This window comes from Ursus arctos, unplaced genomic scaffold (genome assembly GCF_023065955.2).
Source record: "Ursus arctos isolate Adak ecotype North America unplaced genomic scaffold, UrsArc2.0 scaffold_30, whole genome shotgun sequence".
Classification (NCBI taxonomy): Eukaryota; Metazoa; Chordata; class Mammalia; order Carnivora; family Ursidae; genus Ursus; species Ursus arctos.
In genome coordinates this window covers 33,576,893-33,718,799 of record NW_026622986.1, presented here as the reverse complement: position 1 = coordinate 33,718,799, position 141,907 = coordinate 33,576,893, and the positions used below count along the sequence as shown (strand labels likewise).

Sequence of the window (141,907 nt, the reverse complement as noted above, 5' to 3'; positions counted from 1 at the left end):
AAGAAAGGGTCTCACAATTTTAAATATTTCCTTCACTTGGCTTCAAATACTTGAAGACTCTTAATGTTTGGTTACCTTTTCTTTTGATATTATAATTCTTCCATTTGCGTTAGAGCCCTTGACCTGATTCAGCCTGTGTTGATGACTAAACTCTTCCATTTTTATAGAAAATTCGGCCAAAATGTTTTTAGATAAAAGCTTTTCTGGGGCCCTTGGCTGGCTCAGTCAGTGGAGCGTGTGCGACTCTTGCCCTTGGGGGGGTGTGTGTGAGCCCCACGTTGGGGCTAGAGGTGACTTAAATAAATAAACTTTTTAAGAGAAGCTTCTTTGGATTTACAAATTATCTTAATACGATAGGCCTTCTCTGAGACAACTGGAAGGTTATATCCTCTCCTTATCTCATCAGACAAAGACACACGATGTACACATAGGTGTAAGAGGCAGGAAAGCAAATAATTAAATCGTCGCCAGAAGAGCCAGGCCGTTCACAGTCCTATTCCACCCCATCCTAATGCCCCAAATTGACCAAGACTGGTGGCGGAAGCTGCTAATTCTAATGATTAATTATCCTATCGTATAAAAGACTCCGTGAAAGACCCCTTTTTCTGATCCTGGCTCTGTGAGGCGAAGATAAATTAGGGAGCTTACCTGAATAGATAATTCACCTAAGGTGATAATTTCCGACACGGGAAATCCTCACTGAATAAAAGGAAGACTGGGTGCCCAGGCCGTATGCGTCTGGTAGACCTGGGAACGGCTGCACACAGCAGGCACTCAATAAATGGGTATGGAGCACACAGATGGGAGGAGAGACAAGGTGAGCCAGTTCGTGTGCAGAGAGGAACAGGCACCAGGCCCAGGTGGGGCGCTCCCGGAGTGGGAAAGTGCTGACGTCCGTCCGTCCCAGGGCTCCCCGGCCTGCTCGCTGCTTGGACACTGGCAGGGGACTTGCGGTGTGAGCACACAGAGAAGAAACCGTCCAGGTAGCTCTTTCCGGCCTCATGCCCCCTCTCCACCCTGCCCCTGAGCCACCGGCAGCCCCTGTGCGCGCCCCGGGACCCTTCCTCTCTCTGACCCCACCCATTGCACCCTGGTGCTGGCGGGCACCTGCCTGCGAGCCCAGGGCGAGCTCTGTGACAGCAAGAGCCGAGGAGCCCTCCTTGCACCCCCATGGCCAGTGCTGTTCCTGGAGCACAGCAGCCAGCAGTGAAATATGATGAGACATGCTTATGGAGAAATGAGGAATACAAGAGCCAGTTTCAAAGAATATCAAATAATATTCGAAAGTGAGGTGATACTTCCGCTCAAGCAGATACGCCGCACCCCCCCCATCTCACCCAGTTCCAGAAGTATGATCGCATCCTGGCACTGGTCTTAGAGCCCTTTCGTGAAATCACAGTAACCTAAGATGATAGACCATTTTGTTCACTTTAGTATCTTTGTACCAAATTAAAAGTTTTCCACTTTTGTCATTCCCGAACATTTTGAAAATCTTACTGGTGTCTGGGCTTCGAAAGTCAACCGACGCACTGTTCTGGAAGGTCAGTGGCAGGAATGAACATTCGGCCTAGTCCGGCCTCAGCCTTATTCCCAGTGCTGCTCAGAGGCACTGAGAAGCAGCAGAAACGAGAGTACGCTTCCCTCGACACACGTCACACCGCGTACGTTAAATACGTACAACCTTTTACGTGTCAATCACACCTCAATAAAGTGGGGTTTTTTTAAGATTTATTTATTTATTTTAGAGAAGTGGGGGGGGGGCGAGGGGGAGAGAATCGCCAAAACACCCGTGGTGAAAACAAAACAAACCAAATCTCCCAGGCCTCCATGGTTATTCCACGCAGACCCGGGGAGCAGGGAGCACAGCGACAGAGACAGGTTGTCAGGTGGCGGTGAGGGGGATGGGGAGGACTCCCAGGTAAGGATGGCCGCGGTCGCACTCCATAAAGGAGCAGAGAGCCTTCCTGATAACGCTTCGGGAGCCGTCTCATAAAAGTTAGGGTACGTGCAAAGTGCAGGTACACTCGGCATTGGGAATAGACAGGAAATTAGTTCCCTGCAAGCGTGTCTCAGGACAGCTCAAAGTAAAGTGAAACAGCCACGGAGCACATGCAAATAAACGCAACTCGAATAAACTGACTCGTTTCCCTGAGGGAACCAACACTGCCTACGCCTCCCTGAGGGAACCAACAGTCTACACCTCCCTGAGAGAACCAACGGTCTACACCTCCCTGAGGGAACCAACGGTCTACACCTCCCTGAGAGAACCAACGGTCTACACCTCCCTGAAGGAACCAACACGGTCTACACCTCCCTGAGGGAATCAACACTGTCTACCCCTCCCTGAGGGAACCAACACGGTCTACACCTCCCTGAGAGAACCAACACGGTCTACCCCTCCCTGAGGGAACCAACACAGCCTAGGCCTCCCTGAGAGAACCAACACGGTCTACCCCTCCCTGAGGGAACCAACACAGCCTAGGCCTCCCTGAGAGAACCGACACAATCACAACCCACAAACCCTTCTGTTTAAGGTAACCAAGGGCTTTCTACATGGCATTTCCTTTCCACCTCAGAAGAGGAGCCCTTTGTGGTCTTAGCCCAGCTCGGGAGGCCTGCACCCTCCCCCAGAGCAAATCTGAGCTGTGTGTTAAGTACTTGAGGGGGGAACTTTTGAAAAAAACACAAGTACTGATAGGTGCCATCTCCTCATATCTGGGCGCATGTCCGTGTTGTTACAGACCCATCATCCCAGTTACTGACATGATTTATTAATTTAAATGGTACACACAGTGGGGTTGTCAGCATTTGAGAGTTATGTCTTCAAAACTTTGCATGACCGTGCTCAACTGAACACCAGCTCATGGTTTGCTCGTTAGTTTATTTTCCTCATTAAAGATGACTTCCTAAGAATGATATTGTATTTAATATAAATAAAGCATTATCAGAAAAGGTTTAAATTCAAACAAATTGGCATTGACCCAATTGAACTAAATGTTTATGCTCCTTTAAAACATATTCACGCAAATACTTTCATTAGTGTCGTTAGGAATATGATATCAAAAAGGCCATGTGAAATGAGAACTACATTTAGCAATCTCATATCAAATACGTTATTTTTTTAAATGTGGACAGAATGCCACAAATCGTTGAATTGTTGCCCATGAAAACTTTAAGCAGTTTTAATCTTGGATTTGAAATATGCAACCATATTTGTGCTTTCTCCCCACCCCCACCCCCAGAATAACATAATCACTTGTGACTGTAAAGCAAGAAATCAACAGATTGACCACATACCACAGAAGTTTCAAGAAATGGCAAGTGGAGACTTGTCTAATTCATTTAAGAAAATAAATTGTCCTTCAAGGGGCGCCTGGGTGGCACAGCGGTTAAGCGTCTACCTTCGGCTCAGGGCGTGATCCCAGCGTTATGGGATCGAGCCCCACATCAGGCTCCTCCGCTATGAGCCTGCTTCTTCCTCTCCCACTCCCCCTGCTTGTGTTCCCTCTCTCGCTGGCTGTCTCTATCTCTGTCGAATAAATAAATAAAATCTTTAAAAAAAAAATTGTCCTTCAATATTCCATAATCTCATTAAAGTATGAAGTTTAAAGTAGGTTTAAAAAAGTCACTGACCAGGGGTGCCTGGGTGGCTCGGTCGTTACGCGTCTGCCTTCGGCTCAGGGCGTGATCCCGGCGTTATGGGATCGAGCCCCATATCAGGCTCCTCCGCTGTGAGCCCGCTTCTTCCTCTCCCACTCTCCCTGCTTGTGTTCCCTCTCTCGGTGGCTGTCTCTCTCTCTGTCAAATAAATAAATAAAATCTTTAAAAATAAATAAATAAATAAATAAATAAATAAATAAATAAAATAAAAAAGTCACCGACCTCAAATATCCATGCGTGATAAATGATAAATTTAAGGTCATAGTAAGCAGGTGACAGGTTTGTACCTTAAACTCTTTCCATAGAGAGGGGTGCAGATGGCTCTGCCTGGCCCCGCAGGGATGGTCTGGTCGCACCGAGACCCTCGGGGGCCTTCTGTGAGGAGGAATGAAAGTCACGGGCGTCATTGCATCATAAAGAGGATCAGTAAGTAGTCTCATAACTAGAAAATATTTCTCTCAGAAATCCTTCATTTATTCTGCATTTTTTGTAGAATCTAAATTATTTGGGAATCTATCTTTAAAACTATTTTTTAAATACCAAAAATAATCGTAATAAAGGAACACAGAGAGAGATTTTGTTCTAATCACCAGATTTGCGTGGGCTCCACAGCACCTGCCATTGCATCACATTTACAGTGTGACTAATTTATTGTTTTTAAAGATTTTATTTATTTATTTGACAGAGATAGAGACAGCCAGCGAGAGAGGGAACACAAGCAGGGGGAGTGGGAGAGGAAGAAGCAGGCTCATAGCGGAGGAGCCTGATGTGGGGCTAGATCCCATAACGCCGGGATCACGCCTTGAGCCAAAGGCAGACGCTTAACCGCTGTGCCACCCAGGCACCCCACAGTGTGACTAATTTAAATGTGAAAATGCTTAATTTGTTAGGGCGGATCCTGAAACAACGCCATCCACGTTTCCCTGTACACCAGACGCGTAAGGTTTACTTCGCTTTTACTCTCTTGGAACATTGAATAATATCAGTGAACAAGAACCACCTCACACCAGCATCTTAAGTAAGTGAGAACCTAGGGATCGTTTACAAGAATGAAAATGGTGTTAAGTCCTCGCAAAGATGAAAGAAGTGCTTTCAGCTTGCAATGTAATCGATAGCTTCCTGGACATTCTCAGCCATTAATGCAAAGCTATAGAAGAAAGGGGAACACGTCCTGCTTAATCCACAGTGACAATTCAAATTGCTGACAGGTACCAAACGGACTGTGGTCAGTCCCTAAAAGCTAGCGGCAGACCGAATCACCATGAGCTCCCACGGCACCCAGGCGACCGTGGAAAATCACTCCCGTGGCAGCCCCAACCTTGGGGAGGAACTTATAAACTCACATTGGATAAGAAGTGGGCAGATTCAGGGCGCCTGGGGGGCTCAGTCGATGAAGCGTGACCTGCCTTCGGCTCAGGTCATGATCTCAGGGTCCTGGGATTGAGCCCCACATAGGGCTCCTTGCTCAGTGGGGAATCTGCTTTTCCCTTTCCCTCTGCCTCTCCCCCTACTTGTGCTCTCTCTCTCTGTCAAATAAATAAATAAAATTTAAAAAAAAAAAAGAGCGTGCATATTTGATAATACAATATGACATCATAAAAGCTGCACAAACGTTAACATACTTCAGGAAAAGGACAGTTTGCCTCGAACCCGTTGGGTGAGGGAGACCCGTACTGATACAAAGTCGTATGAACGGAGGACTGCAGAAGTGTCTTAGATACAGGACTGCAGAAGTGTTCTTTCTTTGTTTTTTTCACTGCAAATCGTTTTAAGTATTCTTTCCTTTGAACCTACCAAAGAGTGAAAACGTAAGATTTCTGCCATCAGTAAATGTGGGAATTCACAGTGCGTGGATAGACAAAATCTGACTTGTACGTGCCCCCCTGGGTGACCCTAACTGAAAGGCCAAGGAGGAGAGCCTGAACGCTGGGCCTCCTCTGAAGTTTCTTGGCTGAAGACAGCTGGATTCTTACTGCTGCTGGAGGTTCTCATCTAGGGAGTCAATGTTTAAATTTTGAAGAAAAACAGGCCCCTGGGGTGGTCACGTACTTCACGGGTTCCTTGCCTCCTCGCCCTCATCGCACTGTCCTGACCACGAAGGCCGCACTCTCCTCCTTGCTTTGAACTTGCATCTGACGTGTTGCCAAGACCCCAGCAAAAGTGGAGACAAAGCTTAGCTCGAGGCCTTTTGCCACGACAGTGCCTGGTCCCCAGGCCTTTCCTTTCTCCTACTAAGGTGTCTGGAGTAATCTTTTCGTTCGCCATCCTGGGGCCAGTAAATAGTCTGTTATTCCAAAATACCTTGGAAGGTAGCTTGAACCTGCCCCATAATAGAAAACAAGACACTAAGGAAGCGTTTGGGGAGGGAAAGGAAAGCGGACTCGCTCACCACCTCCTGGCTCCGTCCCCAGGTGAAGGCCTCTGGACCATGGCGATGTGGCCTCCCTCTGGCTGAGGCCTGGAGGGGTAGAAAAACCCACACGGACCGCCTCAACGGTTTGTGCGCAGGGCGGCTGGTGTCAAAAATTCCTTGTTTTCAGTCCTACTTTTCCCACCCGTTTGCCTTGTTATTAATAATTAATTAATGGTTATTGATAGCTACTTCCAAAGTGCCGTGAAAGTCCAGGCGTCAGGCCTTGGATGGATGTCTGTTCTCTAGTTGTCTCGATAGCCCTTCCGGTTGGCTTATCTTCCCGTCCTTGATAAGATCACACGGACGAGGCACTTAAACCCCCTTCCGGAAGGGCACCCAGCTAGGAAGTGGCACAAACCAGAGACTCACTCCTAAGCTCACACTCATGATCTCGAAGTTACTTTTTATTATACGTAAAAACACACAATTGCTTGCATATCAGGAGGTCCTGAAAGAGCAGCAGAGCATATGGCCAAGTGGCCGGGCCGTGGGTCAGACCGGCTGGAACAGACCCTCCCGATGGGGGACTGTGGGCAAGATCAAAGGGTCTGTCAGTCAGTGTCCCTGTCTAGTTACTGGGAACACAAGCAGGACTTCGCTCATGGGGATATTAGGTGATTGTATGACTTAAAAACACATATAGGGCTTTAGAACAGTGTCCCACACGTAGCACAACACTCGCTGAAAAATGATTTAATTTGATGCATCTCGAAGCAAAAGTCCACACTCACATTGAGATCCTGGTTCTGAGACCCAGTACTTGCCAGGAAGATGCCCGCACCGACCGAGGTGATTCCAAGTCATATCATATTAGGATCTGCACAATAGTGGCTGGATATGATTTACACACGTAAGTGACCTGACAGGAAAAGAGAGCGTGCGAAGGAGAGTCAACTCATGATTGGTGTTTCCCTTCTATAATAAAGCCACACGTTTCTGAGCAGACCGTGGTCTCTTGTGAAGAGATACTTAAAGGATGGAAATTCTTTCTAGGATCAAGTGAGTCCATCAGATACTTGGGAAAGAATCTCAATTATCACAAGGTCAGATAAACCAGGATCCTTGTTCAACAAAGTGGAAGCGGAGATGTGGTTAGGAGATTGGGCGGGAAGTTCCCCCTTGATTACCACATAATTTTAAAATAGCCTTGTTTTAATAAGAGCATTGAGGAAACTCAAGGAGCAGAGTGAGTCAGAATGACCCGTTACCCGGGGGATGAAGAGAAATAGTGAAGACCTTACTGTCAAGTCTTGGCTCATCGCTGAATTCCATTTTCTCCCTGTGACTAAAATAGCCAAAACTATTTTAGAGACCATGAACGTGCAATGTGGACTTTTTCATCTTCCCTTTAAAAGAATAAGATAACCTAAAACGAATATAGCGAAATGCCCATGGTTCTCAATTCACACAATGAATTAGTTACCAGGGAGTCCAAAGGCCACTCTGACCGTTATAATAACCGTTTCGAAGACTCTGCACGTTTTGTATGTGTGTAGTTTTAAATCAAGTCATTTTTTTAATGAACCTCTAGGCATCTTTACCCTCCCCCATCTTAATATTCAAAGGGCCAAATTCTTCTATAAACACGGAAACTTCAAGTCCAGAGGGAACGCTGAGCTCCAAAAGACATTCATTCATCATGAGTCAGCATCTCCTTAAAAAGTTTATCCAAAGGGCTCGGAGTAATTATTAATTCATATCTCTCTAAAGCAAATATTGCATTCAGGAGATCCAGAGAAATGCCTAGGGCAGAGCCACGATGTCTGAAAAATAACACAGTAGAAACACTCTTATAACACGGCACCCTCCGACAGAAGTCACCTTCCTAAACTCCACATTCTTTGGGGGTGGATTTTAACCTGATGTTTTATATTCTTTGTCACCAGAGTCTTCGTCTGCAGGTGGCCTCAACCCCGTACATCTAAAGTAATGCAAGTGAAACTTCATGAAAGCAGAACACACAAAGTACTCGTAATGCTCAATGGAATATGGGCCATAAATACACCTTGATTCACTCACTTCTTCTCAGTAAAGGATTGGAGATAAGCTGTATCTACTGTCACTGCAGAACATTCTTGCTGGTCAAGATTGTGTTTTCTCTGGGTCCTACCTGCTTCCCAGACCTCAAGCCACTGACATGTCTACTTCTCCTTTCAAGATTCGTATTCCTACGTGTAGTCTTTGCTTATAAATGTATTCCAAGTGGAGTCTGTGTATACCGTTGATTTTGCCAAGCCGTGCTTTTCTTCCATACGTTCTAGAAGATGTCGGACATGATTTGCAGGAATTATGCATCTCTACCTCAAGAGTATTCCCTCTGTTCCCCTTAGAGGATTTGTTTCCTTTTTTCTATTATAGCAACAAGGTTAGGGATTGGGGCTCATTTTTACCAGGAAACCACTTCCTACCAAGAAAAGGAATTGAAAATGAGTCCTTTGTTTGGAGAGCGCTGTGACGTGTCCTATGTGACAACTGTCGGCTCTCTCTGTCTCTGTCTCTCTGTCTCTGTCTCACATACACCCCACACTACTCGGGAACATCACGGAGTGATCATTTCAAGCTCACTGTCATGAGGGTTAAGCACCATCATAAAACATCTGAGCTCCATATTTACATTTCTATACCGGCTGGCCCGATGTATAAGGAGAACCACTCGCTAAAGAGCTCCATGAAACATCAGAGCCTCGACCTACGCGCGGCGGGTAACTGCTTTCTCTCGTAGAACAAACACCATCTGCCCTGGGAAGCAGTCCACTTCAGAACCAGGGAGACTTTCCAGCAAATGTAGGATCCTGGAGAAAAATACTGTTGTTCTTCACTTGCAAGTGACTAATGCTATGCATCTATTATAATGAATTTGTGGTCGCGTCCGTTTTCCCCTGGAAAGTACCCGGTATGGCTATATTGTTTTAGAAACACTCAGGCAATAAGGAGCCACTTCATTGTCAAAGTGTCTGTGTGGGAGCCCGAGCGGCGGGTTGGTCAGCTCAGCCTTAAAGATTTGTGTTTGAGGGGGCGCCCAGGTGGCTCGGTCGTTAAGCGTCTGCCTTCGGCTCAGAGTCCTGGGATCGAGCCCCACATCGGGCTCCTCTGCTGGGAGCCTGCTTCTTCCTCTCCCACTCCCCTTGCTTGTGTTCCCTCTCTCGCTGGCTGTCTCTCTCTGTCACATAAATGAATAAAATCTTAAAAAAAAAAAAAGATTTGTGTTTAGAAGATTTGAACTGAACAGATTATACAGCACCCGTCTCTCCACCTCGTTCAGAACGAACCGCACACATGGTGCCAGGACAGTTCGCTAAGATTTCCCATGTGAAGAAAGGAATACTTTCTGGAAATGTATTTTTAAATGTAGGTCTTAGGATTATTCAGCATGGTGAGATCAACAGATCAGGAAGACTGTTGGAAAACACAGTTTGTCTGGAGGGAGGAGCACCGGAGGCCCTGCTGTGCCCAGTGGGGAAGCACTAGGGTGCGTGGGAGGCAGCAGGAGCGAGGGGGAACGTGGGCAGGAGCCTTTACTGTGGTTTCGGCCAGAAGGAACCCGGGAGGCAGCCTGCGCAGGGTTAGGAATGGCTAGTTTGAGTAATGTTGGTGGGTTAGGAGAAGGAGCTGTCCCCGGCAGGCAGATAGATACTGGACTCTGCAGGGATAAGGGCTGGGTACAGTAGCCCGGGAGTGTAACAGTTAGCAGAGGAGGGTGGGGGTGCCGGATTGGGCCTGCTGGTTTGCTTTCAAAAGGCGAGCCCCCAGGCAAGTCTTCGACCTGCTCTAGGGGTTGGCTTATTCTGGGAGGGGCAGGCCCTGAGCACGACTACAGAGGTCAAAGCATTGGAATAAAACCACACGTTTACCCCACTAAGGAAGAGCTTAGGAACCAATGCCTACAAGGATTGCAACATCGAGAAGCCTGGGCGGGGGTGGGGACGTTTTCAGAAGAAAGGAGAAAATGGAATTTTAGCAAAAGGCAAAAGGAAGTGATACACCCCAGTCCCTAGCTAGGGAGAGATGTGAGGAGGAAAATATATATAGAAAACACAGCAATTCAGGATAGTGGAAGCATCCATAGGATGTGACAGTTTAGGGTAGTTTAGATTCTAGAATCTTCATCTAGAAGATTCTGCACAACTAAGATCACGACATTGAAAGCCACAAATAAGTACCGAGGAATAAACAATGATGCGATCCATAACTGTTCTACAGAAATAAAAGCAGTAAAAGTGGGTCATGAAGAAAAAACAGCAATCAAATATTCTCTGTTCAAATAGAGGTAACTCTGAAGTTATGGTTTATTTGTAAAGCTTTCTAGCGAACGACTTTTCTAGAATTGCCAGCTGGTCTCGTGTCCCAGGCACAAGGTGAAGCGGCTTGGGTGGGGGCAGACAGGGTTCCTGGGGGTGAGAGCCTGGCTCTGAGGCTTGGCTATGCAGGTTCTAATCCCCACGCCCCCATTAATGCTGTGTGACCACCGGAAAGTTTCTAACCTCTCTGAGATTCAGCTTCCTCCGTGATAAAATGTGGGTCCTGGAGGTCCTGCTTCATAAGATGGTCTGTTAAATGAGATCATACACAGAATTGTTCGGAGCTGTGTTTCACACACAGCCTGCGTGCAATAAACTTCAGCTATATTTATGTTGCAATAACGTAACCCTAACATCCCTAGGAAATTACCCGTGGCTATAATCTGGCAGATCTGTCCTGTGATAAGCAGATGAACTAAGGAGGAACTGGCCATGGTAAAGGTCAATGGACTACCCCAAGGTCAGAGCACACGCAGCTACAAGATATGACAGAATGGCGAGCACACGCGTGCCTACGTGCCAGACGTCTCACACCATGAATTAGTTACCAATGAAGAATGTCTCAACATCTCGAAGAACCGAAACAAGAACCAATAAATACAATGAAAGGTGCACCAAGGGCCATCTGTGTATCTGGGCGTCTCTATGTAAAGATGTGTTTTCTAGTTTTCTCAAGAAGAAAAAGCAGTCCCTTTCAGCTGAAGGAGTTCTGCTTCCTCATGAAATGGAGAGCATTTTCCACCTCTCTGGGGACTATGCACCATGAAGAATCTTCTACTGACCATTTCTCATTAATATCAGACAGCACATTTTTAACATTCTAACGTCTCCAACTCAGGGTGCATGTTACACTCAGAGGCTTTTTCTTTCTCTCTTTCTGGTTGGTACAGAGAACAGTGGTGCGTCTTGGAGTAGATAGAGTTCAAGATTCAGTGAGATAGTCTCCCTGGTGTAACCCATACATGGACAAAGCCCATTTGGAAAAACAAGCAGAGTGCACCAAAACTTCAGCCCCACGTCCTCGGGAAACTTGTATCACGAAAGGTTCAAAACGTGACCCAGTTAAAAAGAAAAGCAAAGCAAGATTCACACGACTTTATTTGGAGCTTTCTAGAAGTCCTGAGATGAGCGGGAGGAGGCGGTGTCGGGAGGGGAAGGGCACGTGGATCAGTGATGGAGAGACAGGCACGCACTCACACTTACATGGCCCCTTAATTGTCAACAACAGTGAAGACGTGATTTGGGGCAAAAGGTTAGTCTTCCAACAAATAGTTGTGGAGCAATGCAACGTGTTCACTGCGAATGACAAAGACAAAGCAAGAAAGATGAAATGTAAGCTCTACCTCACATTACATGCTAAAAATAACTGTGAAAGTCAACAGGTTTTTAAAGATGTATTTATTTATTTGAGAGCGAGAGAGATCACGAGCAGGAGGAGGGGCAGAGGGAGAAGCAGACTCCCCGCTGAGCAGGGAACCCTATGCCGGGACTCGATCCCAGGACCCCGAGATCATGACCTGAGCCGAAGGCAGATGCTTAACCAACTGAGCCCCCCAAGTGCCCTGAAAGTCAACAGTTTTGATCTTCCAGGTAAAAGCGAGGAGAAGTTACTGGTGAAACGCTCATTAAAAGACTTAAATCTACGATTTTCAAAGAATTCGCACAAACAACCCAGTTACAAAGTGCGCAAAAATGTGAAGGGAGCCTTCATTAAAGATGATATGCAGGGGCACGTGGGTGGTGCAGTTGGCTACGTGACCGTCTTGGTTTCGGCTCAGGTCATGATCTCAGGGGCGTGAGATCGAGCCCCAAATCGAGCCCCACGAGGGCTCCACGCCCAGCAGGGAGTCTGCTTGGGATTCTCTCTCTCCTCCTCCCCCTCTGCCCTTCCCCACACCCCACTCCCGAGCATGCGTATGCACCCCCTCTCTCTAAAATGGACCGATCACACCCTGCTGGTGAAAATGCAACATGGAGCAACCATTTTGAAAAACAATCGGCAGTTTATTTAAAACGTCCACCTATGCTTCCCCATAACGCACTCGTTCCCCTCCCAGATAATTACCCAAAAGCAGTGGTAGCATATTCCTACACGGAGATGCGAACACCAGCGTCCATCGCAGATTTACTTGTAATAACTGAAACCGGAAACAACCTCAAACGTCCATGGACAGGTGACTGGATAAACAAATCATACGTATCCGTACAACGGAAAACCGCTCCGTCGTGAAGAGGAACGAGCTATTGGCAAATGCTATCAGTGGTTGAATCTCGAAATTATAGCGCTCGGTTAGACGAGCCGACCACAGCAAAAAGCACAGAGCATATTACCCTGTTTATATACGATTCTAGAAAATGCAAACACATTTGCCGTGCCAGAAAGCGGCTTTCTGTGACGGCTGGTGGGGTGAAGGAAGGGGTCACAGGGGAGCTTCTGGAGGCGACAGACACGTGATGTTCTTGATGACGGTGAAAGTCTTCTCAGCACATCGGTCAGAGGTCCTTGATTTATAGCCTTTCAATATGTGAATTTATTGTGTGCCAATTATGCCTCAATAAAGCTGAAGAAAGAAAAAACAGGAAAAGTGCCAATAAAACAGCTAAAAAAAAAAGCCAACATATTTTGTCCTAATTATCTCTCAAAAATACATGATAAGGCTTTGCCCTCGGATTCGGAACTTGGCAGATTTTTCCTGAAATATGAAGCTCAGAGGAGTTTCTGCCATCGTGGCGTCCTGAGAAAGGAACGTCTTCTCGGACCGGATCACCACGTATGTTACGTCCACACTGCAGAGGAGGAAGTGCACTGAATCGAGAGATCGGGGACCTGAAAGTCCCTAACGGTGTGGACAAGAGAATTCCTGGCAACATGTCCAAACCTGTTCTTTAGGGAAATTATTCCATTTCTTCTCATTTTTTTTTAATGGGGACACAGCTGGTGGGGAGGTTGGTCAGAAGCACCAAGCGTCGGCTCTAAGATGAGTAAGTTCTGCGGATCTCAGTAGAGCGCGGCGACTGTGGCTAGTGACACTGTATCCTATCCTATTCTGTCGCTGACACTGGCCAGCCAACGATGCCAGGGGCCCTAAATTTCCCATCAGGGAATCACCGATGCAATCTGACCCCAGAGGGCCGAAGAGGCGGGGTCCAGGGCCCCAACTGGCAGGGTTCTGGGGCCCTCCAGCCGTGGGTGAGCAGGAAGAGGGCGCACAGCTGGAGGGATGCAGGGAAAGACCTAAGGGGCTGTCAGCCGCTGCAGGTATCAAAGATCAGGGGTCTTCTTCACAAGCCGAGGCCATTTCTCGGTCAATAATGCAAAGTGATTGAAGTACCTCTCGGACCTTAATATGTGTATAATCACTCGGAGAATCGTGCTGAAGTGAAACCCTGGATTCTGCATCCCTCGGAGGGATGTCCGTCCCCAGGAGCACAGACCGCCTTGCAGTAACAGGGGGCAGAAGGCAGTGAGGACAGATGGAAACACATTCCAAAGCATCGTCTTTTTTTAAGTAGGCTCTACACCCAGCGCGGAGCCCAGTGTGGAGCTTGAACTCTCGATCCTGAGACCAAGACCCGAGCTGAGATCAAGGGTTGGATGCGTAGCCTACCGAACTGAGTGCCCACAGAGGGTCTTTGTTAATACCTTGAGGTCAGTCTGAAGAATAATGTGATACAATATTGTAACACACACACACTGCACGTTTACCTGACTGCCATGAAACACTGTGGTTTTGTCCAGCTTGGCGGATCTCAGGGTGCTCACTGTAGAGACTCCGATGTTCCTGGCCAGATCTAGCCGGCAGGGAAACAGAACCTTGCCAGCTCTCCAGAAATTAATGAAATCCCAAGTCAGCTTGATCAGGATTTTGCTTTCTCAAGATTCCAGTCATGGTAACCCTTACATAAAGCTTATTTATTTGAGATTGCTTTTTACATATGTATGTATTTTCTAAATTTCAACTTTAGCTAGCTGGGGAAAAGAGCAAAGAGAATGTATTTGGATTCCTGTTGGTTCCCATGTAATAAAAATGGAAATGCACACACAGCTTAGTCACCACATGTGACAGCCTTTCCATGTGGGACAGCAGGTGGGCCACCTGGTCCTACGGACAGTCCCTTCCTCAAAAAGCCTGTCACTGCACTGCCTCATAGATGAGCTGGCATCCTCCTCTGTGAACACTGAGACCGTGTCTGTCCTGATCTTTGTCCTACACAGTGCCTGGGCCCAGCCTTCCCGTCCTAACCAGAAGGCACAACAGCAGGAAAAGAGGAGAAAAGGAGGGAGAGAGAGAGAGAGGGAACAGGGGAGCGCCTTTCCAAATCAGTACAGGACTCTCAGGCGACTTTTTTTAACAGCTTTACTGAATAGAAGTCACTCAAACTATTACTTGAAAACCATGAAACCCACCAAGAAAGGGTCTGTCTTGACCCGCACGCAGCTGGAATAGGTATCACAGAGCAGCGGACATGCTCACTACCTGTGATGCTCCCTACTCGCTTCCTTTCATCAGTCAGAAAATGCCATCCCCACCTACCGTGCTAATTTGGGACAGCAGGACCCAGGAGTTCTTGCAACCGTTAAGGACCCCCAGCCCTTCCTGCTGGCTGGAAATAGGGCCCCAGGGACCCCCGCTTTGTGAGCCCAAGGACAGCAGCCCCAGCCTGTGTCCTCCTCTCCCTGCTCCCTCCCTTCCTGGCCTTTGAAACTTGCCCAGGGAGCCCGCCCTGCTCCTGCAGCCCCAGCCCTTGCAGCCCCACCCTGCCCTGGCTGCCTGTTGCCCTGCCTGGCCTTACAAGGAAGTCCCTGCCCAGGATGACTTCAGCCCTGGCCCAGGGGAGGGACGGCTGGCCTCGCGGTCACATACGTTTCCTTTGACTTGTCCTTGGTGGAAAGCCACAGGTCCCCACCTAGTGACCACCTCCTTTCCTTGGAAGAGTGGAGCCGGCTGAGGGCTGGGAGGGAGGGCTGTCATCAGTGCCCAGCCCTGGGACTGAGAGTTCCAGCATATCTGTCCCCGCCCAGGGCACCAAACAGGGCAATAGGACAGCTCCTGCCTCCCAGGAGAAGCCCTGACTGCATGGGCACAGAGCACAGAGCACACCCCCATGACTCTGTCTTCACCTCTAACTTAGCTGGTCCCCCTCCTGTGGAACTCAGTGCCAGTGTAGACTGGGAACACTGAGGCCCCGCCTAGCCCCCATGCTGTCCTGGTCAGCCAGGGCTCCCTCTGCTGTCCCTGCTCTGCCCAAACTGCACCCCTGCCCTGCGCCTGCACTCCCTTCTCCCCTCTACTCTGTCACTGCTCTCCCTGCACTCCCCCAACTGTCCTCCCACCTGCCCAGCCCCTGCCCTCCCCCTGCACCCCCTTCTCCCCTCTGTCACTGCTCTCCCTGCTCTCTCTGTTCTCCCCTTGGTCTCAGTGCTCTCCCCTCTACTCTTCCTACCCTTACCCTGCTTTTCCTCTTTCTCCTCCTGTCTCCCCCTGCTCACCTTCTGCCATCACTGCTCTCCCCATACTCTCCTTCTCTCCCTGCTCTCTCCCTGCTCTCCTCCAGCTATCCCTTCTCTCCCCACTCTCTCACTGTTCACCCTGCCCTCTCTGCTCTCCCCCTGCTCTCTTCCTGCTCCCCCTGCTCTCTTCCTGCTCTCCCTGCTCTCCCCCTGCTCTCCCTGCTCTTCTCCTGTCTCCCTGTGCTCTCTCTCCACCAGGCTGCAGTCTCTCCTCATGCCTGCAGACAACTCTTGCTGGCTCCTACCTGCACAGTGTGCCCACGCGGCTTGCTTTCTTCTTACATACATCCTTCTGCCTGGGTTATTCCCCACCCGTACGTGACCCTCTAGTCACATCGCCATTTCTGGAAGCCAGTTAAGCCCCTGGGACTGGGTTTGACCCTCAGACATCCCACCACAGGTCTCGGTCATCCTCCCTGAGGTCAGACCCCCTCCTGGCCAGGCGGTGGCCAGGGGAAGTCAGTGTACTAGAGACATAACAGGGGAATATATGGAGGGGGCCCAGGCCCAGGAAAGGGCTGGGAGGCCTGAGTCCTTGAAAAATGTCCCTGATCCCGGAAAACAGGCTGCTCCACGGCTGGGAGCCTGGTGTTCGCTGGCACAGAACGCACACTGCGTCCTGCTGCTCCTGAAAGCCGGGAATGCAAGTGCAGCTTGTTAATTTGCCCTAGTGTGTGTGTGGGTGTGTATACGTGTGCCTGCGCACGCACGCGCGGCCACGGAGGAGCCAGAACCAGTCTGGGAAGACAGCAAACTTGAATGAGATCTCAGGAGCTCATAAACACTATCTGGAATTAGCCATCTCCAGGGCACATTTCCAGAAGCATGTCTCACAGGTCATCTGAGGACCCATTTGCTCCTATCATCGAAGTCCTTTCTGGAATGTCACCAGGTCATAGCTAACAAGATGGGAAAATAAGCTCTAGCCGTAAGAGCCTCATTTTTAAAGTGGAGACTAAGGAACAGAAAGAGAGCAGTGGAGATGGTCATATTCTAGAAAAAGGGTAGCAGCGTGGTCAGTACCAGCCTCTCTCCAAAATGCTTCAAGGGAAGGCTCTGGACAATCGGTCCCAGGTCTCTGGGCAAAAGTGGTCAGCCGTTCTTGTCTTCCTCTCTGTCTCTCTGTCTCTCTCTCTATGTCTCTGTCTCCCTGCCTTTCTCCATCTGTCTCTCCAATTAACACTTCAGTGGGAAACTCCCTCAGAATAATCCAGCATCCTTTTTACTCGTCCACATAAACCAAACTGCCCTCTGATTTGTGCATCGGTTTCCAATGATTTTTGTCCACCTGCAAACGCTCACACTACTTGTAAGGACTCCTGTCGTATTACTTCTGTGATTCCCAATCACTAGGAGTCAAGGGAAAAAAATCTGCAAAACACATCATCTAAAGAGCGAGACTTTACGGTGAGACAGAACCTGAGCTCTGGCCTCGCTGCTCAGAGCCGTGCTGACCGCGAGCCCGCGTGGACGGGCCATGTCAGTACCTACACTTCGCACTCGCAGCTGATTCTTCCGACTTTCGTTGTGTACTTTATTTTTTGGATCTTTGCCTTAAAAAAAAAAAAAACCTCGAGAATAAGTTTTAAAAGAAAGTTTCTGAACCCCTTCCTGAGGTCAGAATCTTGGAGCTAAACAGAAGAGCAGGAGGCAGGCACCCCCAGAGCGGGGCCTCCCGCGCCAGGACCAGGCGGCCGGTGCGGGGACAAAGGTTCCTGTGTGCGGCTCGGCGGCCGGCGCGCCCAGGAGGCGCTGTGTTCTAGCCAGAGGGGCAGAGCCCAAGTGAAGCAATGACACAGAATGGCCTTGAAGTGAGGTTGAGGCCCACGGGTCGGGGTGGTGAGGACAGAATCACGAGACTCTCCTCTGGGAGAGCGGAGACTCTCCCTGCTGAGCAGACCTCCCTCCGTGTCCCCCAGGGTCAGGGACACGGTGAGTGCTGGTGTCCTGGACCCTACTGAGCACTCGGATTACCTGGAACCCCCGTCGTCCCCGCTAGTGGGGAACAGGAGAATCAGCATCGTGTTTCCGGTGACAAATGACACGTGTCTCCAGAATAACGTGGTCTTCCTTGCTCACAGCTATGCTTTAGTCCGTTTCCTGCCCTTCTTAGTGGCCCTGTGCTCGGCTTTTCCCATGCCGGACGTCGGAGTGGGGGCAGGAAGCAGAGCAGACAGGTGTAGGACATAGCTGAACACAACCGCAGAGCCAAGGAAGTCTGGAGCACGATAAGGGGACAACAGAAAGGAGGAGACGCAGCAGAGAGACATTCTTGTCACAGCGCTGGCTGGACTAGCCAAAGTCCTGGGCCTTTCCCTGGGACCCAGCAGCTAAGCAATTACTTTGGGGGGATGTTACTGAAAGCAGGTTTCATTTCTTACTCCTGAGGATTTGCCAAATTAAAAATAAACAGGAGCAGGTATGCATGCAGAGGAAAGGGAAGCGGGTGGGTGTCCCCTAGTGTTGAGTCCTTCCGGGCGCAGGTGTCACAGTCCTGCTTCCGGCCCTGCACGCGGAGGCCGGGCCACCGGAGCCACAGACAAGTCCCTGGCTAGTGTCTGCTTAACAGATACACTTGATTGTGGGAAGAACCTTCTCTCCCCCCACCTGTAGCTGCAGCAGGGACATCTCCTCTGTCTGAGGCTCTTTAAGCCAAAAGATAGGAAAGAATTAAAATACTAGATAATAAAATAACTAAAACTAGACTTTTGTTTAAAGATGTTCTGGGATTTCTTTTACTGGCATTAAAAGTAGATGGCACTGGGCCCCTAGAGCTCAGTTTAAGGGCAAATACTGAGAAAAGAAATTAGATAGAAAATAATTCTACCTGGTAATAGCATTGGGGGCGGGGCTTCTATATTGTTCTTTCACATGCAAAACATGGAGGGGGAGACACTGCGTTCTGTTGTTCAGTTACTAAATCCCCCTCTATCAGCAGGTCCCACTGATGCTCAACCAACCGAGCCGCCCAGGCGCCCCCGTCAGTGGTCAGCGTCCGTTTCAGCCTTCCTTAAGCAATTCCAGAGGGCAAGGAAGAGATGAGGCCATGGAAGCTATCGCGTTCTACGCCTGAAGAGCCATTTTCTCCCCCCCGCCCAACCTCCACCTTCACGCCCTCATTTATCCAATGAGGAAGATGGGTTATGTGATCCTAAAAGCCCCTTCTCCTCTCTAGGAGTTCCTGGGAGGACACAGTGGCCTGACAGATCAGCCTAAAATACCAGCAGGAGGTGTATGCCAGGGAGGGTCAGGTTCAGCTCACAGAACAGAAAACTCAAGCTCAGAGTAGCTTACACACATCAAGGTCTATCCTTTTCCATCAAAGGAATCTGAAGACAGGCAATCCGCCGTCCCCCACCCCACGCGGTAGCTCCCTCTGCTGTCTTTCTGAGGATCTTCTAGAGTGCCTCAGGCTCCCTGGTAGTGACTTGGATCTTGCCATCACATCTGCATTCCAAGCAGCAAGAAAAGGGAAAAGACTAGTAGTTTGACTCTTTTTAAGCAGTCTTTCTGAAAGTTCTCCCCATCCCACTTGCATTTCCTGGGCCAGAATAGAGTCACACAGCCAGGCAGATCAACAAAGAAGCCTGGGAGGTGTCTTCTTTCCCTGGGCCGGCCCATGTGGTCAGTTAGAAGGGACGGGGGACTGAGATAGCTGAGTCTGCTTTTGAGTTGCGCCTTGAAGGAGGGATGGGAAATTCATGGGTGCCCTGGGAGAGTGTCACAAGCTCAGGCCAGGAACAGAAAATCGTGGGGTCAATTTGTGGGATATGGAGTGATCTGCCCTCATCTTGGTGAAAACTCCCATGCCTGTGAATGTTTTTCTTTTTCTTTTTTTTTTTCCTGAATCTGGAAGATTTGTAGGTTAACTATATGTAACCGTAAGACTTTTTTTCTTGGGGGCTTATGCAAAAGCAGCTTAGTGGGGAGTTGGGAAGAGGAGCCTAAGCCCCACGTGAAGGGAAGACAGAGAGAGAAGCCTCAGGCAAGGCTGGAAGGAATCAAGGTGGATTCTTCCACGGTTGCAGCTGTTTCCCTGCACCTGCAGTGTAAAGGCTGTCAGTTGCAGCTGTTTCCCTGCACCTGCAGTGTAAAGGCAGTTGGTTGCAGCTGTTTCCCTGCACCTGCAGTGTAAAGGCTGTGACATTCAGGTGACTGTCCATACTCTAAGAGCTCTTCCATGAACTGCCATGAGCAGGGCTGAATCTTTTTTTTTTTTTTTAAGATTTTATTTATTTATTTGACAGAGAGAGAGACAGCCAGAGAGAGGGAGCACAAGCAGGGGGAGTGGGAGAGGAAGAAGCAGCCTCCCAGTGGACGAGCCTGATGTGGGGCTCGATCCCTGAACGCCGAGATCACGCCATGAGCCGAAGGCAGACGCCTAACGACTGAGCCACCCAGGTGCCCCTGGACTGAATCTTTGGCTCCCCGGCCTTGGGAACATGCCACCTTCCTGATGCCAGGGGGGACCTCCTATCTGATAGACTGAGTGGGACTAATCAGGGCTTCCTGAATGCTTTTTCTTCCAGAAATCTCTGGGACACAGGAGCCAGGCGGCCCTAACCCAGGGTAATGAAAGCAAAACACGGACTAACACTTGGACGGAAGGACAGACCTTGACATTTATGATGCTTATTTGGTGTTTTATGTGCCACCAAGTGAGAGCTAAAGTATAGTCTTCTCGCTGAAGCTGGGAGGGAAGGGACCCCAAGCGTGCTGATCCCAGGAGATGGTAAGTGTAGCCTATCTTCACACGAATTCATGAAGAGCAACTGACCCCACCAGAGAGAAGGTTTGGGGGTGCGGGGACGGTTTAGGAAATAGCACCACATCCTTTATCACAGCTGAGAAACAAGAACAAGTGGACTAATGGCTTCAAACGCTTTCTTGTTGGCTGCTGGTTTGGGCAGACAGCTGCTGACGGTCAGGGAGACGTGCCCAGACAGCGGAGGTCGGGAAGGCGGCTGCCGGAGGGTGGGCTTCTGAGCAGGGTGGGCTTCTGCTCGCTCCCTGCCTGCCTGCGTGCGTCTCCCAGTCTCTGTCTCTCTCTGGCTGCACCCCTCCAGTCTCCTAGGTGAAGAAGCTGACTCCCCACATGGTGAGCGAATGGCCCCAGAAATGGCCCTTCACCGGGGCCAGCAGAGGCCAGGGGCGCGGAGCTGGGGGGGGGGCGCTGTGCCCAGGGCAGTAAACCCCTACGTGACCTGCGGGTGCTGTGCCGGGGAAACGGGAGCGGGGCCCCTGTGTGTGCTGCCAGTCAGGGCCCATGCGAGGAGGGACCCCACTCAAGGAGGGGTGAGCAGGTCACCAGGAAGGTGCCCAGAGCACGCCCCGTGGTGGCAGAGACCGTCAGCCGTGCTCCACTGTTAAGTGCCTCCAAAGAGAGGAAGAGAGGCCTAAGTGAATGCCCACTGGGCTGGAGAGGGTTCGTAAAAGGATAGCATGCCCCAGGAGCGTTCCCATGCCCCCCTCTCAGCGGGAGAAACATGGAGCTCTGAAGTGGCTCTCAGGCTGCAGGGGACGGGAGGGCGGTCTGAGCACAAATGGCCAAGGTGGCAACAGACTCAGGCCCAAGACACTGGCTTTGTCCCCAAGACCTTGAGTCCCCATTTGGCCTGGGCTCAAATGCCACCAGCTTGGCTTGGCCTAAGATAAGAGGAGTTGCAGGTGGCCAGCCGGAGACCACGCAGGAGTCAGAGACGTCTGCCCCTTGGGGGCCTGGGACCACGGCTCTGCCCTCCAGCCGTCAGCCCTGGGCCGGCCCTGGCCGCTCACCAGGCCTGGGATTTCCCGCAACTGTACGCATCTTGCATTGGTTCCACGTGCGTATATGTACTTTTGGGCAGAGGAAAAGGTCTGTGGCTTACATCAGAATCTCAGAAAGTTCACCCCCAAAATGTCAAAAGCGCTCACTGGATGCTGGCATGTGCCTCTGACACACGTGTGGCCCGCGTGCCCGTTTGCAAACTGGAAACAGGCTATTGTTATTAGCTTGGCTCTCAGATATTTCAGACTGTTTGCCCTTGAACGCCTCAGCCATGAATCATTTCAGCTCTGGTAGGATGTAAGGAGCCATGAGAACCAGGCATCATAAACCCGAACTTTCAGGTGCCCCCAGCGGACACAGGTCTGCATAGGCGGTGTGCAAACCCGCATTCAAATTTAGCATTTCGGCTAACACAGAACATGTCCTGAACCTGGCTGGACGGACGAGTCCCGGTTCTGGGGAGAAGGAGAACCGATGGGATATACTTATACACATATGAGGAGGTTGCTCATATGACTTGGCTCAGCAGCTACGGAGGCTGAGATGTCCCGTGATGTCCCACGTGCAGGCTGGAGGTCCAGGAAAGCCGGTGGTGCGATTCTCGTCCAAACCCAAAAGCCAAGGACCAGGAGTGCAGGACAACAGGTGTCCCAGGTCAAGCGGAGAGAGCAAACTCTCCTTCCCTCTGCCTTTTTAGTCTCTTCATGCCCTCAGTGGGCTGGCTGAGCCCCCACCTCCCCCCGCGGGACATCGGACGTCCGGGAGGGAAGTCCGCCTCTCTGAGGCGCTGGACTCCAATGCTAACGTTATCCAGAGACACACCCAGAGCAATGTGGAACCGGACCTCCGGCTCGGCTCCTGAAGGTAGCCATCACTGTCACGTGGCTGGAATCACCGTTTCCTTTTCTAACTGGGAGATCTCTCTATATCTTACTCTTCACGACAGCCCTTCGCTTTCCCTCTGCTTTCTGAGGAAAGAAGCACGAGCAAGCACGGGAAGGCTCAGATGACGTTCCTGGGAGAGAACAGACCAACCCCTCCACTTACCCGCCACGTGCGGCGCACGCAGGGCTGCCCCCTCCTGTTACGGTAACCGTGCTGGAAGGACAGGGAAGTCTCCATTAGTCAACCTGCACCAACGTGCCATGGAGGAGATAAAGTTCCTCAGTGAGGGCCTCCAGGTTACTGATGCAGATGCCTAGAGAGTCAGAACTCCGAACAGCCACATACTTGGCAGAAATAGTGAGACCGTCTTCTCCATTTCCCCCCAATTCTCATTGGCCCTGGACAATGTGATTCTGCATTAAGGTCTTGGAAAGCGTCCAACTGTTCTATATATAACAGGTTAGCTGTTAGATGCAGAGCAGCATTATTTTTAAATTTGGACAAGGACACTGAAGGACAACTGGTCCGGGGAGGCAGGGGTGCGGTGGCCTTCCCTGCTTTAGTGGGTGATTGACCATTGGTGTGTGGACTTTCCAAATTCTAGGAAGAAGGAGAGGGAACGCGGGGCACGTGGGAAAGGCAAGCCCGTGTGGTGTGGTTGCAGATTAGCTCACAGCTAGCCTGATGGCTGGAAAGGAAGGAAATTGCCCAGATGAGGGGCAGAGTTAAAGCCTGCAGGCCGGAAGGACCAGGACCCTCTGTCCAGCAGCCCTGAAGAAAACAAATCCTGCCAGCAACATGGGAGTCCGTGCAAAGGCAGACCCTTCCCCCACGGAGCCTTCAGATGAGCCTTCAGACCCTGGCCCACACCTGGCTGCAGCCCGGGCAGGCTCTGGGCAGGGGCCAGCAAAGCCTGCCTGAATTCCTGACCCTGGGATAATTCCTCCTGTGATGTAAGTGTGTGCTGGTATGAGTGGCAGAAGTTTGGGGTAATTTGTAGGCAGCAATGGAGAGCTAGCGTACATGTCCTGTCCTGCTGGAGGTAAGCGCTGAAGTCAACGGGGCAGGGAATTGTCCCTTCTGGTATCAGAGATTCTCCTCTAAGGCCAAAGTTAAACAAACAAACAAACCAAACCCCACCAAAACCATCCAGTGGAAGGGTTTGAAGAACTATTAAAACATACAGATTGCAAAAGAAGAAGAAAGGAGAGGGCTCCGTCTCTATTAGCTGGCGGTCTCTGTACACGGTACTCTGATACCCCAAGCAATGGGTCAGAGCTCCGGGGTGCAGCTGGGGGATGGCGATGGGAGCCACAACGCTGCATACATAGACCTTAGCTTTCGCAAAATAGACAGAACCGTGGACGTCTGATGATTCTCAACCTTATTATTTTTAATTAACTATCACAAATTTATTCCAAAAAATACTTGTTCATTGCAGGATAAGAGAATACCCATAATAAGCAAAAGAAAGAGAATAGAAATATCTAGATCTGTTTACATATATATGCACACATGTGTGCACGCACACGCATGGGCTCACTGTATTTGGCTCTTACAGATATATCCAGGACATATTTCCATGTCAGTAAATGTTTATGCTCATAATAGTAACAACAATTTAAAACTATTCCAGTATATATTTTCACCATAATTTATTTAACCCGTTGTCATGTTTGGACTCCGTTTATATCCTTTGTTGTCTATATTACAGGCAATTCAATGACAAATGGCCAATCTCTGACTTTACGTTGTAAAAATACCAATTGTATAAGAAGTTAAAGGGTTTTCGGCTGAGATAAAATTCAGTGTGCACCAATGTTTCAAGTGTAGGGTGCTCGAGGAAGGAGTGGGTGATTCTAGAGCACAGATCCTAGGCTGGGGGTGCAGGGCCTCTGGGTGCAGCCTGGCTCGGCTCCCCTGCCCTGAGAGAGTGAAGAACAGCTGCTCACCACCCCCCACGAGGCCCAGTGTCCCTTGCCAGCAGCCCCTGTGCGGCTCAGGCCCAGTTCACTCCAGCAGTCACTCTCAGGCTTTGCAATCATCTGAACACACGGGGAGCTGGTTAACAATATGTATTCCGGGGCGCCTGGGTGGTTCAGTGGGTTAAGCATCTGTGTTTGGCTCAGGTCGTGACCCCGGGGTCCTGGGACTGAGGCCTGCTTCTGGCTCCCTGCTCGGCGGGGAGCCTGCTTCTCCCTCTCCCTCTGCCTACTGCTCCTCTGCTTGTGCTCTCTCTCTCTCTCTGTCAAATAAATAAACAAAATCTTTAAAAATATATATATATTCCCTGGCAGCATGCCAAAGGTGGACTTCAGTGCTTCTGGTGGGGCTGGGAAAAACCAAGCCAGGGTGATTCTGATGACCGTGGGATTGAGGGATTCACCAATAATACTGGCCAGGAGAGGTCAGACCTCCAGCCTTGCCTAAGGCGGGTATTTTTCTCTTTTACAGTAAATTTTTGATGCTCAGAGAGATGAGCTGGAGGATCACGTGCAGCCGGGAGGAGGCAAGCACCTAAATGCAGGTACCTCCATCTTCGGGGTGGGTGGCCCTAGGTAGACAGCTTGTTTGTGTCGCTGTTACAGACTTCTCTGGGTTAACTCAGCAAGTCTTTCCTTGAGCTCTTTTTCCCTCTTGCGTCCACAGGACAAACATTCATTGAGCCTCTATCTGTAGGCTGAGGCACGGTGCCACCCCTACCGTGAACTGCTGGCGGGGCATTTCTGAAACTCTTTTCTTGGGGTAACCTGCACTCCAAGCATAGTGCTGGGTGCCTGGTGACCCTAGGCCCCTGAAAGGGCCCGGACTCCGTATCCGAAGCAGGTAACTGGCATTGAGCTGAGCTCTGTGAAAAGTTGGCTGGTCGTTCATCCTTCACCCGATGATACTGGATATGAATGTTTTAGGTTTGGAGATTCCCAGCAGAGCCGTGGGAGCTTCTGGCTGACAACACAAGAACAAGTTGGTTTCCTCAGATAAGAACTTAGGTCTAATCTCCCCCGCCAAATCTTTCCTGTGCCCTCTACCCGCTCCACTGGCTTTTCTGCAACCAGGTCTGGCTGGAGGGTGTCGCTAAGGCCATCTCCGCGGTCACTTCCTGCTCCTCCTCTAGCCCGGGGCAGGCCCAGGGCTTGGTCATCGCCAGCCAGCGATGCCCACTTTTGTCCACCAGCTGGAGGATCCGCTGCACGTCCCCCCAACCCCAAGCCGCAGGTGAAACCTAGGGGAGCCAGAGAAAGAGCTGGGGCGCCCGCGGTTCCGAGCACCGCCCTGGGAGGAATCCTGCGGGGAGGGCTTCCATTGGGGTTTTGTCTACTTAGCAGCCGCTGGCCCCGCGCCCCCACCTGTGGCGCTCCCTCCCACTCTGCGATCCCGCCCACCAGGATGCTCCGCCCACCTGGGGTACTATGCTCGCCACCTGCTGCGCGCTCTCCAACACGCGTCCCTACCCCTGGTGCTTTTTCCCACCTGCAGAGCTCCCACCTACCTCTGGTGCTTTTCCCTTTCACGTGGGATGCTCCCTGCTCCCTTCCCTACCCAGTGCCCATGACGTTTGCCCTCTGCGAGGCTCCTCCCACCGGGATACAGCCGCCACCTGCGGCGCTCCCCGCCACCCGCAATGCTCCCACAGTTGCTGTGATCCCGCCCATCTAAGATGCTCCGCCCACCTGCCATGATTTTCTTTCCCCCTGGGTGCTCCCTAGCGGACCTTGCTTGATCCTCCTCCCACCAGCGCTGCACCCGCCTGCAGCACTCCCTCTCTGCGACCATCAGCTCCCCCCACCCCCACCTGTGGCGCTCCCCCTCTACGTTACTCCCGCCCACCTTCGGCGCCGGAAGCTCCCGCTCCTCTCGTACCTCCCCCCCCCAACTGCGGCGCTCCCCAACCCTGGATGCCCCATCACCCGACGAGCTCCCCGACTGGCCGGTGGCGCGCCCCAGCCCCGCCCGTCCCGCCGGCCGGCCCCCGCGTCCTGGAGCCCGCCCTTGGCCGCCCATTGGCGCGCGCCGAGCGGGCGGGGCGGACGGTTCTAAGTCGCTGCGGCGCGGGCGGGGGCACTGCCTGCTGAGCACCCGCCCCAGCACTGTCTCGGCCTGCTCGCCATGGACGACGACGATCTCGCCAACCGCAAGGTCTTCTTCCGAAAGTGCTTGGAGCACCTCTCCGGGGCCGGCAAGGCCATCGGAGTGCTGACCAGCGGCGGGGATGCCCAAGGTGCGCGGCCGCCTGACCGGGCCGGGGGATAAGTGATGGGAGGAGGGACCGGGAAGAAGGGATGGGGTACCCGGGGCTAGCGGGGACAAGCGATGGGAGCCCCAGGAAGAAGCGAGGAGGAGGGGGTCCTGCGGATCAGAGCAGGGTGGGGGAGAAACCCCGGGGCCCGGGAACCGCAGGGGTACCTTCCGGGGCAGGAGTGGGCGGTGCAGCCTCAGAAGGAGTCGCTGCGGGGGGTGGGGGGCAGGAGGAGGGAAGAATGTGGCCTTAGGATCCTTTATCAGGAAGATCAATTAATTTTCCCCCTCCGCGTTCAGTTTTTAAATTGAGACTGGCGGTGGGGTCTCCTGGACGGCGCTCGGAGGTCATTTCTCGTCCGAGTCGCAGGGTGGGGCCGACGCCCCTGGGAAGCTTAGGAGCCGCGCGGCCACCTGGATGCCGCGGCCCCCACATCGCCCGCACCCCGCCCCCCACCGGGTGGAAACAACGGCTGGGTCCCCGCCACGCGTCCTGCGGATCGGCGTCCGTCGCGCGGCGCGGGCGGGGTCCCCGCTGTTGCATGGTGTGGTGCGGCGGGGGGCGCGAGGGGACCCTGCCAGGGATGCCCAGCGGCCGGGTTTCCGCTGGAGACTTTTTAAAAGGTTTCCGCCGCTTTCCTGACAAAACAGAAAACTGAAGTGGGTCACTAGGCCCGCCCCGCCAGCCTCCTCTGGCTGGGAAGGACCAGGAAGCGGGGACTCCGGAACGTCACCAGCGCCCGGGGCGCGGACTCCAGCCCACCTCCCCCCACCATGTGGAGGCAGATTTGGGGGAGAAGGGGACCCAAGCCCAGGGCCCGCGCACATCCAAAGAGAGTACTGAAATTTAAAGGAGGGGGTGACATGGCCACGCCTGGGCCCCTGGCGCTGGGTGCACGTGGGGCCACAGGGAATCCCAGGCGGTGGGGTTTCCTGATCCAGGTAAATCCCTGGATGGGGCGGGCCGCCCGCTAGAAAGTGGATCACCGCTTTGCCGGCGGATGCGTCCCTGGAGCCTAAGATCGCCCAGGCTGGAGACGCCTCCCCGAGCTGGGTTAGGTTTTTCTTTCCTCCTCTTCCTCCTACCCCCGGTGCCTGGTTTTTCCAGGTTTCCAGGCCACACCAGGTGGAGGGATGCGCAGGTGCTGCGCCCGGCGCCCTCACCTCCTGCCCACCGCCCACCGCGCGCGTGACCTTGCCTCGCCCTTGAGCCGGGCGGGGCTGGCGCGGGGGCGGCAGGTTGGGGCGCTGTGGCCGCAGCCCCGCCCGCCGCGCGTCTACGTGATGCCCGGCCAGTCGCCGCCCGCGCACCCTGTGCCCTTGTTCCTAGGCACCTGGCGCGCAAAGCGCGCAGTAGGTGAGGGGAAGGCATTCCAGCGCCTGCAGCGTCCCCAGAGCGTCCCCAGAGCGTGAGTCCCTGGCGAGACCCGCCTCGTCCTGTTGGGGGCGGCGACTGCGGCGCCAGTCACCGCCCCCACTCCACGGGCCCCCTTTGCGTCTGCGAGGGAAGCCAGGCTGTTCTGTCTGATCTGGTTTCTAGTAAAGGGAGCCCCGGTATAAACATTCCGGAGAAGGAAAATGTTGTGATAGAGCCAAGGCCCGGATTGGCCCGGATTGGGGAAATACAGTGAAACCGGGGACATCGCCCACGTGACTTCAGTGAACACCTAAAGGTGTGCCACGTGGAGCCCTGGTGGGGTCGCGGTGGGGTTAAGAGAGGCTTTCCTGTCACACGGCGTGAAAAGCACATGCGTCTTGGAGACCTGCCTTGGCACAAATTAGGAAGCATCTTGTGTGAATCTTAATCTGCCCTGAAAGGGTAAACAACGGTGGCACAGGAAGAGGAACTAGTCTCTAAAACCACCAGGCTTCAAGGCCAGAGTTTCAAGGTTATTTTACAGTTAAGGTGTTGTGTCTGTTGAAAAAAATATTTATGGGTCACTCTTTGGAATCTCTGCCGAAGAGTGTGCTCGGCTACCTGGTGAATGAGGAGCTGCACTGGAGATGATGGTGTAACCCACAGAATCAGCGTTTCTGTTAGTTGGCCTGGCTCAGCCACTTGTGAGTGGCTCTGATAGAGGCACGAGGCCCACGTCTGCTGGTCAGTGGAAGAGGCTACTCCGAGAACCCAGGTTACATGAGAAGCCTGCTCTGTTAGCGTCAGGGCCGCGGGGGAGGCCTGATGATCTGAGCTGGCACATCTGGGGTGGCCCAGGGAGAGCCCCTGTGCTCTGGGCATTTCACCCCAGGTGGAGGGGAGGCCTCTGACTCGGGGTTTTTCTTGGACTTCATGCAAAGCACGATCTCCTGCTTTTTTGTCCTGTCTTAGACCTGATGGAGCATCTGGACCCATTTCCTTCTGAGAAAGCTCGTCTGGACACGTGCTCAGAGGGGCTGGTCTTAGCAGCAACACCTTGACAAGGTCATTCCCAGAGATATTGTCTGAGATGCTCAGCTTTTTTGCCATTTGTATCCTGACTCCAAATTCTGTCAGCACTTGATTTTCCCTGCGATAGGGACAGTCTTGCTCCTACCTAAGATCTAGGGGAGCATATGCAAGGCTTAATGTCAGTTGTGAAATTTTGGTCAAATTCCCCCGGCGGGGGTGATGGTGGTGAGCACAGCTACAATTTATTGGGCACGTTTTGTGTCCCGGGAGCTTTACAGGCCTGGTCACATTGCTCCCAGGTATGTATGTCTTTGTTCTGGAGGTGGGGAGAAAGACCCACAAAGACATAAGTGACTTGGTTGGGTTACACAGCTCCTGTGTGGCAGTCGGCAGGATTTAAACCAACTTCTGTCGGATGTCAGTCCAGGACTTTCCAGTAGGCCATGCTCTTCAGGGGCCTTGTAAAGTGAAAGTCCAAGTTTTAAAGATTTTATTTATGTATGTATGTACTTATTACAGAGGGGGGGTAGGAGGGGCAGTGGGGGAGAGGGAGAGAGAATCCCAAGCAGACTCCTGCTGAGCGTAGAGTCTGACTCTTAGATCAGGTCTTAGAAGACCTTGAGATCATGACCTGAGCTGAAATCAAGAGTGGGGGGGGGGCGCCTGGGTGGCTCAGTTGTTCAGCGTCTGCCTTTGGCTCAGGGTGTGATCCCGGCGTTCTGGGATCGAGCCCCACATCAGGCTCCTCCGCTGGGAGCCTGCTTCTTCCTCTCCCACTCCCCCTGCTTATGTTCCCTCTCTCGCTGGCTGGCTGTCTCTCTGTCAAATAAATAAAATCTTTAAAAAAAAATTAAAAAAAAAGAAATCAAGGGTCGGATGCTTCGCTCACTGAGCCGCTCAGGTGCCCCCAGATGATTTTTCAACACCTTTGGTAGTGGAGCAGAAAACATCTTTTTACAGGGATAGCACTAGGTTAGCCGAAGCCATGCGACACTTGATACCAGAGTGATGAAGCCCTTAGTTTTCCAGTCAAATTCAGTACCTATTAAAAAACAAAAGAAGAAAATCCTGCATCTCTATTCCTCTTGCCCCAGCCCTGTCCACTAAGGAAGACTAAATCTAGGGCTAATTATTTTTCTCCTTCTTTGGGTTTCTTCTGCTGTCACAAGGAATGTCTGCAAGCTTAAACTGATTTTCCACCTTGCTGGACAGACAGCCTTTCCATGACTAAGTAGCCACCCTCCAGCAAGATTGTGTCATCCACCAAAAATGATTCATGGGCGTAGACACAGACTGTGGGATCAGCCCGGTGCAGATGAGAAGGTGGAGAAATTGAGTGCCCCTTGCGGGCAGCGAGGCTATAAAGTCCTCTTTGGCCTAAGGCAAAGCAAACGTGAACACAGTATCCAGAGCTCACATAAACTGAGTCTCTGTCAGTCTTAAGAAAGAGCCTCAAGAAGCACTGACGTTTGCTGGTGGCGGGCGCTACGCAGGTGTGTGCTGACTTGTTCTCCGTTCATGCGGGAGCAAGCGGGCTTGGCGGGGAACTGGTTTCTTCGCGTTCTGAGCGGTAGAGGGGCCGGGCCGTGCGGCCGCAGAGACGACAGACAGCGGGAGGGCGTCCCTCCGTGCGTGTCTCGAGTCCGGCCTGGTATGTGGCGCGAGGCAGGCTCTCGGAGGTTAGCTGGAAGGCTCCCCTGAATCTCGCTTTCATGAAATGCCAGGTGACTGCGGTACTGGCTCCTTCCTTTCCTCATTATGTCATTTCAGGGACTTGAACCTTCACTAATCAAAAGCACTCTTTTATCTGCAGAGCAGTATCTGGGAAAGGCTAATGCCTGAAAGCTTGGAGCTCTACTGCCACTAATGGCTGGACCCCGGGCACAGGGCGGTTCCGCCACTGACCGCGTATTGCTGGAACACGGCCCTGGGGTCCCGCTTGTGCGGGTTCCTTCTGTGCTCGCCTGGAGCTGTGTTGGCTGCAGAGCCCAGCTCAGTGCAGAGGGAAACGGCGGGGGGGGGGGCACTGGACATCTCGTCTCCCCCGACTCGGGGGCCCCTTACTGTCCTGGAACTCTGCACAGCTACATTCTATAGTGAGGGGACTTCTTTTCCATGTAAAATTTAGTAATTGATTCAGCAAGCACGGTTGCGTTTAGGAGGCCACGTGTTCGAAATTCAGCGCTCACCCTGTGAATGCCGTGGGCAGTCAGCCGCTAAGCCCTCTGCTGTAACGCACACACTCTGCGTGGCACAGCTAGGCGCCTCTTAGAAGCTAGACACTTCGTCATCTTCAGAAAAACTCAATCCTGCCTTGGGGGGGAGCAAACAGCTTCGGTTCAGAACTGAAACCTTTCATCAGGGAGAGTTGGGGCCCATGGGACACGCTGCACCAACCTGATGAGCCGTCAGAAGCAATCACCGTTAGAGACCTGGAGGCCAGCAACGTGGTAAAGGCAAACGTTGGGACACCAAACCGTACACCGAGTGCCGTTGTAACTAGGTCGGGAAGATGTATTTGGGTAAGGAACAGGTGGTCTCTGTTGAGAAAAAGTGGGCCTGGCACGGTGCTCCATTCTTATTTGCCGCAGTGCACCTGCCAGGAAGCCCCGTGCCCTCCCCCTGCCCCTTTAACCCGTGCATCTTCGCCACCATATACTTAGCATGCTGGGAATTACAGTAATTGTGCTTGTCAAGACAAGAAGCAGCAAAGCGTGGGGCAGAGAAGCGCCTCGAGAGTCAAGACACTGATTAATAGGTCCTGGTTCCTGGTTCTCTCTGCTGGCGGTGGGCAGGGCCTCCATTCTTCATTTGCAAAATGAAGGACACAGAGTCACTGAACCGCAGTCCTCTCCCCTCCTCCCTCCTTCCTCCCCTTTTCTCTTCCCTTCTCTCCAGTGCATGTCTTCAGTGGAAGGAGGAGGACCCTAGGAGGTGCAGAAGAGAACGGGCAGCACATGGCTCAGGTCCCCGTTAGCCCTGCTGCCCTGGGGGCTCACGAGCTTCCTCCCTCCTGGTTGTGTAGCCGCTGCCGAGGGGTCTTCCTGAGTTACACGTTCTGAGTCTGTGGGTCTGGGTCTAGTGGGGGCCTGAGAATCACATCTGGTCCCTCAGGTCGGCCCAGCACCACGCTTGCGTCCTGGGTGCATGGGGTCGTTTCATAGCATGGCTTTTTGACCTTGATAAGGACTGACCTTGACTGGGAAGGTTGATTAACATAGGATCCCTTGTATAAAAAGGTGTGAATGAGTGACCTGGCTGGACGTTTCTTTTGGCCAGAAAATGGTCGGGAGAGTGGTGTAGGGTGACTGGTTCAGCTCTGGGTTAACATTCCTATGGTTTGGCTCTCCTTTTCATGTCACCCTCCCACCGATGAAGGAACAGTGACCGCCGAGGTGAGAAGTCGTGCCTCTGGCAGACAGAGGACCCACATCTCTCAGGGAGCTGGCACTGAGGGCTGGAAGCGAGCCAGACCTGGGAAAGAGCCCCTGTTTCTGGAAGGCCCTGGCACCTGTGGTCAGGGACCCTCCACCCGACCCACAACCCACCGGGGGCTGAGGGGTGTGCTGGGGCAAAGCAGCCTGGCGGGCGCCACATATGTACAGGGCCTGGGAGGAGGAGGTCAAGGCCAGATGGGTGAGGCTGTGGGGAGGCGCAGGCAGTGAGGACTTTGGATTCACCTGGTGGGAGCAGGGAGGCCACTGCAGGCACTGGCTGCTTCTGATATGGGTAGTTTTGTGGCGTGGCCAGGAGGGGTCGGGTGGGAAGCCCACATTTAGGGTCTCACGGGGAGCAGGATTGGGCGGTAGCTGGAGGGCTGCAGGGGTGAGGCTGGGGCCCCTGCGGCAGGGTGCCCTGTGACGTCCAGAGGTGTGGGGTGGGTTTGCTCCTCTGGACAGCAGGAGGAAATGCGGGGAACGGGAGCAGAGGTGGAAGCAGGTAGGCTGGTGAGAGAATGTTCTTCACAGCAGTGCTTACACTAGTGAGCAGTGGGAAGACCAGCGAAAACCCATCAGCAGGAACTTGGCTACGTTAGGTCCCTGGAAGGGAACAGTCATCCCCTTTTACAAAGAGCTTTGCAGCAATTCCCGCGGCAAGATACAGCCCTGCTACAGAGTAGATTCAAAACGGGGTCCCACGCTGTGCGGGACAACAAGGCTCGCGTTCGAAGCCCCTTACGTGTGTAACTTTATCCTGTCACCACATGAAAACAGTTGATTGTAAATGTATATTTTATCCAACCTAGTATTCAATCCCTCATCGGTGTAAAGATCATCAGTAAGACACCCCACATTCTTTTTTTCCATGCTGAGCCCCGCAGTCCGCCCTCACTCTGACACCACGCATCTCTGGGGCCAGGGTCGTCCCAGGCACCGTGGGGTTCGGCACCTGGGATGGCCATCGCAGCTGGTATTCACAGGGTCCCTACCCAGTGTTTGTGTTGAAGCTCGGATGCCACGCAGTGGACGCTGGGATGCAGTGTGTGGCCGGCGAACTCCCACGTGGCCCGTGCAGGGCCTTCTTTTCCAGATGTCCCCTCGGCTGGCTTCTTCCATTCTCTGTCATTAGGGCTTCTGGAGGAGGCCTGGCTAGCTCCCTCCCCGCGCCCCACAGAACCCCACAGGACCCCACGCCCAGTTCCCCAGCCCTGCTCTGCTTTGTGTTCTTAGCCCCTGCCTCCGCTGGGCGCGGCGTGTGTGCTCATCGGTGACTGTTCCGTCAGTGAGGCAGAGAGAAGGGGCCCCATCCCTGTGCATCGGATGGGTGCCACTCCCCTCGCAGGCCCATCTCAAGCTTCCCTCTGACTTTTCTGAGCTCAGTGACTTGGCTGGTACAGATGCAGAGACGCTTGGCTTGTTTCTGATCTGCGGGGCAGCGGGCATCCGGACACAGAGCTCCTTGGGACCCTCTTCCCCTCCGACCTACATTACTGAATGGGGAAGCTGCTACCGGGCACTTTAGGAGCCATACGTGTGTCTGTGACACATGCTGACATCTTTGCTTTGGTACAAAACCGAGAACGACACAATTTCAGGGGGAAGCCAGTAAGACAACCGAACAACCTGATTTTATTTTTCAAAAAAAATTGAAGTACGGACATTAGCGAGGGAATGGTGATAAGCAGGGGTAAATAGCCCCAGACGGCGAAAGGGTTAAGTAAGGAGACTGTACTCTTCAGATTACATAGGAAACAAGAACGAGCCCCCATTATTTTATTAGAATCAACATATCCCTTGCTTCTTACAGATTACTCCAAGGTTAAATGTCATCAGAGCAGATCTCAGGAGGCATTTGGAAACAGGTCCACTGCACTCCGTGACCTCAGGGAAGGAATGATCTTTTTTTTAAAATTTAAATTATTATTAATTTTTTTTATGTTTTAAGTTTTTGTTTCCATTCCGGTATAGTTAACATGCAGTTTCCTATTAGTGTCAGATACACAGTATAGTGACTGACTGAACAATTCCTTTTTTTCACTCGTTCATTTATTTTTATTTATTTATTTATTTATTTATTTAAAAATTTTCATTCTTTATGTTAGTCACCATACCGTACATCATTAGTTTTTGATGTAGTGTTCCACGATTCATTGTAAGTTTGTATTTTAATTCAGGAAGGAATGATCTTAACGGCCGCTCTTCCCTGCAGGATATTTTAGTAAGAAGCAGCAGATATGTAAAATCAAGACAAAGGTTTAATGACCTGTTCTGTCCGTCGCATTTGAAGTACTGATCAATCACACAGTTCCCACTCAGCTGCTCCCTCATTTTTTCAAGGTTCGTTCATTTTTGGTTCCCATAACCAGCCTCTCCATTCCCTGTAGGCCAGGGTCTAAATTTTTGCCAGTGACGACGATGAGGTTACTTTCCAAATAATAAGATTCGGACTTGGTAGCAGGATTACATTTTCCCCTGGTAATAATCAGGAGAGTTGTTTGAATTCCCAGATCTGGCTACCAAAACAGAAGCAAAAGCACGAGGAACGAAGCCCATTGTCCAAACTGTGTGTGACGGAAGTTGGGGGGGGCATGGGGCGTTCTCTGTTGTGCTTGGTTTTTGTCCTCCAGGGTCCCCTCCTTGGAAGGTGTCCACCCGCAGGGCCCAGCCCTACACCCCATTCGCAGGGAGCTTGGGCAAACCCAGCAGACCCTGCCCCAAACAATGAAACCCAGAATTGGGGCCCAGCAGGCTCAGGGCTCCCTTCGGAGATTCTAAGCGCAGCCATTGTACCAGAGGGATTTCGCTGGTCTTTTAAGTTAAAATACAACGGAGACCAAGGTCTACGCTCCAGCTGTGCCCTTTATTAATTCTGTTCCCCTGCTATCCCTTTGTCTGCTCCGAGCCTGACTTCCTCACCCCTCCTGGGGGATTCGGACCCCACAGGCTTCCCCTGAGCATCCATCCCCCCCAGAGCTGGAGGCACATCTCCCCAGGCCCCACTCCCAGGGCTGGCCCCAGCTGCGGAAAGGGGCCAGCTGGTTTAACTCTGCACTCACTTTAAATGAAAGCCGAGGGAGGCTTGGAGGTAGTTGGTAGGATGTCCTGCTGCAGCTCGCCCTCCCGGGGAACTTGCAGAAGATGCTGAGCTCAGGCTCCTCTGTCCCTGTCCTTGGGAAGAGCCCCACCGCCCTCTGGGGGCTCTGCCAGGGCTGATGGGACACCCAGTGCTGCTGGTGACCGGCCCTTCCCAGGTGAGCGCAGGGTCACCCCAAGAGGCTGGGGTGGGAGTCAGGCGCGGAGCTGGTGTGAGGGTGTGCGGACCTTCCAGGACGGGTCTCCTGGGCGTCCCCTCTGCGTCACGTGTCCTTGTCACAGTTTCCTCCCCCCATTTATCGTGCCTTTAGGCACGACCCTTTGGAGCTGTGTCCTTGTAAAGAAGGGGTGCTTGGGAGGGCCAAGGCCTGAGGTCGGGTATTAATCATGTTTGTCACCTGGTGACCGTGTCGGTGTGGTTGAGCGTTTGGGGTTAATTTCCCCGGGTCAGTGGCGCAGAGCGAGTCCAAGGATCCTGGAGTCTGTCGGAAGGGACCGTGAGCAGCTGTGTCTCTCCATCCCGCTAAGGGCTGCGGCGAGGCTGCGTGCGCACGGCATCGGCCGTGGAGGGGACCGGCCGTGGAGACACACGCACGTCCGCCCGCAGATGCGCTAACGCCGCACACCTGCGGCCGCCCCCCACCCAGCACACACACAGGCGCAGGGAGCTCTCCCAGGGGAAAGAGGAGTGGGTGGGGGGCTCACAGGGAGGTCTTTCTGGAGGTCAGGAGCCCCGTCTCGAGGTCAAGAGACAGCATCCCCCAGCTCTGTAGCTGCTGTCCTGGGGGAGCTGTGGGTTGTGCTGTGTAGACGAGTGTGCTGTGTAGACGGCCATGAGGTTCAAGGATGAGCATGGGTGGGGGTGGGGGAACAGGTAGGAGGAGTCCCCCGGTGGAAGATCTCTCCCTGCAGATTGGGGTGATGCGTGCAGGCCCCATAGAATCCGGGGCGGGAACCTGGGCGTATTCGTGCTCCTAGAGGCTGATCTGGCAAACCACTCCGGCTGCTACCAGGACAATGCAGCAGCATGGTATTGCGTCTCTACGGGGCTCCTGTGGCTGGCTCCAGGGGGTGGACAAGGGGAAAGAACGTGGGGCAGCTTTTATGTTGTGTGTATATATTTTTAAGATTTTATTTCTGGGGCGCCAGGGTGGCTCAGTCAGTTAAAGGTCTGACTCTTGGATTCTGCTCAGGTCACTATCTCAGGACCCTGAGATCTACCTGGGGTGGGGCTTCACGCTGGGCAGGGAGTCTACTTGGGATTCTCTCTGTCCCTCTGCCCCTGCCCCCACTCTCTATCTCTAAAATAAATACATACAATCTTAAAAAAAAAAAAAAGATTTTATTTCTAAGTAATCTCTACACTCCATGTGGGGCTCGAACTCACAGCCCAGAGATCTCGAGTTGCAGGCTCCTCTGGGTGAGTCAGACAGGCACCCCGATTTTTTTTTTTTAAGACTTAATTTTTTTGGAGCGGTTTTTGTTTCATAGCAAAATTGAGTGGAAGGTACAAAGAGTGCCCATGGAGCCCTGCCGCACAGGTGCACAGCTCCCCGTCCACATCCCCACCTTGCTGCATGTGTGTTACAACCGGTGAACCTGCCCTGACCCCCCTCCCCCGCCAAAGCCCATAGTTTCCGCCAGAGTCACTGCTGGTGGTTTGCAGATGTGGAATGACTCACATCCACCATGAGCACCAGGGAGAATAGCATCACTACCTCCCCTGCGCCCAGCCCCTGGCAACCCTGATCTTTTTACTGTCTCCATAGTTTTGTCTGTTCCAGAATCTGTTTTTTTTTTTTAGCAGTAAGAATGTATTTATAAATTATGTAATAACTAACCAAAGAGAAAAAACTGTTTCAAGTCACTCCAGCCGCTGCGTGGATAATGTTAGAGGGACATGGCAGGATTCCGGGCAAATGTCAGGAGAAATGTCAGTTTTACGGGCAGGGGCTGTGGAGGGCGTGTGTACTGGGCGTGAGCCCGAGAGCTGTGCCTCTGGCGAGAGCGGGAACACGTGCAGAGGAAAGGGGCGTGAGGGCTCACAGGAGCTGATTGTTGAGTTGGAGGGTCTGGAGGGAGGACACCTGTTAATCGGTAGCTCGTTCAAAGTCTCCGTGTCCTAAGCATGGTTTGAACATAAGTAATGAGACTTCGGACACACACGTCCGCGTCCTTGTAGATTTCACCGTGCATGCACCGTGGACTGACTGCTAAGGTCCGCGGCTTGTCCAGCTATGGGCCTACGGCAGCCTTTCAAACTCTGCGCCTTCGAGAGCCGACGGCCTTTTCTTGTATCTCAGACCAGCGTCCATGCTACGTGAACATTTCTGCCCATCTTAGCAGGTTTACCGTTCCCGTACACACGAATGGAGGCTCTGTGTCTGTTACCCTCCTGGCAGCCACGGCGCCTTCCGTGTGCCGTTAGCAGGAGTGGCCTTTACTTCGTGGCCCGTGTTCTCCAGCATCTTCAGTCCTGACGTTGGTTTCTGAAATAAAAATTCGTGGAGAAGGCAGACTGGAGCTGTGGGGTGGGTGTGTGCTGGGAGTTTGCCTGAACCCCAGGCACTGTGCATTGGAGGGTAGGGACTGTGTCCTCAACGGCCTTTTAGCCACGGTGATGACACAGGATTCTGCAGGGGTGAAATCCAGACCTGGTCTCAACACTGGTTGCATAGCCCAGATGGGCCGTTCAAAAGTGGGGCTCCTCGGGAGAGAGAATGGAGTGTAGCAGACACACAAGACCATGTTGCACAGAGCTGCTTTTCGGGACGCCTGGGGGGCTCAGTCAGTTAAGCATCTGTCTTTGGCTCAGGTCATGATCCCGGGGTCATGGAATGGAGCCGCATGTCAGGCTCCCTGCTTAGTGGGGAGTCTGCTTCTCCGTCTGCCCTTCACCCCGCTCATGCTCTCTCTCTTGCATACTCTCTCTCTCAAATAAATCTTAAAAAAAAAAAAGCCACTTTTAATAAGTAACAACCCCTGGGAAAGTGTGAAAAATGCCCTAGATTTCTCTCGAGTAGGTATTGTTTATAGTATATTGGTTTAATTTTTCTTTTAATAAAACAGCATGACTTATTTTGAATTTAAGGCCATTGATGAAAAAATTGTTTTATGGGGTGCCTATGTGGCACAGTCGTTAAGCGTCTGCCTTCGGCTCAGGGCGTGATCCCGGCGTTATGGGATCGAGCCCCACATCAGGCTCTTCCGCTATGAGCCTGCTTCTTCCTCTCCCACTCCCACTGCTTGTGTTCCCTCTCTCGCTGGCTGTCTCTCTCTGTCAAATAAACAAATAAAAAAGTCTTTAAAAAAAAATGGTTTTACCTTGGTAGCTAATGAAATTATGTATTTTTCTTTCATCTTCTCCTCAAATCACCGAAATTGTCCTTTTCCATATAAATTTGAGTTGGCCTAACGGCACATGAACACCCGTCCCCTCTGGTGCCTAGCGGGTGGTGTTGCCTCCCCCCCCCCCCGCGGGTTGGCGCCCCACTCTGCCTGCCGCGACTCTAAGGTGACATTGACCCCAGAGGGATGCACCAGGCCCGTCGTCCCCACGAGGAGCCTTCTGGGTGGGCACGCGGTTCACCGCTGTCCCAGCGGGTCCAGTGGCAGCGTCAGAACTGCCCGGCCTGGTCGCTGACCGCTGTCCCTGTTCCTCCCGCAGGTATGAACGCCGCTGTCCGAGCTGTGGTGCGCATGGGAATCTACGTGGGGGCCAAAGTGTACTTTATCTATGAGGTCAGTGTCGCGTCTCCCGCCTGCTTTCTCTGACTCGGGGACCTGTGCCTTGCGCCTGCCCGGGCGCTGCTGCCCCGGTTGGGAACGCTCAGGCCAGGCCAAGCCAGGGCCCCAGGGGCCGGGGGTCCCGCAGGGGCGCGGGGAGGGGGTGGCGCTCCCTGGTCTACGTGCAGGTCTGAGCTCTGTGGCAGGGAGGGTGGGGGGAGGGGAGAGCCCACGGGGCACAAAATGGTCTCATGGGATTAGTGTATTTATTTGTAGTCCTCCTTCCCTATGGAAGTGATATATTCATTTAATACGGGGGTGACTTTGAATCAGCGTTGAGGTAAAGCGGCCATTTTGAGCTTTTCATCATGACCCAGACCACCTCCCTAACCACCTTCTATGTGTTAACTTCGAGACCAACCACCTGAAACAAGACAGCGGCCCCAGACGTCTCCCGGGGTCCTGACCTCGGAGAAGTAAGCCAGGTTTGGAGGGAAGGTGCCAGTGCAGTTTGGACTCATGCTAGTTATTTCAAAAACTACCAGGAAAAAATAGTTTCTATTTACTTTTTAAATTTATGAAATCTGATAAAGCCAAAAACACGGAAAGAAGCGCGTATGTTTTTTAAATGGCTTGATTCCTGCAAAGCCACCGTTCGTATTTTGCATTCGGAATCTTCCCAGGATTGCGTGTGAAAGTCTGGAAGGGAATCTGGACACTATTAAAACCACAGCAGATATGTCTTTTGTATGTGTTTTGTGCCCATTTTCCGCACGCTTTGCAGCGACCCCGTCGGTGTCCGCGGTATCCCCATCGCGGGCACGTTCCACTCCCAGTCGGCTGAACTATGTAGGTCACGCCCCGCTTTCCAACCGTCCTAGCGCAGAAGACCTACGCGGGTGTCTGGGATTACCCTGATCCCCAGACAGACAAGTGCCCGGGAATGGCCCTCATGAGGGGTCTGACACCAGGTCCAGCCCCTGCAGGCCCCAGCCGGTCCAGAAGCGGTGGCGCCGGGCGCCTGTCCCGTGTGCGGGGCGCCGGCCTAACCCCCCCTTCCGGGAGCTGGCGCGGGTTCCGGTGCTGGCTGCCCCGTCCTTTACTCCTTCTGGGCAGTGGCTGTTCACAGGCCTGTGCTTAGTGGGCCACGTAATGGTTTGTGTATCGTTCGCTGGAAAGAGGGGTTTTTTTTGCCCCGGGCTCTGGTGTGCTGTTCTGAGCTGTGGTTCTGTGAGTTTGGGGGTTGTGTTTGCCTGCTTTGGGCGATGTTAACACGATGGGCCCAGTCAAAGCATTTCCAGACTGTTGTCTGCTCCTGTTCTGTGTGGCTCTCTCTGGGGTCACGTGGCGCCTGTGGGCATCCGCCCTGGGCTGCTGGCCGCCAGCTGCCCGCTCACCGGTGCGGACGAAGCGTCAGGCTCCCCAGGCTCCCCAGGCTCCCCCGGCTCCCCCATCCCCTCCGCCGGTGGTTACTGTCAGACAGGTGTCCACACGTGTGTGCGTTCCTGCTACTGCCGCAGACTGCATGCACACAGACCGCTCTGCCTTTTTATCTTATTTTATACCATTTTCGGGAGGGGTTGCCCTCTGCCTTAGAGCTGACAGAGACCGCCACCCCCTGGCCTGACCACAGTTCCTACGTGAACGTGGTTTTAAAAACCTTTAGGGGGTTGGGGCAGCCTCAGCTTGGGTTCTTGTGTTGTAATTAACAGCGTGTTTTCAGATCCGCTGAAGACGGATCCGCCTGGACCCCCCCGGCTTACAGCATGCGGGCCCCGCAGTGCGTGTCACCCTGGCTGGGGACGCTGTGGTGGTGCGCGGGGCTGCGCTCTGTCACCAGCCACCGCTGGGTCTTCGCGGTGACAGCGGGTGTGGGAGGGAAGGGAAGGAAGTCCTATGCGGTGTTTCATAGTGAAAGAAACTGACCCGTGTTTCTTTAGAAAAAGACCGTTTGCTTTGTCTGTGTCTGTCTGTCACCGGCGGGGCTGGGGAGAAAGCTCACGTGCCCCATCAAACCTCTGACCGGGGTGGGATCTACGCCCAGGGGCGTGAATGTCTGGACACGTTTTTTGGCTCAGCGTCCTGCCATGCCCGGAACAGCTCCCACGACAAGGAATCCATGCTCTGGCCCCAGTGTTCGCAGTGCCGTGGTCAGGAAGCCCCACGTTGAACCGAGGGCCGGGCGTGTCCTTGGTGTGAGTGTCGTGGGGGCCCGGGGGTGGGCCTGTGCGCGTGCACAATCTTTGGGTGTGGAAGCTGACATAGGGACGTGGATGTTAATCCTTCAGACTTGAGACGTGTTTCTGTTGGTTTTATTGGGTCTGTGTTCTGGGGGTTTTTAGATAGGCTATTTAGTGGGACTTCCGTTACCAGACTTCACGCATTCCCAGCTGAGGAATGGAGCTGGAACACAGCAGCCACGCCCACACGTAGGAACGTTGGGGGTTCCTCAGGAGAAGAGCGTCTTGGATTTTCTTCGGAGGAGTCTTGACCTAGAAACCAGATGCACCCATCCCATTGTCCGCTGGGAGAGGTGGCCTGCCTTCCGAGGCCCGCTTTCATCCTGACCACTTTTTTTTTTTTTTTAAGATTTTATTTATTTATTTGACAGAGAGAGAGAGCGAGCACAAGCAGGGAGAGCAGCAGAGGGAGAGGGAGAAGCAGACTCCCCGCTCAGCAGGGAGGGGGACACGGGGCTCGATCCCAGGACCCTGAGACCATGGCCTCAGCCGAAGGCAGACGCCTAACTTCTGAGCCACCCAGGTGCCCCCAGATCCCGTTTCTTTCAGGGAAACGCAGGGGGTCTGTGCAGCTTCTCCGTCAGGAAGCGCCAGAGAGAATGTGGGTGTAGGGTACTGAGGGTCAGGGCGACTGTATCTTCATAATAACTGGTTTACTGGTAATTGGGGCCTTGGATGGAGGATAGAGGGTGCGTGGGGAGAAGAGCGGAGGGGACAGTCTGTGGCTCGGCCCCAGGAAGAGACGGGGAGCAAACAGGAGTGGCCTGGAGCTGGACTCGTTTGAACTGAAGTCACTGGTCTGGAGAGCGTGCCATGCTTCTCGCGACACCCCTCCCCCTCCCCTGGGAAGGAGAAACTGTAGGGAACCAGGCCTGTTCTTCACGGCTGCATGGGGGTGGTCCTCGGCCTGCCTCAGACCCTCGGGCTTTGCCCTGGGAGACAGTTTGCAGTACCCTCTGCTCTTCGTGAGGGATGTCGACGACCCTGTCTCTGAAATCCAAACCTGAGACCTGCCAGTTTTTCCTAACTCCTCCGTACCTCCTCGTGTGACTGTCCCTAAGATGGGGCCGGGGGTGCTGGCCAGGACCACCCCCTACCTCACAGTCGTGACGGAAATGTCTCCAGACGTTGGCACTTGTCCTCTGCGGGGGCAAACTCACCCCTGTCGGGCACGGCCGTCCGAGACCTATTTGGGCTCGAATTGAGATGTTTGGTTTTATTTTTTAAAACCTCGTTCAGCCATCTGTCCCACACGTGTGTTCATTGGCGGTCTAATTTCTAAGCTTGCCTAGGCCCACCTAAACAGTTAAACACGTTAGTGTTATGTAAACAAAGGATTTGAGGGTCTTTTCCTCAGCAGAAAGTTGGTGGGAAGCGTACTGATGGGAGAACACTGGCATTTCTGCTGAGGGCCTGGCACCGGCTTTCTGCCGTCTGGCTGCAGCTGGAGAGGCCGTAAATCTGGGGCAGGGCTACGTGTGGTGCATGCCGAGCCCAAGGGCGCCGTCTGGGGAGGCTGGACACGTGGCAGATTAACCCATTCTTTCCCCCGACAGAGCCAGTTGATCTTTTTTTTTTTCTTTCTTTCTCCTTTTAGACTAGGGTTTTTCCTTAGAGACCGACAAGTATCTTTAGCTGCTTGGGGACGGTGAGGGCAAGGACACTACATGGTTACAAGGGCGTGCTCAGGAGACCGTCCTGGCTTTCGGTGGACCAGGGGGAGGAGATCTGTTAAGTTCTCTGTTCCTGTGATCTTGGTGGCAGAGATAGGCCAGTCCTATTTCATGCAATCTGTGGGCTCAAAATCTTACTAGCTGAAGGTTTTTCTGTAGGTTGGAAAAAATTACAGCTCTTTAAATAGGACTAACGTGAAAAGTCTTTCCTCTTTAAAACAACACTTCCCCGTTGGGCATGCCCATCGCCCCGTCTTCGGAGCCTTGAAGGGAGGCTGGAGTGGTACCCCTCACGTTCATCAGCCGGTCGTGTTAAAAACAAGTCTCTCTGCGTGTGCTGGTCAGAATTTTCTACGGAGGGCGCCTCAGAGCGGGTCAGAGTGCTATGTGGCCTCGCCAGCGTCCTGCCGCGGGTGAAGGGTCGGACCTTGCGCCGGAGGCCCCGACGGGCTTTCTGTCTGGACCCCAGCCTCCCACCGAGCTCAGCGGGCTGGCCCTGGGCATCAGGGCTGACTTATACTCGGATAAACACGCTTTAATGTGTCCGCTAATAGATGAATACCGTTTTCTCCTTCCGAGCAGAAGCCCTCTGCCGCAGGGCACGTGACTTCTCGGATCTGATGAGCTGACTTTCACAATTTTGAGAGTCAGAAATGGCATGCTTGTGGCAGAAACACAAAGAAACCCAAACCCCGTCTTTTCCAACAGAGGGAGGCTGGGCAGGTCTTTTCGCAGACGCGGTGGTTCCCCTCCTGGCCTGACCTCCCGTTGCGGTTGGGCTCTGGGCTTCCCCGTGTGTCGTGTGAGGTGGCCGCTGGCTGGGCGGTGTGGGCCGTGCTGGGTGGCGACACCGCCTGACGGGAGGAGAGCAGACCTGGCTGCCAGGGTGACCTTTGGGGGGCATGACTGGTTTATGATCCCTGCTCTGACCTGTCCCGCCTCTGCCTCCCCCCTCCCCCAAGTTCCAGGAAGGCCGGGCACGGTGACTGGAACCACGCTGTCCCACCTGCTGGAGGCTTTACACATCACAGTTTCTGCATCTTCGCTTCCTTAAAGTCAGAGCTGCTTAACCACAAAACGTCTGTCTGAAAATAGGAACAGGATGCCCGAACGTGCAGCGGAGTGTTACCAGTCTGCAGGTGACTGGGAGGTGTAGACCGCCAAGCTGGAGCAGGCCTGGCCCTTTGGGGCTGATTCCCACAGGGCCCGTGGCTGGTGCACAGCTGGGTAGTGGACCCAGCCGAGGTCGCCCTCCGCATCAGCCCTGACTGAGCGCCTGCTCTGTGACCGGTCCTCCTACAGTCCGCATGGTGCCCTGGGCCTTTCACAGGCTCGTGCTGGTTACCGTTGCGGTGCTTTAATCACCAAAGGATGGCCTCCTTCCCCGCCTGTGCCCGTAAGTGATCACTGCGCGGCTGGTGTGTGGCTCTGCGAGCGAGCAGGCTCTCTGACCTGCAGGGTACGCACCTGCTGTGTCCCTCTGCGGCTTTGGGTTTTATCATGTTAGCAGCTTTGGCGTCCAGAAATCTGATAAAGCCGGGCGGGTCCACCGATCCCACTGGTCTCTGTTGTCAGGTTTCCACAAGCACAAAGTGCATGACCTTACATGTTCTGACCTACTGTGGAAGGTCAGAGTTTGACCACCTCTCACCGGGGACGTGTGCAGAGGTGACTCTGCAGGCATTGTCCCTGAAGTCATGGGGTCCTTGAGCAGGGGTGGCTGTCAGGCTCTTGAAGCCAGGGCATCCGTGCCCCAAAGAGTCCTGGTGGGGGCCGAGCGGGGGCTGGATGTGGGCGCGGGAAGGACTGTGTGATCTCGGGCTCTGCAGTGAACTCGCTGTAGCAGAACAGAGTCGTGATTCCTGAACTTTGACAACTGCTGCCCACCCAGAGGACCCGTGCCTGCTTCCTCCACGCCCCCTAGTCTTGCACGATGGCATTTACCAGCTCTAACACGTGCGAGCCGTTCAGAGCTGACCTCTCTACGTGCTGGCTCTCGAGTTCTGTAAGTGGAATGCTTTAATTTATTAAGGAATAAGCCAGGAAAACAAAAATATTTACTCAAGTATTTACTCAACGCAGCAAAGCCCGGGGAGAAGTCTCTGGTGTCGGTCGCCGTGATCTCTAGAAAATACTTCTGAAGGACGCGATCCTCGGTAGATTGTTTCCACTGGTAGTTGGAGTGTTAGCTTCTCAAACAGTGAGTTGTTGACCCAGTAATCCAGGAAATCAGAGGCGGAAAAACCACTGTCAAGTTGAGAAGACAGGTGCACTCATCAGACTTAAGTGTTCAAGGGGAAAAGCCCACTTGGCTGTATAGCTCAGGACTGTGATTTCCTTCTGGGCCTTTCATTCAGAAACCATTCATAGTATGAGGTCTCTTACAAGAGAAAGCCACCCGTGGGGGACTAGCTCTGACTCTCCTCAGAAGGGATTTAACAGGTGCCCAAAAATACAGGTCACGATGACCTCTGGATGCAGCACTGTCCCCAGAGGAACAAACTGGGGGGACCACGCTGACTTTGCCATCGCTCAGAACCGCTTCGGACAAGAAGTCAAACTGATTTCAGAGTCTGTGGCACGTTTTCAGATGTCACCAAAGGGATGGCGTGTGTGATGGCCTCCTGGGCTCACCCTGTGAAGGGGGATCAACGAGGCAGGCAGTGTGAGTTGAGGTTGAACACTAAGTGGGGCTTTGAAGGGTTTTCTGTGGTTTTACTCCTATGTGAGTCATCCAGCTGGCTCTGAAGGCAAAATCCGAGGAGAATTTTAGAAAACAGTTTGGGCTCTGGCTGTGCTGGGATTAAAGCACTCAAGCCTCCAAAGAGACTTCCACAGACAACAGCGCATCCGAATTTACAAATTACAGTGCATTTGTGTAAAATCAGTCGTCTTAATTTAGTAACCACTTCCTCGTAAGTGAAAGACCGCTTAAAATTGCAGTTGGGAGATACTTTGAAGGGTTGCCTGAGCCGTGAGTGTGCAAGGGAGAATGAGTCACTTCCTGCCCTGCCCAGGCGTGCGGTCGGAGCGTCCTGGGGACGCACGGATCACAAAAAATCCCTTGATTGCTCGCTTTCCCGTGGGTCTCTATGCCACACGACATGAAGTATCTTCGGAGAACGCTCTGCGTTTCAAAATAACGTGTCACGATTTACAGAACAATTTTCCACGTTCCTGCCCCAGCAGCAAAGGGATTTATCAATGCTTTTATTAAGTCACTGTTAAATGCCGAGCAAGAATCCTAAAGGCAGAGGGGATTTTTGTGCTCCCAGCGCGGCACTTGTGGGGCAGAAGCTGGACACGGTGCTTGTCCGGGGAGCACGAGCTGCTGGAATCATCCACGGGCCGGTGCTGACAGCCACTCGCAGTGGAGAGAACCCCCGACAAGCTGGGGACGGCCCCCCCAGCCTCCGTGTCCTCGTCAGCGCTGTGGGGTCTGGGGCGCCCCCTTCCCCTTGTCGCTTTGTTGACCTCGCGGTGGAGTGTGCAGAAATGACTCCTGTGGCTGTGGGCGTCGAGGGTGTTCATGTCCCATTTTTGCCAAAGCCTGTGGGTAGCGCCGTGCCCGGGACAGCCCGGTGTACTCGTGCCCTTCTGGTCTCACGAGTAATGGTTTCTCTCGTCTTCAACCCCGCGTGCACGGGCTTGGGTGGTAAGACCTCAGGCCTCCGCGTAGGGGCCACGTCCGTGTCTGCACAGTGGCCAAGGCTCTGGACTTGGCCCACTCCCCTGTGGTGCCCCGCCAACCCCGCGTCCTAGGAGTGAGCTGGGAGTCTGCACCGCGCAGACTGATGGGTGCTGGGCCCGTGTCTGAAGCATGCAGTGCCGTGGCGTGTGTGCAGTGACGGGGCCGTTCTTTCCGGGAGCTGGGAGTTTGCAGAACTTGGCGAAAGGCATTCCCGAGGCTCGCTCCTCCTCCTGTGTGTCCTCTGTCTGTCTGCGTGCCATCTAGTTATCCTCTGGCTCCCTACCTGTTTTTAATATTCTGCAGAAGATCCCTGGGACTCACTTAGAACAGGGAGGCCTTGCTTTGCAGCCTCTCTGCTTGGGGAGGGAGCTCACACCGGGGGCCCGTGTAGATAGTGCCTCTCTTAAGAGCTCCCTTTCCAGAGGCCGGGCCTGCATCCCATCACCGTCACCCTCCACAGTGACACCACAACGGCTCGGTACTTTATATGGAGCGGGCTAAGAATGCGCGACGCCCGCCCTGTACGGTTTACGGAAGTGCGTTTAGAAGGTGTGCGTCGCTGCCCCGTGAAGACGCTGGGCCTGTTCTCCCGTCCTGCATTCGGGGGGCACACGGAGGCCTGCCAGCTCCGACGTGCACCTGCTCTCGCCTTCTCTGCTTCGTTCCAGGCCACCTGTTCCTTTGCTGTTTGTCGCACGTAACACCTATGTGACGGTGACGTGCGCAGGTTTATGGGTATTGCTGTGTACATACACTGCGTAGTATAAAATGTTACGTGACTATAATGTGTGTTATATACAATGTATACTCCGTGTAATATATCAAATATGTGTTACATTTGTAATTGTAATTATATCAGTGTATTAGAAATATATAAACATGTAATTATATATCATGTATAACTTACTACATGATGTATACAATGTATATATAACATTAAACATATGTTATATAACACAGGCACAGGTGTGTGTTGGTAGCCTAGTGTTCTGTGTGTGACAGATAGGAGAGGAGGGTGGCGTGGAATGAAAGAGAACAAAGAGAAGTTGAAAGCAGGTTCATTCTGTATAATTTCTCAAAGTATACATAAATGTATTCTCTCTATAATATAGAAATAACTCTGTGGTACTGACGAGGGAACGGAAGGCAAGCTGAGGACAAAGCAGAAGCTGACACCCTGCAACCCCCCTCCCCCTGGGATGTATGTGACATTCCTCAGGCACTCCTGCTGCCCTAAAGGACGAAGAAACAGTCCTTACTACCTGCAGCCCATTGACAAGTCCTTGAAACAGGCACGGTGACATTCCTCTAGGAACTCAGCTGCCTCCATGTTAATACTTTGCTAAGGGCAAAAGGCAGTCCTAGCCTGACCCCCTCCCCTCCACCAAGATCCTGTAAGTCTGCTTTAACGTATAAAAATTCCTTTGGAAACTTCTTTATCTCTAAGCCACCAAGATACATATTGGCAGTCGTCCCCCAAGCATACGGCCCACCGATATACATCTGAAGGGTCTCATGACTCAGGTTTTATTAGACGGTAATAAATGAGCTTTTCCCAACAACAGCTAGCCCCCTCAAGGTCCTGGAAACCTTGCTTCTAAAATTCCTTAGAGACTTACGCCATCCCTAGCCCCCTCCCCACTTGAGGGTATAAAATAGGCCATTCCTCACAACCCGGGGCAGCAGCTCTTTCTGCCCACGGGTCCTGTCCCCCTGCTTTAATAAACCACCATTTCGCACCAAAGACGCCTCGAGAATTCTTTCTTGGTCGTCGGCTCCGGACTCCACCCCACGGAACCTCACCGACAGTCCCCAACCTCATCAGTACTGTGTTTCATGACATAAAGATAATATATCGATGCATTGTATGTACTGTACACAGTACGTTGATAGGTGGTACATAGTAATAAGTACAACGTGTTGACCCAGGGTATTACATGATATGGTAACGCACTTTTGGCGGGAAGTGGACACTTGTAAGCACCGGTGTGTGCATTGGTGGCCCGTAAAGGCACCCGTGCTCTTAACTTCCACACGTGGTTGTCTACGCCGTGGGCCATTTCATTTTGATTAATCCTTGTTTTTCCTTCCTCTTGACCTTCACTAGGTTAGGAGATCTGAATCCCCCGTAACGATAAACTTTCTAAACGGTTGGTTCCCGTTCCTTTGTAAGGTTAAATGTCCTGGGGAGAGAGTCACACAGGTAAAGACGCACATGGGTGTTTCCAGATTCCTCGATCTTGTGCAGCCTGGGGAGAGGGGGGAAGCGACATGCACTTGGAGTCGGAAGGTCCTGGTCTTTGGGAGTCAGAAGGTCACGGTCTTTGGGCTTCCCGGCGAGAGTGAGCGCTCACATCCGTGCTCCGCGCCCCTGGGGGTAGTCAGCGGCTGCCTGGAAAGTAGGGCCGGGCCGACGGGCGTCTGCGGTGCTTTTCAGAAAGACGGTGTGTCTGTCTGTCTAGAGCAGTGTGGATTGTGTGGGCCAGCCAAGGCCCCAACAGGAATGCTCTCTTGGATGCGATGTGATTGACACCACTGTTTGCGTGTGAGTTTGTTAAATTACAAACAGTTTTGGGGTAAGTTTCTGCCCGTTCAGGCTCTCAGGCCCTGTTAGGTGATAAACTCTCTTACTCCCCGTCGTAGTCCAGCCCAGTCTGGCAAGAAGTTCCCATTCATCAGAGATTCCGTCGGGAGGCTTTTCTGCGCATCGAAGGCTTGGAACCAGCGCTCGTCTGGCACTGCTCCTAACCACTGGGCTCTTCGGGGCTCGGGGTCCTCATCCTTTGCATTTTGCAGAATTCACAGATCCATCTAATGTCCCACGAGAGTTTAGCCCCATTTTACAGGGATCTCCGTTCTCTTCCCCCAGGGTTACCAAGGCATGGTCGATGGCGGCAAAAACATTGTCGAAGCCAATTGGGAGAGCGTCTCCAGCATTCTGCAAGTGGTATGTGCTGACTTCCAATACTCTGTTTCTCTAAAGTAAGTCCCTCTTTGAGTTGGAAACCTTTTCCCCGTAGGCTCCAGTAATGCTTAACAGGGATTAATGGGCTGGCTGGCATGATTCTCACCTATGTACACGGTAAAAATACAAACAAACAAAAAAACCAGCCTTACTTTGTCATTTAATTAAAATTTTTAAAAAGCCTTACCTCGTGCAAACAGAGGATTGTTCTTGCAGTAAAAAGCTACATGTGATCACTAGTGTTCCCTGTGGTCCTTATAGTGGATTTCGGGTTTGTTTTTGTTTTTTTAAGACCAGATTAATAGTGAGGTGGCTTTGGTTTGTGGTGCTGAGTTCACGGCCACTACCCCCCGCCTGCTGGATTTTGAGAGCCGCTTGGTGTCCCTGTAACAAAGCCTGGGAACGGCTCCTCCCTGGGCGGGGCGGGGGGGGGGGGGATTCAGTGGGACCGCAGCCTCCGGGTTCTGGCCTGAACCAGTCGGGGGCGACTTGCTCCGGTGCACGCAGCAATGAGACAAGTACCGTTTTAGGCAAAACAATTGCTTACTTTGAATTTAAAAGAAACCTGCCTGGGTGTTTCCTGCCTATAAATTCCCCAAACAGGGGCGCTAAGGGAAGCCTCCAGATCCCTGCAGAGGCAGATTACGCGGAAAGAAGGACCTGATGGAAAGCCCTTCACTCGTGACCTGTTGAAACGCGGGTATTAACTGTAACTCATGCTGAGTACTTTTTAAATAGAAACCAGCTTGGTACCGCCCCGCTGACGGTGCTGGCGCCACAGAAGAATGGATCAAATAGACGTGGCGTGCAGATATAACCGGGGTCTATGCAGCCATAGGAAAGAAGGAAATCTGCCGGCCGGGGCGCATGTGTGGGACTCCAGGGCGTTGTGTTGAGTGAAATAAGTCAGAGACATGTACCTTACGATCTCACTTACGTGTGGGATCTGAAAAAGCTGACTCCCAGAAACAGCCGAGCAGTGGCTGCCGGGGGCTGGGGGAGGGGACACGGGGATGTGCCCGTCACAGGCACCAGCTTCCAGGCTGACGACAGGGAGTTCTGGATGGAACCCACAGCACGGCGACTGTGGTTAATAGCACCGTGTTGTACCCCTGAAGGCCGCTGGGAGAGTAAGCCTCCGTTCTACACACACACACACACACACACACACACACACACACACACACACGGACAGGAGTATGGCGATCACGTAAATCACCGTGTTTCATGCCAGTAAAACTGTTCACAGTGCCGTACAGTGATGATAATATTCAAAGTCGCTCTTGAAAGTGCTCACGACCCAAAACCCTGACGACGTGAACTGATCACCACGAGCCTGATTGCGGCAATCACGTCACAGTGTGTGCGACCATCACATCCACTCACATCCACGCCACGATGTGCGAGGCTGTTACATCTCCGTCACCCCGGTGGGGACTGGGGACGTGAGCGGCGTGCACCTGTGATTGCCCAGGGAGACAGGAGGGCCGGTGCCCCGAGGGTGGGGGCAGGGAGGGGCGCCCTCTTTGCATTCCGCACTTGCAGCTTCGCCCCAGGCCCCGGCCTGTGACCCCTCCCCTTGCAGGGGCCACTGATTCAGCTTCCGACTGTAGAGGTCACATGAGCCTCCCGTGGCTCTTGATCGAATCAAAGTCCAGGCAACCAGCTTATCTTTGCTGTGTGGCCGAGCCTTCGCCCGGCTGCCCCGCGCTGTGCCCTGACGCCATCTCACCACGCTCGCGTCACCACACTGCGGGGGGGCGCCTGGCTCAGGACAGGAGCCTGCACTGGAAGGAGACGCACAAACGGGGGTTTTATAAGCGCGTTGGTGGTGTGTGCAGAGCAACCCTGCTTTTTTTCCCAAGTACAACTAGGAATCTTTCCTTTTGGAAAAACCAAATGTGAAAAATCACGACTTCTCGCTCTCCGGAGTTTGATGATCCAACTTGAGTTCTCTGAAGATTCACCCTTTCAAAAGGGTGGGGCGGGCAGATGGGCAAAAATAAACCCCTTCGGCTCACAGGTTTCTGTCTTGCCTGCACATACAGTGAGCTCTGATGGAACAGGGGCCTCGTTCCGGGGGCTGCTGGACACGCCGCTTCTCTGGCCGCAGCTGCTGGCCGGCGCTGGGTCCATCTGAGGCTGGGTGGGCGTGGGGTCCGGCCACCCCACACTGTACTGCTCCACCACAGGCCCCCTGGATGGCTGGGTCATCTGCATGTTTACCTGACGGCGGTCCTTGTCTCCAGACCCTCCCTGGCATCCCCTGGGCGTGACGCCGGTGCCTTTCTCCATTGTACCCACGCTTGACCAACTTAAAAGATTGCATGAGGGCAACCTAGATTTTGCAAGTCGTGTGTGTATACAGTGGTATTCACACGTGCTGAGCTCTGCTGCTTCCTCTCCTGCAGGAGGAAGATGAATACACGTGATTTTATGTGTTTTCCAGGGAGGGACCATTATTGGCAGTGCTCGTTGCAAAGCCTTCCGCACTCGGGAAGGTCGCCTGAAAGCTGCTCATAACTTGGTTCAGCGGGGCATCACCAACCTGTGTGTGATCGGCGGGGACGGAAGTCTCACAGGGGCCAATATCTTCAGGAAAGAGTGGAGCGGGCTGCTGGAAGAGCTGGCCCAAAATGGTATACCCCTGCCCTCTGCGTGTTGCTCTAGTGGGTTTTCTGTTCCCTCCGTTGCACTTCTGTTCCCTGCAGAGAGCTTTGACCTTCACCCATCTGACTGTAGAGAGGCATTAGGTGGTGATGGCGCAACTCTTCTGTCCGCCACCTGCGGACTTGACCCTGTGCCTCTGAGAGCAATGAGCTCTGTGTTCCTGGTCCTGCTCCGTGCCAGGAACTGCCCACCCACGGCACAGTTTCGGGCAGTGCTCATGAAGGCCATATGAGCTAGGTTTCCTGTGTGTCCCCACCTTGCAGAAGAGAACTGGGGGGCGGAGGGAGGGCGCACTGGGCTGCCCTTTACCCACCACTCTGTTCCTCCTGCTCCAGCCGCGGGCTCCTGAATGTCCACTTGTTGCAAGACTTGAGTTCACATGGAGCAAATGCTCTGCTGGCAGATCTTCCCGTGCCACTTCTCCGGCTGCGGGGGACAGGATTCTCGGGAACCCCTGTGTTCTGGGTCCCTGCCTGTCCTCATTCCATTTAGCACATCTGCCAGCCGTGCAGTGTTTGCTGAGGTCCCTGCCAACAACCAGCCCCACGTATGGAGAAACCAGTGTCCCTAAGTACCGAATTCTGTGATGTGGCCACGTCCTCACTCAGAGGCACACGTGCCCGAGGCCATGGCCGAAGAGAGGTCGGGTGCGACCCGCCGGCCGCCGGGTCCAGACCCTTCCCTTTCTGTTAGTGTCAGGCCCCCATGCGCCCATCTGGCCCCTCGCCCCCCTCCTCCATCTGTCCATGGTTCAAAAACCAAAACCAATGCAGGAAGCCGGTCTGGAACCCCGGGGCGCCCTGTTTCTCAGCAGCCCGGCGCCCGTGGCGTCGGCGCGGCTCCCGGTCACGGCCGTGCTTGCTCCCCACGCAGGCGAGCTCAACGAGGAGCAGGTGGAGCAGCACGCGCACCTCAACGTCGTGGGCATGGTGGGCTCCATCGACAACGACTTCTGCGGGACCGACATGACCATCGGCACCGACTCCGCCTTGCACAGGATAATCGAGGTCGTTGACGCCATCATGACCACTGCCCAGAGGTAACAGGTGCACGGGAGCCCGGGGAGGGGCCGTTGGGGTAGATGTGCTGCGGTGTAGACGTCTGTGTCGGCCCCGGAAGGCTCCCCAGATGGGTGTTCTGTGCTGTGGTGTAGACCTCAGTGCCGGCTCTGGGTATTTCCTTCAAAGGGGTGTTCTGTGTTGCCATATAGACGTCTGTGCTGGCCCCAGAGGGTTCCCGAGACCCGTGTTTGTTTGTTGTTTTTTTTTTAAAGATTTATTTATTTATTTAACAGAGATAGAGACAGCCAGCGAGAGAGGGAACACAAGCAGGGGAAGTGGGAGAGGAAGAAGCAGGCTCATAGCAGAGGAGCCTGATGTGGGGCTCGAACCCAGAACGCTGGGATCACGCCCTGAGCCGAAGGCAGATGCTCAATTGCTGTGCCACCCAGGCGCCCCCCGAGACCCGTGTTTTGATACAGTCTTGTTACTGAATGTTAGAAACCAGAGCAAGAAAACTACTTCCCATTGTTTACTCTTACCCCTGATTTTAGAAGAAAAAAGTGTTTCCTGGAGGGGACAAAATAATCATAAGGGGAGGTCCTGTGCAAGGTGTCCTGCAGGAACAGTGGACTGGATGTGGCCCCTTGTCCTCTGGCTCAGTTGGTGCTCGAGGACCCCGTGGGCTTTGGACGAGCCCAGCAGTTGTTCCTAGCACCTGGCGTGCTCCCTGGAAGGGCATAGCCCGGGCCGGCTCCCTGTCCCATGTGTGCTGAGCGATGCAGCCCGTCCTGCTCCTCGACAGGAGCGCAGAGGTGTCCTGGGAGTGGGAGTGTGTGTAGGCGAGCAAACACGTGCTGTAAAGTGCGTAACCCCAAACAAAGCCCCTTTGCTCGTAAGAGCTCGAAATGCTAGTGCAGTGGCATAGACTTTTGTAAAAACGGGCCCTTTTTGGAAGCTTAGGTGCCTGCCATCATCATGAAGCAGGCTTTCTGTACAACCTGGCGGTAAAAGTACTTTCCTCTTTGCTTTTCATGCTGTTCCCAGGGATGGTAAGTGGGTCTTTCCTTTGTCTCTTTTCCAGCCACCAGAGGACCTTTGTTCTCGAGGTTATGGGGAGACACTGTGGGTACGTATGTGTAGACACAACTTGGATGGTCCTTCGAGAGCTCTGTGCCCCACGGTGCAGAATCCCCCACCCCCACCCCGGCAGGAGTCCGCGGTTCCTGCTGCATGTTCGTGTCCAGACTGCCCAGGGTCGTCTCCGAGCTGTGGGTACCCGGCCGGAGCCTTACAGAATCGGTGCTGTTTTCAAATAGGTACCTCGCCCTGGTGAGCGCCTTGGCCTGCGGAGCGGACTGGGTGTTCCTTCCAGAATCCCCACCAGAAGAAGGCTGGCAGGAGAATATGTGCATCAAGCTCTCAGAGGTAACGTGCGTCCTGTGCCCCTTGATGGCCGGGCTCTGACCGCCATGCGTGGCAGCCTGTGGGCTTCCCAGTTTGGACCCAGTTACAAGCAGGTGGAAACTCTGTGGTTCTAAAGGGAGTTCGAGCTTGTCATGTAGGGTCTGCATATACTGGCTACTTGTATGTCCAGCTGCTCCCCCGTGTCGCAAAGGGTGCCGGAGAAAAACCCCCAAAACTTTGTTTTTCACGTAAAGCAGCAGCTGAAGTTTGACTTAAAGTCTTAAGTAGAGATGATGGCTGTTAAGAGAAATCGGAGTTGGGGAGGAAATCTGTCTCCCGTTCCGTCTCCACTCACCAGTGTGGACAGACCCGTGTTTTGACCCCAAATTGCATTTGTGCAGAGTGCTGCGTGGCTCAGGTCGCAGCCCCTCCTGGGCTGTGCAGTCCGCGCCACGCTGGGCGTGCGTCAGGTGTGATGGTGGACCAGGTACTCGGAACCAGGCTTTTCCTTCTGTCTGTGGTCTGTGGCTGCCTGTGTCCCCCCCTCCCCGGCATTATCAGTGGAGGGCGCGTTTCCCTGCGGGAAGGCTTCTGGAGGGCATACGAGCTTAGCTCCTGGGACAGAAATCCCGGCGCCGGGTGCATTTCCCGGCCACATCATCACCGTCCTGCAGGTGCATAATGTAAGCATATGGCACAGGCTAGTTATGGCTGTATTCAGCAAGCACATATGCTCTGCACGCAGCCAGGTCACGTGTGCGGTGAGGTATTGCCACCACCTTCAAGGTGACAGGTTCCAAGAAAGGATCCTGAGCAACGTGCCCAGTGAGCTTTGCTGACCTAACACGACGTGAGGAGCTGCTGCTGACCGCCGTAGCTCTGCTGGGAACAATCGTGCGCACAGGAAGGTGGGGCTCAGCTGCGGGAGACTGCGGAATGCAGGAACACCCCAAGTCCCAGTATTGCTGTGGACGTAATGGGTCCATTCCTTGTTTCTCAGTTCCGACCTGGGGATGCGGGCCAGCTCCTGTGGGATGATTCATGGCTGGCTGTGTGACATGAGGGGTGGCACTGGTCTTAGACTGGCACTTCTGTGTGGCTCTGAGGACATCACCAATCCCGCGGGATGTTACCTGTGGTCGCATCCCCGCAGGGGCCCTGCCTGTCTCCACCGGCCGTCCTTCCTTCCTCCCCCCTGACAGTCCCAGGCCTGGTCCAGGGCATTGCGGTCACAGGCCAAGTTCTGGCAGCAGCCCTTGGGGACAGGGACATGCGCGCCTGCTCCGAGGCCGTGCACAGCTGTCAGAAGGTCGGGGTACGGTGGTCGGGCTCAGGCCCTATGTGGTTTTTAGGTGCTGAGTTTGGGATTTGACTGTTATTTCCGTAGCTGTGTGGTCTTGTCTGCAAACCTCCTTGGGTTTCAGATGTCATGAACTGTCAGGACAAGAAAAAGAACGTATTGGGGTCCCCACATTAAGTGTCGGCGGACGTAAGGCAGATGGCTTGGACTCCCTTGTGCAGAAACACTTGATCTCATCCTAGCTGTAATTAATTTTTATTGGTCGTGGATGTGACACTGTAAGAATTTCCCCAAATATCCAGTCAGGTATGTTGGCCTAGTTAGCAAGCCTCAGAGCATGCCCCAAACCCCAGGCATTTCGGTGTGAAGAGGGAAGGCCTCTCTGAGGCCTCACAGGTCCTAGGGTTGGGTCTCGGCTCTGCCACCCACAGGGTGACCCCACGTTCCCAGGTCCCAAGTTCCCGGGGCACTGCTGCTGGCCCCTTGTGCTGTCGCGAGCGCTCTGGGAATGAATGCCTCCAGGCGGGGCGGCAGGAGGCGTCCGCACACCTGTCCAGGCGTGAGGGCTTATCTTCCCGTGCGTGTGTAGATGACTCTTCTGTTCTGTAAGCCTCTGGAATATGTTTTATGGATGACGTGGAGCTCTGTGGCCAACCCCATGTTCGTGAACACGTCACGATCCCTCTGTAGCCACTTCTGTACACCTTTTAGAAAATACTTCTGTCTAGTGGGCTCTTCAAAGACGAACACGTTTCTGTCTATTAAAAAGCAAAGAGCCCAGCACCAAACAGCAGGTGTGCCCGAGATGCCCTGTGGGGGGATGGGCGAGCCTGCTCAGAACCGCCCCCTGGGTGACACGCCCTGCGTGACACTGCCCACACTGAGCCCCACAGCCCCCACGGAAGGGTCTTTGACTTGGGATGGGGTAGAGAACAGACTTGCAGAGAATGATTTCAGGGCGTCGCTGGATGACGACCGCCGTGAGCCTCTGGGGACGGCAGGTGTGGGCGCTGTGCCAGCCTGGCTGGTCCCGAGCAGGTGTGGCTGCCCGACCTCCGCGCGCTCCTCCTCGCCCCTCCTGCCCCCTGCGCAGGCCTAGGGCTCTGAGCTCCGATGGCAGCGGCCAGCCTTCACGGATGGGCTCACAGTGGGGTTGTGGGAAGCTCTGGCTTCTGGGGAGATTGGAAGCCTGGTTTGCAGTATAGACATGCTGCAGGGGCCCATCACTGAGCTCACTGCTTCTGGGCCCAAGTGGCAAAGGAGCATGGGCCCCAGCCTGGGTCTGCCTGGCTGCTGGCCGGTGTCTGGGGCGATCTGACAGGTCCCTCCCACCCCCTGCCTCCTCCAGCTACGCGCCCAGAGTGCCTTTGCCTGCCCAGATGGTCGGAAACCCCGCTTGCGAAATTAGGTGACGATTTCTACCTGGAAAGAGGCCAGTTCACCTGGGGCAAAGGGCCCTGGATTTGTTTGTTGTTAAAACGGTTTAGGTGTTTGAGGGTGTTCATTTTCTGTTTCCTCTAGAACCGTGCCCGGAAAAAAAGACTGAATATCATCATTGTGGCCGAGGGAGCCATAGATACCCAAAATAAACCTATTACCTCTGAGCAAATCAAGGAGGTGAGTGTGTCGGATTTTGCAATTATCCTCGGGCGCCAGCCTGGAAATGGGAGATTTTAACGGGGCTGGCAGGGTTCGCGTTTGGAACATTGTATTATTATCATGAAAACACTTTTTGTTCTTCCTGATACTTAAAGATGTTTTCGTAATGACTCATGACTTTAACGGCATGAGTCTCCTGCAGCTCCCGCCGCATTGTCGGGAATATTCCCAGAGGCCCCAGAGCTGCCCTGACAGTTGGGGAGATGCAGCGGGGTGGGGACAGGGGGTCCCAGCTCCAGGCGCCAGCTGCCCCGCCAGCGTCGAGGCTCGGGTGCTGGGGGGTGCAGCCTCGGTGCTTTTGCAGATGAGAGCACCTGTTACATTTGCACCTGTGCCACGCCCGGCCCCGTGGAGGGACCACCCAGGAGGTCCTGTTGCTGCGCCGCTCGCTCAAAGGTGCTGGCTTGTCCCACCAGCCCTGGGGGGCGGGAGGGATGGGCCAGGCTGTCCAGTTGGGCAGGTGACTGCGCACGTTCTAGACGGAATGCTGGGGAGACAGACAGACTGACAGATGGGCAGGTTGAAGCTGTCCATCACAGCAAAGGACGGTATCAGCTTGGCTTTGCAAAGTAGTTTCTCCGTCATGCCTTCTCTTCCTTCTCTGACGCACTGAGCACCCGAACCTCGGCGTGTGGGGAGCTGTCTGTGAAGGCGCTGTGCCTGCACGGATAGAAGTCACACGGGCAAAGGTTTTCTTTCCCACTTAAGCAGAGTTGAGAGCGAATCATGTGCTAGTAGAGCGAGAGGGGCCGCAGGCTGCACGTAACCCCCACCCCGTCGTTCTTAGGAGGAGCTGAGGTCCGGTGAGGACAGGGCCCTGGCCCAGCTGCCCGCGGCGCTCTCGTGGGGCCCAGCCCAAGGGGGCGCCTCGGTTGACCACGGCGTGCCTTTCATATAGAGCTGTGCCGGCGTAGGGTGACTCAGGGAAACGTCTCCACGTCTGTACACTATCAGGGGGGCCGTGTCCTTTTTTAAAAATCATGTTACTAGTGTTCATTTGCAAGGTAGGAGAGACGAAGATTTTATGGGATAATAAAAAGCATTCTTTTTTTAAAAAAAGTTCAGCTCACCATTAAACTAAACATCCTTTTAGGAAGTTAAATTTAGAAACTAGAATTTTTTTCCACATCGGTGTGAAGCAAGAGTAGAAAGACCTCTGGGGCCCCAGCACCCTGTACGAGGTGACCTCCTGTGTTACATGCTGTGTTTCCTGCAGCTCGTGGTCAAACAGCTGGGGTACGACACGCGGGTGACCATCCTTGGACACGTGCAGAGAGGCGGGACTCCTTCGGCCTTTGACAGGATTTTGGTAAGTGAGGGTGGAAATTGTCAGGTGCCTTCACCTGAGAGTGAGAAGGAACGGTTTGCCACAAAGACCGTCCCGCTCGGAGCATCTTGGCCTGAGCCATGGGTGGGTGGCCTGTCCTGGACATGCTAACCAGGCTTGGCCCCCAGTCACACAGATTCCCCAAACCTGGGGCTTGAGGATGACGGGGACTCCAGAGAACAAAGCCTGCGTGCAGGTGTCTAGACACAGGCCCCAGGGTCAGCAGAGATCCAGTCTGCATTCGTGGGTGTTGGTCTGGGGTGCTCTCTGCGCCTCTGACCTTTCCCTTCACTACCCCGCACCAGCCACTTCCTAGTGGGGTCCAAATCTCCTTGTTGGAGGCGGGTTAAAAGTAACACCCAGTCCAGGAGGATGGAAGGCAGGTTGGCTCACGAATGTGTCTGCTGGGAGCACCCTGGTGGTGCCTCTGTGGCGCGGGGGATGGGAGGGCATGCTGCCTTGGCCTTTGGCCTTGTCTTTGACCTTCGTGATGGGTCATTTCCAGGCCAGTCGCATGGGGGTGGAGGCTGTGGTTGCCCTTCTCCAGGCCACCCCGGAGACCCCGGCCTGCGTGGTGTCGCTGAGCGGGAACCAGGCCGTGCGCCTGCCGCTGGTGGAGTGCGTACAGATGGTGAGTTCCGGGTGTCCACACGCTCGCGGATCAGTCCAACATGGGCTTCAGTGAGCGTCCCCCGGGCACGAGCTGCTACCCGCGGGGAGGCAGGAGGCTCTGAGGTCGCGGGTCCCTGGCACGTAGCGTAGCCTCCACTAAGGTGAGGTCAGTCTGTCAGGAGGGAATGCGTGCAGACGAGGACGACGCGTAGGAACACAGGTCTGTGGGGACTCTGGGGGAGTCCCAGGGGCAGGGGGTTGAGGCTGAAGCTCTCCGATTTCAGCTGCTCCTGCCCGCCTGTCCGCTAAGGACCTTCCAATCGGAGATGCGGCCATGGAGCAGCTAATGCCGGAGACATCCTGATGTGCCCTGGCCTCCTTCAGGCCGCGGGAGGAGGTGCCCCGGACGTAGAGAAACGGGTTATGGTTTTCTAGGTCCTTGGCCAGCTGAGGAGGTGGCCGTGAGCTGCATTAGACGTTGTCCCTGTCTTTACTCTGCAAAACCCTATCCGTGACCGTCCTTTCCCTTGGCGTTTCCGGCAGCTCTGAGTGAATGTATCGTGTGACTTAGGTGATTACGTAATTACGTCCAGGAACTTACTGAAAGTAGCCATAGAAACACACTTTCCAGAAGCCTCTGGGGGTAAATTGCACGCACGTGCGTGCGAGCGCGCGCAGCCGCAGGTGCGTGCGAGCGCGTGTGTGCACCCGCTGTCTGTCAAGAGCCTGGCACGTTCCTTTCACCACGGTGACAGTGGAGGTCGGGGTCTATCTCTTAGCGCGCCTTTGAGGGAGTTGAAGTTCAGAAGGGGAGTAACTTGCCCGAGATCCTTACGTTGAGAGGGGCGGAGGCAGGCGTGAACGCTTCCCCCGCATCCCCCCCCCACTGCTGCCCTACCTCCCGTGACCCTGTCCCTTGAGAGGCCGTTCTGTCGTGCTTCTTCCTCGCCAGAATCAAATTAGGAGTTGCTCAGAAGGTTGTCTGGGAGCCTGGTTTCGCTCTGGCTTTGCTGTCCTGGAGATTTCAGCATCTCCCTCCGGCATTGCTGCCCCCCCCATCCGTCTTTACCAAGCCGCCTGAGCCGGGCAGGCCCGGGCGTGTCCCTTGTAGCCGGCAGTGGCAGGTGACTCGCTGACCTGGGCTGCCAGGTCGGCGCGAGGGGGGCGGGCGGACAGGAGCCGGCAGGGCACGGCAGCCCATGTCATCCACAGACGTCTGAGTCTTGACATGTTCTCTCTGCCTTATGTGTTTGAAGACCCAGGAAGTGCAGAAGGCCATGGACGAGAGGAGATTCAAGGACGCTGTGCAGCTCCGCGGGAGGTGACTGTCCGAGGGCCCTGCGTTCCTCGGGCTGCTGCTCGCACGTGCTCCAGGGCTGTGCTCCTTCCGTCCCACGGGACAACGTCGGAGGCTGGCACAGGCCGCAGGGCGCCGCTCTGCAGCTCGAGGGCCCTGATGGGTAGTTGGGGGACTGGTTGGTTTGCGGTCTGCTTTCTGGCCGGTGGGGTTGTTGAGAATTCAGCAAGGTGCAGATGGCAAGTGGCACGTACCCGTTGTCACTGGAAATACCAGGGCTGCCTCCTTGCCCCGAGCGCCCCGAGCAGGTGTGTGCGGCCTGTCTGCGTCTGGCACAGGCCGTTCTCCCAGGGGAGCCCCTCACGTTCTACCCACCCTCTAACCTTGGGCCCGATGGCGCTTTTCCTTCCAGGAGCTTCGAGAGCAATCTGAACACTTACAAGCGGCTGGCCATCAAGTTGCCGGACGATCAGATCGTGAAGGTAGGTGACGTTGCGCACTGTCCTGAGAGCCATCCCACATTTCCCGCGGACCCGCGCCTCCCGGGATGTACACCTGCCATGCGCTTGTGGCATGTGTGGCGCGGACACAGCGTGCCCCCTGCCTTGCAGAGCAACTGTAACGTGGCCGTCATAAACGTGGGGGCGCCTGCCGCCGGGATGAACGCAGCTGTGCGCTCGGCCGTGCGTGTGGGCATCGCGGATGGGCACAAGATGCTCGCCATCTACGACGGCTTTGAGGGCTTCGCCAAAGGCCAGGTGAGTCCCTGGGGGACGTCTGGGGAAGTGGACGACCTCCCTTTCACGGACGCGAGCCTAGGGCTCTGTCACACGGTGAACATGGACGCGGCTCTTCAGGACGGTTTGTGCGCTAGAGCCGTCCTGGGGTACGCGCTCTGGGCCCTGCAGGGACACTCCGCGTGGAACACACCACCCGATTTTCTCTGGGGTCCGCAGACAGTGGCACTAGTGGGGCCCGTGGGCTCTGGCCTTAGGAGGGAAGAGGACCGGTTGCCTCAGAGGCTGTTGTGCCGTTGGAGTGGGACGGGGCCAGCAAGCACTCAGACAAAAGCTTTGGTGGAAAGAGTGAACAAACACTTCTTGAGTGCTTACTATGTATACTCAGTACTCCTACGTGATCTGTAAACCTGCGATGTTAGCCCCATTTTCCTTATGCAGAAACCAAGTCACACGAGGTCCCACGCTGTAGGGGCTTAGATAATGTGGTTGAGGCTGCAGCGTGCACCCAGCAGTGCACTGAGTTCTTACCCCGGGGAAGCCAGCTGGTGCAGAAAGTGAAGCCGCTCTCCGCGGGTTGTAGCCTGGGGAGGGAGAGGATGGTGAGCGAGCCGGGGGGCACAGGGCGTGGCATCGCGGACAAGGACCAGCGCTGCAGAGACACCCAGAGGAGGGGTCTGTCCTGGTACCCTACAGACATGCCCCAGGGAGGGGAGTCTCAGACTGGAGACGGAGGCCATGAGAACGTGCTGGCTGGGCGAGGACAGCGCCGAGGTCCGGGGGAGTTCGGGACGGCGGGCTCACACGGCCAGGGCAGCAGCAGACGAGGGGAGTAGGAGGGGATGGGGCCAGGTGGCTTGTAGTGATTGGAAGGAATTTGGGTTTTGCTCAGAGAAGACGAGGGTTTTGAGCAGGACAGGACTGTGGAGGGGTGACTCAATGCCCTGGGGTGAGGCGTCTGGGGAGCAGGCGGGTTGTGCTCAGGGTCTTTAAGAAGCGTGGGCTGAACACCGGAGTTTGGGAGGAATCCGGGCACCCCCAGGGCGCCTGGGTCGGTGGACGAGACCTTTGCTCTTAGGAGCAGGGAGGGGATCCAGCCCAGGAGACGGCGTATGTCCACACCTAGCTGGCTCACCTGTAGTCCTTAGACTTCTTTCAATTTTTAATTACAGAAGTTTCCTTTTACATCAGTTAAGAAAAACAATATCTGTTTTTCTTTCATTCCTGTGCGTAGAGCATGGCCAGCCGAGGTCTGGATCTGCTCTGCATGGTGGGGGGTACGTGGTGGGAGGCCCCGGGCCTGGGTGTCCTGGGTTCTGACCTGCTCAGTGTCACGACAGGGGCAGCTCCCGAGCGCCTCGCGGGCCCTTGGGGAGGTGCCCCTCCTGAGGGTGCAGACCTGGGAGCCCTCTGCACAGCTGACTCCCTCGTTTGTCACTCCCCCTGTTCGACCGTGTGTCTGCACGCCAGATAAAGGAGATCGGCTGGGGGGATGTCGGAGGTTGGACCGGCCAAGGAGGCTCCATTCTCGGGACCAAACGGTAATTCCCCTTCTCGATTCTGACCTGCTCTTAGGACGGAGAAGGACTCCCATCCTAGACGAGCAGCTGGCACAGAAGTTGCTGCTTTTCAGTCCCGGGAGGGGATCCTGAAGGAAGCTGGTGCTGGCTCACGTGCCAGCCCGGCCCCCGTGAGGGACCTGGGTCGTGCTTTGGGGAGCCCGCGAGATGTGCCCTGGAACAGAGACGAGGCACGTGACTTGGGGACTGTTCTCCCAGTATCGCTGCTCTCCGCTGATGTGCAGAGCCCCATGGTGGCTGCTAGCAGTCCCCGCGGAGCCCACGGCGGCTCACTGCCACTGCTGTTGGGGACACCGGGCTCCATCCAGGAGCAGACATGTCCACCTGTGTGCCCCGGGCCCCTTCCGACCGGCTGTGACACCCACGTGCGCACGCCTTTTGAGCGCAGGCATTGCTCTTGGCTGAGCCGGAGGGCCGAGCTGGCAGCTGTGCTCTAGACGCGGGGCCCCTGCTTGCTCAGGCCACCCACGCCACCCAGGCCCCGCAGTTTTGTCCCGGGAGTTCTTCTAAATGTACCGAAAGCTCAGACGTCTCCTCTGCATGAAGGAAAGAGGAGGGGCAGGTGTCGGTGGCTCTGGGGATGCGGCCTGGCCCGCGGTCGTGTGTTTGGTCCTCCGCGTTGGCGTGCCATTGGTTCTAGGTGACAGAACGGGAGAGGAGTAGCGAGCGGGAGCGCGTGCGGCTTTATTCGCAAGCGGGCTGGGTGAGCTGCACGGACGGGAAGTTTCCATTCAAACAATTATTATGAGTATTCACAAGCTTTAATAGTGCTTTTTTTTAGTTTCTGAGGTGGCGTTAGGATTTTTTTGAGGTCAGGGATCTGCACAGCTGAGTGTTTCTTCCCATTTGTGGTTTTTGTTTTGTTTTAAATGCACTCCCTGGACTTCTTCCCCAGCTCTGCTGTCCAGCCAGGGCTGCTCGTGGGGGCTGCAGTGTTCGGCCCGGGGCTGGGGGCTGGGGGCAGTGGGGACACCAGGTGCTGGCGGGGTCTGTCTGGCCTCATGTCTTGCCTGAACTCTTTCTAGCACGCTGCCTGGGAAGTCGTTGGAGGACATCGCCACACAGATGCGAAAGCACAGTATCAACGCCCTGCTGATCATTGGTGGATTTGAGGTACGTCCCTGTCTCTGGGCACCTGCTGGCTTGTCAGTGCTGTAGGTTTGGGGGTGAGCGTGGGCAGGCTTCTGGCAAGCACAGTGTGGTGGGTGGGGGGTGGTAGTCCCTGAGCCCGGGGGCCACTGGATAGTCGTGGCGCTGCGGTGGGACGCTCAGGTGGCAGCCACGGAGCAGCCGAGTCAGGGACTCCCCACTTGGGATGCATCTTTCCCGTGAGTTCTCACGCGTTTCAAGTCTGCAGAAGTGATCGTCTCTCTCGAATCCGAGGCCCATTGGCCGTCAGAGAGCAGGGCGGTTACGTGGCCCTATCGCTCCCAATTGCGTGTTGGACCGCAGACCGATCCCCTAATAACCCTTGCACTTGCTTTAAAGAAGACGTAAGGACCTCAAATAATGAGACCCTTGCCCACAGGAGATGTGGTGTCACTTCTGCGTGACGCTGTCTGGTGACCCTACCGCTTTCCTGTGTTTTTAACGGCCGCTCTGCTCCCCTCCCCCCCCTCCCCCCACACCTGCACACTGCCTGACAGGCCTACCTGGGACTGCTGGAGCTGTCAGCTGCCCGGGAGAAGTACGAGGAGCTCTGTGTCCCTATGGTTATGGTCCCCGCCACGGTCTCCAACAATGTGCCGGGCTCCGATTTCAGCATCGGCGCAGACACCGCCCTGAACACCATCACCGACGTAAGTCTGTGCGGCCAGCAGAGCAGGAGCCGCAGACGCTAACCCGCAGGGCGCCTGGCCCGCTTTTATCTGCCACGCACTAGAGACTGCAGCGAGACCTGGGCTGGTTTCCAGAAAAGTCTTTTTTTTCCTTTTTCTTTTTTTTTTTAAAGTGTGACAATCTCTAATCTAAGGCCCAGAGGTTTTTTTTGTTTTTGTTTTTTTGTTTTTACCACCTCTTTTCCTGCTCCGCGGCCAGGATGGTGCGTCCCTGCCGAGGCCCAGCGGGTAACGGGACATCATAGCTCAGCCAGGTGGGCTAGGGTTTTATGATTCGGATAATCATTAAAGTTAGGGGTTTTTTGCCTGGGCCAAATTTACTTCACTGCCATAACGTTATTTATTAATTTTTTAAAAGGTTTTATTTATTTATTTGAGAGAGAGCAACAGAGATAGCAGTGAGAGCACAAGCAGGGGGAGTGGCAGGCAGAGAGGGAAGCCGACTCCTCCCTGAGCAGGGAGCCCGATGCGGGACTCTATCCCAGGACCTGAGCCACGGAGGCACCCCACCCCGTAATGTGATTTATTACGGTAAATCCGGGGTCCGGTGGCGTGGGACCTTAAAGCACCGTAACAGGATACGTGTCTCCTTCTTTTTAATCTGGCATCTAAAATCGTCAGTAAATTCTCCAGTCTTTATTTTCCTTGTGAGACACAAATCCCATGAGTGTTTTTCTAGAATTTTCATTCTTAACCCCATGGGATCAAATTTGTCTCTAGTGCTGGTAAATAAAAGAAATTCTCTTTAAATAAAATTCACATGGTGAGTAATGCTTAGCGCTTGCTTTTTTGTGTTTTGTTTTGTTTTGCTTTTCTGAGCTTTTTCAACTTTCTGTGGTTTCTTTACTAAAAAGCCCTGCCCCGTGTGTCCTGTGTGTCCACGCTGGAGCGTCCCTGTTTGCACCACTAACCTGCCGCCGGGCCGTGGCGCGTGCCGTCCTGGTGATTGTGGCTCCTGCTTTGGCTGCTCTGAACCAGTTCTTCTCCTGATCAGGCTGCAACCTTCCGTGGAAGGGTCACTGTCCCTCCCTGTGCGTGACCGTCATCCGTGTTTTCCTGCTCTTTTCTCTGCCCCTGGCTGGAGTTTGCGTCTGCTTACGCTCAGTGGAAGCTACTGCAAGTTCATGGTTCCTAACTGTCACTTGCTTGGAACCCTCCTGGGTGGGGGCGGGGTGGACTCGGGAGTTGTCCTCGGCATGGCCTGGCCCCAGCTGGTGTTCATCTCCCCGTGACATAGGACGTACGCTCTTTGGCACAAAGCCAGGAGTCTCCCACTTTAAAGTCCCAGGCTTTTCTGCTACAAAACATGGTTTCCAGGTTATAAAGATGAGACACGAAATACGGAAACTGAATGGTCCACCTTGCTCGCCTTGGAGGGATTTGGAAATTTCTTACGTGATCTCTTAAATCTGGCTTCTCATTCGCTTGAGTTTCTTGAAGCCAGTTTCCCAGTTACAAGGTTGGTAGCTTTGTGTCCGAGCCGATGCCAGGCCCACCCTCGCGAGGCGAGAAGGTGTGCATGTGTGCTGAGGCCCCAAGCCGTGGGCTCGCTGGCACAGGTCCCGGTCCTGGCTTGTGACCCGGGGTGAGCCGGATGCTCGGGGTGAGGGGCCTCGACGCCCGCCCCCGTGCCTGCGAAGCGTGTCTGATGCTGTGGGGACCGGGTACGGGTGTGGCGTGTGGATGTCGCTAGGTTTCTTGCAGCGTTGTGTTGGTGCAAACCAGAGTGAAGTCGTGTGTTCTTCGGGAGGTTTGGATCTGGGTTGGAACCCGGCGGGACTGGCCGTGTAGAGGGAGCGGCAGGCTGGAAACGTGCCGTCGGGGGGCTGAGGGGACGGGGCCCAGGGCACCCTGCGTCCTTCCCAATCTGCTCCCGAGGGACCGAGCACCAGAGTGAGTTCAGTGTGGGTTTGCGTGCCTCACCCAGGAGCTCCTTCCCAGACGGGCCAGCCGCGGGCCCAAGGCCTCCTGTCCAGACGCACCGGCTGCCCTGCGCGCCCTCCCGCTGGCACTCTGCCCCCAGGGCGTGTCGGCAATGCTGGGGATGGTTTTGGTCGCCAGAACGGGCTGTGGGGGCACCACTGGCACGTGGTGGGTAGCGGCCCGGCTGCTGCTGACCCCCAGGACCTCGGCACAGCCCCACCGCAGGGAGCCGTCGGCCCCAGTGTCCGCAGTGCCCAGGCCCCCTGACGTGTCGCGTTCTCGGGCGCTTCCGTGGCTGTCCTCACGGGTGACGTCCTCCCCGTCAGCGCACACACTCGGCTACCCGTGCGTCACTCAGAACAGACCCCTGCACCTCTCGTGCATCATGGAGGCTGCGCTGGCCCTGGCACCTCCAAGCAGGGGTTCAGAAAGCTGTCCCACCGTGGCTGCGCGGCTCGGCGGGGGGGGGGGGGGGGGCTGCGTTGGCGTCCCCAGAACTGGCCCCGTGCTGCCATGGAGGCCGGGAGGGTGGCCGCCCCGAGTTAGGAGCACGAGGAGATGGGAGCCAGGGTTATTTCCCCCGGAGTGTCTTGTCTTTTCTCGGTGTTAGCGCAGGGCTGTTGTGCTATAAATTTCCTGTGCTCAGAGCCCGAAGCAGAAGCCCACGTCGCTCCCCCGGACCTGGGCCAGCCGCCTCCTCCAGCGTCCCCCTCCCTCTGCTGGCAGGGCTGTCCCCCGTCCCCGCTGGGGGGTCCCAGTCATTTTCCTGGAGATTGAGGGAAAAAGAGGAGCAGCAGGAGCCCGAACATAGAAAGTTCTGGCGGTTACGGAATGCCGGGTTTAGTGATGCTAACTGCCCTCCTGGCCTCAGAGCCTGCCCTGTGACTCCCGGGGGCAGCCGGCTGCATGCCTGCCCACGCCAGCACTCCGCGCGGGGCCCGAGCTGGACTAGGGGCCGAAAGGCAGGGTCCGTGCGGGGACGGGGAGCCAGGCTGAGGTGGAGGAGGGCGAAGGTGGAGGGGCCGCGAGGCAGGGGAGAGACCCCTCACCTGAGTCCTGGCCGTTCCCTGGACTAACCCAGCACAGGCCCGCCATCCACACGTCCTTGGGCCACAGCCGCTCTAGGACCCGATGTGTTGCGGGGAAACACGAGGCCCCGGAGAGCACCTGCCTCTCCGGGAGGCCTGGGCCGCCCCCCTTGTCTGTGCCCGCTCCTGCCACAGGTGCGCTGTGGTCACGCAGGCGGGATGCGTACAGCCCCGGCAGGCGTCTGCGCACCTGTGGGTGGTCTCTCAAACCGCCCGGCCGTACAGCCAGCCTGGTGGGTTCAGGGACGGTGGATAGTGGGCCTGTGCCCACTAACGAGCACTCAGGCTAACACTGAGGCCGAGACCGCAAAGCTCTGCCGCGTGCTTGCGAACAGCCCCCTCTCTGACCTCGGAGGCAAACATGTTCTGGTCGGGCTCGCAAGCAGCGCTGGGCTCCGGCCCCTGCACGCTACTGTGTCAGGTCTGGGAAGGGCTCAGGAACGGCAGAGGCGTGCCCGCCAGGCTCCCCAGCCCAGTGGCTGCCTGTCGCCCTGCTGGCTGCCTTTCACGCTGGTGCTCGGTCCCTAACGAGGCTGACCGCACGAAGCTGCTAGGCTGGCCTCCCTCCCAGCTGGCCTCCCTCGCTGCCTCCGAGCGGCCAAGGAAGGACGGCTGTTCACACCTGCACCACTAACATGCTTCCCCTGGCTCTTGCTCTGCTTCCCGCCTGCTTGCGTCCCCTCCTCCAGGAGGGCCATGCCCTGGGGCAGCATTTCCGCGCCCTCAACTCCCCTCACGGCAGACCCGGAGCTCCCACGCCCCCGGCCCCGCAGATGCAGCTCGCAGGGGGTGCTGGGGACGCCCCGCTGACGGCCCGCACTGCTGCTTCAGGCTTTCGAGAGCGCCGTTCTGTTTGCCGACGCGTGCGACCGCCACCAGGAGTTTTGCATTCCCATTTGCATCCTGCCGGCCACCATTAGCAACAATGTCCCGGGCACAGACCTGAGCATGGGCTGTGACACTGGCCTCAATGCCGTGGTGGAGGTAAGAGGGCCCTGTGGCTCCATCCGGCTGGCGGACTCGGGGGGTCTTTCTCTTCCCCTCTCGTGGACCGGATGCTGCAGAAGGAATGAGCCACAGTTAGGGTCCCTGTCGGGGTCCGTCAGTGGAACTCCTAGCATAGGGAGAGCCTACCGCCCGCCGTCAACAAGGATGGTCCTCGGGTGATGTTCGTTCTTGCACACCCCAAAACAAGAGACCCTGGTCTCTCTGGGGCTGTGTCCAATAGGCTCGCGCTCGTGCTCAGGGGACGGCCAGCCTGGACGTGGCATGCGAGGGGGGCTTAGTGCAAGTCTGGAGGCTGTGCGTGTGAATGTGAAAGCTCCAGGGGAGCGCAGGCATGTCCGCGGCTTGGACACGCCCTTGGCCGTGCGGTGGGAGGCTCTGCTCCCGGGGAGGGTCCCCATCCTCGGGGGTCCGGCAGGGCCCGCCCTGGCCACCGTCTGGTTGGAGCTGAGGACTTCTGCGAGCACAGCGGCGGGTGGCTGTGGGACGTGATCCTCCCCCAACAGGAGGAGGGACAGCGGCCAGGGGTGGGCCGTGTTCCTGACGTTCACGTCGCCTGGGCTCCAGAGACACCCGTTCAGCAGACACCTGATTCTCTGGAACATCCCCGTCCGGGTCCACGGGCGCTTTCCTGTCCTCACCCTGTTCTGAGCTCCACCTAATCTTTTCACACAGTTTATGTTTTTAAAACATGTGTGACAAAACGTTAGCCGTGTTGGAACTGCAACCCCGAGTTTCGACTCCAGAGGGACCGTGCCCAGAGACGGTGCTGGGAGAACCGTCTGGCTGCCACTGCAGGGCGTCTCCCACCATGAACAGGGCTGGTCCGGGGACGTCAGTGCTCCTGGATTCCTCCCTGTCCCCCCAAAGGCAGAGAGTCCCCTACATGTACCCCGAGCGCAGGGTGGGGCTGCCTCTGGTGCTGAGGCTTTGTCAGTGTTGGTTTTAGTGACTGAGGGGGCATGGCTGCGGTTGCTGGATTAGGACCTGGTGCGTCTGAGGGCCGCTGTCCCCCCCGTCCACTCCCCGGGGGCAGGACGTGGCTGGAGCTGGTGCTGGAAGTGGGCTGGGCTGGGGCGAGGCTGGAATGTGTACCTAAAGCCGTTGGGGCCAGGCACGCCGGAGTGGGATCAGAGCACTTGTCCTGGACAGAGCCAGCCGCGGGCGCTGTGGCCCCTGGAGCAGGTGCGGTGGTCTGCGCTCGTGCCGCCGTGGAAGGGGGGGATGGGTGGGCCTGCTGTTTCGTCCCTGAGCTTGTGTTCCGAGGATGGCCCGTGGCAGACGCTTCCTTAGGAGATGCGCTGTCTGAGCATCTGGAAGACTCCTGAGGGCCTTTGTCTGGGAGCCACCCAGCCCCGAGTAGCGCTGCCCCCACGGGCTGTAGTGCTTGGGGATAGACTGAGGATGACCAAAACCCAAGTGTCACAGGGAGCTTTTCAGAAGGACCAACCCGGCAGACATCCCCACTAAGCCCATAAAGCCTGTCGGTGCCCACATCCCATGAGGCTGCATGGGCAGCTAGAGTGAGCTGGTCCCAGGCCCCCCACGGTGGGCGGTGTCAGGACGCAGGGACGGTGAGCACACCCACCGAGGGCAGGGTGGCGCCGGGGTCTGCAGCCTATCTCTGCGTCCCAGCCCCGGCCGCCCCCCCCGCTGGAATGACCCGTGTCCTTCTCTGTGGCCAGACGTGTGACCGCATCAAGCAGTCGGCCAGTGGGACCAAGCGCCGTGTGTTCATCATCGAGACCATGGGGGGCTACTGTGGCTACCTGGCCAACATGGGGGGGCTCGCCGCCGGAGCCGACGCTGCCTACATTTTCGAGGAGCCGTTTGATATCCGAGACCTGCAGGTACGTCGAAGCCACGGGGCCCCTGGGTGACACGGTGGTTGGTGCTGCTGCCTTGTCGCACTCATGGTGGTTGGCTCCGAGGGGAGGGCGATGGGGTTGACGGGACACCCGGTTGTATGCACTCTCAGTGACCCCCACCTTGAGGGGCATGAGCTGAGGTGCCAGCTTCCTGTTAGACGTCCGTCTGCGGGTCACACCGCTGTCCCTGTGGGCGTCGGCGCGGGAGGCTCACGGGAGCACATCCTCCCTGAGCGCCGAGGCCTGCCCACCGGGAAGGCTGGGTGTAACGGCAGTGCGCGGCGCCCGTTGGGGCGGTGGGACCGGTGAGGACACAGCGCGGTGGGCTTAAGGCACTAAGAACAAGACAGAAGTAACCTCAAAGTCTGCTCTTTCTGGTTGCATGTTTCCTTTAAAGATTTTTTTAAATTAACGATGTATTTTTTAGAGCAGTTTCAGGGTGAGGGCAGAGCTTCTCTGCACACCTGCCCCACACCCAGCAACACCACCAGGGTGGGACCGTTGTCAGAACAGATGCCCCCCCCCCCCCACGCTGACGCATCATCAGCATCTGGGGCCCCAGCTGACATCAGGGTTCACTCTGGGATCCTAAGGTTGAGATGCACTTTCCAAATCTCCAGGGGTTCCTCGGCCCCAGCTTTATCGGGGGGCGAGTGGCAAGTGCAGGGGAGCCGGGCTCTGCAGCCCCCTTGGGGTGGGAGGAGGAGGCTGGGGTGTGAGGGGAGCAGGCGGGAAGGTTCCAGGCGGGCACTGGACAAGGATAAGCCTGAGTAAGACAGACACAACTCAAACACAAATACGAATATGACTTTATTTGTGCTGCTGAAGTGAGCACAGGGATTTGAAAGTGTTTTTATGTTTCTGGACCACATAAATCGAGTAGAGGCCTGCTTGATGTTTTTATTCGTTATCGGACTTAACCTATTCGTACTTCAGAAACCCCCCTAAAGACCGTGCTCGGCCAGCCATGTCTGGGCTCCGGCACAGGGACACGTAACCAGTGATGACGAATGGGATCCGCTTACCCGCAAACACCTTTTCTCGCACGTTTTCTGTGCTCAAGATGCGGGTTCCTTTCCTCGTACACTTTGTACGCAAATCCACATCTGTACCAGCTTCTGGCCCCGCACCCTTGTTAGGCAGGGAGGAGATCGTACGAGGGCAGGTACGCCAGTCTTCCCTCCGAGGGAGAAATCGTCAGGCGGGCGAGGCGAGGGGACGCCTGGTCGGGGCGGGTCCAGTGCACAGGTGACGGGAATTCGCGATGTCAGAGGGCAAGCTCTATTCTGGAAAGCGTGCTGCAGGGAAGCCGGGCCCGCGGATGCCGTCCGTGTGCCCAGGTGAGCACGGCCCTCCCAGGCCGAGCGTGCTGCCTGACCTCATGTGCTGGGCCCTTCTGCTCCATTTGCGCCCGGGTCTGGGCTCGCCGCGCTGTCCTGTCCCGCTGCGGTGCGAGCCCGGATGCATTGGCTGCCGCGGGTGGCACTAGGGTCGCAGGGCAGCGGGCACCGGCTCCGAGACGACCGTCTGACGGACAAACAACGCTCTCTCCTAGTCCAACGTGGAGCACCTGACGGAGAAGATGAAGACCACCATCCAGAGGGGACTCGTGCTCAGGTACGGACGCGTGTCCTTGGTCACGGAGCCCGGGCTGCCAGACCACCCGGCTACAGGGTCGAAACCCTCGGGGCGGTCTCTCACCACTGAAGAAATGCAGGAGGGGCAGCAGCGCATCGCGTTAAAAACCGCACACATTTACGTAACTACAGGGTCCTTTGGAAAAATTCACTTTCGCCTTGCAGTTTTATTTTAAAGCTATCACCAGGCCATTTCTTTAATGAAGCCACTGGCATTTCTAAAGAACACGTGTAGCCGGGATGGGCCCGGGCCGGCTGACGCCCCGCCGGCGCCCTGACCCGCGTCCGCCCTCGTTGCAGGAACGAGAGCTGCAGCGAGAACTACACCACGGACTTCATCTACCAGCTGTACTCCGAGGAGGGCAAGGGCGTGTTCGACTGCAGGAAGAACGTGCTGGGCCACATGCAGCAGGTGCGGGCCGCTGCGGGGCAGGCCGCCGTCCAGGAGGTGCTGCAGACACGCGTTCCTTGTTTTAGCTGTGATGGGGAAAAATGTGCGCTCATGAGATGTTTTTAAATATCTTGGCATTTACTTTCCTAGGTTACGGTTCCGTTTCAAAATCTTACCCAATACCGCCAACTTCAGAAATTCTGTGTAGGGGTAGATGGGTGTTTTAAGGAAAACAATCGATGTTCACATAGTGACGCTGGTTGATTGGAAAAACCTAATCAAATTAAATACTTCAGTATTGGGCCTTAGTAACTACTTACGTATCAGACAAATGAAACTTGAGATTTGCACAAAATCAGAATGGTCTGGAAGGGATCTTGGGGTGTGCTTTGGTTTGTAAGCATGCCCCAGATGACAAAGCCGGACGCGGGCATGGATTAAGGGCGGAAGCTGCTGGAATGCGTGCCTGTCCCGGTCCCAGCACTACTTCCCCTCCCCCCGCTATCTTAGGCTCTTTAACTTAGGGTCTACTCATCCATTCCAAAGGGCCGTCCGTCCCTGCATGTGTGTATTTTTATGGAAGCTCGCCCACAGGGTTGGTCCGATTCTGAATGGAAACCCTGACCAGCTCCCTACCCCAAAATAAGACTAAGACATCCCGATGGGACCTCTGAAAGTAATGAAGCTGCGAGCCGCGCAGCCCCACGCAGGGTGGGGGTGAGCACGGGGAAGCTGGCCTCGAGGCTGAGCTCTGGCTGCAGGTCCCAGCTACATACGAGCAGGTAAAAACATGCAAGGACAAAAACACAAAACCCCCCAAATCCCTGCTTACTGGTCCTAAATCTCTTAAAAGCATGATGTGAATTTTGTTAAGTACTCGTACCTTTCACCGCATTTGAAAAGCAGCCGGCCAGCGTGGCTGTTCGGTAACCTCTCCCGTAACCCTGACGCCCGCAGGGTGGAGCACCTTCCCCGTTTGACAGAAACTTTGGAACCAAAATCTCCGCTAGAGCCATGCAGTGGATCAGCACGAAACTGAAGGAGGCTTCGGGCAAAGGTAGGGAGCGGCGGCTGGGGGCGGGGACGGCGCTCTGGAGCCGCCGGCGTCGCGCGGGTTGGCCCCGCTCTGCAGTTGCTACGTGACTTTCAAGGCTGTCATTCGGAGGGACTCCTAAAAGGCAGTGCTTTGCTCCTGCTCCTTGGTGGCGGGAGGCGCTCAGGTCGTTCAGCGACGTCCTGGAATGAGGAGGCTGCCCATACACCGGGCTCCCCCGGCAGGACCCTAGATGGGACCTTCCCTTGTCTCTGGCCACACGGCACACTCTGAACTGGCCCTGACTTAGGACATCCAGGACTTAGGGATTCGTTCGTGACCCTTCTTTTCGTAGAAAAGCAGGAACTGGCAGGTGTCTGGACGGTTTGGTCCTTCCAAACCCAGCGTGTCCTTCCGCATGTGTCCCTCCCTCCCTCCCCACCAGAGGCGGCCTCAGAACTGCAGAATCCTTCTGCTCCCGTGTAGTTCTGCGGCCTCGGGGACAGCTCCGCCGGCTCCCGTGCTCTAGCTGGTGCGTGTGGTTACGTGAACGGAAGCTGACAGCGTGCATCTCCCTTTGCCGGGGTCTCAGGTGCTCCGCATCGGTGTGCGCCCGGCTGGGGTTCCTGACCCTTACCCGCCTCCCGGCGTCCCAGCCCCAGGCTTACCTGCGGGCCGTGCGGTCTCCTTCCTCCTGTCTAGGTGACACAGGGCCCATCCCTGTCGGGCTGTTGCTGTGACAGGGGCAGTTTCCCTGTGGCTTTGAGGCGAAGCCTCCAAAGCGAGAAGGGAAAGCCGCTTCTGCCGTGCTTACTCAGGGTCCTGCTGCTTCCGGGAGCTCTTCCAGTATTTTGCCTACTTTTCTATTGCTTGGTGACGCTTTCCTTATTGACTCTATTTTTTGCTTTTATATCACTGTATAGATTTGAAAGCATTTTGATGACTTTACAGAAACTTCTTCTACTCTATTATTCTAGGAAATTCTTCTATGTTCTGCCCATCCCATGTTGCAGACAGGGCTGTCACATGGGGCTTGTCATTTTGTGTAAGGCATCTCTCCTCCATCTTTCGGAAGACCGTTTACCTTTTCCTCTGTGGTTTGAGCTCTGTTGCTAAAACATGTTTGCATTTACTTCTCTGATCCACTTGGTGTGAGTCCAAGTCTCATTTCACGTGCATAATCACTTGGTACCATTTAGGGAGCGGCCTTTAATCTCCGGCACAGACCAGGTAATCTGTGAACTTAGCCGGACGACCTCTGGGTTAGTGGGCTTGCGGTTGGCATTCAGTTATTGGAACAGGCCAGTGTTCCAACTTTACAGATGATTTCTGATAGCTGGACAGGTGAGGCCCCTCTATCCCGGCTTCTTCCAGTTTCCGCTGTTCTTGGGCCTTTGTGCCGTCACAGAGATAGAATCAGACTGTCACGTCCACCAAAAACTCTGCTGGATGTTCTGAGGGAATTACATTTAATCAATAAATCATTTGGGGAAGGAACTGACATTTTAAAAATATATCCTAATTCATGAACACTGCATCTCCATATATTTAGGCCTTTCCTTATCTTATGAAAGCATAAAGATCTTGCGATATCTTTTGTTTATTCTTGACTCGATATTTTAGAAAATATTATTGTAAATGGAATTTTTTTTACTTATTGCTGGCATACAGAAATACAACTTTTGTAAACAGAGCTTGTGATCCACAACTTTCTACACACTCTGAATTCTAGTAATTATTTGCGGATAGGTTTTGTTTTTCACCTCCATGGACATAGGACCATCTGTATGTAACCTTGTAACTTTTCCTTGCTACTTGCGGGTGTGTGTTGCTCCAGAGAAACTCTGAGGAGATGGAGTGAGAACTGTCCCGGCCTCAGCCCTGATAGCAGCAGGGAAAGCTTTCAGTGCTCCCCACTCTTATTATTTCACTGAGGTCTTTCCGCAGTTCACAGCTGCTGCAGGTCTGTGATGAGCTTGGGATCTTGGTGCTGATGGTTGTTATGTATCGCTTGGATCGTGAAAGGGTATTTTGGGTTTCCTTTGCTATCTTATGAAACCATTTCATAAGTCAAAATGGCATAAGCAGTTTAATACAGAAGAATTTCTGAGCATCCCCAGACCCCCCAAAATCACTTAGGACGCACACATTGCTAACGGATGCATGAAATTAATCAAGGTAAACACAGGGGGCTCACAGGCACCCCTTAGGCGGCTGGATGTGCAGATGCCGTATGCAGTTCCAGGCGACGGCGCTGGATGGCGCCACTCTCGCAGCCTCCGCGACCTCACTGCAAAACCCAGCTGAATGTTCTCTGGGCTTTTAGCCTTTTTTTGTGAAAGGCTACTTTATATGCCTCTTTGGATTTCTTTGTTAGTGAAAACAGGTGCCAGCGCAGGTTTTCCGTAAAAGCGGGAGACACCCGTGTACACCGCTGCATGGACTGAGGTGGGCATGCGGATCTGCTGTAAGTGGTCAGCTGCCGTCAAGCCCAGCCTTGCGTCCTGGAGCGCATCCCCCCCATGCGCGGGCTCCTGGACAGTCTCGTGATGGGCTCTTGCTCCAGCCACTTCCCCCACGTGTCCGGTCGCTGCCAGGTGTGGGGCACGAGCTCGCTCTGGCTTTGTACGAAGTCTCGGTGTTTGGGGGTGGGGGTTCCCCTCGGATACCATCGAGCCTCCTGCTTCCTTTGTGGGGAGAGCTGACTGTGGAGTTCCCGTAAGTTTACAGAAAGAGCAGAGCAGCTCTATAATCAGTTTTATAAGTTCTATTTTCTAGAACATTTCTGGTGCCCATGGCACTTGTAACCCCCTTTACTGCGGACACCTGACCTCAGCCCCGTTTTCCTGACCAGTCTGACCGGATCTGTGTCATTTTTATTTCCAACCTTTGATTTAAAAACAAGGCAAATAGATCCAACCTAACTTTAGTCTTCAAAGAACGGACTCTGGCTTTGATTCCATTTCTACTTTGGGGTTTTTTCGCACTTCACCCGAGGATGCTCATCTCCTTACCTTGCGGCCTCCCCATATGTGCACCCCCGGGCCTCGCCCCCCAGTGCCGTCTCACTGGAGCCGGCTCTTTCCGCAGAGGAAGCCGGGTTCCCACTGCAGTCATCGGTGAGGACCCGCCTCACCACCGCCGAGAAGCACGCGCCTGCCTTCCTTAGCTCTGGGGGCCAGTCGCTAAGTGCATGTAAACCGGCCCCTCTCGGGGTGAGCGTGCAGCGTGTGGGGCCGTGCGGTGACCCAGGCCCTCCCCTGCTCCAGCCCTGCGGGCGCTCAGCGCTACCAGAGCCAACAGCCCCCAAGGAAGCCGTCGTGCGGTGGTGCCCGGGACTCGTTCCCCACCTCGTCCGCAGGCCCTGGGGCACGCGGGGGCCTTGCCTCCTGCCCAGGCCATCCGAGTTCTTCTCCGCCCCCCAGGATTCTGCTCCCCGCCGTCGGCAAACCTCCTTTTCTCCCTCACCACTCCTCCTGTCTTCAACATGGCCGATGATCTGTTCTGACACCACTTTTTCTCTCTTTTACAGGAAGAAGATTTATGAGCGATGATTCCATTTGCGTGCTGGGAATAAACAAAAGAAACCTTCTTTTCCGGCCTGTGGCACAGCTGAGGAAGGAAACAGACTTCGAGTGAGTAAATAAGCCTCGTGGGTCTACACCTCAGTGCCAGACAGGGCGGAAGGACGCTGCTGCTGGAGTTACGGTCCCTAACCCGTTAGCACCCCTGAGGAAACACGCGTTTTAGAAACAGGGCAGGATTTCTAGAAACACAGAACGGTTCCACGTAAGTTAGGAGCACTGCTCGAGCACCCCGAGCTGCTTCAGCCCCGCCTCCCCGACGCCCGTCCCCCGGGACCGGGCCGGCCTGACGGCCGCTTCCTCCCGTCCGCAGGCACAGGATCCCCAAAGAGCAGTGGTGGCTGAAGCTGCGGCCGCTCATGAAGATCCTGGCCAAGTACGAGGCCAGCTACGAGGTCTCCGACTCCCACCAGCTGGAGCCCGTGCACCACCGAGGCCACGAGGAGCCCGCCGCCATCTAGACGCCGCTGGACCCGCCCCCCGGCTAGCACCGCTTCGGACTTCCGTTTCCCGCCCGTTTTTGTAACACTTAAGTTATTTATCGGCACTTTTATGCGAGTACTGTTGACATTAATACCTAGTCACAGAGCCCCCGTCCTGTGTCCCTCGTCCCGTGGGACCCTAAGACTCAGCACGAGCTGTCCGCTGTGTCTCGTACTGTGTCCTGCTTTCAGACGTGCGTAGCCAGTAGAATTAAACGCTTCGCTCAACTCCAGCCGTGGTTGTCTGTTTTTTTAGGTAGGCGTTTAAATCCTCAGGGCCTGTGGGAAACTGTAAAGGTTTTTCTGGCAGTTTTGTGGGCAGGGATTGACAGTACTTTCACTGGCATCAGTGAACGAGGCCAGGACCAAGGCCCCGCTCTCACACACAGCAGAGGTGTGACTTGCCGAGTGTGCAGTGCCGGCCCTGGACCGGGACCCAGGACACCAGGCGAGGTGACCCCACTCCTTCCGAGTGATGCCAGGTGTAAAATTAAAACCAGAAACCAGCAACGCGTGGGTTAAGAACAAGGTCCCCGCAAGCCACGCGAAGGCTCTCCTACCGAGGAAGCACGGCACTGCGTCCGGCGGGACCAGAGCCAACAGCTGAGGAAAGGGAGCCGGGGAGCCCGCGTCTAAGCAGCGTTTCTGCCTCTTCTGTCGCCTGAGACGTACAGGCGGCTGGAGGGTCACATCCAAGGTCTGTTCAGGAACCGAGGGCGCCGTGGTTGGGGAAGAGCCAGCACGAGTGTGCCTTCTGTGGGAGATAGGTAAGGTGACAGACGCTCCCTCCCGTAAAGACCACAGGAGAAACTTAATGCGCTTATAATCCGTCAGGCCGCCCATCTGTTCCACACTGGTTTTATGAATCAAGGCACCTTTGTTCACTTGTTTTTTAATAAAGGCCCCAATAACTACACTCTAGCAAAATGTCACTTAAAATACTGACTAAAACACAAGTAGGTCAGATCACAGTGGTCGTTTATTTTTAAGTCTTTAAAATAAATGCTCCAGAATTAGGAAGATAAAATAAGCATTTACATCATCAATTTTTTAAAATTACACTGCAGCTCTAGCACTTCACACGTGATTATCCAGGTTCTTCACGACCCTCGCTCTTCCAAGACACAAGCGCTTGATCTGACCGGCCACGCGAGACCGAGGCACGAGCGAACCGGGGGCGGGGGGAGGGACTTTTCTCCGGATTCGCACTAGCGTAGCTCAGGCTTCACGCTGGACAGCCCCACGTGCCCGTAGGTCAGCTGTACTCCCGAGCGGAGGCAGAGTTCCTCGCTATCTGACTACCCACGACGGGTCCTTGGCGATCTCTGCGTTCTCCGGTCCAAGCAGAGCCAGGCCATGTGTGCTCTGCCCAAGGCCGAGGTACCTGGAAGGCAGGCGGGGACAGGTCAGCGCTGTGTCCCACAGCAGGAGCCCGGGCGACCACGGCGGGGCGCGGTCTGGCCACTAGGCCATGCGGGACGTACTTGTTGCTCACGTGGATGAGATCCTCGCGGCTGACGGCGAAGAGCTGCTCGCGGTGCGCCTGCTTCATCTCGTCCGAGAGGCCACACAGGAAGTGGTCCAGCCCTGACCGTGAACACGCTCGCTCAGGACAGCTGGGACACACTTCCACCAGAGGTCACACTGTTGACCTTCACATTCCCACCAAGCCTCTCCTCTCGGGAGTGGAGGCCAAGTCAGAGTGGCTTCCGCCCCCAGACTCGGGCCTCAGATCACTCAAGCTCTGAGAGGACAGGATGCCCCCCTCTGCGAGTGACCAACACTGAGAAGCTCCGGCCCAAGGGGGACGTCTGTGCGCCACGAAGGAAGCTGGGAGAGGCATCCGATGACAAGCACGGGAGGGGAACTGCGGCAACACCACGTGTCAGGTGCACTGTGGCGTTTACACCACATACCTCTATCTGAAGGAGCCACAGGGGCGTCCACGACGGAGAAAACGGAAAGCTTCGCTTCATCAATGTCCTGCTCTGTGAACCTCCCAGCCTTCACCCAGTCCACAGCCTTCGAGAAAGACTGCAGTGTCTCTGTGGAACGTGGATCCCTAGGAGACCAAAGAGACACACGCTGACCTACGTCACCACCGGATCACGAAGTGCAGCTGATTTCACGAAGAGAGGCCATCAGGGGGACAGGGAAGACGACTCACGTACAGACGCTAGGAACGGTTGAGTTAAACCCCTCACTTCCTTAAGACACACCCGGAATAGATGAATAACTCCCCATAAAGGGGCCCGAGAGCTCGACGCCCTCACGTCCAGCTCTGCACAGCAACACGCGTCCCCGGCAGCGGGCACCGAGGGCAGGGTCACGGCAGCGCCCCTGTCCTTCTGTACAAGCGGGCTCCCGCGGGCGCATGCATGGCCTCCAAGTGTCCCGGGACACGGTGAGGCGGGAGCAGAGAGACCCTGCATAGAGGGCAGCAAACCCACCCTGCCCGTAGAGTATTCTAAATACTCTGTGTCCTCGGAAGCTTTCTAAAGAAAAGGGGCGAGAAGAGTCGGGGGCCGTGACCACGCGCGCTCGGCCCCCACGCTGGGCCTCTGTGCTGGATGCGAGCCCAGAAAGCCCTTGGCTTGTCTCCTCTGTAACGAAATCTGGGTGTTTGGTAACGGGTGTATTTAAGCCGAAGTTCCCCGTTACGTAGCACTGCTCCCAGACACGGACAACCGAAAGGATGTCGCTGGGTGTGGGGATGTGCCGAAGAAGCGAGAAACTAGGGGAAATACTTCTTCAAAGGCTGGTCCCAACGTGTGAGACAGTGACCCGCGGACGCTTAGCAGGGCCGGAGCTGGGGCGCGCGCGGGGCGCGCAGACTCACCGGTACGAGTAGAGCGTGAACACCCCATCGCGGCTGAGTTTGGCGCCTCCACCGTAAGCACCACCCTTCTCTCGAATTTCTATATGCAAGAATTTGGCAGTCATCAAACGTGCAAGGATCTTAAGACTGAAACGAATGATTAAAAAACCCAAGTTAGAAACCGTAGGCCTGGCAGGGAAGTATTGGATGTAATCTAGTTAGGTACTCGCAGTCTTTCCGGATTAGGCGAAAACAAAAACGCAGTAAGATACACTATGGTCTCCCCTTTCCTAATGAAGGAGAACAAACATGAGAAAAATGTGAGACAAATCTTAAAACCAGGGTTGTGGGGAGAGGTGGTGAGAGGGACGCAAAGGTCCCTCAGACAGGTCCAGGCCCCCCCCTCTCCGGCTACAGCACACAGGGACACTGACAATCTGATCAAGGGAACACGTTACTAAATTTTATTGCTCAGGCAAATGCACAAACCATCCTTTCTTTAAATCCCCCCACTGGTGTGTGCATGTGTGTCTCTACCGAAACAGAGCTCTTAAACAGATTTCTGTAGGAATCCTAAGAAAACATACTCCAACAGAGTGAACTTCTGAATCCTACCGTTAGAATGGAAGGGCAGTTATGGCGCATGCCCTAGAGGAGAAATGGAATGTTCTAGCAAGTACCTTCACAGGACAGAGCGGGGCCCTGCTTGCTCCCCACTGACAGGTGTCCCCAGAAGATGGTGGTGGGGGAGCTGCTCATATCGTGGGTTTGTGGTGCCAGACCTGTGCAGACAGGCCTCCCCCTTCCCCAGCAGGGCCTGGGGGGCTTAACCACCATGTTTTATTTTTTTATTTTATTTTAAGATTTTATTTATTTGAGAGAGAGCCAGCCAGCGAGAGAGGGAACACAAGCAGGGGGAGTAGGAGAGGAAGAAGCAGGCTCCCAGCGGAGGAGCCTGACGTGGGGCTCGATCCCATAATGCCAGGATCACGCCCTGAGCCAAAGGCAGACCCTTAACCACTGTGCCACCCGGGCGCCCCTAACCACCACGTTTTTTTTGAATATTCTGTATTACATAAGGAACACAAAGTCACTGCTGGAAAATTATAAAATACAAAGAAACAGGGGAAAAAAAATCGATACTCCTACTACCGAGGGTACTTCTCATAACCTCTCTGTGCTTTAAATTGGTTTAATAGACACGTATCATCCCTAGTCTGGAGGGCTCAGCATACCAAACACATGTTCGTTTCCTAGGAACATGGACACAATCCATCCTGGGATTCTACTTCCCTCACGGAGAGGTCCTTTCCCTTGAACCTAGCACCAGCCCTGCATGTCTGGGCCCTGCGTGCCCACCAGCCATCCCTGTCCTCCTATTCCCTTCCTGGAGAGCCCTGTCCGCCCCTGGCCACACACCTGGCATGGTCCGGGTCTGCGTAGGGGGCAGTCCTGATGCATTCGCCCACGTAGTTCACCGGGAACGGAAGCAGGAAGTGTGTCTTCATCTGGCACGGTTTGAAGGTGGGGTCCTGAGGGGCACAGGCAGGCCGTGTTGGCTTCTCCCAAGGGCCCACCCCCCGCCCCACGCGTTCATGGCTAAGGGCAAGCACCGACGATCACGTCATTCCACACAGGCGCTTGCTTTATAATGAAATACTCCAAAACCCTGACGGGAGGCTTCAAAATGTAGTTCCTCAATTAGAAACATTTCCTCCTACGTGGTTTCCATCCATAAGTGACTATGTGACCTCATCTTTGCATTTTTCCCCCAGAAATACGTCAAATCACCATCCTCTGATGAACCAAACGAAAAGCCATCACCACCAAAGCAGAGCAGGGAGAAGGGCGCACGGTCCCCAGCTGACAGGGACACTGCGGACTCGGCAGTCTGCCTTGTCAGGTGAAGGCAGACAGCACCGGGATGACACGGAGAGCACGAGGGCCCCAGACAGGCCCAGGGCCTGCTGCACCCCTCCGTGCAGGGGGGAGGGGGGCCAGCAAGGGAGGCACCGGCCGCCCCACACTTGACAGGGCAAAGATGGGAAACTGCTCTTTCCAAGGGGACAGGGACTGTGTTCACTTACTGTGATCAGCTTCCTTATGACTTGGGGGCCGCTAAGGTGGGTGCTTCCACTGGATCCACTGGGTGCAGGTTTCTGAAAATGTTCCCAAGGGAAATGAGAAAAATCCCAAACGCATCTTACGTAGCTAAAGTATGGTCTAGAAAACTCACGGCCAAATAACAGGTGTCAGGTCACATGTGCTTACGTGTTTTCAGTAACACCGTTTGAATCAAATGGGATTTCTGTATGGATTTCCAGATGGTCAGGGAGAAGCAGGAGCAGGCTACCTTGCGAGGGCCTCCGCTCACTGGGAAGACGGGCCTGGTCTACCCGATAGGGTCACAGTTGCACGAACATCAGGGAGAAGAGAGCAGGACTGGTTTCTCAGCACAGTCTATGGATTGTCCCCCTTCTCCAGGAAAAGGCTTCTGGACTGTTCTGGTGAGCTAATGAAACCTGCTCTGTACGGTCATGGAACCAGATGGCCTGTGCTAGGTACAACCTGGAGAACGAGCTGTGCGCTGGGCGTCCCAGTCCTGGGTTTCCCGGGTGTCCCGGCCCGGCCCGTTCTCACGCTAGCCTAGCGGCTCTCAAACCCACGGCTCTTCGGCAGGGGGGCACTCACCGCAAGGCTCAAGTGACAACAAGAGAACACACACAGGACCGAAGGGTATGAATTCACTTCCTACCTGGCTTAAACTAACACTGGGCAAGCTACTTCCCCCGCTGTACTCCGGTTCCTCACGTGCCACGGGAGCATCGGGGGCATTGTACCCACGCACGGGACAGTTGCGAGAATGAAAGGGGCCAATGGAGACACTGGGACCCACGCCTGCTGTGGCCGCCGCCCCGTGAGCACGGGCTCACCTCAACCACGGATGGGCGCACCGGCTTCCGTTCCGTCTTACTCTGACCGAGGTTTCTAATGAACTTTTCTACTGCTTTTTCTGCCAGAGACATCTGCTGGGGCGCAGCATTCATGGAGCACCTGTGTAAAAGATCACAGATACCTAGGACAGCATAGTTACAAAAACAAAACAGTCTTCCTAATTCGGTAATTCTGCACGAATAACACAAAGAAGGGACCACTACGCCCACTTCTCTGTAACACTTTTGAACATGATTTGATACAAAGCAACAGCCCGATACAGAAGTAATACAAGTTACCGAAAAGGCTTTGCCATCGGGTCCGCGCCAGAGCCGGGGCATGGCCATCTGGACGCCAGGAGCGCACTTCTGACGCTCGGCACCGTGGAGAACACAGACCACACGTCTGCCAACCATGCCCTCGGACTTACGTTACTGAAGGCAGAAAACCTACACTACTGTCAAGAAGAGAAATCAACGATTCGAAGATGTGAACTGGTCGTTAAAGTGGAAAAGTTTAAGCAGACAAAGAATTCCTGTGCTCCCCAAAACATGTTTGTAGGTAACTCTTCTGAATTCCACAGAATCACGAATACTGCTGTCACGTGCAAGTTACTTGAATGGCACAGACTACTGACAGTGTCTGTCTTCCTTCTGGCCCTCACTCCTGAATTTAGTTTAATGAACAGCAGGCACCATCATATTAATGCTAACTACATTCCGGGCACTACACCAACTACTTTGGAAACCGTCGTTTATTCCTTGCATACACCTACACAGTAGTGTTTTATGGAGAAGGAAACAGAAGGTCTGAGTGGTTACGGTGCCCAGGACACCATGGGTGCAAGGGGCGTTAGTGGCCCAGGCAATGGAAACAAGTGCTGCCGTCCCAGAGGGTCGCGGATTCCCAAGAACTGACCCAGGAAGACGGTGGGGATCTCAACAAGGTACTACAAGCTAATCTAAACCTGTGTCCTTGCTAGTGAGATGCTGAAAATACACCGTCAATCATTTGAACATGTCATTCGCACTCACAGCCCTGAGGGCTTAAGGCCGACTATGTGTGACCGATGTCAGATGTTTTTCTCTTATCATCAGGGAACTGTTCTCATGAGAAACTGCATTTTTACTTTGCTCTTAAGCAAGCTAACCTTTCCTGTCTTGCAACTTACTTCTGGAACCAACATAACTGAACACTTGCAAGAAATCTACTTTGCAGTTCTAGGATTAAATTAGCTTGCTTTCTTTTCCACTTTCCACAACATTTATTAAACTTAAAACATTTTTTCCCATAAAAAATGATTTCTTGATGATGAGAACATGTGAGGTCTAGAATGAATTCTTTGACCTACCCTGAACGCGCTCTCTGAACACAGTTTATGTAACTACAGCTTTAAGTGAGAAGATTCTAGAAACTACACTTAGGGAAGGGGGAAGAATGAGGAGGCGTCTGCGCGGAAGCCGCGCGGGGCGGCGGGGCCGGGCGCTACCTCATGTTGCCGCAGTGCAGCACGTGTTTCTGGATGCGCGGGAGCTTTCTCAGCACCGGCCTGATGTCTGTCATGTCTGCAATCCTCTTCATCAGCCTCACCTGAGCCAGAGAAACCGACACCTAGAGATGGACCCCCAGGCAGGGGGCGGCCACAGACACTCCTCCCTGGTCGGGACCAGACAGCCTCGACTCAGGAATCGGGCCGGGGGATGGGTGGGCTGGGAAGAGGAGGATGAATGCAAAGAATCTTCCCCTATAAAATCTGGTCAGCTCAAGTTAGCTTTTCTGGGATATAAGCTGTCACCAGCTCTGGAAGACGCGGCCTGTCACCTGATCCATCCCACTGAAGGTCTCCTGCAGGTCCCCCGCGGGCGTCAGGGTCCTGCTCGCCCTGACAGATGCGTAGAGATGCCCTGAGTCTGGGATCCCGTTGGACAGCTCTTGAGCGGACATCTTGACCAATACTCTGAAGTGTTCCTCTTCTTCAAAGCGCGGGCTTTGTAAAAAGAAAAATGTGTTAAGTTCCTGGAGACCCACCCATACCTTTCCAATATCCTGGAAAATTAATTAAATGTATGTTTTCAGGGGCTGTCAATACTCTCAGGAGTTACAACTAAGATTAAGCTCCAAACCCAACAACCCAGAACTGAGTAAAAACTCCTCCTTCTACAGAACTTCACGCTCAGCCCTGTGATCTCGCCGCAGGACCAGGTCTAAGTAGTCACCTGTTGAAGATTTCACTCCACAGATGCATCATGTCTGGTAGGTTCCTATCGAGGCAGAAGGATGAAAAAAGCACACCCTGAATCATGAAAGAAAGAAAGAAAGGAAATTACTTAGGAGGTTAAAAAGGGAGGCTGGAAGCCCGCCCTGGAGCGGCCGCGACACGGAGGCACAACGCTACCTGCTCATACGTGTCCAGGTGCGTGTCATCAGGCAGCACGTGGGGAGTCGCGGCCATGCCCCCCGTTTTCAGCTCAATCTGCTGCGCCTGCTCCCTGTAGTCCATAAGGCCGCAGCCCAGCCTGCCAACAGCAAAGGAGGGTTCCCCAACTGCCAGCGCAATCCTGGCCGCATCCCCGACAGCCGTGAGCTGCCTGCGTCACCGCCGGGGCTGCAGCCTCCACACCGCGACCACCACCAGAGCGCCGCTGAGTGCTGGTCTAGGCAGACGCCGATGCCTCCGGGAGGTCACCGGGCAGCGTCCAGGCCATGTGCGCAGATGCAGCCGCTGCCCGGCGCTCACGGAACCCTGCGCTCTGCTCCTGCAGGGCCACGCTCGCTAGGCCTCCCCGTGTTCCCTATGCTTTCCTCTCCTCTAAAATATCCTGGCGTGGATGGCATCTGCCCAAATGATCACGCTCAGAAAGGAGAGCTTCTGAACTTTTAGGAAAAGCAGAAGTCATCTAAGGTGGGTGATGTATTTCCAAGAAACATCCTGTTCCCAGTATAAGAAGTAACTCAGGCCACAGCGACCCTCATGAGGTTCCCCTGAAACGGCTGTGCCGCAGAAGGACCAGCAGGGGGAGCCCTAGAGGGCAGAGAACAGGGAAAAGGTCCAAGGGGTCTTCTTCTGAGGCCTGCCATGGCGCACAGGACCCATGACCCCCGGGGGCCTGCACCAGGAAGGCTGTGCGTGTGGCACATGGGGCGGCCGGCCTACTCCCTACAGAGGCTCTTTCCCCTTGCCGTCTGGGCATGTGGGAAAGGAAACCCCAGGGCTCAGACTGCCTGCCACTCGGTCTGCCACCGTCCTCCACCACAGAGACCCAGCAGATGAACAGGGAGGTGGGCCGCGTGTATCCGCCTGCGTGCTCACACTGACCCAAACACCGGCTTTACAAGAGTCCTGGCGATGCTAGTTAGCTTGGGGAAGAGGGCACACGACATGGCCTCTCAAGGTTACCCCGTGCCTACACGGCAGATTTAATTACTTACACTTTCTGATTAAAAAACAATCATTCTCATAGTTTTAAAAGGCACTAAGTTGTTGAGATAGATGTTTCAGCTTTTGCAGGAAAAATTCTTAGCAAATGTCTTACACATTTGACTTACACACTTTCATAAGACTATGGGTTTTTAAAATTCGAACAGTGTGCTGAAAAGTGACTGCTGATGCACTAAAACGAAAGAGCTCCGTATACAGAAAACCCCAGGGACAAACTGCAAATGCGCCGAGTACAAGGCGTGAGTGCCTTACTTGGTGAGGACGCTGCAGAAGAGCGGGACGTAGGGCCGGAGCTCCTCGGGGAGGGTGTGCAGGCTGGCGAACGCTCGGAAGTACACCACGCCGTTGGTGGGCTGCGCACAATACTGCACGGGGGTCTCGCCGGCTGCAGAAGCAAAAAGCCGCTAACTTCTGAATCGTGAAATCATTGTTTAGTATTTTTAAAGTGCTGGTGCTTAGTGTTTAAACTTTTTATCAGCAAAGACTACTACCCGTTTATGGTGAACACTGAAACAGCCAACATCGAAGTAACCCACGCCTTTGGAAGGGATGGGACAGAAGCAGCGTTTCTCGGGCTCTGAGGCTGCCCTGGCACTTGAGCCGGCCGAGCCCGCCTCTCCCCACCTCCACCCCCTTCATGCAGCCCTCCACACTGTCACGTGGGCTGACTGCTCCCACCTGCAACACCCGACCCCACTCTCACCCATCTCAAATGCCACCACCCCTTCCCCAACAAGTCCTGTCCCCCCACCCCGAGGTCTGAGGATCCACCGGGCACCTGGCATCCCACGGCCTCCAGGGCCCCGAGTCCCTCAGGGGCACCTGCCTCGTGCTCTCGTCCCTCCAACACCAGCACGGTGCCATAACTCAGCAGAGGGAGCGGGGCTTCGACTCACAACCTGCCATTTACCCTCTCTCCTCCTCTTCATCAACACTTAATGAACGGCACTGATAAACCAAAACTGGGGGAGACTAAGACACAAGCGGGATGCTAACCCCACTTTCCAGAGGCCTCATCCAGAAACAAAGATCTCATTCGTCATGCACCCCCACGCACCACCTGTGGTAAACGGAGGAGCCCTAGGAAAGGGGAAGCAAGACGGCCCGGCGGGAGTGCGGCGGGTGGTCTGGACTCCCCGGGCACAGCACGCCCAGGACAGACGCCGGCATCTGATGGGCCCCCGCTGCTCTGCTGTGCGTGTCACACGCCCCCCCCCCCCCCCAAGAACTGCAGAGCAGGCCGGGCCAGGGACTGCTCTCCATCCAGGCCCCGCATGAGCCAGAGCCTCCTGCGACTGTGGAAGCAGCGCTCCGCACTGCCCTGTGAGCGCCACCGCCAGGGAAGCACCGAGGTCCCTGCACAGGGAAGTCTGTCGTCATCACGCGGGAAAACCCACCGACACGACATGTGAAGAGCAAGCCTATAAGAGGGCAGGGAGACGCTCCACGGAAAATGTTCACGCGTAGCGCCTTCTCCTGTGGACATGGGGCCCCCGGACTGACCTGCCAGGGCCACCTCCAACTCCGTGAGCGGCACGGTGCGCTCGATGTCCGACACCTTCAGGGCTGGTAGACAGGAGGCATCCTGAGGTCGGCTCTGCTGAGTCTGTAGTTCTAAGCCTAGAGACATGTGGGGTGACATGCTCAGGACAGCCACTGAAAGGGCTGACGCCGCCGGCCGTCTGCACCTGCTCGCGGCAGCTCCCACGGACAACCGGCCAGCCCGCCGCCCGCACCGCGGTCTTACAGCTCCCGCCGCTGCCCAGCAAACCCCTTCCCGAGCCCGGGGAACCTGCTCAGGAGACCACGCTTTCCCGAACTCTCCTCTCCACGCTGGAAAAGAACTACTTTGCTCAAGCAGTTTCCCCTCCACCCCCACATTTTATACTGAATCCTTGAACATTCAACCCACTGTTTTCAGGGTTTTCAACCCGTTTCTTGCTGGATTGACATTCAGTAACTTTTGTAACTTGTCTATTCTTATTTCATCTGCACTAACCTCAACACCATGCTTGTGCCATCACATAAATTTCACAAATTCTAGAAATGTTCAAGCACAGCTTTTCGGGGCCTGAGCCCTCGCAGATCTGGTAAGAGGGGAGAGACCCCTCCTTCCTAGAGACACAGAACCGCCAAGCCCGTCAGGGAGGGAACCCCAAAGGCTCAGCGCGTGCGCCTGGCAACAGCACTGAATGGTACTCAAGTGAAGATGCCAGTTTACAGTTCTGTCCAACACACACGGCAGCTTCACTTCCCAAGGCAGTCTGAGCAGCGGGGCTGAACTGGCCTCCAGGTGCGCCTCCCTGAGGTCCCAGTCCCTGTCCACTCGGGAGACCTTCAGAGCAGCCCTGCACGGGGCAAGGGACTGCTGCATCAAATAGGTGGCTGAGCCGCCCTCCCTCGGCCCCGTGGGGCCGGCCCACGGCACGCGCTCCAGGAGACACTGAGGCGCAGGCTCCCTGCGAATTCCCGTGGACGTCCCGGGCCCGCCCTCAACCAGGTGTTTCCTCTAGCAACTGTCGGCTGAGACCTGCCCCTCCTGCCCCTCCTACCCCTCCACACCTCTCGGGTTTGTGTGCTGGACCCTAGAAGGCTGCCTCCCGCCTCTGCCCGCATCCAGTTCCGAGAGTAGCTGCAGAGCCCACCCCTCAGCCTGTGCAGCACCCCCACCCTACCGCCTGCCGCTCTTCTCCCAATGCCCCCGGGGTCACTGCTTCTCCTCAGCCAGGTAACAAGCTCCCGACGGCAGGGCTACAGCCCTTCCCAACAGCATGTGACCGGTTCCACAGAGATACCCCAAACTGGAGGTCTGCTCGAAGTTCATAAATTAATTTCCCATTCCCACTGTCTTCACTGGCGGCTAGCTACAGATTAAACTCTGATTCACAGGGGCGCCTGGGTGGCACAGTGGTTAAGCGTCTGCCTTCGGCTCAGGGCGTGATCCCAGTATTATGGGATCGAGCCCCACATCAGGCTCCTCCGCTGGGAGCCTGCTTCTTCCTCTCCCACTCCCCCTGCTTGTGTTCCCTCTCTCGCTGGCTGTCTCTATCTCTATCGAATAAATAAATAAAATCTTTAAAAAAAAAAAACAACAAAACTCTGATTCACAGACTGCTCACACTGGAGTCCACAGCTGAGACTTACTGACCTGAAATACCCCTTAAACGGCCTAGCATGGTCTCCTACCTAATGGAACTCTGTGGTGATCTGTAAAATAAAAACACGTTTTTGTATCACGGGCCTCCATCCACTCACATGTGGGTGTGGACCAGAGTACAAGGGCTTTCTCAGAACCAAGCACACCTCCATGGCCAGGCCAAGAATCTGACAACTCAGGGAATGTACGATCTGTTGCTTGGGCCTGGGATTATGTTCTGTGCTACAAAGGGTTTTAATCAAAAATGGAAAATGGGTGAGACTGCATCAAACCAGAAGCGTGTGCACAGCAGAGGGAACCATCAGCACGACGAAAGGCGGTCTACAGAGTGGGAGAAAATATTGGCAGGCCGCATCTGATAAGGGGCTAACGTCCAGAAATATAAAAGAACTTATACAATTCAACACCAAAAAAGCCCAAATAATCTGATTAAAAATGGGCAGAGGACTTGAATAGTCATTTTCCTAGAGAAGACATACAGACGGCCACAAGAACACGAAGAAGTGCTCCGCATCACTCATCAACAGGGAAATGCAAATCAAAACCATCATGAGATAGCACCTCTCCGCATCAGAACGGCCTCGGTCAGAAAGACAAGAAGTAAGCGTTGGTGAGCTTGCAGAGCTGGTAGGAATGCAAGCTGGAGCAGCCACTCTGGAGAACAGGACAGACGTTCCTCAAAAAAAATCAAATGTAGAACTACTATATGATCCAGCAATTCTGCCTCTGGGCATTGATCCAAAGCAAACAAAAACTCTAACTTGAAAAGGTATCTGTACCCCCATGTTCGTTACAGTGCTGCTCACAGAAGCCAAGAAGTGAGCACGACCGAGGTGTGCACGGACGGTAAAGATGCCGTATATACACGATGGACTGTTACTCAGCCACAGAAAAGGAATGAAATCTTGCCATTTACGGCAGTACAGAGGGCATTAGGCTAAGTGAGATGAGTCAGATGGAGAAAGACAAATACCGTAGGATCTCACTCACATGCGGCACCAAAAACCCCACGCCAAGCTCACAGACACAGACAGCAGGCTGGTGGGTGCCGGAGGCTGGTGGCTGGGGTGGGAGGAATGGCTGAAGGGGTCAAAAGGTACAAACTTACCGAAGTCGTGGGATGCAACGCAGAGCATTGGTGATTCTGGGTAACTGTGGTGTGTTGCATATTTGAAAGTCGCTAAGAGTAGATCTCATGAGTTCCCAATGCAAGAAAAATAAACTGCAACTGGTGACAGATGTCAGCGAGGTGTGCTGCGATCGCTGCACTGCACAGGTGTCCCCTCAAAGCCCTATACACCTGAACCTCACGTCACGTACCACGACCCCTCTACTTCCTTCCTTCCTTCCATCCACTTAGTAACTGTGCTCCAACAGAGAACGCGTCAGATGCCAAACATATCAGAACGGATACTACAGTTGACCCTGGCCAAAAGGCCAGGAAGCCATCAATATCTCAAGTTAAAAAAGGAAGACAGGACTTGTCCACTGGCACTCCCGCAACAGAAGTGATTATTACGCAACTACGTGACTCACGATTAGCTATTAAATGTATGAAGAGCTTAGAACAGCTGTATGCAACACAGGAACTCGGAGAGAAAGAGGTTCCTTGCTGGAGTCAGCTCTGCCGTGACGAGACTGAACCCTCTGAAATGTAGCGTCACGTACTTCCCACCGCCTGACAGCCCTGATACACCCCTCGCGTAAGCCCAGCCAGCTACCACTTTGGTGGCGCAGGCGGTGTCTGTGTGTCCTGTGTACCTATTCTGGTAGATTTTGTTAATATATAACTTACATGTGACAAAATCCACAGTTCCAAAGATATAATCCAATGAATTCTGACAAACGCAAAAAGTAATGTAATCATCACATCACGATATAGAACATTTCCATCCCCCAGAAAGTTCCCTCCTGGCCCCCTGCAGGTGACCCCTGCCCTCGCTTGCCTTCTGTTAGCACAGTTTTACTATTTCTATAGTTTCATATAAATGGACTCAGGTATTTTGTGCCTGCTAATTTCACAGAGCACAATACTTCTAAGACTCATTGATATTGAGTGTATCAGTATTTTGCTCCTCTTTGTGGCTGAGTGGTATTTCACAGTATGGATATACCACGTCGATGGAAATGTGGGTTCATTCAAGTTTTGTGGACACACACTTTTGTTTCTCTTGGGCAAATGCTCTGCAGTAGACCACTGGCCTAAGCATCAGTGTGTGTTTAGACAATCAGGAATTATGTAACTGCCTCTGTCGTCACCCACACCACCCAGACCCGAGCAGGGCCTCATGCCCAGCACGAGGCCTTCATCCCAAACTGAGACCACCCTCTTCCGAACTCAAATTCATACTGTATACAGTGCTCACTTGGCAATTAACTATAGATCGCAACATAACATACATTTTAGTGGCATATTACAGCCCCTGGTAAATAGCGAGTACTTATAAACTTTGTAAAATGAATAAACCTTATGAAGCTATAGTAGTCCCCCTTATCTGGGGGGAGAAAGTTCCCAACGCCCCAGCGAATGCCTGAAGCCACAGACAGTACCAAACCCTACACATACTTACCTATAATCACGTTCAACTTGTATAAACTCGGCACAGCAAGAGAGCAACAACAACTAATGATAACACAGAACACTGACCACAATAAACTGTCATAAAAGTCTCTGTCTCACTCTCAAAATCTCTTGTTGTGGGGCACCTGGGTGGCTCAGTCGGTTAAGCGTCTGCCATCAGCTCAGGTCATGATCCCAGGGTTCTGGGATCGAGTCCTGCATCTGGCTCCCTGCTCAGCGGGGACCCTGCTTCTCCCTCTGCCTGCTGCAGCTTCTGCTCGTGCTCTCTCGCTCTGATAAATAAATAAAATCTTTAAAAAAATAAATCTCTTGTGGTGATGGGAGGTGACAGAATGCCTCCATGGGGAGATGAAGTGAGTTGGGGACGCAGGCACTGTGGCACAGCAGGAGGCTACCTCTGTCCTTCTGACGACAGACCAGCAGGAGCGCCATCTGCTTGCAGACCACGGCTGACCATGGGCAACTGAAACCAGAGACCGTGAAGGTGTGATCGGGGGGACTAGTGCGCCTCTTTCCTACGACTCGTGCCTTGCCTGCCGAATTACAGGATCAATCTCCTGAGAATAAGGGCAATCCTACTGGGGATAAAGCCATCACATCCAGGGTTGACCTTTGCTGGTGCCCAATAAATATCTGTTAGCTGAAATGATCCTTGCCTCCAACCATCCACTCATTTTACAAAGTTCACTGGATTCGGGTGAAGGCTAGGGAGTTAGGACAAAATGAAACATCTGACCTTTTTCATAGATCTGCTGCTTCTCTTTCGGGGAAAGAGAGTTGACCTTTTGCTTTAATTTTTCTGTCTCCATCTGTGCTTGTTTCTCAGGATACTTGTCATCGGGTGTCATTGACAAAGTCAGCTTGTGCGGGTTATTCTGCAACAGGCACAGCAACAAAGGCCAAGTTGAAACAGGATCTCACTGCACCCAGCATGCTGCCCAGCCTCCAGCATCCCGCTCTGGGGCAGGAGGCGCCCACCCGTTTTGAATAGCGATGACAACACAGCATCCCTCAAAGGTGGTCCCGCAGAAAGCCCATTAGGTATAGGACACCCCGGCCTCCACGCAATAACTGTGTCATTCACACGTGCTGGGGTTCTCACTATTGGGATGCTTACTGTTACGGGTACTACGTCTAAACCAGAAACATATCGACATTCAACATTTTCTTTACACATTACTTGTACATGTTTTAACATTATAAATCTTTGACTTTATTCTAAGTCAAAAATAACAATAAAATAATGTAATCTTTAATCTTCTTTAGAGTACTAACTTCTCGAAGATTAGAACTAAATTTTTCATTCAGCATTTTGTAAATCATGAAGATGAATTAGATGGTCCACCTAATGTAAAAATGTTAGTAGATTTAATGTGCTTCTCTCATTCATTTTAACACACACACACATACTCTGCTCATCTATTAGTAATACTACAGGGAGGAAAGAAAACCGGACTACAGTATAAATTTTATACCAAGTAACTTGGAGTAACAGAGAGATGGCAGGTCAAGTGCCAAACCTAAGCCCCATGTTCATAATGGTACACAGCACAACAGAGCCGATTTTTACCTGTGGTAAAGCCTTATAAGTTATAACCTATCACACTCGTGACAGTCTACCAGCGCGTACACACCAAGTGCAAATGCCCTGAAGCAAATGCAAACAAATGAGAAACCAATGAACAAGCATCAAAAGAATCCATCATAAAAAAAAAAAAATATCCACGTACTCAGGTGATTGTTCTTGTATTCTCAACAAACAAAAGTCAAGGCACCAGATGGCTTCTAAGTTGAATTCTACCAAACATTTAAAGAGTTACCACCTAGGTTCCTTAAACTACTCTTAAAAAAAAAAAAAAAAAAAAAAAAAAAAAAGCACCCAACCAGAAATGTAGGAAAGCTTCCCAATACATTCTACAAGGTCAGCATTATCCTGACACCAAAACTGAAGACACTACAAAAAAGAAAACGATAGGCCTATGTCCCTGATAAACAAAGATGCAAAAATCTTCAACAAATTATCATCAACAAACCACATTCAGCAATAACATTAAAATGATCATTTGCCAATAGATGCAGAAAAAACATTTGCAAATATCGACATTTTTTTCATGATAAAAAAATCTCTCAACAAAGTGGGATTAGAGGGAACATACCTGAACATAACAAAGGCCACATATGGCAAACCAATGGCTGACATCATACTCAAAGGGCAAAAGCTCTCAGGTTTTCACCAAAAATCAAGAGCGAGACAGGGATGTCCACTCTCACGACTGTTGTTCAACACAGCACTGCAAGTCCTAGTTGCAGCCATCAGACAAGAAATAAAAAGCCATCTAAATTTAAGAAAGAAGTTAAACTTCACTATTTGTAGATGACGTGATATTAAACATAGAAAACCCTAAAGACTCCATCAAAAAAACTACTAGAATAAAAGAATTCATTAAAATTAATATACAGAAATTGGCTGTGTTTCTATACACCAATAAAAAAGTAACAGAAAGAGAAATTAAGAAAACAGTTTCATATACAATTGCACCAAAAAGAATAAAATATCCAGGAATAGACTTAACTGAAAAGGCAAAAGACCTGCGCTCTGAAAACTACGAAAACCCGATGAAGGAAATTGAAGACGACATAAAATGGAAGGATCTACTACGTTCACAGACTGGAAGAATTCATATTATTTAAAGTCTATACTACAAAGCAATCCGCAGATTCAATGTTGGTATCAAAATACCAATAGCATTTTTCTCAGAACAAGAACAAATCATCTTAAAATTTATAAGGAATCGTAAAACACCTAGACTACCCAGAGCAATCTTGAAAAGGAAGAATAAAGCTGGACGTACCATAATCCCAGATCTCAAGCAGTCCTACAAAGCTGTAGTCATAGAACAGTATGGTACTGACACAAAAATAGGTCGGCTGCAAAGACGGTGGTGGAGGGATGCTCAGCTCACCTCATCCCACAGACACAACTGGAAACACTCCCATCAACATAAATGACGCAGAAAACGACCTGAAGACTGGCAGAACAAACTCTTCTCCAGGTAGAGAAGATGTCACATCAGAGACGGTAAGGAGAGCAAAGATGCAGTTTGGGAGAGAAGCAAACCACGGCTGCCCATGGCAGGGAGCCAGCAGGTGATGCAGAAAAGGGTGAAAAACAGACTCTCACACTGGGGAGCCACCAATGGGGAGAATGAATCCCGTAACATATGCCTTTGGAAATGAGAGAGGCTGAAGTTCCTGAGTTCTTACATCCAGTGGGACACACATCATCAGAAGGTGTTAGGAAGTGGAATCCCGCCCTTAAAGAGACAGCATATCAAATGGCTGTGCAGATCTAGCATGGAACCAGCAGTCTGAGAACCACCAGGGGCAGACAGGAGGGACAGTGATTTGCTTATCTCAGAGCATGACCCAGAGAGACAGGGATCAAGGGGAGACCCCTGCAGGAACAAGGGAGCTGGTAGGCACCACTTTCCTCTCCCACCCTCTGCATAAACGATGGCCATCTGTGGGCACCAGGACCACACAAAGACTCCTTAACTGGCACCAAGTCTCACCTCCACCATGCTTCAGTAGATCTATCCTGCCCAGTAGCACTCATCTCAGTCCTGGCGCCGTGCACTCCCTCCCCTAGAAGACTGGCACAAACCCTGCCAACACCACATCTCTGACCCAATGCGTTCTGAGGGAACTCAGTTCTGGTGGCAGTGGGGGCAGGGCTCATTTCACAAGCAGACCACTGGACACCTTGTTAAAATGCACCCCCCCCCCAGGTCGACCCCCGCTGGGAAACAAACACTGCCCACAAGAGGCAAAGAAAGCCTCGAGAGAAAACTGGACTGAAGGAAAACAGGCCAAGACTCAACAGCAAGGCACATGCAACACACATAGGAGGACACTCCCTGAAGCTCCAGGCCCTGGGGACACTGCACTGCAGGGCACATCAGGACCTCTTCTTCATAAGGCCATTACTGTTAAGAGCAAGAGAAATAGCTGACTTTCTTAACACAAAGAAACACAGAGAGTTGACAAAATGAGGAGATGGAGGAACATGTCCCAAATGAAAGGACCAAACCACAGCAAGAGACCTAAAGTGAAAAGATTTAAGTCATATGCCTGATTGAGAATTTAAAGTAATGATCATAAAAATACTCACTGGACTAGAGAAGAGAGTAGAGGACCTCAGTGAGACCCTTAATAGATAAAAAAAGAACCAATCAGAGATGAAGAACACAATCAATAAAATAAAAAATACAACTGATGGAATAAATAGGCTAAATGTCTCTGGAAGACAGAGCAATGGAAAGTAACCAAGCTGAACACGAGAGGAAAAAAAAAATTATACAAACTGAGAATAGTCTTAGTGAACTCAGTGACTCCCGTCAAGCAGAGTAACATTTGCATTATAGGGATCCCAAGAGGAGAGAGAGTAAAGGGGACAGAATATTTATTTGAAGAACTAATAGTTGAAAACTTTCCTGATCTGGGGGAAAAAAACAGAGAACAGATCCAGGAGGCACAGAGATCACCCCAAAAGTTCAACCGGAGGAGGTCCACACCAAGACAAACTAATTAAAATGGCAGTACTGATAATGAAAAAATCTTAAAAGTAGCAAGAGAAAAGAAGACATTACATAAAAGGGAACGCCTCCTGAGGCTACAAGCGAATTTTTTAGCAGGAACAGGTCAAAATGAAGTGGCTGACATATTCAAAGTGCTTGCTGAAAGGGAAAAACATGGGGCCAAGAATACAATATCCAGCAAAGCTACCATTCAGAATAAAAGGAGAACTAAAGAGTTTCTCAAACAAAAACTGTTAAGAGTTCATGACCACTAAACTAACCCTACAAGAAATATTAAAGGGACCCTGAGTGGAAAGTGAGATTATGAAAAGTAAAAAACACAAAAGCAGTAAAAATAAGTATTTCTGCAAAAATCAGTCAAGGGATTCGTAAAATAAAAGGATGTAAAATACGACACCACATACTTGAAACGTGAGGGAGAGAGAGGTAAAGAACACATTCAAATTTCAGTGACCGGCAACTTAATAGAGACTGCTATGTGCAGACGTTATATACAAACCTAACGATAACCACAAACCAATAACCAGGAACAGATACGCACAAAAGAAAAAGAAAGGATTCTAAGTATATCACTAGAGAAAGCCAACAAACTATGAGAGCAAAAGAAAAAAGGATCAGAGAAAATCTAAAAAAACAACCATCAAACAAGAAACAAAATGGCAAGAAGTACATACCTATCAATAATTACTTTGAATATAAATGGACTAAACACTCCAGTAAAAAGACACGGGGTGATGGATGGATAAAGAAACAAGACCCATCTATACGCTGCCTACAAGAGACTCCTTTCAGACTTAAAGACACATGCAGATTGAAAGTGAAGGGATGGAAAAACATGTATCATGCAAGTGGAGTGAAAACAAAGCCAGGGTAAGCAATACTTACATTAGTTAAAACAGATTTTAAAACAAAGACTTCAACAAGAGACAAAGAAGGGCACTCTCCAACAAGAAGTTATAATGTTGTAAATATTTATGCACCTAACATGGGAGCACCCAAATCCATAATACACACAATAATATAAAGGAACTGAGAGTAATACAATACTAGTAGGGGATGTTAACGTCCCATATACATCAATGAACACATCATCAAAACAGGAAATCAACAAGGAAATAGTGGCTTTGAATGACTCACTAGACCAGATGGATTTACAAATTCAGACACTCCATCCTAAAACAGCAGCACGCGCATTCTTTTCAAGTGCACAAGAAACACTCTCCAGAACAGATCACATACTAGGGCATAAAACAAGTCTCAACAAGCTAAAGAAAAAAAAAAAATCATACACCAATCACGTGCGACTCACTCCAGGAATACAAAGGTAGCTTGGTATTTGCAAAGCAATCAACCTGATACATCATATCAATAACATAAAGGATAAAAGTCATATGATCAATTCAAGAGATGCAAAAAAAGCATCTGACATACATCTTTTCTGATCATAATACTATGAAACGAGAAATCAATCATAAGAAAAAAATCTGGAAAGAACACAAAACACACAGAGGTTTAGTAACAGGCAACTACACAATAAATAGATTAACCAGGAAATAAAAGAGTAAAAAAAAAATGCATGGAAACAAATCAAAATGAAAACACAATGGTTCAAAATCCTTGAGAGGCAGCAAAAGCAATTCTACGAGGGAAGTTTCTAGCAATACAGGCCTACCTCGGACATGAAAAATCTCAAATAAACAACCCAACCTTACACCTAAAGGAGCTAGAAAAAGGAAAAAACCCAAAATCAGCAGAAGGAAGGAAATAATAAAGATTAGACCAGAAATAAATGATAGAGAAACTAAAAAAGATCAGTGGAACCAGGAGCTAGTTCTTTCAAAAGATCCGCAAAGTTGATTAACCTCTAGCCAGGCTCCTAAAAAAAAAAAAAAAAAAAAAAAAGAAAGAGGACCCAAATAAAATCACTGAGAGACGAGAAATAACAACCAACACCACAGAAATACAAACAACTGTCACAGAATATTATGAACACCTACCTGCCAACAAATTCAACAACTCAGAAGAAATGGATACGTTCCTAAAAGCATATAACCTCCCAAAACTAAAGCAGGAAGAAATAGAAAATTCTAACGGAAATCTCCCGACAAGCAGAAGTCCGGGACCAGACGGCTTCACAGGCCAGTGCTACCAAACATTTAAGGGCAGTTAACACCTGATCTTCTCAAACTATTTCAACAAATAGACGAGGAACGAAAGCTTCCAAATGCATTCCATAAAGCAAGTATCGCCCTGGTACCAAAACCAGATAAAGACCCCGCAACAAAAGAGAACTACAGGCCAATGTCTCTGATGAATTTAGATGCACAAAGTCTCAACAAATCATTAGCAAACCAAATCTAACAACACATTAAAAACATCAGACAACACAATCAAGTGGAATTTATTCCCAAGATGCACGGGTGGTTCAATATTTGCAAAACTATCGACATGATAGGTCACATCAGTTAAAAAAAAAAAAAGATAAAAACCACAGGATCATGTCAATAGATGTTAAAAAAAAAAAATAAAAAAGCACTTGACAAAGCACAACATCCATTCATGATAAAACTCTCTGCAAAGCCGATTTGGAGGGAACATACCTAAACGTAATAAAGCCTTTATATGAAAAACCTACAGCCAACATCATACTCAATAGTGAAAAACTGAGAGCTTTTCCCCTAAGGTCAGAAGCAAGACAAAGGTGTCTGCTCTCACTACTTTTATCCAATATAGTAGAAGTCCTAACCATTAGACAAGAAAAAGAAATAAAAGGCATCCAAATTGGTAAGGAAGAAGTAAAATTCTCACTATTTGCAGAACCCTGAAGACCACCAAAAACAACTACAACTGATAAATGAATTCAGCAAAGTCACGCAGTACAAAATCAATGTCCAGGAATCTGCTGCATTGCTCTACGCTTATAATGAAGCCACAGAAGCTGAAATTAAGAAGACTGTCCCATTTACAAATGTACCAAAAACAGTAAAACATCTGGAATAAACCTAAGAGGTGAAAGCCCTATATTCTGAAAACTAGAAACACTGATAAAAAAAAAAAATTCAAGATGATACAAGAAATGGAAAGACATTGCATGGTTATGGATTGGAAGAATAAATATTGTTAAAATGTCTATACTACCCAAAGAAATCTGCTAATTTAACACAATCCCTACCAAAATACCAAAAGCATTTTTCAGAGAACGAACAATACTAAAATTTGTATGGAACCACAAAAGACCCTGAACAGCCAAAGCAATCTTGAAAAACAAAATGGGAGGCATCACAACTCCAGACTTCAAGCTATATTACAAAGCCATAATAATTAAAACAGTATCGTACTGGCATAAAAATAACCATGAACAGATAGTTCTCCAAAGCCATCCAGATGGCCAACAGACACATGAAAAGATGTTCAACATCACTTGTCATCAGGGAAATACAAATCAAACCACAATGAGATATGACCTCACACCTGTCAGAATGGCTAAAATAAACACAAGAAACAACAGGTATTGGCGAGGATGTGCAGGAAAACGAACCCTCAGTCACTGCTGCTGGGAATGCAAATTGGTACAGCCACTGTGGAAAACAGTGTGGAGGTTCCTCAAAGATTAAAAACAGGGGGGCCTGGGTGGCTCAGTCAGTTAAACGTCTGCCCTCAGCTCCGGTCATGATCCCAGGGTCCTGGGATTGAGCCCCGTATCACGCTCCCTGCTCAGTGGGGAGTCTGCTTCTTCCTCTCCCTCTGTCCCTCCCCCTGCTTGTGCTCGCGCTCTCTCTCTCAAATAAATAAAATCTTAAAAAAAAAAAAAAAATAGAACCACCTTACTTATGATCCAGCAATTGGGTTGTGGTCTCAGGGTCGGGGGATCAAGCCCCACGTTGGGCCCCATGCTCAGCATGGAGTCTGCTTGGGATTCCCTCTCTCACTCTCCCTCTGCCCCTCCCTCCTACTCTTTCACGTGCAAGCTCTCCCTCTAAAATAAATAAAAATCTTCAGACGATTACAGAAACTCAGTGGATAAAGCAGTGGTAGGTTTTGAGAAGACGGACTCCAATTTTGAAAGAAGTTCTACTGTGGGTAAAATGCTAGCAAACAGTACCACCTGCTACAGAGAAATTGTTCATGAAAGAAGTCAGTCGCTGTGGCAAACTTCATCCGTGTCTTATTTTATGGAATTGCCACAGCCACGCCCACCTTTAGCAGCCACCCCCCTCATCAGTCCGCAGTCATCGACATCGAGGCCAGACCCCCCAGCAGCAAAGATTACGACTCACTGAAAGCTCAGACGATTGGTATTTTTCAGCAGTATTTTTAAACTAAGATGTGTACTTTTTTTTTTGACATATGCTATTGCACACTTAACAGACTGCAGTGTAGTGTAAACACAACTTTTATCTGCATTGGGAAACCAGAACACTCATCTGACTCACCTTATCGCAGTATTTGCTATATTGCGGTGGTCTGGAACCACACACACTATCTCCAAGGAATGCCTGCAGAAGGGAAACTGGAAAACCAACAAACACACGCAAGTGACACAACACATTTTCAAACAACCAGCAGGTTAAAGAGTAAATAACGGGATCTTAGAAAATACCGTGAGACAAATGAAGCTGTAAACAGAACATACTGAAAACTACAGGATCCCAGAACACCAGCAAGAAGACTAATACGCACACAGTTAACTTGTACGTTAAAAAAACAAAGATCCATGAGTTACCTATCTTCACACCCTCACTATAAAGAAAAGTGAGATCAAGCCAAATCCAAAGCTAGGAGAACAAAGAAAACCATAAAAATTAGATCACAGATTAGACTTTTTCAAACAGATCAACAAAAGGGCCAAACCTTCAGATATACTAAGAAAAAAGGGAGATTTGACTGAACTCAGACTGGAAAAGGGCACAACAGCACAGACAGTACAGAAATAAGCACAAGGGGATACTCGGCACAACTGTACAGCAACCTGGATAACCTAGATGAACCCCTAGAACCACACCACCTTCCAGGACTGAAAGGTGAGGAAACAGAAAACTCTGAAGAGATCAGTAACTCATGAAGACACTGAATTAAAAAAAAAAAAAAAAAAGCAAAACACTCCCAATGAAGAAATCCTAGGATGAGTGTATTTTTTCATGGGTGAATTCTACCAATCTTTTAATGACAAGTGAATAATTCTTATCAAAACTTTCCAAAAAATTGAGGAGTAAATAGTATTATCTCTCTTTCAACAAAACAGAACAAAAATGCCTACAGATGTTTTTGTTAATACAACACGTGCATAATAAATACTTCATATATAAAAGAAAAACTCACATATTCATATAAAAAGCCAACTTGCATCAGAATGAACTAAATTTGTTAATACAAGCATTAATTAATAATTAAGAAATTATGTCACTTACTCATATAAATTCTCCAATCTCCTTACCTTAAAATACTGTTTTACTTTTTCTTGCAAAAACTGTGGATTTTCCTTGAGGCACTGCCTGAACCGAGCCACCTGACTCCCCAGCTTCAGGAGCTCCACGGGGTCCCCGTCATGATTCCAGCAGGAGGCGATGTACTGCAACCAAGAACGCGACATCCACAGCACGTTACACTACGAACTCTACATCAAAAGTAACATTTTATTACGAACTCAGTTTCTGTATTTAAAAATACCGCAATGATTGTAACAAAAATTAAGTCATTCTTTGGTTAGGAAAATTTTAAATCGGTTTTCTAATTAAGTGAAGCACAGGTTTTAAAATGATTTTTAGGAGGGATGCCTGGGTGGCTCAGTGAAGCATCTGCCTTCGGCTCAGGTCATGATCTCAAGAGTCCTGGGATCGAGTCCCACATCAAGCTCCCTGCTCAGTGGGGAGCGTGCTTCTCCCTCTCCTTACTGCTCATGCTCTCTCTTCCTATCTCCATCTCTCTCTCTCTCTCTCTCAAATAAATAGAATCTTTAAAAAGAAAAATTATAAAAAAAAAAATTACAAATAAAATTATTTTTAGGAAATATTATTACCCCCAGATCTACAGTTATAAATCTCTACCCATACGTACTCTGTATGGATCTGTCCTACGTAAAAATATAAGATATTAGGGGAACTGGGGTGTCTCAGTCAGTTGAGCATCTGACTCTTGGTTTTGACTCAGGTCACTATCTCAGGGTCATGAGATCGAGTCCTGCATCAGGCTCTGCACTGGGTATGGAGCCTGCTTAGGATTCCCTCTCTCCTTCTAATTGTCCATCCTTCCGTGCATGCTTTCTCTCTCTTTAAAACAAATGACTCTCAAAAAAAAGATATCAGAACACAATGTATTATAAAACTAAATTAAAAGTAAATCTGCATCAGATCCAAAACAGCACAACTTTCGAGGTTCAAATGAAAGGTACTGTGAATACCCACCTGTTTTCAGCTCTGTCAAGGACCCACTGATCACACCAGTAAAAACTAAGTACAAACGGAGGAAGGTAGAGGAGAAATTACATACGGACGTCAGGGCGAGTCCAAAGCTGACAGACTGATGCTTCATCTGTATTTCAATTTTATGAAGCAGAGCCTCAATTCGGTCCTCTTCAAATCCTTTCCTAAAGTAACAGGGAACAGAGATGTTAAAAAGGAAATCGATACCTGTGCAACAGGGCAGCAGAGGCAATCTTTAAACAACTCCAAGTGAACCAGCGTGTGTTTCATGAGGTAAAGAGACAGCGGACACGGGTGGGGGGGGCGGTGGAGGTGGGCTCCCTCGCTGGACAGTGTGAGGACAGTGCGAACGCACTGTCGGGATAGCAGAGCGCAAGCCACACGCACTCGATGACTTCCTTGATGGTCCTGTCGATGATGTCCCGGACGGCCTGGGAGTCCTGCTCCGCGATCCCCTGCAGGCCCACGCTGAAGTAGGCCTCCCGCGTGTAGCCGTTGTATCTACAATACACAAGTGGGTCACGTGGCAGAATCCCGACGATTTCCATCACCGCACACGCTTTGCTTAGAGAGCCACTCTCTAGAGAACAGAGCTACAGACACTCCAGCCTCCCAAGTCTCCCCAGAAAAAGCCCACTGAAGCAGAGTCCTCAGATATAACTGGTCACAATTACATTCAGGTCCTTTTCACATTTCTAAAAACCTATGCAATTTAAACTTTAGAGTTATGGCAAAATTAAATCTAGAAATGAAACTGCTGAGCTTTACAAAAGAATATTTAACGACCTGGCTTTTAAAGCAGGCAGTCGTACGCCATTCTGAGATCTTGGACAAGCTATCTTTCTTTTTTTCTTTTCCCAAATGTGCCCTCCAGGGGCTAGAAAACAGCTGTACTGGCCGAGGGTTGTCGCGCACAGTTCTGTGCTGGGGCAGCAGGGGAACCGTCCCGTGACTGTGGGATACCGAGCATTCTCCATCTCCAACCTCACCCAGCAGATGCCAGCAACCCTCCCCAGTTGTGACCACCAAAAACATGTCCCGATACTGTCAAATGTCAAAACTGGCCCCAAATGCAAACACCACTGATCTGATCAGATAATGAAACTTACCCAACATCAGGAGAAAAGTCTGTGCCAAGTCCAGACTCAATTAACGCTTTGTAGAAGGGGGAGTTGGGTCCACCGATCAAGAGTGAAGACAGAAGGTTTAACGTGAAGGCTTCAAATGTATCAGTGATGCTTCATTTAAAAACGGGGTGGTAGGAGGTAGAGGGGGAGAGAAAAAGGGAAACTGTTGGCCCTAGTAACTGTTTCCAAAATCATTGAAATCACTACTAAACCGACACTTTTATTTCCAAAGAAGCGGGTGTTCTTCTACAAATGCTTGCATTTCAACCTTTAAGTTTTATGGATAAAAGAGAGTAACTATTTTTTTGGTGTGCAAAGTTCTCATAAACTAGACTATTTTGGGGTCCCACACCAGCAAGCTGACTTGGCTGCATATCGAATGTCATCCCATCATAGTGCACCAAGCACTCTGACCTGTGTCATCTCAATTACAAGTGCACTGTCCACACACAGACAACAGCAGTGAGGAGATGGGGCAGTCGGTCGAGCAGCGTGACCACCAAGCCTGCCACCGCACGGCCGAGTACACCTGCCTGCCCACGTGCCCGCAGGCGCCCACATCTCTACGACAACAGAGCTCCATGGGTCATACATTGTTTTGAAGCCAGTGTTCACTGTGCTCTCTTCAGGCTCAATGGCATCCCGCCCCCACAAATGTTAATAACTGCTGCCTGACCCCATTTTCTCCACAGAAATAAGCTTTAAAATGCAGTAAGAAGTACTTTTTCCTGGGTAGCTACTAAAGGCAACTTCCCCCAAACCATCCCAGATGTTGTTAACATCCTCCCTGCCGTCCAACAGCTGCTCGACTCCTAAATCCTCACCATTGAGCCATTTCTACGTGGAGAATTCGCCTCCGACCCTGCTAAGCCGCACTTTTCCCCCTTCACCGCGGACACTTACTCTGGTAAGAGGAAGCTGACCCCGACGGTTGTTTGTTTGGAGGAACCTGCAGCCAGGGAGTCTGGGCCACATGTTACGTGGAATTCCCTCTGTAAAACGACGGGATGCTTTCAGCAGGTGCAGTGCACGAACGACTGGGTTTAAACTAGACTAAGGTACGCGTAGAGGTATAGAGTGGCCCAAGAGATGCTTTTCACTAAATTTTCTTTTCAAACAAGTAACCATTTCTTAGGGTTAAGAAGCTCTTACATTCAAGTCAGAGGCCACGATATCTGAAAATCTTATTACTAATACACAGTTTGACTCTTCGTCTCAGTGTATTCAGTAGGTGAAAACATGGCTTATTCTCTGCATGGGGAACTTACCGGCTTATCCCATGGCTTCTGAGCCGGCACTGCAGTATTTGGCTCAATTTTCTCAAATTTACTCAGTGCTTCGTCGTGAATTTGTTTCAGATGCTGTTCTAATGGAAAATTGCCGTAAGTGAAGAACCTGAAACGTTCAGAGACATTAGTCTATCTCAGCGTAAAAGATGAGAAATCAACATAGATCGCTGTTTGGATACAATGGAAGGTATGCAAAATAGGAAAACCCTAAACTCACCTCATTCCATGGATACAACTAGGTAACAGTTCCATCAGGGAAAATAACCCAAAAACCAGCAGAACAAACTCCACAACTAAACGTAGGGAAGAGAACACACTGGAGAGAGTGGGAAGGGCAAAGTCACTGAGGGGGCTAAACGGACAAGGGGACTGTCCACTGGAGGAAGGGACCCATGGAGGGGGGGCAGAGGGTCACACCAGGGAGCCCACACAGGAACATGAATCCCCCTGTAACATTTGGCTTTGAAAACCAAAGCGGCTGAATTTCAAGAGTTCTTACAACCAGTGGGACTTAAACATGGAACTTTAAAAATCATGGGCGCCTGGGTGGCTCAGTTGGTTAAGCAACTGCCTTCGGCCCTGGTCGTGATCCTAGGGTTCTGGGATTGAGTCCCACATTGGGCCTAACTTGCTTACGTGCCCCACCCCCTGCAGCCAGGCCTGCCTCAGCCCCAGTGCTGCGAGTCCCCTCCCACAGATGACCAGGGCCCCTCTGGCCAACACCGTGTCTCCCAAACACACATTCTGCAGGACATCAGTCCCGGTGGTGGCAGCTGGTCACCTCCAACGGAGGACACACGCACACACCTTGTTAAAACTACACGTCCCGTGCGCGTGCACTTTGCAGATCGCCCCACCCAACTCCGGTCTCCCCGGCGGCAGCGCTTCTCTAGCACAGGACCAGTGTCACCTTGTGAAAACTGTGCACAATGCCCACTACATTCAAGAGCAGGGGACACAGCTGACTTTCCTGATGCACTGAACACATGCTGAGAGCTAGACACAATGAGGGGACAGAGGAATAAGGCCCAAATGAAAGAACGGGACAAAACCACAGCAAGAGACCTAAGTACAACAGAGATAAGTCATATGCCTGATAAAGACTTTAAAGTGATGGTCATAAAGATATTCACTGGACTCCAGAAAAGAGCAGCGGACCCTTAGCAAAGAGATAAAACAGAAACAATCAGAGACGAAGAACACAATCACTGAAATTAAAGATACACCAGATGGAATAGCAGACTACAGGAAGCAGAAAAACAATCAGCGACCTGGAGGACAGAACAATGGAAATTAATCAAGCTGAGCAGGTGACAGAAAAAAAATGCAAAATAACAAGACCTGCATAATAACATTTGCTTTATAGGGATTCCAGAGGGAGAAGAGAGAGAAAAGAGGGTAGAAAAATTTATGTGAAGAAATAATAGCTGAAAACTTCCCTAAACCGGGCAAGTTAACAGACATCCAGATACAGGAGGCAAAGAGAGTCCAACGCCCCGCAAAAAATCAATCCAGTGAGGTCCACATCAAGACACCTAGTAATTAGGGGCGCCTGGGTGGCGCAGTTGTTAAGCGTCTGCCTTCGGCTCAGGGCGTGATCCCGGAGTTCTGGGATCGAGCCCCACATCAGGCTCCTCGGCTGGGAGCGTGCTTCTTCCTCTCCCACTCCCCCTGCTTGTGTTCCCTCTCTCGCTGGTGGTCTCTCTTTGTCAAATAAATAAATAAAACCTTTAAAAAAAAAAAAAGACACCTAGTAATTAAAATGCAAAAAGTAGTGATAAGGAGAATTATAAAAGCAGCAAAAGAAGAAAGTTCTGTAAAAGGGAAACCCGAGGAGGCTATTAGTGAGTTTTTCAACAGAAACACTGCAGGCCTGAAGGGAGTGGCATGACACATTAAAGTGCCGAATGGGAAAAATCTGCAGCCAAGAACACTGTACCCAGCAAGGCTGTCATTCAGAACAGAAGGACAGATGAAGAGTTTCTCAGACAAACAAAAGTTAAAAAAGTTCATGACCAATAAACTAGCCTTGTTAATGTAAATGTTAATGGGGACTCTGAATGGAAAGGGAAGACCATTAATAAGAGTAAAAAAAAGTAGGAAACATAAAAGCAGTAAAAATAAGTGTATCTGTAAAAATCAATCAAGGGTCTCTTAACATAAAAGGATGTAAAGTATGACACTATAACCTAAAACATGGGCGGCGGTGGGTAGAGAATGGGGGCAAACTTAAGCAACCATCAACTAAATAGAGACTGCTTTGTGCAGAAAAGGTTATATACAAACCCAATGGTAAGCATGTATCGAAACCCAATAACAGTTATGGAAAAAATAAACAGAAAAGAATTTTAGTATATCACTAAAAAAAAACAACTTATGGTGAGAGAAGAGAGCAAGAAAGAGACAGAGAAAAAACAGAAAAAAAACCCCATAAAACAAGTAACAAAATGGCAATAAATACATACATATCAATAACTACTATAATGTAAATGGACTAAATGCTCCAATCAAAAGACACAGGGTGACTGAATGATAAAAAAACAAGACCGACTTAGCTCAGACCTAAAGACACCTGCGGACTGAAAGGGAAGGGATGGAAAACATTTCTCATGCAAACAGAAGTGAGAAGAAAGCTGGGTTAGCCATATTTACATTGGATGAAATAAACTTTAAAACAAAGACTGCAACAAGAGACAAAGGACACTATATAATCATAAAGGGAACAATCCAACAGGAAGATACAACAATTACAAATACTTATGCACCCAACATAGGAGCATCCAAATACATAAAACAGTTAATAATTATAAGGGATTTTAACACCCCTTTTTACATCATTGGACAGTTCATCTAAAAATGAAATCAACAAAGAAACAATGGCGTTGAATGACGCACTGGACCAGATGGACTTAACTGGTATATTCAAAACATTCCACCCTAAAACAGAATACACATTCTTTTCAAGTGCACGTAGAACATTCTCCAGAATAGATCACGTTAGGCCACAAATTCAAAAAGATCAAAGTCACACCATGCATCTTTACTGACAACACTATGAAATTAGAAATCAACTATAAGAAAAAATCTGGAAAGACCACAAATACATGGAGGTTAAATAACATGCTACCACACAATGAAACAAATGAAAATGGAAACACGGCAGTCCAAAATCTTTAGGATTCAGCAAAAGTGTTAAGAGGGAAGTTTACTGCAATACAGGCCTACCTCAAGAAGCAAGAAAAGTCTCAAACAACCTAAACTTACACCTAAAAGGAGCTAGAAAAATAACAAGGAAAACCCCATGCCAGCAGAAGGAAGGAAATAATAAAGATGAGAGCACAAATAAATGATAAAGAAACTAAAAAAAAATATAAGATATGAAACCAGGAGCTGGTTCTTTGAAAAGATCAACAAAATTGATAAACCTATAGCCAGCCTCATTAAAAAAAAGAAAGAAAGAAAGAAAGAAAGAAAAGCAAAAGGAAAAAGGACCCAACTAAACACACTAATGAAAGAGGAAAAAGAATAACCAACACCACAGAAATGCAAACATTTATAAAAGGATATCATGAAAAACTATATCCCAACAAACTGGACGACCTAGAAGAAGTGGATAAATTCCTAGAAACATATAAAGTACCAAAACTGAATCAGGAAGAAATAGTAAATTTGAACAGACCTATAAGCAGGAACAAAACTGAATCAGTAATCAAAAAACTCCCAATAAATAAAAGTCCAGGACCAATCAGCTTCACAGGTGAATTCTTTTTTTTTTTTTTTTTTTTTTTTAGAGATTTTATTTATTTATTTATTTGACAGAGACAGCCAGCGAGAGAGGGAACACAAGCAGGGGGAGTGGGAGAGGAAGAAGCAGGCTCCCAGCAGAAAAGCCCAATGTGGGACTCGATCCCGGAACGCCGGGATCACGCCCTGAGCCGAAGGCAGACGCTTTAACAACTGCGCTACCCAGGCGCCCCTCACAGGTGAATTCTAAGACACATTTAAAGCAGAGTTAATACCCAGTCTTCTCAAACTTTTCCAAAAAATAGAAGAGGAAGGAAAACTTCCAAATTCATTCTACAAGGCCAGCATTACCCTGATACCAAAACCAGATAAAGACATCATACACACAAAAAAGAAGTACAGCCATCATCTGATGAACGCAGAACCAAAATCCTCAACAAAACATTAACAATCTGAATCTAACAATATATTTAAAAAATCATTCACCGCAATCAAGTGGGATTTATTCCTGGGTTGCAAAGATGGTTCAATATTCACAAGTGAATCAACATGCTACATTGCAACAAGAGAAAGGATAAAAACCTTATGATCATTTCAAAAGATGCAGAAAAACCATCTGACAGAGTACAACATCCACTCATGATAAAAACCCTCAACAAAGTAGGTTTAAGGAAACACTCAACATAATAAAAGCCATATATGAAAAACCCACAGCTAACATCATACTCAATGGGGAAAAACTAAGAACACGACAGGGATGTCCCTCTCACCACTTTTATTCAACTACTACTGGAAGTCCTAGTCACAGCACTCAGACAAGAAAAAGGAATAAAAGGTGTCCAAATTGGTAAAGAAGAACTAAAACTTCCACTATTTGTAGACGACATATTATGTACAGAAAATCCTAAAGACTCCACCAAAAAACTACTAGGACTGATAAATGAATTCAATTAAGACTGCAGGATACAAATCAACATACAGAAATCCGTTGCATTGCTACACACTAATAATGAAGTAGCAGAAAGAGAAATTAAAAGAACAATCCCATTCACAACTGTACCAAATATAAAAAATACCTGGGAATAAATGTAACCAGAGCTGAAAGACCTACTCTGAAAACTATAAAATACTGATGAAGGAAACTGAAGATGACACAAACAAATGGAAAGTTATTCCATGCTCACAGGTTGGAAGAACCAATATTGTTCAAACTGCCCAAAGCAATCAACAGATTTAATGCAATCCCTATCAAAATACCAACAGCATTTTCCACAGAACTACAACAAACAATCCTAAAACTGGTATTGAACCACAGAAGAACCCCAAGAGCCAAAGCAATGTTGAAGAAGAACAAAGCTAAAAGTATCGCAATATCAAAATTTCAAGATATACTACAAAGCTATAGCTTTGATCACTATATGGTACTGGTACAAAAAGACACATAGATTAATGGAACAAAACAGAAAACTCAGAAATGAATCCATGATCACATGGTCAATTAATCTTAACACAGCAGGAAAGAATATTCAATGGGAAAAAGTCTCTTTAATAAATGGTGTTGGGAAAACTGGACAGCCACATGCAAAAGAATGATAGTAGATCACTTTCTTAAACCATACACAAAAATAAATTGGATTTAGGACTGAAATTTCAGGCCTGAAACAAAAATCCTAGAAGAGAGCACAGGCAGAAATCCATCTGACATTGACCATAACAACTTCTTTCTAGACAGGTCTCCTGAGGCAAGGGAAATAAAAGGAAAATTAAACTCTTGGGACTACACCAAAATAAAAAACTTCTGCACAGTAAAGGAAACAGTTAACAAAACTAAAAGACACCTCAACATAATAAAAGCCATATATGAAAAACCCGCAGCTAACATCATACTCAATGGGGAAAAGGAATGGGAGAAGATATTTGCAAAGGGCATCTCTGATAAGGGGTTAATATCCAAAATATATAAAGAGGGCGCCTGGGGAGCGCAGTCGTTAAGCACCTGCCTTCAGCTCAGGGCGTGATCCCTGCGTTATGGGATCGAGCCCCACATCAGGCTCCTCTGCTGGGAGCCTGCTTCTTCCTCTCCCACTCCCCCTCTGCTTGTGTTCCCTCTCTCGCTGGCTGTCTCTATCTCTGTCAACTAAATAAATAAAATCTTTAAAAAAAAAAAAAAAGAAATACATTTTTTTGTTTTCTAAAGATTTGAGAGAGTGCCTGTACTCTAGTGGGGCGGGGCAGAGGGAGAGAGAATCCTCGAGCAGACTCCCCGCTGAGCAGGGAGCCCAATATGGGGCTTGATCGCAGGACCCTGGGATCACAACCTTAACTGGAGGCAGATGCTTAACCGACTGAGCCAGGCATCCTTCTGTTCACTTACTTTAAATACAAAGACCAAATAGAGGCTTTGATCTTTTTTATAAGAAACACAAATCATGCAAAAGTGATTAATTAAATGTAAATCTGACAAAAGTTGCTATTTAAAATGTACTATAAAAGTGTTTCAAAAACTAAGTAACTGATATGTTCAAATATTTGATGAGACGTCTTAACTACAGGAAGACAGTAATCCATCACTGACCTTCACAAAGTTCAATCTTAGGTTACAAATGTCAGATTACACGTTTTCAAGACAACACATTTATCCATCCAGGGGAAAAAGGGTACAACGACATAGTTGATTTTTTTTTTTTTAATATGCTGTTGTGTGAGCTATGACTCAGATACAGAAAACAGATTGGTGGTTGCCAAGACAGGGGGTGGACGAAATGGGTAGAAGGGGTCCGAGCTTCTAGTTTTAAGATGAGTAAGTCATAGGGACATAACGGACAGCATGGTGACTGTAGTTAACAACAGTGCATTGTATATTTAAAAGTTGCGAAGAGAACGGATCTTAACAGTTCTCATTATAAGAAAAAAACCATTTGTAACTATGCGTAGAGACAGGGCTACCTGGACTTAGTGTGGTGATCACTTCACAGTATATACATGACCCAAATCATTCTGTTGTCCACATAAAACTAATACAACACTATATGTCAATTATATCCCGATAAAATAAACACATCTGACTTTGGGAGCTAGTATCTGAAAGATCCTTTAAGAACGTCCACTCAATGGTTTAGAGGGCACTCCAGCAACAAGGAGCATCCCTGGCGTCCAGGGAGACACGTTTCTCTAAATGCCTGCCTCCATTTGGTCACAGGACTCCTCAGAGAAAGAAGGACCTACAGATCTGGAGCAGGGGGAGCCTGGATTTGGGGCCCGGGGGGCACAGAATCTAGTCACTGAAAACTAAGAAGACCGAAGACAAGATGAGCTTAAAACCGTCCCCTCGGGACACAGGGGGACCAATGTGAGCATAAAAAAATAAAGATCCTGGTGCACCTGGGTGGCTCAGTCGGTGAAGCATCTGCCTTGGCTCAGGTCCTGATCTCAAGCCCGCACTCCCGTGTTAGCCATCAGAAAGCTGAGGCCAAGGGGAGGGAGCGTGGCAGCACACGGCTCGTCCTGCAGGAGGGGTGTCACCAGCATGCTGGGCACGCACGTTCTTGCTGTAGACGCTCAGAATGAGCGTCCACGTGAGAGCGAGGCGATCCATTAAGCAAAGAATCCTCTAAATTTACAAAGTTCTTCGCAAACAATTCTTTGCCAAATGTGAGAGAAGCCATGCCATTTAGCGTATGCAAACAACCCTACTCTTCATCAACCCACCATTAATTAAACCGCAAAAATGAAGTATTACCTAGCATTACTGGGGTGGTAATGGGTAGCATGGAACTGTTTAAGCTGCTCCCACGTGAGGTCTGGGATGCACAACGGATGCCCCCCGGAGATCACCGAGTACGTGTGGTCAGGCAGGAGTCGGTTCTGAAGGTGCTGCGAGAATATCCTCTCGTTGTCTGTCTTCAAATTTAAAAAAAGATATATGTGCGTGAAAAATAACACCCACTATCATGTTACAATGCAGCAAATTAATCACATTCTGGGAGCATGTACCTGTAACACCCTGCAATTCAAATGGTCGCAGTGGTAAACAAGGTGGTCCAGGCAGATCCTGTCTAACAAAGCATGCAATTCATTCACAATCTCCGCACAAGACCCAGAGATCAGGGGTCTTGTAAGAGAAGGAGAAACTCTTTGCAGTGTGCATGGGCCACCAGCAACAGCCAAGGGAGGGAGGGATGTGCGGACCAAGGAAAGATGCGGAAGAGTCCCTGCCCATGAGCTGCAGGGAGGGGTTCCATGGGCTTCTGGAGCAAAAGCTGCCACTGTTACTTGAGTTTCCAGAAGGTGCTGGAAGAAATGAGGCCCAAATCAAGTAGCCTCACATGTCAGGGCAGGACTTCAAAGTCAGAGGAGCTGGGAGGATGGGCCCAACAGAGAGTTTCTCAAACTGCCTGGTCTCAAGATCCTTCATACTCCTAAAAATCAATGAGGCCCCCAAAGAGCCTTTGATGATGTGGGTTTCTTGATTACACAGGAGTGTGTGTGTACCCAGAATTTTTCTGTGTTACAAGTTAAAGCTAAGACCTTTTAAAAAGTTACTTGTTCACTCATTATCTTAACCCATCAGTACATGTTAACAAATATTTTTTGGAAACTTTCTCAGAACAAAGCAAAACTATTACTGAGAAGAATAGCACTGTTCTGCACATTTTGCAAATCTCCTTAATGTCTGGCTTAACGAAGACAGCTGGACTCTCCTATTTGCTTCTGTATCCTGTAAACTATTACAAAACATGTAATGCAGGATTGGGGAAACTCCAGAATGAGGAAAAAAAGACAAGGTCTGATCACTGTCATGCAAACAGTTTTCATCTCACAGACCTCCTGCAGACCACATGTCGGCGGCCCTACAGCTCAAGGGCTGCTAGCTGTCACACTGGATCCCAGAAAATCGGGAGTGTGGCCCTCTGCTGACCTACGGCTGGTGCTCACTGCACCGTCCCCCGGCTAGTTCTCCAAGTCCCACGTGAGAAGTGCAAACGACATAAGAGAATGTCCACTGTCTTCCAGACCCATTTACACATCCCAATATTCTACACAGGAACGGTAAGCAATCATTGTAACACAGTTTTAAAAAGGAAAAAAAAAACAAAAAACCAACTCACAAATACTCCCTTCATTTCATTAAAGACGACTCCTTTAAAGGTCAAGGGTGTTTGGGGGTCCTTCGGATTCTCATGTTCTAGTCGCCATCCTTCCTGCCTAAATAACGGTAAGCAATTACACAATGATAGTGACTCTAATACTAAAGCCTAAATCAATTAATCATTACGTACCAGAAATCCAGTTCCCGCAAGCATGGGAAAAAGGCTGCATCCAAGTACACAGACAGGAGATTCTGGAAGTCCTTGGGATTTTGTGTGGAAAATGGGTACAGAGTATAATCGCTAGCTGGGTATAAACGAAAAGATTTTTTAAAATTCTAGATTCCCACAGGAATGAACTACTTTCAGCCCCGCTCCCCTCCATGAGCCCTTACGGCCCCGGGCACAGAGCCAGCACCGTCCCACTATGGGCAGGCCTGGCTGGGGGCAGGTAGAAGTGGCACAGCGAGCCATGACCTCACACACCTACAGATGGCCTGACCTGCAGGATGTGGACCGAGTACACTGGTTAACTGGAGGCCTGGGCATTTCTCTGAGCCCAGCAGCAGCCCACGCGCTGCCCGAGTTCCTAGAAATCAACTCAAACACCACCACCACCACATTCACATATGCCACCAAGCTTAAATTTTATAGCAGGATTTCCAAAAAATATTATTTTGATTTTTTCCAGAAAAATGTCAGATGCCTTTTCCCTAAAACTGCAGTTTTTATAATGCGGCCATGACGCGGCTTTCCTAAAGAATTCCATTTCCAGCAGCTTTCCAGCAGACCAGAGAACGGCCTATGGGCTGCCACCACCCCCACCCCAAACACCGAGGAGACCCTGTCCGGTACCACCGCGGGACACCAGCTCACCTGTAAAGGCGTTCATGAAAGTGGACAGCGAGCGATTGAGCATCTTAAAGAAGGGATCTCTGCACGGGTATCTGCGAGAGCCGCACAGGACGGTGTGCTCCAGCACGTGCGGGACGCCGGTGCTGTCCATGGGCGTGGTGCGGAACTGCACGCTGCGGCGAGACAACAGAAGCAAGCGGAAGGCTCAGGGGGACGGCACGGTTACCGCTGTGACTGCATGTGTCACCCCTCGACCACCCAACCGCTCAGCAAAATGGTCTCCGACATAACGCAGAAAATCCCAATTCACACTCTGGGCTTTTACTCCAGGCCCCTGAGGACATAAACTCATTTCACCTTTTCCTTCTGTTTTCAGGACATGGTCAATAAAAACAACACACGAGTGAATGAGGATTTTAAACTACGTAACGTATGGCAGACGTTCTCGGTGGAAACGGTCGAGAACGTGCCCTCACGATGCCCCACGCACCTGAACAAGTTGTTGGTGTCTTCTCTGGCCAAGTGCAAGTATTTTGCCCCTGTGCTGTCATGGCTGAGTTTCACTGCGGTCAGGGACAGTTCGGGGATGGCCGTCACCTGAATGAACAAGGAATATGTGAACAGCTACACTCAGCCAGAATGGCGCTCGGCACAGGTATGGTTACACCACAGGCCCTGGCCTGTGTCACCGGGCAACAGCAAGAAGCCGGCACGTCGGGGCCAGAGGCACATCAGAAACCACCGTGTTCAAACCCTGAATCTCACAAACGAGCCAAGTAAGACCTATGGACCTGACCATCCTCGGTGCCTTTTCCTTCTGCATGCTTCCTATCTGCTAGACATTTTCTGAATAGTTCCCGGGGAACCCTGTGAGGGAGGGATCCTCACCCCCACTTGCAGATGGAAATGCTGAGGCTCAGAGGAACAGACAGGGACACAGACGCCATCTCTCACAGCAGGCTGCGCTGGAGGAGTCCTGCTCTCACCTGCGATGTCTGCAGTTGGTTTCCTTTTATACACATCATGGCAGGAATGCTCAGAATGGCCCTGCCGGGAGGCAAATGCTGGACTGGGCCACAGCCTGCAACCGAACTGTGCCTCATCTGGTTTATGCAGTACTGAGGAATTCCCAGGGGTGCGCTGGGGTATCACCAGTTACCTGCTCCTAGGGGAGGGTCCAAATCACCTCCAATAAAAACAAATGCATCCTGACCCCAAGGATGGTCGTCTGCTAGCTATGTAAGCCTCCCAAAAGTTTCTGTGGTTGTTGGCACCTTAGAAAGTGCTCTATCGCCCAACCATGCCAGGGGCCTCTCCCCTTCAATCACAGTGGTGCATCACTATGACAGCCACACCATTTATCACCTCTTTTCAGAGGCTGTGAAGCTTACTTGTCTGTGCGGACACAGCAAGCTACCAGCAGGGCAGAGATTAGAACTCGGGGGTCCGGAGCGTGTTGTGGGGGCCTTCCATGCAAGCGACATGGCTTAAAGAGGTCTGTAATGCCTGCTTAGTTTACAAGTATTAAATTATCTATAGCTAAGAGTTTACTTTGTAAGAGGTGATCAACGTATTTAAAATCAGTTCAAATGGTGAACTGTCTGCCTCCCAACCTCTTTCATGGGAACTACTCCCTAAACAAGGATCATGTTTTATCAGAAGTTTCTATAACACTTGGAAAATACAGAAAAAGGACTCTGAACGAGGTCCTCCTTAACAGTCACTATTCTACATCAAACTCCTCTGCATGGCCTTTAGGGACTTCACACATGCTCTCACCCAGTGTCATGAGCCCCTCCCTCAAGCGAACCAGCCCCCTGGAACCCTGCCTGGAAGTGCCACCACGGGCACGTCCAGCCCTCCGTCTTCCACGTACACACCCCTCCATTCTCCCTGAACCTGTCCCTATTACCCCCTTACCCCACCCCACCCAGCAGAGCACCCTCTCCTCCCATCCTCCTCTTGGGTCTCTGCACTTCCACTGAGACGCTCATCACGTTCCCCCTCGTGCTGCAGCTGCACTTGTATCCTTCTGGACTGTGAGCTGACTGCCTTCTAAATCTGGTAAGAGTGTTACGCACAGCGTGAAGCCAACAGCCAGTCAGTGATGTGAAATACATATTTTCCAATTACTGTGTTAAAAGAAAAAAAACATTGTGAACATACAAGCCCACAATCTCTTTACTCAGATGGCTCAAAAACCAAGTTTTTGTGTGTAGAGCAAACTCACGTGCTAGGGAAAATGTGACCTGCACAGATGTGGGGTGAACAGTCACGTGTGTGGTTGAACATCAATGTGACTTACTTTCTAATAGAGACATTAGGCTTCAAGGGGCCGGGTTCAGGGAAGGGACTGGGGATCCCTTATTTAAGAATCAGGAAATCCTTTCATTTCCAACTCTGCTCAGTTGAGCCCACTGTGAAACACGGATGAGCCAGGGCCTGGGACAGAGACGCCAACTCCCCCGGGGTCTGGGCTGCGCAACAAGGTGGGCCATGCACACCTGGCTTACGGTGAACCCGTGGATCTGCTCTCCCACCTCGTGCTGCCGAGCCCTCTCACAGGCGGTGGTGGCCCTCCTCCTCCTTGCTTGCGGACTGGCCCTGCTCCACAGGAGGAAAGGAACCAAGGTTAGACGCTCCTGCAGGACAACTGTGTGGCTAACGTAATTCAGCGACATCACGAAAACATTTTCACGTGATCAAGACACTTCAGATAAAAATTAAACCTTACATCTTACAAACAGATTCCAGAAAACTGATTTCTGGAACCTTTCGTTAAGTTCTTCCAATTTTATGATCTTTACCTCTACTCAGTTAAAGCTTCGTATCAACTAATAACTGCATGTTCCAGGCCTTCTATACGTAAATGCTCACAAATAACTATGATACCAATTCTCCTCACCTGTGTAAAAAACAACTCTCTTGTTAAAATGACTTTTTCCATCTCAGTATACAGTATCGCAATAAACTCCCATTACGCATCTACCAAACTTCTAAAAGTAAGACATCTATCATTGCTAGGAATACCTAAACCGCAACTAGGTGTGCAAACAGTAATGATCCTGCAAAAACATCTGGCATCATTTAAACTAGTAACTATTCATCTCCATATGTGTGTCCTGGATAACCTGTAATCATGTGCCAGCACACACCCCTTATGTCGGCACCATTCCTAAGAGTCCCAAACTCCACCAACCAGGATGTCCAACATCAGAATGGATAAACTGTGGACTATTCAATAGCTGAAATAAGCTTAGTCATAAATATGGATGGACTGCAACCACACGTGATGAAATTGTGGGTCACATAATGCTAAACCAAAAAAAAAAAAAAATACAAAGGATAGACATGGTATCATCCTAAATAGGTAACACTGTTATTGCAGGAATACGTACAGATGGTAAAAATATAAAGAAAAGCCAACAACATGGATGGAGCTAGACAGTATTATGCTAAGTGAAATAAGTCAGAGAAAGACAAAGACCATATGTCACTCATATGTGGAATAAGAAACAAACGAGCAAAGGCGATAAAACAGGCAAATCAAGAAATAGAATCTTAACTATGGAGAACAAACTGATGTTATCAGAGGGGAGGTTGGTGGGGAGACGGGCGGGGGGGTGTCGATCCACTGACTCCTGTAGCTGCTGTATTTCTGGGGCTTAATCTTATATAGACACATAGACTTATAAAGAAAAGCAAGGAAATAAACCAGGAGAGAGATCACATCTAAGAGGAGGGAGGGTCAATCATTTAGGGGTAACCTTAATCTGGGTAACGGTGACACCATTTGTAAATATTTTCCCTCTCAACTGTATTATATGCTTTAAATAATTTTCTACATTATTATATCTCGCAAAAATATCTCTTTTGAAGACAATACATACAGAAAAGGAAAAAACAGACTCAGTCGCTATCAGGCAACATTATGAAGATACGCGATCATCTGCCTTTCTTTCCTTACCGATTTAGCTAATTCTAGAATTGTGGAATAGAGGATTTTAAGGTGTTATTTACCAACAACAACACAATCCCAAAAAACAAATGCTCAGGCTGAAAATGCAGAAAAAGCCTGAGGCAACATGGCCTTTCCCCCATATTCTTCCTGTTACCAGCCACACACATGAAGAATGCCCCTGCTGCCTAATTCAAACACACCACCAGAGTACCCAAAAACGAACACCCCTGACTAACAGCTAAACTGCCCCATAAAATAAACAAGGTTCTGTGAATTAGCATGAAACAAAACTTATCTACAAACTCATAAAGCATGATCATTCAAGGCTGGATTGTTATCTTTTTTTCATAAATCTAGTCACTTAAAAAAAAGTCAATCTCTGGAAACTCCAGTTCTATTAAGAACACTGCAGCCTAAAAGCACTTCGTGTGGAAGCCTCAGGTGTCTTGAGGACTCCCTGCTCACAATAGAAGACATGGGGGCAATCACGTTAATGAGAACCACAAGCTGGCGATTAATTTAATTACACATGTTAAAAATCCATAACAATGACCATTTTCATTTCAAAAGCCCTGACAATCCGCACACAAGGCCACCCGCTCTGGGACCGCCTAAGGTCCCGGGAGCACCGGGGCTCCTTGGGCCCGGACCCGCTTTACCCACAGGCTTTCCTGGCTGCGCTCCCAACCCTGACAACTGGACAGGAACTCCTTTCCTTTGGAGGGGGATGCGATGGGAGGGGGACCCACCGCGCCGTCCCTCACCCAGGCTCTGCAAGGCTCGCCGGGCTGGGCTCGGGGAGAGACGGTCCGGAGTCCGGGCTCCCCGGGCGAAGGGCGTCAGGGTCCGGGCGCCCCAGAGCAGGGAGCTGTGGTGCGGCCCCGCCAGGCCGAGACGAGACCCTGGAGCCCCCTGCGTTCTCCCCGCCGCCGGGACCGCCCCTGCCACCTTTCGCCCTCGCCTCCTTCCTCTCCGCCCTTTCTCGCTCCTGCCCGCGTCTCACCCGCCGCTCAGCCGCCTCAGGAAGAACGGTACCCTCCCGCCGCAGCGCCACATGGCTTGTGACCAGCTCAGGGTCCCTGTCGTAGCTTTACCTACCCAGACGCACGGCGCGGGGGCGTGACGCATCGGCCGCGACTCTCATTGGTCAGCGCTCACGGTGACGCTCTCTCCAATAGGCTGGCGAGGAAAAGGGTGGGCTCCTGATGCGGCGGGGCGGGACTCGAAGGCAGCTGGCCACGGGTCGGGCGGGACGATAGGGGGCGGGGCGTCGCGGGCCTCGCCGCGCAGGAGCAGGCGGGGGCGGGGCTTGCGTTCGGAGCCAGGGGCAAGCACGGAGAGGGGCGGAGCCCGGCGGGGGCGCAGCCGAGGCCAGAGCACCGGGCGTGCATGGGGAGGGGCGTGCGCGGTAGCGGGTGGGACTGCGCGGGGAAGGGGCGGGGACTGTGAGGGCAAGGGTCGGGGACTGCGCAGGGGAGGGCGGGACCGTGAAAGCTAGGGGTGGGCCTGCGCAGGCGAGGGGCGGGGCCTGCGCAATCGAATGGCTGCCCTGCGCTGGGAAAAGGCGGGGGTACTGGGAGGGGAGGGGCGGGTACTGGGGGGTAGGCGGGACTGTGAAGGCGAGGGGCGGGGACTGTGCGGGGAAGGGCTGGCCCACTCCGGTGCAGTGGGTTGCACAGGTATGGAGCGGACTCAGGCTGGCCAGGTAAGCTGCCTGTTCCTCAGGGCTTGGTGGGGGCATTGGTCTCCTGGAGGAGGTCGTGAGCCTGACCTGTGCGTGCTCACAGCTCTATCTGCAGTTCTTCGGTAGTTAAGTGAGAGTAAAAGACGTCCAGCTGGGGGCCCACCAGGTGCCTCAGCCCCTGGCTCCGGGCTTTGTGGAAATGGTCCGAGGACAGCACCAGATGGTTTCCAGGGTCAGGATACCATGATGTCAGCCTCCTTAAGAATGGTCCCGCTCAGAATGTCCCCAGGGAACCGCAGGACCGCTCAAAGCACATGCAAGCGTGTTTTGACTCACCGCTTTCCCCACCTGCATCTCGTGTCTGGGAAGACTCCGCACTTCTAAGTTGTCCAAAGTAACCGTGTGCCCTCCTTGAACCGCAAAGACAGGCTCCAGGAGGGCAGATCATGCGTGTGGGCCTGCACTGCGGCTGTGGGGTGGAAGGGCATCTGGGATTAACCACACCTGGGCCCTGGAGCGGTGGGGAGAAGTCCAGCCCATGTCTGTCTGCAGATTCTCAGGGCCATGGCCTCCTCTCTTCTCTTTCTCCCTGGCCCTCACGTGCAGATGGACTCAAATCTCCCTGCCTCTGCTTCTGGGCTCTAAAGAAAGCCTTCTCCAAGTAGACAGGTGCCATCTGTCTGAATATGTAAATGCTATGGCAGCAATGGAGAGCGTAATATTGCATTGACAAGCCACCAAAAGTCTCCAAAAAACTCTTCACGGTACCATAGATTCTGCAGGTAACTGAGTATCTCTTTATCCAGAGGAGAAACCAGCTGAACCAGAACAGAGGTGATGATAAGAAGCCACTAATACAAACACACCCCGTGCAGAAACCTCTCCTCCTTGGGGGATCTGGGTGATAAAGTTACTGAGTCACCACAGCATCTCTGTGATCCTGCAGACACAGTTGGGTGTTATTAACCCTACTGAGAGTGTTTAGAGAAATGAGCACCGGAAGTTAGAGTATTTTGATCTCTCGAAGGATAGATGCTATATAAATCCAGTAATTGCGATTTACTGGTATGTTCCCACAGCACACAACCTCATTGACAGCTACCCACACACACACAGAATTTATAAATAAATATTTTGACTAGCACCCAATATAATTTTAACACGTGTGTAATCTTGATGTATATTAAAAATCATTGCAATGTGGAAGTTAAAAGTTAAAAATCATCTATGCAATATCCTATGTTTCAAAAACACATCCAATGTCATAATGAAACGCTGTTTTAGTAGGATGAGCCTTGATCAGAATGGTGCTGTTTGGGATGTAGAAAAGCAGTCGAGTGAATATTTGAGGGTTACAGATTGGGTTACCTCTCCCCAGAAAGATATGTTGTGACCTCATTTGAAAGTAAGGTCTTCATAGAGGTAATGCAATTAGAACGAAGTCATTAGGAAATGAGCAGTGTCCTTACAGAGAGGGGATATTTGGACCCTCTAGCACATACAGGAGGCCATGTAAAGATGAACGCAAAGATCAGGGATATTTCTATACCCCAAAGAGCACCAAGGATTGCTGGTACACCAGAAGCATGGAGAAAATGCCCCGTCACAGCCTCAGAACGAACCAATCTGCCCACACCTCGATCTAGGACTTCTGGCCTCCAGAACTATGAGACAATGAATTTCTGTTGTTCTAAACCATCCAGCTTGTGGTACTTTGTGATGGCCGCCCCAGCCAACTAATGAAAAAGTCAGGGTTCTGTCACCTCCCAAAGGAAAAACACAAAGTGTGTGGTTTCCCAGGATTGATGTCATTGACATAATGCGTACCATTTGGAAATCCTTTATTCCTGAGTGTATCATAAACCACAAGTGATGATTGTTGGAAATGCAAGATAAGGGATTGGCTCAGTGCCTCCAACTTTAAAATTATGAAATTATAGAAATGTAAAAAATGTCAACAAACACTGCTAATAACATGGAATAAGGAGAAATCTCCATGCTAAAACCTAGGGCGCCAGTGCTCCTTCATTGTTTTTCATTCAACAAAAATGTATTGTGTGTCACCTGAACTCTGCCACCTTGAGTTTGAATAAAAGACTTTCATCTTCTGTTGAACTCATACGAATGGGCCCGTGATTTTCTGCAAGCCGACTTTTAACCCTAAGATTCCGTAGTTGTGTTATCTCGGGTCTCAATTGTGACATTGGCACAGCATCGACTCCAGCCTTCAGCTTTATTTTTTCTGTCTGCTTAAAAGGACCCATTAAGAAATTCACATTAACTTGACAGATTTTTTTTTATTTCTGCTTCTAGGTATGTTGTCTGACATCCACCTTTGATGGAGGTAAGCTCTTCACGTGAATGTAGTTTGACTCCAGATTTTTTTTTTAAGATTTTATTTATTTATTTGACAGAGATAGAGACAGCCAGCGAGAGAGGGAACACAAGCAGGGGGAGTGGGAGAGGAAGAAGCAGGCTTATAGCGGAGGAGCCTGATGTGGGGCTCGATCCCATAATGCCAGGATCACGCCCTGAGCCGAAGGCAGACGCTTAACCACTGTGCTACCCAGGCGCCCCGACTCTAGATGTTTTGAACAGTTGTTTTAGAAAATCTAAGATGTTGAGGTTCCTCTTGCCTAATGCCTTTAATATAATAATAATAATAATAATAATAATTTTTCAAATACCTTATAAGTTAATACATACATGTGTGAAAAAATCCAGGATGAATCATAACTGAAGAAAAAGTACATTAAAATAACAATGGGATATTATTTTATCTATCAGATGTAATGGTTTGATAAAATCTAAAGCTAGTGGAGCTAGTGAAGTTACGGAGAACAGGTACTCTTACGCTCCGAGGACTGTATGCTACTCTCTGTGTATTTACCTTTTGGAAAACACTTTGGCACTATTTATACAAATTTTAAGTGAGTGTACTCTTTCAGCAGAAATTTCACTTCATGGGAATTACCCTACAGGTCTATTCTCACAAGGGCACAATGAAGTATAACGAACAATGTTCTCTGCAGCATTTTCAACTATAGCAAATATTGAGCAACATCAAAGACTACCAAGAAGAGTTTTCTTAAATAAAATATAAAACATTCATATAGGTAAATACTACACAGATAGTAAAAATAGTGATATGCATTATTTTTCATACATATACAACACAAATTAGTAAGAAAAAAGCTAGATGTGGGCTGAAACTCTCATTGAGTGGGAAAAAATATACTCCCATTTGAGTGAAACAAGTTGAAAGGAGATTTTAATTATGGATCTAACATAATATTTTAATGAATGAAGTTTATGAAGACTAAATAGATGGTAAGACAGTCTATATTCATAGATAAGAAACATGGTATGATAAAGATGTCATTTCTTTGCAAAAAAAAAAAAAGAAAAAAAGCAATGCAATTCCAATAAAAATCCCGAACAGATTAGGAGCACAAAATGATCCTAAAATACAAAGGAGAAAAGATTCAAGAACAGGCAAAGCAATTTTGAAGAAAGACAATGTGGGAAACTTATTTTAGCAGATATGAAGACAAGTCCTATTATTAAGGACTTTTATAAGTCTATAAAAAGCTATAGGAAATAAGACAGTGTGTTAATATTAGCACCGAGAGAGTCAAAGAGTCTAAAGGAATATAAAGAAAGCCAGGAATAGGCACCTAGAAGTAGGTCACTGGAGAACAGACTCAATGAGTCTTGTAATTTATATGGGAAAAATTGAATTGCTGGTTCAAATCTGTCTGCACCTACCCTAAGGCCATAATGACATTATATTTCTTCAAAGGGGTTAAAAGTTTTACTTTTCTCACTTACGCTTTTAATACACATGATTTGAATTTTATTTCTGCTTCCTGTAACAGAGAAATCCTCGGGATTAAAGTGACTGCAGAATAAATCGTTAGACTGGACCCCCCCCCAAGGTGCAAATTTAGGGTTGGAACCCAGGCAGAGAAAGGATCTCCACCAGCATCTTATCCTTCACACGTATTTACTGCTGCCTGAAATACTTTAGCAGGAGACAGACTTGTGTTCCAAATTGAGCAAAATGCTTAAAATGCAAATACTCATTCACCTAATTCACACAGAAGGGAATGACTTTTATTGAGTAGTGGGTGGAAAGCTATGAGGACAGGGTGTCATCATCAGGTAGAAAGGATAAAACGAAGACAAACCCTGGGAACTTCCAAAGCCCAAGATTATTTTCTTCGAATGTTTCTTTTCCAAGGCTAGCCATTGCTCACATTCTAATCCTTGTATGTTTCTGATGTTTTATCTGCAACCCAAATGCTACAGTTTCCTTGTGAATGACTTCATAGCTGGTGTAACTAACCCACAGCTCAGTGCGCTGATTACAATATTCAGGTCCAGGCTCTGTGTTTGACCCTTTATCTGCTCTGTGGTCGTGGGTTACATTTTTCATATGACAAGTCATTTTATAAAACTGAAAACACTTTATAATACGTTTGTAGCTGGTTTTCAGGCAGGAGTGCAATGGGCCCATAATCATTCTGGTTGGCTAAATATTTATTGGATTCCTAGGATAAGCCGCTTAGCTGTGGCCAAAATTTGGGTAAAAGTTTAGAAACTAGCTCTTCAGGCAGAGATTAAAGACATAGTCCCCACTTTCATGGAACTTTCGGTCTAGCATAAGTTGCAGAAAAATAAGTGGGGAATTACTGTGTCGTCGCATGCAGTGCCCTCTGGGAAGACAAAGGCAAAGATTCTGCCGGCAAATGATGGCTCAGAGAAGCCTTCCTGCAGAAGGGGACACATCGGACTTTCCCCAAACAGGGAATGAATAAACAATGTGACGTGTTTGTATTTATTTAGTATTGATGTTACAACAAATTACTACACATTTTCTGACTTAGAACAACGTGAGTTAATTTCCTCTCAGTTCCAGACGTCAGAAGTATGGATCTCACTGGGTTAAAAGAAGTGCGAAGTGCTGTGCTTCCTTTGGAGACCTGGAGACTCCAGGGAGAATACGCTTTCTTGCCTTTCCAGCTTTGGGAGGCTGCCCACATTTCCTGGCTCATGGCCCCCTTTTCCAACTTCAAAGCCAGCAATGGCCAGTCCAGTCTTTCTCCTGATGCCCTTTCTCTATAGCTGATGCTTCTACCTTCTGCTGCCCTAGTTAAGGACCCTTGTAATTATGTGGGTCCCATCCAGCTCATCCAAATTAATCTCTTTAAGATCATGTGATTGGCAACCTTAATTCTATCTGCTACCTACATCCTCTTTGCCATGTACCCTAACATATTCACAGGTTCCAGGGATTAGGATGTGGACATACTTGGGGGCCATTAGGTTGCCCCACCACCATGTTAAAATAAGTCAAACTCCTGTATTATGAAATGCTAGAAGGATCTTTCAAAATAAAATGTTTATGTTTATGCTATACTGTTAAAATTAGCATCTTACTAATTTGCTGTTGATACTTCAGAATAAATTGTCAGGTTTATATACTAACCAGAGGGAGTCTATGGATATCCGTTCCCTTCCCCACCCACACCCCTTGGCCTTTCCTGCTGAGGTTCTTCCCTGAGTTCCACTTACTGATCAAAATCACTATTTCACAGAGTAAATGTGAAGTTTTATGGCAAATTATTGATCTTTTCAGCAAAACATGCTACCATATTCTGGCTTATTTGTTTGAAAGAGGAATTTTGACATGCCAGAAATAGAAGGAAATGAATATTATAATTGAATTTGCAGATATCACTTTTTGGAGCTTTGAAACAAATACCTGTCAGTTAGAGAAAGAACAAATGGGTCCATATCAGAGGAGGGAGGAAGGGAAGGAATGCCCATGATAGCATTGATTTAGCATTTTTATGCATTATTATCCATGGCAGTGAAATAAATATTCATTAGTGAAATGTCTTTTTAGTGGAAACAAGCCAGAGGCAAGAGCACATTTATACAGCATAAAGCTCTGTGGAGAAAAGCTGTTTTGTTACTTCTGAATCGATTCTTTTTTAAATTCACAGGACATATCATTAAAGGTGGTTCATTTTAAGACATCTTTTGACATATCAATCATGAAAATTACTCCTTTATTGATAATATTGATAATAAAGGAGTCCTCTCCTTGTTGAAATACACTTCTTGGGGGAAACAATGAGGATCTTTCAGGTCAGGAGCCAAATAAATTAGTGCCGGAATTGGATCACGATGGGTAAGAACTGGCCCTGTTATCCCCACAGCTAGTGTGCAGTGGGAAATGCAGGACTGGTCCCATTTCTAACGAAAGTGTCTTTAGGGGAACTGAGTTTGAAAACACAAAGTTGGGAAGTTCTCAACTCGAACATTAAATCTAAATCCAAGGGGAGAGAGAACTTAGAATCAGGAATTGGACGAGAGAAAAGCATGGGCCCCCGAGGGACCTCGCACATCATATGTTAGTGCTCAGTTAGTACTAACTTCTATTCATCCCCATACGTGTGTGGCATGTACATAGAAATCTGGGCATAATGGACAAGCCGGAAGCAGACCTCTGGAGTTTTGCACCTTCTGACTCACAGACTCCTTTCTAAATCAGTGCTCCTGTCTGATACATTTCCAGAGAAATGAAATGTTGGGATGTCCATTTATGATCATTAGCAAAGCTTTGAAGGCAGACGGTGGATAACCTGAGTCATCATGGTTGAAACAGACAGGCATTTATTTTCTTACTGATTTTATCTTTACCCTGAAACCATCTTTTGTCTCTGGTTATCAGATGGTGTTATGAGCTGAATTGTTTCTCAACCAAACTCCTCTGTTGAAGCCCTATCTCCCAGTAACCCCCAGGTCTTCAGAATGGGACTACATTTGGAGATGGGGTTTTTATGGAGGTGATTAAGGTAAAATGAGGTCACTAGGATGGGTCCTAATCCATTCTGACTGGTGTCCCTATAAGGAGAGGAGTTGAGGACACACACTTGCAGAGAGGGAAGAGCATGTGAGGACATGGGGGGAGGGGGGAAAAAGACGGCGTCTGCACGCCCAGGACAGAGGCCCTGGGAGACACCAGCCCTGCCCACGCCTGGATCTCAGACTCCCGGCCTCCAGGACTGGGAGACAACAAAGGTCTGCTGTTTGAGCCCTGGTCTCTGGTGCTTGTGGTGGTGGCCCCAGGAAACCAGCACAGTTGGCTATTAAAAGGGAGCTGACAGACTGATCTCGGGGACCCCAGATATTGTGTCCAGAAACAGCCAACAGAACAGACGGAATTTTCATCCATGATAAAGGAAGCATTTTAAACCACTGAGTAAATGATGATTCTTTAAGGAATGGTGTTGCAAGAAATCAATTCAATACAGACCCATTCTTTACGCCAAGAGATTCCAGGTAGGTCAATGAGTTTAATAGAAAAGGAACTCATGAAAACAGAAAAGAAAGATAAGTTTAAAACACAATTTAGGAAGTATTTGTAAGTATGATATAAAAATCCAGAATCCTTTAAAAACAAAACAAAACACTGGTTTGGGGCCCCTGTGTGGCTCAGTCAGTTGGGCGTCTGACTCTTGATTTTAGCTCAGGTCGTGGGATCGAGGTCCTGTTGGGCTTTGTGCTCAGTGAGGGGTCTGCTTGTCCCTCTCCCTCTGCCCCCCCCATCGTGTGCACAGCAGGGCATGCACTCTCTCTCTCAAATAAATAAATAAATAAATAAATAATTTTTTAAAAAACCAGGTTCATTCGTCAGTATAAAATTTAAAAATATGTACGCAACAAAAGTATCGTTAAAAAGTCAAAAGACCAACAAACCAAAAAAAAAAAATTTGCAAATCACAGGGCAGGAAAAGACCTTGGCACACGAGCAATTTTTATAAATCTCTAAGAAAAATACAAATAATTTTTAAAAAGGCAAAGTTGTTTCCAAACCAGAATTACAAATGACCAATTAAAAAAAAAAAAAGAAAGACCCTCCAACTCACAACAAAGGCAATAAAAATTAAAATAAAAACGTGAAACCCTTTTCAGTCAATCCCATCGGCAAAGGTTTAAGTGACAATTGTCAGTGTCTAGAGTAGCCCCCTCACATGCCACCCGGCGGTGTGAATTAAAGGTAAAATAGCGCATGCTCCCCGAGAGAGGCAGGGTCACCTTGCACAGCTCAGCAGAGGCGTAGACGCGGCAGACGGCTGAACTCTGTGTGCAGGCTGGTGATTAATGCAGACGCGCCAACGTGCCGTCTAACAGACGTTCATCACATGGAATGCGCTGGAAGTGCCTGCCATCCTTAGGCGCATGCCCTGCTGATGGTGCAGCTGGAGCCCAGGGAGGAGGTGTTATTTCTCTATCTTCCTCCCTGCTCACCGACCCCATCTCCCAGAGAGGCCGTCCTCCCCGTCTCCTGCAGCCACTGCAATGCTACATTCAGACCCCGTGGCTCCAGGTTATGACCCAAATCCCTGGGCTTCCCCCACAACGCCCAGGTCTGCTAGGCCATCTTTGCCCAGTTCCCAGAGTCAGGAGCTGGTGGCCCCCAGCGATCTCTACCGACGTAGGGCTTCTCAATGCCCTGTCGTGGGACGGGCACTCTGGTGTGCTGGGCCCTGGTCCTGCCCCTGCTTTTAGCACGTTCTTAAAAAATAGGGATAACCCATTCAGTATTCTCTTATAATAACAAGGAGCAAGGCTATGTGTGGCCACAGGATGAGATGGCCCATCAACAGTGTTGTCTCAAAAGAACAAATTGTGAAAAGTATAATCCTTGTTTTAAAAAAATAACTCTTAATTTAGGTGAAATGCACGTAACAGTAAATTTACCATTTTACTCAATTTTACGTCGACAGCCCTGTGGCAGTAAGCACGTTCATTGCTGCGTAACCGCCGCCACCATCCGTCCACAGAACGCACATCTTTCCAAACTGAAACCATGCACGCACTCAGGAGTAATTCTGTCTTCCTCCCTGCCCCTGGCAGCCCCCTTCCGCCCTGTCTCTATGGATTCAACTACTCTCAGCACCCTATGTGAATGCAGTCAGACAATGTTTGTTTCCTTTTTGCACCCAGCTGATTGCACTCGGCATGCTGTCCTCGAGTTTCGTCCATGTTGTGCCCGTGTCAGGACGTCCTTCCTTTCAAAGGCTGGAAAGTATCTCGTCTGCATTTACCACATTTAGTTGTCCATTTACCTGTCAACGGACCCCTGTGTTGCTTCTACTTTTCGGCTGTTGTGAATAACGCTGCTGTGAACACGGACGTGCAAATATCTCCTTGAGACCCTGCTTTCAGTCCCTTTGGGTGTAGACCCAGACATGGAATTGCTGGGTCATGCAGTCATTCTATTTTTAATTTTTTGAGGAGTCACCAGTATGATCCTCTATTAAAATACAACTTTTAAAAATAGAAATGTTGGCACAGATGTACCTGTTACAGCAATTAAAAACACCTGGAAGTATAAAAATCTGTTAAGAATGGCTGAGGGTAGAAAGGGATGTGAGGGATAGAGGATACTTATCTTTCCCTTTACACCCTTCTGAAACTGTTTCTTCGTGTGTATGTATGACTTCAATACTTACATCGAGTAGGAATGTGCACCATGTCTATAGAGAGCTCTCCAACAGATACACAGAAACCATTATATAGAAAAGCCTCGGATTCGATGCAGCTCCTTTTCTGTATGAATGTAAAGTGTGCTGCTCACAGCTTTTGCTTTTCTGCATACATTTTCCTGGGAAAGAAGTATATTCCTCGGCTCTTCTGGGGGCCCCTTGAAGCAGGGACTTGGTATAATTTTTATTTGTGCCCCCCGTTCCCAGAGCCATTTCTAGCATGTAGAGAGCCATCAGGGGTTTCTGTCGTTGTTGACTGGTTTTGCTCATCTCTGAAAATACCAAGGTAAGCTGAGAGCAAGCAGTTCCCCACCTCCGTGCCCTTTGCTTTTCATAAGAGATGATTAATTTCCCATCTCTTTCCTTTCTCTTCTTCCTCCCCGTCCCCAACAGCCTCTCTTGTTTCCTTTGAGAAAGGGAAGAGCCTTTCAGATAACTGGTGTCTTCATGCCCAATTGCTTCACTGTCTTTATGCTTATAACATGTCTTCATTCGACTCTACTGTTTTGGATCAGAATACATAAAATGTAATTCCCATCCAATTTCTTAGGATTATCCTTTACATTGAGAGGACACTGTTGTATGGAATACAGGTTTGCAGTCGGAAAAGTGCCACCACTTATGAACGATTTGACCTTCAGCACATCACCTAAGTTCTTAAAATTTCAGTGTCCTGTACAATAGAGGGTACCTATCTCATAGAAAATATAAAGTATTTGGCATATTTTCTTTTACATAGAAGGAGAGATGGTACTTTAAAAGCTTTAGAGCTGCTATTACCAATTACAACTGCTATAATGAGAATTGGCCTTCTTCTAATCTAAATTATCCCAAATGGATTTCTTCCAGGGTCTACTCCTTAGTTAAGAAACATCACCTTAGGGGTGCCTGGGTGGCTCAGCCATTAAGCCTCTGCCTTCAGCTCAGGTCATGGTCCCAGGGTCCTGGGATCGAGCCCCGCATCGGGCTCCCTGCTCGGCGGGAAGCCTGCTTCTCCCTCTCCCAGTCCCCTTGCTTGTGTTCCCTCTCTCGCTCTTTCTGTCAAATAAATAAATAAAATCTTAAAAAAGAAAAGAAATATCACTTTAAAATACATATACACAGAACACAACTGCTTATAATTTTTTGTTCCTTCACAGTTTTGATAAATGTTAAAAAATTTTCCTCTCTGAAATTATTTAAATTTGAAACTGATATTTTAGAGATAGTTGCAATTAACCCAAAAGAACAGATTACGGTAGACTTTTCCAGACACGTGATTCATTGCATAAAGCTACCCTCCTCTGTGAGATAAAATGGATCTCGTCATACTAGAACTCATCTCACAGGATTTTGTGTAAAGTTAAGGAGATAATGGATCCGAAGTGCTAGTCACATTGTCCCACGAATCGCTGTTATAGTCATACTCCATTTGCTCCCTAACTAGAGGAGGAAAGCTGTCTGGAGTGTGCTGTTCTCACCTGTCTTCCAGAACTTCAGCGGCTCCAGAGGGCGGCCACTTAGAAAGTGCATTTCAAGGCTTCTGAATTATTTCCTGACACGTCAGCTACGGTGTTAACATGAACCATCTACTACAGAAGGGTGTAGTGAGAAAATCATCCTGATTTAATGAATTTTTCCCCAGTAGGAATAAAGATGGAGCCCTTTGCAACACCCTTCACTGATTCCCATTAAATGGATCCTCGTGCTCCCTGTCGTGCATTTATTCACTGCATTTGTATTAGATAATCTAACCACCAGATTAACATGCCTCGTTCAGGGCTTTCTCTTCTCAACCTAAGCTATGGAGGAGCCATTTTAACACAGATTCTGGCTTTAGGCGACCTTCTGAATCTTCATATTCTTAGAATAGTGGAAGAGGAACATAAAGCTGCAATTCAGAGAAAATAGGTATGTAATCAGTGCCCCTGTCGAGCCGTCTTGGTTGTCATTATAAATGATTTGGACCGACTAATTGGTGATCTGATCAATCGCCTTACGATTACCTCAGTGAATCCCGATAGAGTTAATTCATTGCATCGTACGGACTTAGCCTCCAGATCGTAATGTCCGGGGTTTATAGACAAATAACTGGAACAACCCGCTAGGATTTAATTGCTCGTCCGTGATCAATTATTCAGTGAAATGAAACTGAGTTTCAAAATCGTGGTTTATTTCATTCACTAATCCTGGTCTCTAACGGTGGGAAACATGAATGCATAACCTTCACGAATGGGAGCACGGCAGCCCTGGCACATGAACGCTCGGCTGCTTTGGCACCGATCAGATCGCTGCGAGGAGGGGTCTTCTCTGCTGCTCGACACGGTCCGCGAATAGTCTGCGTCTGGCCTACGGTAAGTTAAGTCCAAAACCAGAGCATTACAGGGTGAAGTACTGAAATTAGGAGCTTGGAAACTGAAAAACTTGAGGCTAGAAACTGAGTTTACAAAGCTTAGAAACTTTTATAACTTTCTAACAGAAATGTTATGTCTTTAGATCTCATAGTAAAAATGTAGGGTTCCTATTTTTTTAATCTTTCTGAAGACTTTTTTTTTTTTGTATTTTAGAGAAGAATCAATCCATTGGAATTGGAAATTAAAGAAACACAGAACCGGTCCTGTGTCAAGGGTAGTTTGGGAAGTACTCCCATCATAGGTGACTCCAAGGGACCAACGTGGGCGTCTGGGAGCAGAGATGCTAATGACTGTGGTTTGCCACCAGCCTAAGCCAGCTCCAGCACATCCCTGAGAGCCACGCTGGCTATCCCGGCGACTGCAGACACAGGCACGTAAAGAAGCAACAATGTCCGTACAGAACAACACGGATCAGAGAAAAGGACTCCCAATGAGCCGGAACAAGGGCACTGAGAAAAGCTGGCAAGGCCAAGGATGTTTCTCTTGGCCCCTGGCCAACATCTGATGAAGGCATTTTCCCCAGCGAGGCTGAATGTTAACTCCAGAGATGCACCCGTCATGGCTTATTTTGCACGTGTGTGTATGCCTGTCCTTTTCCTAAATTGCACATGCATTTTGCTTGAAGTTCTTTTAGTTGGTCATTTAAATAATAGAAGTTCAACAAAGGATAATCACACTTTGCAGAGTTTGGAAGTTCCCAAGACTTTCAGATTTGACAACGCTTGGAAGGACTCACAGAATCACGGAAAGCTGTTTTACTCACAGTTGTGGTTTGTTTAACAACAGAGTAACAGAGAGGAAAGTCAGCCAGGGCAAGGGGGGCTGGGGGGCCGTGACCAGGACACGCCCGCACAGAGCCCCCAGCTGTCCTGTCCCGTGCGACTGTGGGCAGCACTGGCTCCTCCCGGCAGTGACGTGTGGCGGTACACATGGAGTTTTGCCAACCTGGAAGCCTCGCGAGCGTGGGTGTTCGGAGTTTCTATTAGGATTCTGTCATGACTGACTGCCCGCCTGTCTGACCGTTTGTCTCCAGACCCTCTTGAGCTTGAGCTGCTGCCACATGTCCCACAGCCCCCACCATAAACGACACTGTAGACGGTGTCGACAGTCAGTGTGGTCCCAGCCCCAGGTAAACAGGGACACTCCCATCAGGCAGGACATTCCAGGGGCTTAGAGATGACCTTCCAGGAGGCCAGGGGCAAAGAGGCCAGTGCTCTCTGAGTATGGTCAGTTCTTGGCTACACGTCCCTTAACATATTACTACAAAAATACTTTTGAACTTTATTTATTTTTTTAAAGATTTTATTTATTTATTCGACAGAGATAGAGACAGCCAGCGAGAGAGGGAACACAAGCAGGGGGAGTGGGAGAGGAAGAAGCAGGCTCCCAGCGGAGGAGCCTGATGTGGGGCTCGATCCCAGAACGCCGGGATCACGCCCTGAGCCGAAGGCAGACGCCCAACCGCTGTGCCACCCAGGCGCCCCACTTTTGAACTTTAGAGATTCTGGTTGAGCAACAAGGCCCCCAACTGGTGCTCAGCGAACAGACCAGGTAAGCCATACCCTTCCCAAGATGCTGTTCAGTGAGGCTTGTTCTTGCATTTGCAGAAAGAATGGGCAACGCGTTTCCTTAAATCAGCACACATATGAGACCAGTCAGTCACAGTGCCTGAGGTAGTGACAGCCCCTTGAGAAAATGGCCACCATTGCTAGGGCGGCCAGTGTCTGTCAGCGACAATATGAGTGCCAAGCCCAGATCCTTCGGCCCAGCCTGATTTAGAAATGGGCCCCTCAGCCAATGACAGTCCCTTCACAGGCTGGCCTCGGGTCTGTGACGTGATTCAGTGCCCAAGTCTCCACTCAGATGTGAGTAATTGATGTCATCAGCTGAGCCTACGGGAAGCCCTCTCCTAATGATTATGCTGGAGATCAAAGAACGGCCAAGCCAGTAGGAAGTGAGGGGAGTGTGCAGAATACAGAGTAGCTAAAATATGTTAATGGGGAGTGGGGTCCCAGGGTCCTTCCTTGTGGGATCTTGGAGCCGCCTTGGATGATAATGTCGTTGACTCCCACACAAACTGACCCTCTTAGGATTTTTAAAAATTCCTCTGAGGGGGGGGCCCCTGGGTGGCTCAGTCGGTTAAGCATCTGCCTTTGGCTCAGGTCATGATCTCAGGGTCCTGGATCAAGCCCCACATCGCACTCCTTGCTCAGCGGGGAGTCTGCTTCTCCCCATTTGTGCGCACGCTCTCTCTTTCTGTCAAATAAATAAGTAAAATCTTTAAATTAAAAAAAAATTCCTCTGAGATCCAATCTCTTCCTTGCCTCTCACGCATACTCATAACCAAGCCTGAGCGCATCTATTCCTTCGACCAACACAGGCAAGTTGAAGCGATTATCAAAGGTCAGTGCTGAGTCAGTCAAGGGCGCAAGGAGCTTAGATCACCCTCACTTTGAATGAAAGTTGAAGGTCTTTCAAAGTACAGGCAATGCAAATCACTAATGCTCTCTCCTCGAGGAAACTTTGAGTGCCTTTAATAACGAAATGTTTAGCCTAATGTTTTTAAAAATGTAAATGGCAGGTCTAGATGGATCACAGATTACCTGGATCTTTCCATTCAGTATCATTTTATTGTACTTTCCTTGAATATTGAATATGACAGACTGTATTTCCTCTTTCCTGAAGTCGGATTTCCATCACGGTTCCATCATGAATATTGAAATATATCTTGTGATTGTTGATAGACAACAGTTCACATAAAACCCTGATATAAGCGGTTGGACTTCCGTGGATCTGTGCGGTGGAAATAACTTAATGAAATATTTCACAAGGAAACGAAGTCTTTTCTGTGCACCATCAACTCTGCTTGGTTCCTGGACAAAATGAAGTTGTTCCATGAATAGCATCCATCCCGTCTCTGATTTCACAGGCAAACTGACCTTTCCCAGGCTTTTGGCAGGCATTTTGCAAGTGTCAGTTGAAGGCTGACAAGGTCACACAGAACAAGGCCATGGGCATGATTCCGATCTTGAACTGTATTCAGAAGGTGGCAGCCAAGTGTGCTTCAACGGGCGCTGGGTTCGGAGTTGAGGCCTGGTTCCTGCTTAGCTGTGTGGCTTCGGGAAATGCGCATAACCTCTCTGGGCTTCAGATTCATTTTCTACAAAATAAAGAGGTTCCAGCAGGCCTCCAAAGTCTCTTTCTGTTCTAAGCTTCTGTTATTCTAGGAATGTGTTGGACAGCAATGATGACACGGTAGGAAGAACTCCAACTTTTACGCAAGTACCACTCTTTTCTTCAAAACCCGTAAACATCAAAGGAAAGAGACCTCTGTCTGCTTGTCTCCTGAAGCAGCTCAGACCTGGTTTCACATCAGACACAACAAAAATACTGCTGAGGAATGGACTAGATGGTTAGACCTCTCTTGTACAAATACCCATCATCATGTACATTTGTGTATTTTGTAATATTTTAGAATGTGACAAGAACAATGTTGTGTCTACAGAGTGTCCCCTCCCCTCCAACCCAAGAAAACTATTCTCTTACTTTACTTCTCACCCATTTTTATTACATCAGTACGTCATCCTAAAATATACGTCTTTCCTAGGGTAGTGGATTTTAACGTTTTAAGATGAGCTCGTGTCATATCATACCATAAAATGATAACTTTGCGGGACTTGCCCTTTCTACAGCCTCTTATGTTACCAAGACTGACGTCGTTGGCTGTTAGAGCCAAACCGGTGGTGGCGGTATTGGGTTCTGTGATTGTGAACGGAAACGCACCTGTTGGAATCACTGAACTAGGGCAGTGCAGACATCACCGGGCACGTGCAGAGATTTTAGCTTCCCAGGCAAGCCAGGAGCAGGGCTCCATCTATCACGGACACAACAAAACAAAAGTAGTTTCTGTACCTCTATCCCTTCGATGAATTCTCTCATTGTTTGCAGTTAGGTCTCAGCTTATATTTGAAGGTACAGAATAACACCCACTCTTTGGTCACCCTATTTCCTCTGGCTGATAAAGGTGTGTTCCCCTAAATAGAGCTGCATCCCCAAATCCTCGGTCAGCCCCCAGCAACCGCGTGAGCAGTGCAGCCACTAGATGGCGCTCTTGCCTTTAACTTCCACCGTCTCCTTGGCAAGGAGTCCGCTTTGAGAACAGGCGTCCTTCACCCGGTTAATTTATTTTTACAGAAATTGCTTTCCTGACAGTTATTCCAACGCACCAGCACTTCATGCTGCCTGGGTGGCATTGTCAAAAGGATACATGAGACAAAGCAATTGTTGCTGTAAAAGAGTGAGCCGCAAATGGGAGTTTCCCAAAGACTGGGAGCTTTGATCCTGGACAACCTATAAATACACGCACAGAGCCAGGGCTCCTAACCGAGAAGCCCTGCACTTGGAGCCCGAAGTGCGCGTCCGCTGTCCTGCTCCTCGCGTTCCGCAGCTTCCCGTCTTCCGTGCGCTCTGGGTGTGAGTCCCGCCGCCTCGTCCCCGCAGCCCCCGGTCCTGGAGTCCCCGGAGTTCATTGTCGCCTTGCCCCAGGCCTGCATCCCAGCATTTTATCCCTGCAGCCACAGGAGCGGGGGCAGGCAATTAAACGAGCCACTCGGGCCACGTCATTACAAACTCCTTTTTCTAGAACTTTTTTGGGGACTCTAAGGAAAGATACTCCATTCTTGGCTTCGGCCCCCCAGATGACTCGGGCAGAGAGCCGAGCAGGACTCCTGCATTCTCTGTGCTCTGCACTTAGTCTTGTCTGAGGCTCTCTCTACTCTGGGGTCTTTGCAGCTTTAAGGTTGACAACCCAAACTCCTGCAGATACAAAGTCGAAATTCATTTGTCGATTTTCTGACCTGGTTGCTTTCTCCTGTCCTTTCGGACCAACTACTTTGCTCCTGGAAACGCTGCCCCTCCTCCGCCGTGGCTCTCATAGCATCTTTGAGGTCCCCCGTGTGTGCTGTGGGAAATTGATCAGGACACTCACGTGTTAGCTTGAGAATTTCGCAGCAGACTTCATGGCTGTGGCTGCATCAGCCTCGCAGTAATGAGCACGTCTATCTTCCCAACCCAAGGTGAGATGTGACTCAGGTTTATCCGTGCTCCTGCCCCCGCCTCACATCAGCCTAGCAGCCCCACATCCGTGGAAGTGAAGGGAAATCGGGAACTGGGAGGAGAAGCTGAAGGTGTGACTTTTCCATGTGGGGAGCTCGCTGTCTGGGGTCCTGTCTCTTTATTGAATGAGACCGTGGTTTTTGTCGGCTGATTGACAGGTTGAAACCACCATCTGTGTCCCGACTTCTTAGTGCTGCCTAGGGACTCCCAGAGAACTTTACAGGTAGGTCAGTATCCTAGGCCATGGGCACACGACACTCAGGGCCGTATGCTTGCTGTTCTTTTCCCCCAGGATGATCTTATCCCAGGCCACCATGCTTCCTGTCCCACTGCTTATAGGACTTGACTCACCTATGATGCCATCCCTGATCGACTCCCTAAGCCCTGAGCCCTTTCTCCGCCCCTACCAATGTTTGGTGTTTTTACTTGTATTTTTTCCCCTGTGTACATGTCTATATAGATACGGTCATACTTAGCGCTATGATCTGAGACCTGGGTTTTTCACACACTCCTTCCTGCTGAAATTTCTGTGCCCCCAAATATTATTCTGCGCTGTGATGCTCCGTGGCCATGCACTGCTCCGCTCCACTGCACTCCATTCCACAGACTGCGTCCCTTCCCGCCCTGCCTTCCCTTCTGCCCTTCTGTTGTCAGAAATGCTGAGTATCGGTTTATCTCTTAGAACTTCTTCATAGGAGATTCACAATATAACTCCAAATATTAAAAATAGCCCCGAATTACCCTACAAAGATCCTGGCTTTTCTAATATAAGACATATTTCCTTTTAGGAAAGATCCTCCAATTGCAAGCATTTCTGGGAGAAAATATTCCAACAGAAATCGCAGAAGTGAGTTGAGCCATGCTTGCAGGCAAAAGTGAGGCCTGCACGCCTCCACCAGGTGGTGGCAGCTCCTCGTTGGGCTGGCAGGAGGTGGCAGAAACATGGGACTCATTTCTCTGTTCGCTTCCCCCTTAGTGGCAGGTTGTTCATTTCAGGCACTTACATTAATATGATTGGATTTTGTGCTGAATATATTTTGGTGAATTGCAAACTGTTTTGCAAAATCAAACTTGCAAAAGCCCTCCTGGGAGACTGGTTTGGAGGATTGTAACAAGAATTGAATATTAGGTGATTACAATTCAATAGAGTTAACATTTTGGTACTTAAGGACTGCCTGTTAATGAAAACACTGACAATTTCCATCTCCAGGTTTTATCCCTATTACAGCAGAAAATGGAATCTCTAACAACACTTCCAATTTCTGTTAGCCTGTTATGACTACTATCTCGTTTTCCCTCAGCAGCATTCCTCCAAATTTAAAAATAAAAATCAATCCCCTTAGGACGAGATCACCCCTTCTACTCAAATCCATGTGGATATGTACTATCCACACCCCTGTTTCTAAACTGAATTCTATTCCATGTGCAGACAAAACATGCCTGTGGTGGCAGGTTTTCCTTCCTTCCTTCCTTCCTTCCTTCCTTCCTTCCTTCCTTCCTTCCTTTTAAGATTTATTTATTTATTTGAGGGCGAGCACATGAGCAGGGGGAGGGGCAGAGGGCTAGGCAGAAGCAGACTCCCCGCTGAGCAGGAAAGCCGGGTGGACTTGATCCCAGGACCCCAGGATTGTGACCTGAGCCAAAGGCAGATGCTTCACTGACTAAGCCACCCAGGTGCCTCAAGATTTTACTTCTTTCAAAACAGGAATCAACTGTGCTTCAAAAAGCTTATTTATTTTTGTTTAAAGTACGCATATATTTCCTGTACGAAGTGAAGGGGCATCTGTTGGACCCTCGGTCATATTAATTTGACTCTCACGCAGCCAGCTGCTTCTCTATGCAAGGTCCGGTCAAACGTGCTGTATAGTCGATGCATGTCGTCGGCTCTCCATACGTACTCATTGATTGTTTTATGTTTGCCTATCAGAATAATATCTGGGAGGGGACCCCTGGGTGGCTCAGTCAGTTAAGCGTCTGCCTTGGGCTCAGGTCATGATCTCAGGGTCCTGGGATTGAGTCCCGTGTTGGGCTCCCTGCTCAGCGGGGAGTCTGCTTCTCCCTCTCCCTCTGCTGATCCCCCTGCTTGTGCGTGCTCTCTCTCTGTCAAGTAAATAAAAAAAGAAAACTTTTTAAAAAAAGAATAATATCTGGGAGGATCAAAATTGCATCCTTCCTATATATTTCATGCCTTCCTGGAGGAAATGTTGCCTGATTCAGGAGAACCATCTCGAGAGAACAGGTGGCAAGAAGCAGGAAGTTTATGTGAACTCGTTTGAAAAGAGATTTTAATTGGAAGTTTAGAGAAATGTTTGCTAAAAACAGTCCCAGACCAAAGCTGGGATGCCCAATCAGACCCAAAGTGGAACACATTATTCTAGGGTACCACGGCTGCCTGGTGTTGAAATTTCATCTTTTAAGGCGTGTTTTTAGGGCACACAACTGACGCTCCCTGCTGGGCCTGGGCTCCGTAATCCTCCCCACACGCTCAGAGGTTGCCGCACCCCAGGCACGTGCCCCGAGGACTCCCCCTGGTTGGGGAAGACGGTAGTTTGGTCTCATGGGTCTAGCAGCCATGTCTCTGGTATTGGCTGGAAATAGTCCTTGGCTGTGAAATGGTCCTGGTCTGCCTACCCCAGGCCTTCTCTCCCCTCGGAGATGGGCCGGAACCGACTGGACCCGGGCAGTGCCGGAACCACAGGTGTCCCAGGTGGCTTTGGTC

General features: G+C 50.9%; 2 protein-coding genes and 1 long non-coding RNA gene across 8 annotated transcripts; 2 read left to right on the top strand and 1 right to left on the bottom strand.

Annotated features, from left to right (window-relative positions):
* The first annotated feature begins 26,561 nt into the window (after positions 1-26,561).
* Positions 26,562-78,657, top strand: PFKP (phosphofructokinase, platelet). Of its 3 annotated transcripts, XM_057304625.1 has the most exons (23): positions 26,575-26,754; positions 39,361-39,434; positions 49,893-49,970; positions 52,438-52,627; positions 53,532-53,697; positions 54,741-54,785; positions 54,976-55,084; positions 57,885-57,980; positions 59,239-59,331; positions 59,855-59,980; positions 61,218-61,282; positions 61,671-61,740; positions 61,870-62,016; positions 63,466-63,536; positions 64,601-64,688; positions 65,222-65,374; positions 69,256-69,408; positions 71,115-71,279; positions 72,853-72,914; positions 73,235-73,346; positions 74,283-74,382; positions 77,891-77,993; positions 78,256-78,657. In XM_057304625.1, the coding sequence occupies exons 1-23, from the start codon at positions 26,643-26,645 to the stop codon at positions 78,401-78,403; spliced, it is 2,526 nt and encodes an 841-aa protein (XP_057160608.1). In that variant the 5' UTR covers positions 26,575-26,642; the 3' UTR covers positions 78,404-78,657. The 3 variants fall into 3 exon arrangements, with proteins under 3 accessions (XP_026334471.2, XP_057160608.1, XP_057160607.1); XM_026478686.4 differs by lacking the exon at positions 69,256-69,408 and having other exon boundaries at positions 26,562-26,754; XM_057304624.1 differs by lacking the exons at positions 39,361-39,434; positions 69,256-69,408 and having other exon boundaries at positions 26,589-26,754.
* Positions 78,658-79,385: 728 nt separating this feature from the next.
* On the bottom strand, positions 79,386-121,553 carry PITRM1 (pitrilysin metallopeptidase 1). Of its 2 annotated transcripts, XM_026478685.4 has the most exons (27): positions 121,437-121,553; positions 118,977-119,076; positions 116,963-117,069; positions 116,494-116,645; positions 115,810-115,924; positions 115,639-115,735; positions 114,270-114,430; positions 106,766-106,892; positions 106,401-106,489; positions 105,480-105,608; positions 104,758-104,871; positions 104,438-104,534; positions 103,386-103,520; positions 94,090-94,228; positions 89,119-89,235; positions 87,868-88,000; positions 86,572-86,692; positions 86,393-86,469; positions 85,998-86,163; positions 85,666-85,766; positions 84,176-84,296; positions 83,330-83,401; positions 82,662-82,774; positions 81,264-81,389; positions 80,341-80,486; positions 79,909-80,011; positions 79,386-79,808 (listed from the first exon to the last, which is right to left on the bottom strand). In XM_026478685.4, exons 1-27 carry the CDS (start codon positions 121,487-121,489, stop codon positions 79,715-79,717), a joined length of 3,105 nt encoding a protein of 1,034 aa, XP_026334470.1. In that variant the 5' UTR covers positions 121,490-121,553; the 3' UTR covers positions 79,386-79,714. The 2 variants fall into 2 exon arrangements, with proteins under 2 accessions (XP_026334470.1, XP_057160606.1); XM_057304623.1 differs by having other exon boundaries at positions 79,386-80,011; positions 121,437-121,540.
* A 508-nt stretch (positions 121,554-122,061) lies between these two features.
* On the top strand, positions 122,062-137,749 carry LOC113241084 (uncharacterized). Of its 3 annotated transcripts, none has more exons than XR_007190111.2 (3): positions 122,062-122,138; positions 124,431-124,461; positions 134,227-137,749. It is a non-coding gene; the product is annotated as an uncharacterized LOC113241084 (long non-coding RNA). The 3 variants fall into 3 exon arrangements; XR_003311426.4 differs by lacking the exon at positions 134,227-137,749 and adding an exon at positions 131,139-131,818; XR_006411959.2 differs by lacking the exon at positions 134,227-137,749 and adding an exon at positions 127,033-129,596.
* The last annotated feature ends 4,158 nt before the right edge of the window (positions 137,750-141,907 follow it).

Bases quoted from the DNA above. Each gene is read 5' to 3' on its own strand.
- PFKP (XM_057304625.1), top strand. From the start codon at position 26,643: ATGGACGACGACGATCTCGCCAACCGCAAGGTCTTCTTCCGAAAGTGC. The intron at 54,786-54,975 runs GTACGTATGTGT...GTTTTCAAATAG, and splicing joins GTTATGGGGAGACACTGTGG to GTACCTCGCCCTGGTGAGCG. The intron at 59,332-59,854 runs GTAAGTGAGGGT...GGTCATTTCCAG, and splicing joins CGGCCTTTGACAGGATTTTG to GCCAGTCGCATGGGGGTGGA.
- PITRM1 (XM_057304623.1), bottom strand. From the start codon at position 121,489: ATGTGGCGCTGCGGCGGGAGGGTACCGTTCTTCCTGAGGCGGCTGAGC. The intron at 104,872-105,479 runs GTAAGTTTCATT...TGTGTATTGTAG, and splicing joins GACTTTTCTCCTGATGTTGG to ATACAACGGCTACACGCGGG. The intron at 84,297-85,665 runs GTAGCGCCCGGC...TCTTTTACACAG, and splicing joins CTGCACTGCGGCAACATGAG to GTGCTCCATGAATGCTGCGC.